Source organism: Patiria miniata, unplaced genomic scaffold (assembly GCF_015706575.1).
Source record: "Patiria miniata isolate m_02_andy unplaced genomic scaffold, ASM1570657v1 HiC_scaffold_27, whole genome shotgun sequence".
Classification (NCBI taxonomy): Eukaryota; Metazoa; Echinodermata; class Asteroidea; order Valvatida; family Asterinidae; genus Patiria; species Patiria miniata.
The window spans coordinates 4,306,591-4,449,905 of record NW_024037066.1 but is presented as its reverse complement, the minus strand read 5'-3'; the positions used below and the strand labels follow the sequence as shown (position 1 = coordinate 4,449,905).

The 143,315-nt window shown below is 40.5% G+C and overlaps 9 protein-coding genes and 2 long non-coding RNA genes across 12 annotated transcripts; 5 read left to right on the top strand and 6 right to left on the bottom strand.

The window, feature by feature from the left end:
- The first annotated feature begins 1,972 nt into the window (after positions 1-1,972).
- On the top strand, positions 1,973-6,003 carry LOC119734215. The gene is made up of 5 exons (XM_038207579.1): positions 1,973-2,013; positions 2,818-2,933; positions 3,484-3,568; positions 4,402-4,475; positions 4,670-6,003. The coding sequence occupies exons 1-5, from the start codon at positions 1,976-1,978 to the stop codon at positions 4,729-4,731; spliced, it is 375 nt and encodes a 124-aa protein (XP_038063507.1). The 5' UTR covers positions 1,973-1,975; the 3' UTR covers positions 4,732-6,003.
- Positions 6,004-20,381: 14,378 nt separating this feature from the next.
- LOC119734349 lies at positions 20,382-21,842 on the bottom strand. The gene is made up of 4 exons (XR_005272061.1): positions 21,754-21,842; positions 21,305-21,341; positions 20,639-20,718; positions 20,382-20,435 (listed from the first exon to the last, which is right to left on the bottom strand). It is a non-coding gene; the product is annotated as an uncharacterized LOC119734349 (long non-coding RNA).
- Positions 21,843-28,671: 6,829 nt separating this feature from the next.
- On the bottom strand, positions 28,672-33,445 carry LOC119734160. Its single transcript, XM_038207504.1, has 6 exons — positions 33,260-33,445; positions 32,543-32,606; positions 31,696-31,817; positions 31,122-31,206; positions 30,205-30,278; positions 28,672-30,010 (listed from the first exon to the last, which is right to left on the bottom strand). Exons 1-6 carry the CDS (start codon positions 33,312-33,314, stop codon positions 29,949-29,951), a joined length of 462 nt encoding a protein of 153 aa, XP_038063432.1. The 5' UTR covers positions 33,315-33,445; the 3' UTR covers positions 28,672-29,948.
- Positions 33,446-36,386: 2,941 nt separating this feature from the next.
- LOC119734159 lies at positions 36,387-41,086 on the top strand. The gene is made up of 6 exons (XM_038207503.1): positions 36,387-36,507; positions 37,162-37,225; positions 38,028-38,143; positions 38,567-38,651; positions 39,485-39,558; positions 39,753-41,086. Exons 1-6 carry the CDS (start codon positions 36,453-36,455, stop codon positions 39,812-39,814), a joined length of 456 nt encoding a protein of 151 aa, XP_038063431.1. The 5' UTR covers positions 36,387-36,452; the 3' UTR covers positions 39,815-41,086.
- A 15,479-nt stretch (positions 41,087-56,565) lies between these two features.
- LOC119734582 lies at positions 56,566-58,185 on the bottom strand. The gene is made up of 4 exons (XR_005272084.1): positions 58,097-58,185; positions 57,647-57,683; positions 56,981-57,060; positions 56,566-56,777 (listed from the first exon to the last, which is right to left on the bottom strand). It is a non-coding gene; the product is annotated as an uncharacterized LOC119734582 (long non-coding RNA).
- Positions 58,186-65,036: 6,851 nt separating this feature from the next.
- On the bottom strand, positions 65,037-70,223 carry LOC119734572. The gene is made up of 7 exons (XM_038208109.1): positions 70,198-70,223; positions 69,688-69,809; positions 69,027-69,090; positions 68,105-68,226; positions 67,469-67,553; positions 66,574-66,638; positions 65,037-66,374 (listed from the first exon to the last, which is right to left on the bottom strand). Exons 1-7 carry the CDS (start codon positions 70,221-70,223, stop codon positions 66,313-66,315), a joined length of 546 nt encoding a protein of 181 aa, XP_038064037.1. The 3' UTR covers positions 65,037-66,312.
- Positions 70,224-73,980: 3,757 nt separating this feature from the next.
- LOC119734204 lies at positions 73,981-78,918 on the top strand. Its single transcript, XM_038207562.1, has 6 exons — positions 73,981-74,166; positions 74,572-74,635; positions 75,423-75,538; positions 76,095-76,179; positions 77,306-77,379; positions 77,574-78,918. The coding sequence occupies exons 1-6, from the start codon at positions 74,112-74,114 to the stop codon at positions 77,633-77,635; spliced, it is 456 nt and encodes a 151-aa protein (XP_038063490.1). The 5' UTR covers positions 73,981-74,111; the 3' UTR covers positions 77,636-78,918.
- Positions 78,919-91,483: 12,565 nt separating this feature from the next.
- LOC119734177 (lysine-specific demethylase 7B-like) lies at positions 91,484-97,238 on the bottom strand. Its single transcript, XM_038207527.1, has 4 exons — positions 97,061-97,238; positions 94,965-95,049; positions 93,651-93,784; positions 91,484-92,766 (listed from the first exon to the last, which is right to left on the bottom strand). The coding sequence occupies exons 1-4, from the start codon at positions 97,116-97,118 to the stop codon at positions 92,687-92,689; spliced, it is 357 nt and encodes a 118-aa protein (XP_038063455.1). The 5' UTR covers positions 97,119-97,238; the 3' UTR covers positions 91,484-92,686.
- A 2,638-nt stretch (positions 97,239-99,876) lies between these two features.
- LOC119734153 (uncharacterized histidine-rich protein DDB_G0274557-like) lies at positions 99,877-129,122 on the bottom strand. Of its 2 annotated transcripts, XR_005272051.1 has the most exons (5): positions 129,040-129,122; positions 109,999-110,215; positions 104,003-104,090; positions 101,725-101,837; positions 99,877-101,191 (listed from the first exon to the last, which is right to left on the bottom strand). XR_005272051.1 is itself a non-coding variant. In XM_038207498.1 (4 exons), the coding sequence occupies exons 1-3, from the start codon at positions 106,550-106,552 to the stop codon at positions 101,729-101,731; spliced, it is 255 nt and encodes an 84-aa protein (XP_038063426.1). In that variant the 5' UTR covers positions 106,553-106,641; the 3' UTR covers positions 99,877-101,191; positions 101,725-101,728. The 2 variants fall into 2 exon arrangements, 1 of the variants encoding a protein (XP_038063426.1); XM_038207498.1 differs by lacking the exons at positions 109,999-110,215; positions 129,040-129,122 and adding an exon at positions 106,495-106,641.
- LOC119734152 lies at positions 109,483-112,613 on the top strand. The gene is made up of 4 exons (XM_038207497.1): positions 109,483-109,650; positions 110,086-110,185; positions 111,279-111,406; positions 111,814-112,613. The coding sequence occupies exons 1-4, from the start codon at positions 109,596-109,598 to the stop codon at positions 111,933-111,935; spliced, it is 405 nt and encodes a 134-aa protein (XP_038063425.1). The 5' UTR covers positions 109,483-109,595; the 3' UTR covers positions 111,936-112,613.
- Positions 129,123-138,688: 9,566 nt separating the features above from the next.
- On the top strand, positions 138,689-142,078 carry LOC119734475 (alpha-2C adrenergic receptor-like). Its single transcript, XM_038208002.1, has 4 exons — positions 138,689-138,798; positions 139,931-140,039; positions 141,524-141,633; positions 141,876-142,078. The coding sequence occupies exons 1-4, from the start codon at positions 138,741-138,743 to the stop codon at positions 141,935-141,937; spliced, it is 339 nt and encodes a 112-aa protein (XP_038063930.1). The 5' UTR covers positions 138,689-138,740; the 3' UTR covers positions 141,938-142,078.
- Positions 142,079-143,315: the final 1,237 nt, after the last annotated feature.

Genomic DNA, 143,315 nt, shown 5'->3' with positions numbered 1-143,315 from the left:
GAGTCTGGTGCTGCCACTGATTGGACTATAGACTCTGTGGCGGCGGGAGGGGGGGGGGGTGATAGGGAACAATCGGATGGCGGAATGTACATTACATTTACATTGACATTACTCTTACATTTGGATAAGGAATTGCGAGAATATAAGACAATTAGTTTGAGGACAAAACGGGGTGAAGTGGAACCTAAAGATGTGATGACAATGGGCTGAATATTTGGGTCATGGTGCAGTGGTGATGAAATATTAAAAAGTGAAAGGAAGCGGTGAGGAAGGGTGGAGTAGGGCATGGTTGGGTTAAAAAGGAAAATGTAAGGACAAGAGCAGTACCAGGAATGGAGGATGTAGGTAAAAGAAAGAAAGGCAGGGCTACTCCAAAATACCAGCACATTCTATCCAATTACAATCGGACGGCTCTATACAAACGTTTCTTGAAGTAGTGTGTCCACATAACGTAAATATTAATCACGTGTTTAAAAAATTCTGATTATTAAGGTGAGAAGTGTATTTACTTTGTGAGTTTAATGGATTGAGTTGTTTGATTATATCAATTTTGATCTACGTCAGAACAACAAGGGTGATCGACGACGGAAATATAGAAAAATAATTACCAATTACCATTGCCCCCCCCCCTGCCAATTGTAGTCTGGTGCCGCTACTAATTGGACTATAGACTCCGTGGGGTTGGGGTGACAGGGAACAATCGGTTGGCGGAATGTGGCACTTCAAGAACTCTTATAGACAAAGAAATATGAGAATAAAACAATTAGTTTGAGGGAAAAAACGGGGTAAATGAAATGAAGAGGCCAGGAAGGGAGGGGATAGGGTATGGTTAGGTTGACAAGGAAATGTAAGGACAAGTGCAGGGCCAAAAAATAGATGATAAAGGTAAAAACTTAGACAAAATGCTAGTCCAGAATACCAGCACAATCTATGCAATTACAATCGGACAACACTTAGTCTAGAAACTTTTGTTGGAGTAGTGTGTCCACATAATGTAAATATTAATTATGTGTTTAGAAGAATTCTGATTATTAAGGTAAGAAGTACATATAATTTGTCAGTTTGATGGATCGAGTTGTTTGATGATATCAATTTTGATCTACGTTAGAACAAACAAGCACGATGAATAGGTAAACGACGGAAATGAAGAAAAATAATTACCACTGTTATGTTTCATCTCAGATTGAAACTTTTTTAATTTCGACAAAAGCAAACATGTTGGCTAAAATAGGCAAACTCCCTTGCCGCTCTGAGGGGAAATTGCTATCACCTCTACAAACATGTTTCCGATCGGCAAACAATCTCAAGTACTTTTTTCCTTTTGGTTGCAGATTCCCTGTGGGGCTGGAATCTATATAAGGCCGATAGTTAGCCCTAGTTCGCTACCACTAGGCTACATCACTACCACCGTTATTGCTACAGTTGATTCGGAGTTCTGCAAAGCCTTTGCTACCTCGTCGTCATCATCATGAATCTCCTCATAGTTCTCATGCTGGGAGCCTGTGCTGCAGTTGCTCTGGCAGGTTGGTTATATCATTTTCAGTTTCTGTTTCTGAGTTCTCACATTGCATTGAATTTTTTTTGTCCGGGGCCAGCCTAGAGTCTTCTCTGTATGTACCTGACTGACTGACTAATTAACTGACTGACTGACCGACTCAATAGGATGTCTATAATAAAATATGAACAGCATCCATGATCAGTCATCGCTATCTGATTGGTTATAGCGCGCGATAGGTTAAACACATCATGGACCAATTCCATCAACATCATTACGATCATCGGATCCTTTGAAATTTGAAACAACGTTTTGATACCTGCTAACATTTCATGTACTTACGTTCGTACTTCGTAGACACAGATGCATTTATCCCCTTCGTGACGCCCATGGTAACATCCTTTTGTAGTTGTGACAATTTTTCTTTTTTTGATGTTTGCATTCTGACATACAGATGACAGCAAGGAATTCGAAGCCTTAATGCAAGCGATTAACAGCAATGAAAACGGAGCGACCCTGTACGTTCATTTCATCATTGGTATAGATATATATTTAAGATCATCAGCTTTATTATCTGCTGAGCGGAAAATAATGCCTTTACTTACTTAGCAGAAAACAGTTGGCAACCAGTCACAAGCAGTATAAATCCAATGGCATTTTGGTTGCTTAATACCTAATTTTGCTAAGCAAGTAGTTTCTCTGCTTACCACGATTATGCTCAGCACATAGTTTCCGCTATCACTTGCCCATTGAGCGTAAAATCAAATAGCTAGCTAGCTAACTTAAAGGGGCATTACTTACGTATTTCCAGCCGTGTCCTTCAGTGTAAGGTACACGTACGTGCGACACGTAATACACACAGCACCAACACACTAATGTTGTTTTTCGCACGTCCGTCGAATGCCATGAAACGGTGGAGCATGTGCGGCAGGTATCAAGACTAGCACCACCGCTCGTTTTTGAGAGTCAAAATGTTGACCCCCAAAATTCATTCTCGCATGGGTCTCGCAAGATTACCAGAATACGCCCAGTTTTTACAAGATGTTTGTGTGGACGTATATATCCTAATGCTAAATGCTCCATTTCGTTTAAAACACGTTTTGTAGCCCAATTGGGCGTAATATGCCTTTAAAAAGGTAAGATTTTGCTTATACTTTGGCAAACGGGGAGAAGCATGCCATTTTTTGAATCCGAATGATTTTCAATCTTATGTAAAGGCTTTCTCGCGGAGCCAAATTCCTTCATCGGTAGGCCTAGATTAGTCCCACAGTCATGTCCATAACTGCTATTAACTGAGACCTCCACATGTGTTTCGTATACAGGAAGAACCGCATCCAATGGGGCTTTCCGCACGTCCACGTACACCTGCCCCACATCGCCTGGGGCCACGTCCACTTACACCTGCCTCACAAACGAGATGAAAGCAACGTGAAATCAGGTAATTTGTTTTAATGATAGACCATGTTTATGTCTAGACCCTTATTTCGAAACCAGTGTTGTTTCTAGTCGAGTCCATTACGAGTCAGAGTACATGAGTAAATCACAAGTTTGGTTCGGAGTCCAGTCACAAAGTAAATGTACCTAAATAATTGTTCATAAGAACGATTGAAACATTACAGATTACTTTCAATACAAACAAAAACAAAAACTGCAAAGTATTTCCTCATTTTCCTACAATTTAGAGGAAAGAATACTTGCATATATCTGTCATTTTTAAATTCGTTTCAAGGCCCTTATCATACTGACATGATGTAGTCCGTGTATGTAAAGGCGCTATACGAAGTTTGTCAAACGTCCCGTGGTAACGAAGTGAAAATGTTCAGAATGGACTTTTGGTATTTAAAGGCTTATTATGAGCAAACTAACATGCAAAGGATGATTAAATGTTTGGGATAACCGTTAGTATAACTGGTCACATGGTTCATATAGTGTAACATCCTTTGTATTTGTGACCATTTTTTTCTCGATGTTTGCATTCTGACATTCAGATGACGCCAAGTCATTGGAAGCTTTAATACAAGCGATTGACAGCAAGGAATACGGAGAGACCATGGACGCATTCCCACCAGGCCTGTAAGATAATTTCATTATAATTATTGTACATTAAAAAAAAATCCATCCTTTATGATCTGCTGAGCGGAAGATAATGCTTAGCAAAATTACTTCCTAAGCAGAAAACGGTGGACAATCAGTCACAAGCAGTATTAATCCCATGGCATTTTGGTTGGCTACCTGGTATTGCTAAGCACGCATTTTCTCTGCTTACCACGATTATGCTCAGCACATAGTTTCCGCTGTCACTTGCCCATTGAGCATAAATTAAATAGCTCGTTAGCCTACTTAAAGGGGCATTACTTACGTATTTTCTAGCCGTGTCCTTCAATGTATTCACGTACGTGCACCAATACACAAATGTTGTTTTTCGCACGTCCGCAGAAAGCGATGTACCGGTGGAACATGTGCGGCAGGAATCACGGCTAGCACCCGACAGCTCGTTTTTGAGAACGGTTGACCCTCAAAATTCATACTCGCATGATCTCGAAAGATGAACACAAAAACGTCAATTTTTATGGAATGTTTGTGTGGACGTTTATACCCTATTGCTAAATGCTCTTTCCAATTAACATAATTTCGTTTAAACACGTTTTGTAGCCCTCTTGGGCGCAATGTCCCTTTAAAAAGTTAACATGTTATACTTTGTTAAACGGGGAAAACATGCGATTTGTTGAATCCAAGTGATTTTCAATCCGCATTTTTTATATTAACGGAGAATTAGATGTTTGAAGTTTTTTAAAGGCCTTTCCGCTGACCCATTTTATTTTTAGCCAAATGCCTTCATCAGTAGGTGTAGATAGGTCCTATGTCCATGCTAGTAACTGAGACCTCCGATTGTGTTTCGTATACAGGAAGAACCGCATCCAGTGGGGCTTGCCGCACGTCCACATACACCCCTACCACAAGCGAGATGAACACAAATCAGGTATTTTGTTCGAATGATAGGCCGAGCTTATGTCTAGATCCTTCTTTCGAAAGATGTGTTGTATAGTCAAGTCCATTACGAGTCAGAGTACATGAGTAAATCACAAGTTTGGTTCTGAGTCCAGTCAAAAAGTACGTGTACATTGTTCCTAAGAATCTACGATTGAAACAAAATTGATATTGTATTTTTTACAGATGAGTTTCAGGCTGAGGATGATGCCACTTCCTTCAGGCCACGTCCCGCTGGCAAGGCGTAAAGGCCAACAACATCCATGAGTAATGTTGCCACGAGGGATGCTACTGGGAGGAAATCGTGGAATATTGCTAGAGAACACGGCAAGATACACGACCTGAACGGGCATGGTGCCCGGCTTAGTTAACGTAGAATTAGTAGCGAAGTTGTTCCTTTTATCTTGATTTGATTTTTTCTTTCGTCTTGAAGTAATTTTGCTGTTTTTCTCCTCAGGTTTAAAGGTGGTATTCTGGGGTGATTATTTTTAAGCCGTTTGTCCAGCGTGTGTGACAAATTGTTTCTGATACTCAATATTTGATTCAAATTTAACTATATATTCAAACACTGCAAAACATGATGGTAGATTTTGAAGGGAAAAAACAGCGGCAAAAATAACAGACAAGTTCCTGAGTATTAAACGCATGACGTAAACGTAATGGCAGAATAAGAAGGAGGGACGTTGCTTGCTGGTTCGAGCACGTACCTCCATTTTGTAAGTGCCTTTTACAAATAATATTCCTCAAATACTATGAAACTGCTATGAAGACTTTTTAGAAAAGCGTTAAAACCACACTGCAATTTCTCCACGAGGACAGACGGCTTTTAATTTTTACTTATTGTTTAATTTGTTCACGTATATATTTCAATATAAGAGAGTCGTAATTACTCTGTGAAATCAACTTCAGTTTGAAGACTGTTCGAACCATTTTAAGAAACTTTAGTAGCAAAAGCTAGTTCGACGACCCGCTGCAACTGCGGTTTTACATAAAGTTATTCATAAGCATTTTTTCCAATACACGAAAGGAAGAAAGTGGCAGAGCCCTAGCTGCAAATATTACAATTAAGTTTGGCTTAAGTAGACCTTCGTCATAAAGTACGCATATCGGTTGGTAAAGTTTCGGCGTTATAACAAACTTCGGCCCGATCTAGGTACCTGAAGGTAGACCTTTTGTAATGAATCTGTCGATTAGTCACTTTTAGCAAGATACTATTACAAAACCAGCTGTGATACAGTCGCTTACTTATACGATCACGAACTTGTTATACTTCAACAAAACTTTCAATGTAATCTATTTTTGCTTTAAAGACCTAGAATAGATCGGGTTTTACTCCACAAAGTTGATCTTTAAAAGTAAAATCTTAAGACACTGTGCAGCGATTTCTATTTACAGACAGATACATCAATGTAGACTCGTATCTTACTACCGTAATTCTTTCATTGCTTCACTTTTATTTCAACTTTTCAAATTACACATTTACTGAACGACTTCATTAAATTAAGTAGCAAAGCAATCTGTGTGAGAGTGGAGTGTTTCAGAAATAACAGTGTCTTGGAATGAGGGATTAGGGTCTTGCCGAACGATGACAAGTGAACATGTACAGCAGGTGCGCTAATGTAGAATGAAAAACAACACTTTTCTGGGCTGACTAAAATGAAAATATAACAGCCTCTAGATTGGGTGAAGAAGTAGCGCTACTGACTTGTGAGAAACCAGTCCCCCCACAAATTAGTGTCATTAGGCCTACCGGCTTTAGGAGCTAATCGTCTCAAAACGCTTGTCATCTCAGCCCTCCAAACTATAAAGTGCATGATCGTCCGGTTTGAACAGCGCCACCATTAGAAGATGCAGGTACCAATAAGAACGACCTTGCATGCTACGCCTCTGTTAAAACATTATAGTCTGCAGCCCCAGTGGCATAACGGGGGTCCAATTCGAAGGGGAGGGGTGCTTAGGGGTCCTTATCTTAATGGAGGGGGTGGCACTCAGTGACTTTTTTTTAACTTCGCAAATCTCATTTTCACCTTTCCTAATTGGGTGTGGGCGGGACACAAAGGGAGGGGGCCCTTGAGCCCAAGAACCATGATTAAAAGCGACGCGGGCGCTGACCAGAGACCGACTAATTGTTTTGGCCTTATATAGCTGATTACTGCGCATGTGCACTCTTTACGTTATTTTTTTTTTCAGCAGCCTCATTTGGATCCCCAGAATTGTTGATTTATTTGCGAGAAGCGAAACAACAGCAGCATAGTTTGAGAGAGGGGGTGGTTCCTCCATGCGTCAATCGTTTCTAAAAAAAATGGGGGGGGGACATACCTCGATCGTAACTCATGCGAGCGCGTAGCGCGAAGCCCTAACGGCGTAGGGTTCGGGGCCCGCTTAAGGGCCCTGAAAAATTGTGGATTCTAGACGCACTGTGTTGCAATCTAAGTCAATTTCTGACCACTTTAGGCAATTTGTTTTAGCAAAAGATTATCATTTAAACATCATTTTCGAGTTTGGAGTCATTGAATCAGCTGTTCTGAGCTATAGAATATATATTAGGCTACAATTTTTATTCAGTGACGAAAAAAAGTGTGAGGGGGGGACAAACGATATGATAAAATCATGATATTCAGCTAAGAAAACAAAAAAATGGGGAAAAAGGAGGCGTCTGTAAATTGGGCTGAACCTTAGACAGCGAAGGGCTGCCTATAACGTGGGGTCTTGAACAAGTTCAAAGAAATCCCCAAAAATAAGAGATTATAGTTGTTTATGATAATTTTTTTACAGGGTAAATTTATCAGAAAGGTCCACCACGTTAGGCAACCCTTCGCCTAATTCGCCCAAAGGCCTAGTATTTGAATTTTTGGCTTTTCCGCAAAGTTGTAGAAAAGCCCGTATTTTTTTCAAGATTTCTTCCGGCCTTCACCTTGGGCCTTCATCTTGCTGGACTGCAGCAGAGGATGCAAAAAGGCAATAGCAAGACTCCAAGTGGAGTGAATTGAATGCAGTTGAGTCATTGTGCGGTCCTGACAAGCAGCCTTGCTATTGAAGTGTATTTGTCCTTGGGCAAGACACTTTATATCAATATCTGCTTCCCACCAACCCAGTAGCAAATAGATACTCGTACAGGCAGAGATGATCATTGTGTTTGAATTTTCTGTTTACAATGAAAATGTTGGTAAAACTGTTAAGCCTAAGACACACATTCACGGTTTTGGGCTACGGATCTTTACGGTTTGAAATTCGTGATAAACCGTGGGAGTACCGTATTTATCCATAGTACATCCGTGGTTATGCGTCATCTTCCTTGGGTATTCGTGGAGGGGCTACGGAAGTTTTAAACTGTTCATAACTTCCGAGGTGAACCGTCATGAACATTAATCCGTAGTGCAATGCCCTGGGACATCCATATAGGACAACCGTATTTGTTCGTAGAGTTATTCCTGGCTATTCGTGCATATTCTTGGAGATTCGTAGCTAATTTGTAGTAGAAATATCTACGAATTCGGTACGAATGTCCTACGGATATGCCCGGATGTGCTAGGGTTCTGCTAAGGTTGTTTACTACGAATATATCCACGTTTCATTCATAGGAGAACCTTCGTCATCCGTGGCCCAATCGCAGACAGCCGTGGCGTTAACGTCATTATTCTTAGTAATACCGTCGATATTCTTCACCAATCCGTCCATATTCTTGACAAAACGTGGTATATTCGTAGAGAAACCGTAGGACAGTCGTGGCCATCCGTCCTGAAACCGTAGTGCATTCTTAAAAAGTCGATTTCTCCACGAATCTCGACGGCTCATGGTGATCGATTGATTCTTTGTAAACCGTGGATATTCGTAGCTCCAACCGTGAATGTGTGACTTGGGCTTTACATAAGTTCGGGGTTCGACTTTAGCGGTGGCCCGCAAGCCTAAGTAGCCCGGCTGGCGAGGGGACAATTATTGGGCTACGGCAAAGATGAAAGGACCGGAAGAAATACATCATTCAATTCAGAGAATACACCTGTATCAATTTGTGTCTAATTTTATTATTTTTTTAGCGCAAATACAATTGATGTTTATTAAAAAACACCCACACGATTGCCTCAGGATACATGTTTTACATGTATGTACATTCCTGTTTACGAGACACTGTACAAAAGAAAAACATGTGGGTTTGCGAAAATTAAGAGTCTGCTTCAGAAGCCCGGCTAGAAGAAATGTTAAATTATAGGGCGAATTTATTTTGGAAGAAAATTGTTTCGTTTTTACTGTACCTTATAAAGTCTCGACAATGGAAAAAAAAATAATGGGATAAAGAAAAACAAAAAGTTATGTGGTGTTGACCAAGCATTCAGGGGTCGCGATTGGTTACCGACTCCCATATAGGGCTCTTCCTGGGTCTCAGATTCCCCGGCCCACCACACCTCCTTCCCTGTCCATCCATGTAACCCCGGAGGGCCAAACACCGTTAAGGGAGGAAACGAGGCGACACCCTATGCCTTGCTGCCGAGACAGCAAAAGAGCCCCGTACCTATGAGTAGATGCATAACCTGGACTTCGCAGACAGTCCCAGCCGGCGACTTAACTCATTGAGCTAAGGTCGGTTGGTATATGACGACGGGAAATTAAGACTCTTAAAGTAAATGACCGAGCGCGTGTATTGAAACCAAAAAAATGCACCGCGGTCCGTTTCGAACCCCGGACCCCGCGGTCTGTGGACGATGACCCTAACCACTAGGCTAATTGTAATCACAGTTTTCGAACCACTGAATCTTAATAATATGTAGTCGGAAACACTTGGCGGATTTTCAGCTCAATCTGCGCTCTGTATTCTAAGCTTCTAATTCCCGTTATAAACAAACGATTTAAATGACTTGTAAACGAACCTGTTTCATTTAGGCACTTTTGCTGATTTTTTTGTATTCGTATACGGTACATTCGCCGTATTTTGATTCCTGCAATGTATCGGTCTATTTCCAAAACCTGATACTCTTCAATCCTTAAATCCTTTTTTAGGAATTTCAATATGCACCACTTTACTCAGCAAACTATTCATTTTCCATCCGCCATTAACTACTTTTTTTGTTTCAAAACCTATTAACGATAAGGAAACCAAGTTATAGTACTCTCCACTGATTCCTGAAGAAGTTCTGCAAGTTTACAAATATATTTTGCTAAATATTAACTTTGTTGATATATAAAACAATGAAACTATAGTTATTTATTCCTCATATTCCTATGTTGGCCTATACAATTATTGATATGTACCCTTGTTTAACTTTGCATGTAAATCTTTTTCTCTGAATTTGCTTGATTGTCACTTGGTTTCTGAACATTAGGCCTATGGTGTTTATAGGGCCCATGCCCATACACAAACTGTGTTTTCTAATGGATTCCTCTACTGATTTCACTCTTTGTTGGATGTGCAATATACATTATGTATTACAACACACTGATTTGTGAACACTGGAAATAAATGAACTGAACTGAAATGACTTATAGCGAAACGTTTTAACAGGTAAGTCCATGTTGCAGTATATAACCACTGACTACTCGATGTCCTCTCCTCTTTCCTTTCACTTTGACCTCGTGTCTGCTTTAAGAATTTTAAGCTAACACTTGTAAGAAAGGTTCGATTTTCACTATCGTTTTTTCAATCACGAATTGCCAAATTATCTTGCTGAAGGCATTTCGAAAGCGGCGGGCCCGGCTCACCGTACGAGTGCCCGTATTATAACATAGTCGAGGGACGCGACGGTAGCTGACTGGTATGAGCATGTATGGAGCATGTTATGTTGTCACGATGTGTCTTCTATTCCTAGTATGTTTATTTCATTGGTTTCACCGTGGAAGAGTTGCTTTCAAGATACGGTCTTTGTTTCACGACGAGTGTAGCGCACTGTTCGTATCGTACGAGTCCTCCGTTACGTAACTTTTTTGTTCAATGTGAATGGGAAGCCTTCGCCTGTTCAACTTCTCCGCTTTTGTTCCAATATCGTGATACAAGAGCGAATGGGGCATATACTGGCTTGTATCAACCTGCGCTTGGGCGGTGTAGGCCTGTTGCATGGAAAGAAAGATACATATCGAAACTCAGTGTGTCTGCATGTCGCCCAAAACACCTTTTAGACATAATGACGTCACGCTTTGTTTGCTTTACTATGAGAGCCAAAGCTGAATCAGATGTAGGATATGAATCTGATGAAATTAATATTACAGCACAAAATTAAAGCAATTAGAATGTGTTATTGACGCTCCCTATCAATGGTATTATTTTAGGGTGTCTTAAAAACACATATTGCAAGTCAGATGGGAGCAGCTAAAAAAGCGTCATTTACGACGTGTTTGGACAATGTGTGATCTGAGGCTATTTCTGACCACTTTAACCAAATCCTCTTTTGGAGGAAAAGATGGTGGTGTACGCATGCAGTGCCTGCCTTTATTGCGACGCCATGGCCCCCGTTGGCCCCCCTGGATCCACCCTTGCCAACCTATATCATGTCTTATATGCAAAAGTGAAGAATGAACTCTTCTACAGTGAGAAACTTAGCGATTTCATTGTTGTTGGGGAGGGGATTGATTAAAAGCCGAAAATATCACAGGTTCAATTGTTAAAGACGCGTCCCCTCGCTGCGTTTCACCTCTATAATTGACTGTCCAATTGCTATTTTCCTAGAATCCAACGACGTTTAGAAACTGACTTATTTCTTCGAAATATTGGCTGTCAGATATTAATTCAGCTCACGCAGGGTGGGTTTGTTTGTGTGCAAAATGAAAACTCCCTTTTTTCAGAGTGTAGCAGACGCCCAAAATTGGAATAAAAGTAAATTTTCTCTTTAAACAAAAGATGCACATCGAAAACTAGTCAGTCTAAAAGAAAAGGTATGTAAACAGCACGGGGTGTCATCTTTAATGTCGCTTCCCCCACAAACCGTGCACACCCGCGGGGGTTGCCTGCGGAATACGAAAAGTTCTGCAAAGTGTCTGTCCGAAGAAATTTCGAAAGCCGCACCGGCGGGCGGCGGGCGGCGGGCGGCGGGCGGCGGGCGGCGGACCGGTTCACCGTACGGTGTCTCGTCCCCAATCCCTGGTTTGTTGTAACACTGCACAGAGAGGTTTTGGTCTCGCGCCAGCGACTCGAATGATCAAACCACAAATGCATTCACAATGGTTCGCAGTGGAAAAGTTACTTTCTTTGACTTTTGAGAGCAACGCACTATTTATAATTTGCTCTCCCGCCGTTACATAACTTTTTTTGTGAACACGAAGTCGTCAGCTCAACTTTTCCCCTTTTGTTCCAACATCGCGATACAAAGAGCAAATAGAGCACACACCGCTTTATCCGATCAACCTGCATTGAGACGGTTTTCAGGTCTGTTGCATTGGAAGCGAGATACGTTATTGAACAGAAACGGCCAAGCAAGTACACCTTTTCAAAGCCCCTTCTAAATTATCGAACGACCTACTGTTCATAAACTGGGCAGGGATGTGATACGTTCATATCTTCCGCAAGAGCTTACCATTACTGACTTTTTTATACCAAAACATGGAAATGATAATCTATGGAGCATGTTATGTTCCTGTTATATTGGTCACAATGTGTCGACTATTCCTGGTATAGTTTGTTTTCAGACCGAGGGAGAGGTTTCGGTCTCGCGCGAGCGACTCGTGAGCTTTGTTTCCGGCCGAAGACGATTGTTCACCTTTTCTTTGCAGAGGATCAAATAATTGGTTTCACTGTGAAAGAGTTGCTTTCAAGATACGGTTTTTGTTTCACGACTGGTGTAGCGCACTGTTCGTGTTAGCCCTCCATTACGTAACACAAAAAGTTACGTAACTTCTTTTGTTCAAAGCATATACGTTATATTGCAATGTGAATGGGAAGCCTTCGCCTGTTCAACTTCTCCGCTTTCGTTCCAACATCGCGATACAAGAGCGAATGGTCATATACGGGCTTGTATTAACCTGTGCTTGGGCGGTGCAGGCCTGTTGCATGGAAAGAAAGATACATGCATACGGTATTGAAACTCAGTGTCTGCATGTCGCCCAAATGACTTATACTGAGACATAATGACGTCACGCTTTGTTTATTATGTGCGCTTTGCTGTGAGAGACAAAGTTGAATAGGATGTAGGATGTGAATCTGATGAAATTAATACTACAGCACAAAATTAAAGCAATAATATTAGAACGTGTTATATCTACGCCCCCAATGCTATTATTTTAGGGTGTCTGTATTGCAAGTTAGATGGGAGCTGCTAAAAAGCGTCATTTACGACACATCTTTGGACGTTTTTTCTCCTTTGTTTCTTTAAATGTATATACAATTATCTTCTAGTTCTTTCTTTATCACTGTTTTTCTTTGAAATACTGCTCAATCCCCCCCCAAAGCATGTTTATTATTATTAATATTTTGGGGGCATGCAAATAAGAAGCTTTTTATTTCAGGTTGCGTTTGCGCTCATTACAAACAGACACGCCGAGCATCTGAACTGTTTTCCAATCCATTAATATCGGAAATTGACTGTCCAATTGCTATTTTCCTAGTCAAACGACGTTTAGAAACCGTGAGCACACCCGCGGGGATTGCCTGCGGAATATGAAAAGGTCTTCAAAATGTCTGACCGAAGAAATTTCGAAAGCCGCACCTGCGGGCGGCGGCGGGCCGGTTCACCGTACGGCGTGTCATCACAATCCCTGGTTTGGTGTAAGACTGCAAGGAGAGGTTTCGGTCTCGCGAGAGCGACTCGAAGTATTGTTTCCGAAGGAACAAACCACAAATGCATGTACAATGGCTCACCGCGGAAAAGTTACCTAATACTTTCTTTTACTTTTGGGTGCAACGCACTATTCACAATGCGCTCTCCCTTTTTTGTGGACGCGAAGTCGCCACTGAATTCAACTTCTTCGCTTTTGTTCCAACATTGCAAAACAAAGAGCGAATACAGCACACACCGCTTTACCCGATCAACCTGTATTTGGACGGTACAATGTATTCGGGGATGTTGCATTGGAAGCGAGATACGGTATTGAAACTATAGAAAAGAAACGCCCAAGCAAGTTCACTTTTTTCCAAGCCCCTTCTAATTATGGAACAACCTACTGTTCATAAACTTGGCAGGGATGTGATAGGTTCATATCTTCCAGAAGAGCTTACGATTACTGACTTCTTTTTTATACCAAAACATGGATATGATGACCTTTTTTATTTCCCGAAACAAACATTCCCTGGTTTATCGCAGCTTTTTGTAAAACACGAATCAATGACTTCGATCGCATAATTATAGCGAGTTGAAAAACTCAAGATTTATAAAGTGGAATACATGCATTTGGCTCTGTCAAGATGCCACAGTTGAATAGGGACATGAATGTCCCGGACATTCATGCGCAACGGCAGATCCGGGGGGGGGGGCGCAACGGGGGCCATGCCCCCCCCCCAAAAAAAAATCAACCTTTTTTTTTGGTTTAAACTGACGTCGCAAAAAGGCAGCCACCTGCGTACATCATTAAAATTGCGCCACCATGCACCGATGCCATATTGCCCCCTTGCTTTTCATATCAAATTTGGGGCGGAACATTCAAGTGGACCGTTCCCACTTTATCAGGGAACAAACAAAAAGGTTTGGCCCACCCTAAAAAAAAACCCACTGCGTCCTGGATTTGGCCTTATACATACGTGGGCGCGAGACCAGTACTGGGCTAAACGGTCGCGCGACATGCAACGAATTGTTGATTGCAAGAAGTGAAACAAAAGAAGAATGGTTTGAGAGAGGGGTGGTTCCTGCATCGAGAGTGAAGTTGAATAGGCAATTCGGCGGAACAATCAACGAGCTAGAAAATTACGTAACAGAGTGCGCTGTCCATAGTGTAACGCCCGATATTGGAAGAGAAAGTAAGGTGTGTTCGAATTCCTTGATACTGTTAGTGATTGGAAAGAATTCGGGTACATTGTTCAATGACGATTATTTGTGGCGATACTCTCAGTCAGTTGAGGGCACTATTTAGGTTTAACGGTCAAGCCTACGCAGGTTTGGTTTGGGGGTTAAACGTACGAAAAGTAGTTCACGCATAAGTAGCTGTTTTGGGCGACGTAGTTTGCCGAAACAGCTCCTGTTAAGTATGTGTGTTCATATTAGGGAGTAATTGCAGAATTAAAGATAAATGTAGATAAATGAAGGGGTTCTTTGCTGTTGTGATTAGAAAGAATTGTATTTGATTACATAATAATTGTACAAGTGTGCAGTGACGATCAGTTGCGTGATTACTTTTAGTTGATTGAGGGCGCTATTCAAGTTTAACGGTCAAACCTACGCGCAGTTTGTTAAGCGTACGAAAAGTAGTCCGCTCAGAATTTGCTGTTTTGGTAACGTAGTTCCCCGAAACAGCTCTTGTCAATTGCGTGTGTTTCATGTTAGGATTAAAAATAGGAATCGCTGCATTTCTTTGATTCTCATTTCGATTGCTTAATTAAAACCAGACCCGCCTATTGAGAAAAAAAAACAAGTTTTGAAGTTTGATTGTAGCTATAAAATCATTTTTAGCATAAACGGTCATCTTCCAGATTTTTGTTACTCATACTTTGTCAAAGTTCATGATGGGGTCTCATGTTCACTTGACCGTGGGTCAAAACCCGCTAAAAAATGACACAACGATGCGGTTCTGGTTACTATGGCAATATCAGACCACTCCAACAATTACATTTGAACTAAAACTGCTCATGTCAACCATGCCTTGGAGAACTATGTGTGTTATCTAGTGTACATACAGACACACCGGCCTGTTATCGACCCTGTTACAAGTACACTTTTTCCAAGCCCTTCTAAATTATCGAACAACCTACAGTTCATAAACCATGGGCAGGGATGTGATAGGTTCATATCTTCGCAAGAGCTTACGATTACTGACTTCTTTTTTTTTATACCAAAACATGGATATGATGACCTTTTTATTTCCTGAAACAAACATTTCCCGGTTTATCGCAGCTTTGTGTAAAACACAAATCAATGACTTGGATCGCATTATTTTAGCGAGTTGAAAAACTCAAGATTTATAAAGTGGAATACAAAAATGTGGAACTTGCTGGAATTTTACTCAATCAGAAAAAAATCGGTTAAAACCAACTGGCTCTGTCAAGATGCCACAGGTGAATAGGGACATTTATTACGCAACGGCAGATCTTTTGGGGAGCGGGGGGGGGGGGGGGGGGACAACAGGGGCTATGCTCCCCCCCCAAAAAAAAAATTTACCGAACTATTTCTTTGTCTAAACTTGCGTCGCAAAAAGGCAGCCACCTGCGTACATCATTAAAATTGCGCCACCGTGCACCGATGCCATATATGGCCCCTTGCTTTTCATATAAATTTCGGGCGGAACATTCAATTGGACCCACTTTATCGGGGAACAAACAAAAAGGTTTGGCCCACCCTAAAACAACTGTCCTGGATTTGGCCTAATACATACGTAGGCGCGAGACCAGCTCTTGGCTGTACAGTCGCGCGACATGCAAGGAATTGTTGATTGCAAGAAGTGAAAAAAAACAAAAGAAGAATAGGTTGAGAGAGGGGTGGTTCCTCCATCGAGAGTGAAGTTGAATAGGCAGTTCGGCGTAACAATGAACGCGCTAGAAAATTACGTAACAGAGTGCGCTGTCAATAGTGTAACGCCGGATATTGGAAGAAAAAGTAAGGTGCGTTCGAATTCCTTGATATTGTAGTGATTGGAAAGAATTCGGGGTACATTGTCCAATGACGATTATTTGTGGGTGATACTCTCAGTCAGTTGAGGGCGCTGTTTAAGTTTAACGGTCAAGCCTACACAGGTTTGGTTTGGGGGTTAACCGTACGAAAAGTAGTTCGCGCATAATTAGCTGTTTTGGGCGACGTAGTTCGCCGATCCTATTAAGTATGTGTTTTCTTATCAGAATTAAAGTTGTTAGGGGTTGTTTGCTGTTGTGATTAGAAAGAATTGTTTGTGATTACAAAATTATTGTACAAGTGTGCAATGACGATCAGTTGTGTGATTACTTTTAGTTGATTGCGGGCGCTATTCACGTTTAACGGTCAAACCTACGCGCAGTTTGTTTTTGGAAATAAACGTACGAAAAGTAGTCCGCTCAGAATTTGCTGTTTTGGTAACGTAGTTCGTCGAAACAGCTCTTGTCAATTGTATGTGTTTCATATTAGCATTAGAAATAGGAATCGCTGCATTTCTTTGATTCTCATTTCGATTGCTTAAAACATTTTGAGAAAAACAAGTTTTTCTGTGATATCACAAGGCTCTGTGATATTTGAAGTTATTGGAAATGAATATCGATTTATATGCGAAGTGTATGGCATAACAACCAACCTCAGGATGCATGTTTTAGGCTATACATGTATGCACATTTTTGTTTATAAGACACTGTATAAAAAGAAAAACATGCTGGCTGGTGAAAATGAATAATGTGTTTCAGTAGCCCGGCTGGGATTGTTACCGAGGGCGAATTTATTTTGGAAGAAAACCTTTTCGTCATTACTGTATCTTATAAAGTCTCGACAATGAAAAAATAATGGGATAAAGAAAAACAAAAAGTTATGTGGTGTTGACGAAGCATTCGGGGGTCGCGATTGGTTACCATCTCCCATATAGGGCTCTTCCTGGGTCTCGGATTCCCCGGCCCACCACACCTCCTTCCCTGTCCATCCATGTAACCCCGGAGGGACAAGCACCGTTAAGGGAGGACACGAGGCGACACCCTATGCCTTGCTGCCGAGACAGCAAAAGAGCCCCGTACCTATGAGTAGATGCATAACCTGGACTTCGCAGACAGTCCCAGCCGGTGACTTAACTCATTGAGCTATAGGGATGGGTAACATGTTTACTTTGTTGAATTCACAAAGTAAATTTTCCTTTTTACGCATTTGTCCTTAACTTTCCTTGTCAACCTAACCAAACCCTACCCCACCCTTCCTTGCCTCTTCCTTTCACTCTTTAATATTTCATCACCGCTGCACCATGACCCAATAAGCAGCACAAAATTGTCATCACATCTTCAGGTTTCCCCTTACGCCGTTTCTCAAGCTAACTATCTTATCTTCTTACATTTTTCTTTCCACATTAGAGCACTTCCAGAGCTGCATTCCACCATCCAAAATGTTTCTCTGCCATTCCCCCCCCCCCGGCCCCGAGTCTGTGGTCCAATCCGGGCACGCTATTAATTCTGTCACGAAGACCCCCTTCAATGGCTACGTCACGGGGCAGTAACTTTGTATATAACAGCGTGCAGGATGCTTTCTCCATTGAGAGGGGCCTCGTGAGTGTACTGTGTGATCACGTGCGCGGATTCGCGCACTGTAACTCCAAAAAGCAACCCCTGAACACTGCCCTCTAGTGGTGATAATGACAACCTCTGTTCTCGGATGCAAAGCTTCCCTCACTTTAACAAAAAATTCAGATTTGACTAGAAACCAGTTAAATTTGACTAGCTATTTAGGTTCAACTTGGTGCAACTGAAAATCAGTCAATCTGACTAGATTGTTCCAGTCAGTATTGAAAAAAGTAATGTGCAAATGACTAAACTTGGAGTCAAATTCAACTACTTTTTCTAGTCATAGTTTGAAACTCTGCATGTTTAACTAAGTTCCTAATCAACTTTCAATAATTAAGAATCTAGTCAATGTTTTGACTGCATTATTTTGTGCTACCGAGTGGTTCATGCGTAAATTTGCATGTCAGGACATGTCGGACGTTCTCCAGGATTTGGCTCCGTGGATAACGCGAACAGGTAATAGATAATTATCATGATGCAGCCATTTGATTTTTTTTCCCATCCAAATCAATGTAACCACAGCGAGGCTGGAGGGAAATATAGTCTGGTTCCTTTTTGCACAAACACATTATCATTCAGTACTGAAATTGGATACAGGGAACATGACTAAAATGGTGGAAGCATGATATAGGGCTATACTCAAGACTAGTTCAAACTGGGCGATCATGCACTATATCGGACAATAGATGGCGCTTTTCAGGGCGGCGCGCGAAATTCCAAAAAGGGCACTCGCAAAACGCCCCTGGTAAAAAAAGACCACTTTTTTGGGGGGGGGGGGGGGATGGTACACGCTGATAAAAAAAATGGCACTTGAGTGGAACAGGGTAGTCTTTACCCAAAAAAATCGGAGGGGTAAATATCCCCTTTACACCCTTGGAAGTCTTAACAGAAAAATTAGGAGGGGTGTTAAATACCCCCTTCTCCCCCACCCCATGGCTATGCCTTAGAAAGATGTCCCTCTCTGATTAGAGTTGCCGCAGTAAGTATAAGATTGGAGCAGACCAGTGAGAAAATTGGTTTTCCAAGTACTCAGTAACTTCACCCTCCCTCATTTCCTTGTCTGTTTCTTAAATCTTTATCCTACATCAATCTTTCTTTTAAACTTCACGAATTAGATATTTTGAAGGGCCGAGACGAGAACCTCATTGAGACAGCAGTAGTAGTCACTCCCCGAAGACGGTAATGACACTAATTGGTGGGAGGGGAGGGGGGGGGGGTTCGTCTCGTTTTTCACAAGTTCGTGCGACTTCTTCCCCAATCTAGAGGCTGTTAAATTTCATTTTAGTCAACACAGAAAAGTGCTGTTTTGCATTAGCGCACCTGCTGTACATGTTCACTTGTCATCGTTCGGCAAGACCCTAATCCCTCATTCCAAGACACAGTTATTTCTTTAAACACTCCACTCTCACGCAGATTGCTTTGCTACCTAATTTAATGAAGTCGTTCAGTAAATGTGCAATTTGAAAGTTGAAATAAAAGTTAGAGATAACCTGAAGCAATGAAAGAATTACGGTAGTAAGATACGAGTCTACATTGATGTATCTGTCTGTAAATAGAAATCATTGCACAGTGTCTTAAGATTTTACTTTTAAAGATCAACTTTATAGAGTAAAACCCGATCTATTCTAGGAGCAAAAATAGATAAGATTGACACAAAACATGTTTTGATGATGTATAACAAGTTCGTGATGTATAAGTAAGTGATTGTATCACGGCTGATTTTGTAATCGTATTTCAAACTTGCTAAAGTAATCGACAGGTTCATTGCAAGAATAATAGTTCTACCTTCAGGTACTTATTCGGGCCGAAGTTTGTTATAACGCCGAAACTTTACCACCAGATATGCGTACTTTATGACGAAGGTCTACTTAAACCAAAATTAATTGTAATATTTGCAGCTGGCTCTGCCACTTTTTTCCTCTCAAGTATTGGACAAAATGCTTTTTAATGACTTTATGTAAAACCGCAGTTGCTTGGGGTCGTCAAACTAGCTTTTGCTATATACGTGACTATAGTTTCTTAAATTGGTTCGAACAGCCTTCAAACTGAAGTTGATTTTCACTGAGAAATTATGACTTTCCTATTTTAAAAGATAGAGGATATAATCGATAAAATAGATAAAATAGCAAATAAAAAGCCGTCTGTCCCCGTGGAGAAATTGCAGTGTTGTTTTTAACGCTTTTCCCAAAAGTCTTCATAGCAGTTTCATATCATTTGAGGAATAATATTTGAAAAAAAGGCAGTTACAAGATGGAGGTGCGTTCTCGAACCAGCAAGCAACGTCCCTCCGTCTTATTCTGCCATTACATTTACGTCATGCGTTCTTCAGGAAGTTGTCCGATTTTTTTCCCCGATGTTTTTCTCTTATTTCAAAACATCTATATTGTTTGAATATTGTTTGAATCAACTAATAAATTATCAGAAACAATGTGTGATATACACGTTAAACATTCGGCTATAAGAACATACCACCATTAAACTTCAAAAGAAAAAAAAGTAAAATTAGTGAAAGACGAAAAAATACATCAAAATAAAAGGAACGACTTCGCTACTAATCTATATTAACGTAACCGGACACAAATGTCTAGCAATATTCCACGATTTCCGCCCAGTAGCATCCCTCGCGGCAACATTACTCATGGATATTGTCGGTATAGTTACGCTTGCCATCTGTAAGAAAAAAGAAGAAGACAACACTTAAATTCAATCGTAGATTATCAGGAACAATTTGTCTACATGTACACTGGACTCCGAACCAAACTTGTGACTTATGTACTCTGACTCGTTATGGACTCGACTTACAACACTGCTTTCGAAAGAAGGGTCTAGACAATTTATGTACCTTTTCTTCTAGGCATATATTGACAACCTACCTGATGTGTGTTCATTTCCTTAGTGGCCGCAGTGGCAGTGATGGTCGTGTCCCCACCATCCCCGGGAAACGCGGCTCTTCCTTTGTACGAAACACATTGGGAAGTCTCAGTTAAAAGCAGTCACGGACATTATGTGGGGCCAATCTAGGCCTTCGAGAGGCATTTTTTTTTGGTCAGAGGGAATGCCTTTTGGGCGACAATCCACAAGTCCTATGGATGACAACCACCCAAGACTCATTTCCTTGAGATTTACTTCGCAACTTGGCGAAATCCAGCAGCTTAAGTTCAGTGGTGTCGCATGGTGTTCAGTGTTTCTCAGGAACAGTGTGCAACATTAGGTTAGTCTATTTTAACCAGACCTTTTGAACGGTCCAAAAATGTCCGTGGATTTCAGGCCGAAATGCCCCTTTAATTTAGCCAGTGAGCTATCTAATTTCTTAATGGGGAAGTGTTAGCGGAAATATATGCGCTGAGCATAATCGTGGTAAGCAAAGAAAACAGTTGTTTTTTAATAAGCAATATCAGGTAACCAACCAATATATACTGCTAATAATGGTGACTGGTTGACAGCTATTTTCTGCTTAGTAAGTAAATTTGGTAAGCACAATTTTCCGCTCATCAAATCATAAACGTTTTGATTACAAAATAATGATGAAATTAGCTTACTTGATCTTCATTGAAGCTGGCATGGGCTCAGCGTCATCTGAATGTCAGAATGCAAACACCAAGAAACAAATGGTCACAAATAAAATAGGATATTACACTATAATTATGCACTATGTGACCTGTGTCGTCATATACTAACGGTCAACCCAAACATTAATGATCATCTTTTGTATGTTATGTTGCTCTTGTTATTATTGATCCTTTAGGTACCAAGGCCATTCTCAACACTTCGTAGCCACAATAAACGATTAAGAGGTAGGCTGGGCCTATAAAGGGTGACCCTAAAATAAATGCAACCCTGAAACAGTTGCCTTTTTCCCCCCAAAAAAACGTGATAGGTGATCTTGTACGTTTTGGATATCGTTCTTTTTTTACAACATTGGTTTCGAAAGATGGATCTAGACATGTTATGCATTTTTTTCTTCTATGCCTATCATTAAGACAAATACCTGAGTTGTCTTCATCTCGTTTGTCGTAATGGTGGCAGACGCATTGGTTGTGGTGGTGTGCCCCCCACCATCCTGTGGAGACGCCGTTCTTCCTCCTATACGAAACACATTCGGAGGTCTCAGTTAATAGCAGTTACGGACATGTGGGACTAATCTAGGCCTACTAGACACAAGTTGTTTTGGTCAGCGGGAAGATCTTAAAACAATCCCAGAGATGTTGCAGCAGGGGCGACAATCCATAAGTCCTACGGATGACAACCATCCAAGACTCATTCCCTCGAAAGTTACTTCGCAACTTGGCGCAATCCAGCACCTTATAAGTTCAGGGGCGCCCCCAAAACGTTCGGTGCGAAAATGGATGCATCCGCAATCAGTAACTTGTGTTGAAGTACGAGAACAAAACATGTGTTGGTTCATTCAAATGAACGCAGCGTTCTAGTATACAGGGTGAGTAAAAAAACCCACCAAAAACAAAACAGCCGTTTCCGCAAGACGAAAATTGTGTGGACTAAAGGCAAACCAGAAGATTTCAGGCCGTAATACTCCCTTTAAAACTATGTAATTTATGCTTAGTGGGCAAGTGATAGCGGAAACTATGTGCTAAGCATAATCGTGGTCAGCAGAGAAAATACGTGCTCAGCAATATCAGGTAACCAACCAAAATGCCATGGGATTTATACTGCAGTGACTGGTTGCCAGCTATTTTCTGCTTAGTAAGACAATTTGCTAAGCGTTATTTTCCTCTCAGCAGGTTTTGATTAAAAGAAAAAAATATTGATGAAATTAGCTTACATGTTCTCCATCACTCCATCTAGCTCATTGCTGTCAATCGCTTGCATTAAGGCCTCCAATGCCTTGGTCTCATCTGAATGTCAGAATGCAAACATCGGAAAAATAAAAATGGTCACAAATAAGAAAGGATGTTACACTCTATGGACCATGTGACCTATGACGTCATGCTAACGGAACCCAACGTTTAATCATCAATTGCATGTTTATTTTGCTCAAATTAACCCTTTAATAACCAGGCTATTCTCAACATTTTCACTTCGTGACCACGGCAAGTTTGACAAGCTTTATCGTATTGTGCCCTCACATACATGGACTACATCATGTCAGTATTACTATAAGGGTCATTAAACGAATTTGAAAATGACAGATATATGCAAGTGTTCTTTCCTCTAAGCTGTAGGAAATTAGGGAATACTTGATACTGTTTTTATTTGGCTTTGACACTTTTATGGTGTTTACATTTTTGTTTTTGTTGTTTTCTTTTCCCAATAATGATTTCTTAGCTGTTGTTTACTTCTTTGTTTTTGATATCAACGTTTGAGCAATCTTGAAGCTAGACGTTTGAGCAACTTTGGCGCGACGATGTTCAAAGGAATTTACGGTTGTGTCACCACTTTTTCATATTGAAGTACAGAAGAGAACAGTTTGCTGAAAGCAGCACGTGATCTCAACATCCAATTTGTAGCATCACGTGACCACAACGTCCAATTAGTAAACAAATGTAACATGGTCTGCACATACACAAGATGATTAGATGCGAATATTTTCAGTAAAAAGACCTGCAGCCAGTTTCACTCAACGCAACTAACGCCTTGTACACTCAAGGAAAAAAGAAACGCACCACTGACTTTTTTAAAGTTTTGAACATGCTTTCCAAGAATCCAGAAATTAGTATCAGGAGGCGCGCAACATAAACAAAATGACAAAGAAATATGGGAAGAAAAAGAGCCTTTTTAATGATTAGTGTGATAGTATTTTTCTCTCGCGCAGTGCTACAGGCGCATAATTTCGCATTTAATAGATGAAAGTCTGTTTCATATTTTTTTTTTCAAACAGTTTTTTCCAAAAAACCCTCTTTTTAACGAACTTTGAATATGTATGTTTTGTATTAACCACAGAAACTATACTAAATGTATTTATTTATTTATTTATTTTAAATATTTAGACATAAACATATAAAAACAATAATGGTTGCACAGGGGCTAGCTGTCTAGGAAATATACAGACGTTAAAAAACTGTCATCCAATGATGTGTATAACCAGACCCCTGACAACAATAAATAAAAGTAAAGATAACAAACATAAAAACAGAAAAGAAATCAAACACATAACCACATACACGAGAATAACAAGAAAACATGTACATCAAAAAACATATTAAAAAGTCAAGAAAAAATGAAAACAAGTTTAAAATGAACCAGCTAACTTTAAGCACAAACAAAAGAAGTTATAAACACAATTTTAAAGGATAACAAAAATATATAACAAGTGAAAATAAATTAAGACACAGGGAATCACGACGGAACAAAACAAAACGAGAGATATGTAAATGGCAACACAAGACACAAGACAAGATATAAATGAGACAAAAGAAAGGATGTGACAAGACGAGTAAAACGATAGGATAAAACAATACAAAACAAAACAAAACAAACCAAATAAAACCAAATTACACGAGACAAAAAGGGAAAAAAGAAAAAACAAGACCAGACAAAACGACACAATTGAAAACGATATTCATATTAGGGTGTCTGAATCTATCCGTTTCGAGCGAGAGCCAAGTTATTGTCTGGCAGCCAATAATTCGAATTTTGTAAAGAAACAACTAAGGCCCCCCAAAAAGTCTCCGGTTTCTGATCTGGAGCTTGCCTAAAAGTGGTGCGGCGACGCGGATTTTTTTAAATATTTTTTTTTACCTTTTTTTTCTTCGAATGTCGGCTGATAACTGCAAATGGTGCCCAACTAAATTTAGTGCAACATGTATAGGAGCCCAGAGGGGCCACATAAAGCTTATACTCGATCGTAACCCCATCTAAAAACACGTTAAAATTTTGCAGCAGCAGGATTCCAGTCAAACCAGTGAGTTTTGGTGTTTTGAGACACCATCTTTCATTAAAAAAACAACTTTTTAATTTTGGCGACGCGCATGGCTATGGCGACCAGAAACCGGAACCTTTATTGGCCTAAACGTCGGTGGATATTTTCGTTCGATGTCTCATTCAAAAGTGAACAACTTTGATATTGCCAGGAAAATAGCAATTGAAAAAGGAATCTATTTGTCGAGCTGAAACTAGAACGCTTCGCGGAGAACGCATGTTTAAAAGAACACAATCATTTTTGGGGGGTTATTATGACCAATGAGTCAGAACTAACGTAAAAGTTCATGTTTCTTCGCGAGCTTGCTCCTTGCAAGAGATTCTGTGGTACGCTAACAGTCTGAACGAATATGTATAAGAATGAAATAGTGAATCTCCGTTCACATATAATAAATCATCAGACAAGGTTCGAACTCCGAACGGTGATCAAAATAGTTCATATAATAAATTTACCAAAAATGGTACGCCAGAGAACCATTCCCGCAGTCTTGTGCACAAGGCACCCATAACCACATTTGAAGATACTACCCATCCTAAAATTATGGGAAAACACTAAATCATCTCCCTAATGCTCAGTATTTACCCAATAAAATAATTTACTACAAAGTGTCTCCTAAACTATACCATTCAATATAACTCTAATAACTGAATTGCCACTGATATCATGGTCATAGAGAGTGACTACAATCATTTAGTTAAAAAAAAGGTTTTCTTCCTTTTCGAATTGGCTTCGAATAACACCATGGACATCGCCTGGGTGCCTTTTGATTATCAAGAAACAACCCTCTACATACCAATTCGTTTTTATTATTTACCTTTTTTCTGAGTGCGTGTCGTGTTAGCGTCAAATAATAAAAATACTCACCTTCGATAGCTGCTGCAGCACAAGCCCCAATCAGAAGAAGCAGGATGAAGCACTTCATGGTGATATTGGCAGAGAGAAGCTCAACTATTAACCTTCTTGGTAGAAACTATACCACGCAAACAAGGGCCGATAGTAGCAACGTCACGCCAGCTCCGGTTTGGCACACCAGGGAAATCGGCGTGCTTATATGCTTTTTCTAGCCCATGCTGCCCGTGGGTGGGCGATGTGAAGGACTGTTGTGCATCACGCGACGACAATCATTAGGAAGATTACAAAAAAATTCCAACTTTTGAACTGTTGTTGAGGAGACAGTCACCCGCAACTTTTGTCCTCCAAGTGGAATTACTTGTTTTGATAATTACTTTACAAACGGCCGTTTTCATATTGTAGTAAAGATCGGATAATCAACCGTGGTTGAATGATTATAGTTCTGGAACGAAATGACCGTCACAATTTGGAATTTAATGGGCGCATAAAATTAACACTTGAATATGAATTAGGCGCCATACCCTAAGCCAGGAACTAAATTAAAATCCATCGATTTTTATTTGTTTTTACTGCTGTTTCTTTCTATCACTTGTGAGTTGACCTCCGTTTGATTAATTTCCGCCAGTGTAATTTGTGATAATGATTTTTTTTATACATAAAAAACGCCCAATAATTATGCTAAATTTGGATGACGTCGGCCTGGACAATGCCGGAATCGCATTCGAATACTGCAGCGCATTCAGCGTTTGGTTGCGAGACTATACCTCTTGGGCGACATTCAACTATTGTTTTAGACTTGAGGACTCACTGGTACCCCTTTGCTTGTAAAGTTACTTTTATAAGCCGGAACATATTAACAACAAATGCAGATGCGCCCCCCATCCCTGTCTTTTCATTGTACACAATGTAAAAAAAAGAATCCAAATTTGACTTAATAAACTCCTTTAATAAACTCCATCACTCACTACATCTTGATTCACTAGGCCTACTTCAAGCCTCGTTGCCCTGAGGAATTCCTGATCCGCCATGCACTGAGCAAACTACACAGAAAAGTACCTCTGCTAAAACAAGTTGTTCTGTACCACTGTACCGTGGTTGTACTTTCACTTTTGTCCAATTTGACTTGAAATCAAGTCGGTAATTCAAGCGTTTCACAATGCAGTGCGCCACCAAGAGTTTGCCACAGAGAGTTAATTTTTCTCCGTGCATTGTGGAAGATGGACATTTGAAATTGTTCGTTTTTCCGGTCAATTGTTTTGTAAGCGTATGATTCGAAAATCTGTTTTCCCCCTTTCTTTTCAGTTAATCAATATGGTGTTTTTGGTAAGGCGGCAGAACGCTATGCCCCCATCTATGGCAAAGTAGCTCAAGTTGTCTACTGGCACTCATTCAAACAGGCCATATTTTGTCGACTGTAAACTTAAAAAATGGACTCGCCGCGGCAAACTCTTGGTGGCGCACTGCATTGTGAATCGCCCGAATTAGCCGGGTTTATTTTGCCCGCCACGCAACGCCTACCGCATACAGCACAGTCCCAGGGTAGGCCTATACGTGTAGCGTGCGGTCATGACACTATAACATGCGGGGACGGTTTAGTGAAAATGCGGTGAGATACCAATTACCTAGACATGTCGAGGCCAGCAAACGATAATAAATACGATACACAGCGTCGTACCAGTAAATATCGGGGCACCGACGGAAAAACACGACTGTCTAGTGACTTGTCCTCAAATCTATTGTCCAATGAACTATTCAATGAACTACCGTAAACGGGCGTGAACTTTAATTGACGATGTCACGCGAACGATCTTCGCAGTGGCATGAAGTGCCAATTAGGTTTTCCCTACCGTTTACATTCCATTTGTTGAAGTGGTCCTTTTTATTATTTTGCTGGTATAATTTGAGTCGAGAACACGCCCCTGGCGACTGACAGGCGCTGATAATTGCAGGTTGGCCTAATTAAAGAGAAACACAACGAGTTAACTACAACAAAAACATTAGTCTGATTTAAGATTCTGACTACTTTGACAAATCTTGTCCATAAAGGCCTAGTAAGAATCTTTCAGCAATTCATGTGGGATACCAAGCAAACATTTCGTGCGGTTTTATTGTTAAACACTTGTATTGAAGCTGATTACTGCGTAGCATGTGCACTCATTACGTCATTATAATTATTCCATTTTCAGAAAGTATTGCTTAGATAATCTGTCGCCGTACGAAGGGAGGGGGGCAGTAACTTGGTATAACAGCGTGCAGGATGCTTTCTCCGTTGAATGGGCCAGCCTCGTGAGTGCATTGTCATTACGTGCACGCATTCGTCTTTTGGCTTACACTGCAAAACGATTAACTTCAAAAAGCAATCCATACCCCTAAACACTGCCCTCTAGTGGTGACTGGTGATAATGGATGCATACAATCTCTGTGCTCTGGTGTGAAGCTTCCCATTATTCCATGTCCCTGAACACTGCCCTCTATTGGTGATAATTGGATGTATACAATCTCTGTTCTCGGGTGTGAAGCTATTTCCCATTAGTTTGCGCTAGCCTATATCGAGGGGTTCTTGGGCTCAAGGGCCCCCCTCCCCTTGTGCCCCGCCCACACCCAATTAGGAAAGGCGAACATGAGATTTGCATTTTCGAATTTTGACCCCCGTTACAGCCACTGGGGCTGGATGAAAGCACTGTGCGAAATGTTAGCACCGAAGCGCACAGACAATAGTGCTTTAGAGATGTCCCGTTCTGATTAGAGTTGCCGTAAAGTAAGCGTTCGTTGGATAATGGGCCAGACCAGTGGGACAATTGGTTTTTCAAGTATTCGGTAACACAATCCTCCCTCATTTTCCTTGTCCGTTTCTTAAATCTTATTTCGACTTCAATATTTCTTTTAAACTTCACGAATTAGATAGTTTGGAAGGCCGAGATGACAAGCGCAGTCAGGCGGTAATGACACTGATTTGGAGGGTGGGGATTTGGTCTGGTTTTTCAAAAGTTAGTGCTACTTCTTCACCAAATTTAGAGGCTGTTAAATTTTCTTCTAGTCAAACCAGAAAAGTGTTGTTTTCATTCTATATTACTATATTAACACACCTGCTGTACATGTTCTTGTCATCGTTCGGCAAGACCCTAATCCCTCATTCCAAGACACTGTTATTTCTGAAACACTCCACTCTCACACAGATTGCTTTGCTACTTAATTTAATGAAGTCGTTCAGTAAATGTGTAATTTGAAAAGTTGAAATAAAAGTTAGAGATAACCTGAAGCAATGAAAGAATTACGGTAGTAAGATACAAGTCTACATTGATGTATCTGTCTGTAAATAGAAATCATTGCACATTGTCTTAAGATTTTACTTTTAAAGATCAACTTTGTAGAGTAAAACCCGATCTATTCTAGGTCTTTAAAGCAAAAATAGATTACATTAAAAGTTTTGTTGAAGTGTAACAAGTTCGTGATCGTATAAGTAAGCGACTGTATCACAGCTGATTTTGTAATAGTATCTTGCTAAAAGTGACTAATCGACAGATTCATTACAAAAGGTCTACCTGCCGGTAACTATTCGGACCGAAGTTTAACGCCGAAACTTTACCAACCGATATGCGTACTTTATGACGAAGGTCTACTTAAGCCAACATTAATTGTAATATTTGCAGCTAGGGCTCTGCCATTTTCTTCCTTTCGTGCATTGGACAAAATGCTTATGAATAACTTTATGTAAAACCGCAGTTGCAGCGGGTCGTCGAACTAGCTTTTGCTACTAAAAATTCTTAAAATGGTTCGAACAGTCTTCAAACTGATTAGTTGATTTCACGGAGTAATTACGACACTCTTATATTGAAATATATACGTGAACAAATTAAACAAGAAGAAAACATTAAAAGCCGTCTGTCCTCGTGAAGAAATTGCAGTGTGGTTTTTAACGCTTTTCCCAAAAGTCTTCATAGCAGTTTCATAGTATTTGAGGAATATTATTTGTAAAAGGCACTTACAAAATGGAGGTACGTGCTCGAACCAGCAAGCAACGTCCCTCCTTCTTATTCTGCCATTACGTTTACGTCATGCGTTTAATACTCAGGAACACGTCTGTTATTTTTGCCGCTGTTTTTTTCCCTTCAAAATCTACCATCATGGTTTGTAATGTTTGAATATGTATTAAATTTGAATCAAATATTGAGTATCAGAAACAATTTGTCACACACGCTGGACAAACGGCTTAAAAATAATCACCCCAAAATACCACCTTTAAACCTGAGGAGAAAAACAGCAAAATTACTTCAAGACAAAAGAATAAATCAAATCAAGATAAAAGGAACGACTTCGCTACTAATTCTACGTTAACTAAGCCGGGCACCATGCCCGTTCAGGCCGTGTATCTTGCCGTGTTCTCTAGCAATATTCCACGATTTCCTCCCAGTAGCATCCCTCGTGGCAACATTACTCATGGATGTTGTTGGCCCTTACGCCTTGCCAGCGGGACGTGGCCTGAAGGAAGTGACATCATCCTCAGCCTGAAACTCATCTGTAAAAAATACAATATAAATTTTGTTTCAATCGTAGATTCTTAGGAACAATGTACACGTACTTTTTGACTGGACTCAGAACCAAACTTGTGATTTACTCATGTACTCTGACCCGTAAAGGACTTGACTATACAACACATCTTTCGAAAGAAGGATCTAGACATAAACTCGGCCTATCATTCGAACAAAATACCTGATTTGTGTTCATCTCGCTTGTGGTAGGGGTGTATGTGGATGTGCGGCAAGCCCCATTGGATGCGGTTCTTCCTGTATACGAAACACAATCGGAGGTCTCAGTTACTAGCATGGACATAGGACCTATCTACACCTACTGATGAAGGCATTTGGCTAAAAATAAAATGGGTCAGCGGAAAGGCCTTTAAAAAACTTCAAACATCTAATTCTCCGTTTAAATATAACATGCGGATTGAAAATCACTTGGATTCAACAAATCGCATGTTTTTCCCCGTTTACCAAAGTATAACATGTTAACTTTTTAAAGGGACGTTGCGCCCAAGAGGGCTACAAAACGTGCTTAAACGAAATGATGTTAATTGGAAAGAGCATTTAGCAATAGGGTATAAACGTCCACAAAAACATTCCATAAAAACTTGACGTTTTTGTGTTCATCTTTCGAGACCATGCGAGAATGCATTTTGAGGGTCAACGTTTTGACGCTCAAAAAACGAGCTGTCGGGTGCTAGTCGTGATTCCTGCCGCACATGTTCCACCGGTACATCGCTTTCTGCGGACGTGCGAAAACCAACATTTGTGTATTGGTGCACGTACGTGTACCTTACATTGAAGGACACGGCTAGAAAATACGGAAGTAATGCCCCTTTCAGTTAGCCAGCTAGCTATTTGATTTTACGCTCAATGGGCAAGTGATAGTGGAAACTATGTGCTGAGCATAATCGTGGTGAGCAGAGAAAATGCGTGCTTAGCAATATCAGGTAACCAACCAAAATGCCATGGGATTTATACTGCTTGTGACTGGTTGTCAACCGTTTTCTGCTGAGGAAGTAAATTTGCTAAGCATTATCTTCCGCTCAGCAGATCATAAAGATTAGGATTTTTTTAATGTAAAAAAATATAATGAAATTATCTTACAGGCCTGGTGGGAATGCGTCCATGGTCTCTCCGTATTCCTTGCTGTCAATCGCTTCCATTAAAGCTTCCAATGACTTGGCGTCATCTAAATGTCAAAATGCAAACATCGAGAAAAAATGGTCACAAATACTAATCATCCTTTGCATGTTAGTTTGCTCATAATAAGCTTTTAAATACCAAAAGTCCATTCTCAATATTTTCACTTCGTTACCACGGGACGTTTGACAAACTTCGTATAGCGCCTTTACATACACGGACTACATCATGTCAGTATAATAAGGGCCTTGAAACGAATTTATAAATGACAGATATATGCAAGTATTCTTTCCTCTTAATTGTAGGCAAAAGAGGAAATACTTTGCAGTTTTTGTTTTTGTTTGTTTTGAAAGTAATCTGTAATGTTTCAATCGTTCTTATGAACAATTATTTATGTACATTTACTTTGTGACTGGACTCCAAACCAAACTTGTGATTTACTCATGTACTCTGAATCGTAATGGACTCGACTAGAAACAACACTGGTTTCGAAATAAGGGTCTAGACATAAACAAGGTCTATCATTAAAACAAATCACCTGATTTCACGTTGCTTTCATCTCGTTTGTGAGGCAGGTGTAAGTGGACGTGGGGTAAACCCCAGGCGATGTGGGGCGGGTGTACGTGGACGTGCGGAAAGCCCCATTGGACGCGGTTCTTCCTGTATACGAAACACATGTGGAGGTCTCAGTTAATAGCATGGACAGGTGGGACTAATCTGGGCCTACCAATGAAGGATTTGGCTCCGCAAGAAGGCCTTAATCTTAACTTTTAAAAGGGATATTACGCCCAATTGGGCTACAAAACGTGCTTTGAACGAAATGGAGCATTTAGCATTAGGATATATATGTCCACACAAACATCTTGTAAAAACTGGGCGTATTCTGGTAATCTTGCGAGACCCATGCGAGAATGAATTTTGGGGGTCAACATTTTGACTCTCAAAAACGAGCGGTGGTGCTAGTATTGATACCTGCCGCACATGCTCCACAGTTTCATGGCATTCGACGGACGTGCGAAAAACAACATTTGTGTGTCGGTGCTGTGTGTATTACGTGTCGCACGTACGTGTACCTTACAGTGAAGGACACGGCTGGAAATACGTAAGTAATGCCCCTTTAAGTTAGCTAGCTAGCTATTTGATTTTACGCTCAATGGGCAAGTGATAGCGGAAACTATGTGCTGAGCATAATCGTGGTAAGCAGAGAAACTACTTGCTTAGCCAAATTAGGTATTAACCAACCAAAATGCCATTGGATTTATACTGCTTGTGACTGGTTGCCAACTGTTTTCTGCTAAGTAAGTAAAGGCATTATTTTCCGCTCAGCAGATAATAAAGCTTATGATTTTAAATATACATCTATACCAATGATGAAATTAACTTACAGGGTCGCTCCGTATTCATTGCTGTTAATCGCTTGCATTAAGGCTTCCAATTCCTTGCTGTCATCTGTAGGTCAGAATGCAAACATCGAAACAAGAAAAAATGTCACAACTACAAAAGGATGTTACCATGGGCGTCACGAAGGGGGCAAGGGGGCGCTTTCCACCCCTGGAAAAAAGTGACACTGTTTATTTCAGTCCTTGCTATTTACATTTGCTGCATGTTGAACGTCAGAAGTGTCTCCAATTCCTAATTATAAGATAAGAGAGGCACATATACGATGCATACCCATCTCCCTCCCACCGATTCGATGCTGCAAATTTCGGCCGGCGGTGCCTGTGTTACAGCATCAACATTGAAAGGGGCGGTTCATTGATAAATGCATCTGTGTCTACGAAGTACGAACGTAAGTACATAAAATGTTAGTAGGTATCAAAACGTTGTTTCAAAATTCAAAGGATTCGATGATCGTAATGATGGTGATGGAATTGGTCCATGATGTGTTCAACCTATCGCGCGCTATAACCAATCAGATAGCGATGACTGATCATGGGTGCTGTTAATATTTTATTACAGACTTCCTATTGAGTCGGTCAGTCAGTCAGTTAATTAGTCAGTCAGTCAGGTTCATACAGAGAAGACTCTAGGCTGGCCCCGGACAAAAAAAATCAATGCAATGTGAGAACTCAGAAACAGAAACTGAAAATGATATAACCAACCTGCCAGAGCAACTGCAGCACAGGCTCCCAGCATAAGAACTATGAGGAGATTCATGATGATGACGACGAGGTAGCAAAAGCTTTGCAGAACTCCGAATCAACTGTAGCAATAACGGTGGTAGTGATGTAGCCTAGTGGTAGCGAACTAGGGCTAACTATCGGCCTTATATAGATTTCAGCCCCACAGGGAATCTGCAACCAAAAGAAACAAAAGTACTTGAAATTGTTTGCCGATCGGAAACATGTTTGTAGAGGCGATTGCAATTTCCCCTCAGAGCGGCAAAGGGAGTTGGCCTATTTTAGCCAACATGTTTGCTTTTGTCGCAATTAAAAAAGTTTCAGTCTGAGATGAAACATAACACTGGTAATTATTTTTCTTCATTTCCGTCGTTGACCTATTCATCTTGCTTGTTTGTTCTAACGTAGATCAAAATTGATATCATCAAACAACTCGATCCATCAAACTCACAAAGTATATGTACTTCTTACCTTAATAATCAGAATTCTCCTAAACACATAATTAATATTTACATTTTGTGGACACACTACTCCAACAAAAGTTTCTAGATTAAGTGTTGTCCGATTGTAATTGCATAGATTGTGCTGGTATTCTGGACTAGCATTTTATCTAAGTTTGTACCTTTATCATCTATATTTTGGTCCAGCACTTGTCCTTAAATTTCCTTGTCAACCTAACCATACCCTTATCCCTCCCTTCCTGGCCTCTTCATTTCATTTACCCCGTTTTTTCCCTCAATCTAATTGTTTTATTCTCATATTTCTTGGTTTATATGAGTTCTTGAAGTGCTACATTCCGCCAACCGATTGTTCCCCTTCACCCTAAACCCAACGGAGTCTATAGTCCAATTAGTAGCGGCACCAGACTAAAATGGGGGGGGGGGGCAATAGAAGCAAGGAATTATTATATACTCTGATGATATCCAAAATCTAAGGAGAAATTAAAGAAAGAGCCCAATAACTAAACGGCGACTAAAAAAAGGAATTGCGAGAATTCCTCATCCAAATGTAAGGGTAATGTCAATGTAAATGTAATGTACATTCCGCCATCCGATTGTTCCCTATCACCCCCCCCCCCCCCCCCCCGCCACAGAGTCAATAGTCCAATCAGTGGCAGCACCAGACTCACAAAATGGAGGAGGGTCAATTGGGGACAAGGAAATATTTTTCGGGGGCAGTCAAAATATAATCCAACGATATCTTAAATCTAAGGGGAAAGTAAGTAGCTTAAAAAAGCCTGTGTACACGCGCACGTAGCCATTGTCATAATTGGTACGGAAATAAGCCTCTACAACAACTTAAAATAAAAATAAGTTTTAGTCTGAGATAAAACATAACAGTGGTAATTATTTTTCTTTATTTCCGTCGTCGATCACCCTTGTTTGTTCTGACGTAGATCAAAATTGATATAATCAAACAACTCAATCCATTAAACTCACAAAGTAAATGCACTTCTTACCTTAATAATCAGAATTTTTCTAAACACGTGATTAATATTTACGTTATGTGGACACACTACTTCAAGAAACGTTTGTAGAGCCGTCAAATTGTAATTGGATAGAATGTGCTGGTATTTTGGAGTAGCCCTGGCTTTTGTTTTTAACCTACATCCTCCATTCCTGGTACTGCTCTTGTCCTTAATTTTTCCTTGTTAACCCAACCATGCCCTACTCCACCCTTCCTCACCTCTTCCTTTCACTTTTTAATATTTCATCACCACTGCACCATGACCCAAATATTCAGCCCATTGTCATCACATCTTTAGGTTCCCCTTTACCCCGTTTTGTCCTCAAACTAATTGTCTTATATTCTCGCAATTCCTTATCCAAATGTAAGAGTAATGCAAATGTAAATGTAATGTACATTCCGCCATCCGATTGTTCCCTATCACCCCCCCCCGCCACAGAGTCTATAGTCCAATCAGTGGCAACACCAGACTCACAAAATGGGGGAGGGTCAATTGGGGACAAGGAAATATTTTTGGGGGGCAGTCAAAATATAATCCGACGATATCCTAAATCTAAGGGGAAAGTAAGTAACTTAAAAAAAAGCCTGTGTACACGCGCACGTAGCCATTGTCATTAATTGGTCCGGAAATAAGCCTCTACAACAACTTAGAAGACTGTAGTCGTACGTATGAATGAGAAAATGTATCAAACCGCAGAATGGTGTACAACAAAAAAGTTCGGAAATAAGCAACTTAGAAGGGAAGTCGTTTTTAGGAATAAGACCTGAGAAGATGTATTTAATCGCCATTTAGTTATTGGGATCTTCCTTTAATTTCCCCTTAGATTTTGGATTTCATCAGAGTATATAATAATTCCTTGCTTCTATTGCCCCCCCCCCCATTGTAGTCTGGTGCTATACACTATAGACTATAGACTCCGTGGGGTTGGGGTGACGGGGAACAATCGGTTGGCGGAATGTAGCACTTCAAGAACTCTTATAGACCAAGAAATATGAGAATAAAACAATTAGTTTGAGGGAAAAAACGGGGTAAATGAAATGAAGAGGCCAGGAAGGGAGGGGATAGGGTATGGTTAGGTTGAAAAGGAAATTTAAGGAGAAGTGCAGGACCAAAATATAGATGATCAAGCTACAAACGTAGACAAAATGCTAGTCCAGAATACCAGCACAATCTATGCAATTACAATCGGACAACACTTAGTCTAGAAACTTTTGTTGGAGTAGTGTGTCCACATAAATATTAATTATGTGTTTAGAAGAATTCTGATTATTAAGGTAAGAAGTACATATACTTTGTGAGTTTGATGGATCGAGTTGTTTGATGATATCAATTTTGATCTACGTTAGAACAAACAAGCAAGATAAATAGGTAAACGACGGAAATGAAGAAAAATAATTACCAGTGTTATGTCTCATCTCAGACTGAAACTTTTTTAATTTCGACAAAAGCAAACATGTTGGCTAATATAGGCAAACTCCCTTTGCCGCTCTGAGGGGAAATTGCAATCACCTCTACAAACATGTTTCCGATCGGCAAACAATCTCAAGTACTTTTTTCCTTTTGGTTGCAGATTCCCTGTGGGGCTGAAATCTATATAAGGCCGATAGTTAGCCCTAGTTCGCTACCACAAGGCTACATCACTACCACCGTTATTGCTACAGTTGATTCGGAGTTCTGCAAAGCTTTTGCTACCTCGTCGTCATCATCATGAATCTCCTCATATTTCTTATGCTGGGAGCCTGTGCTGCAATTGCTCTGGCAGGTTGGTTATATCATTTTCAGTGTCTGTTTCTGAGTTCTCACATTGCATTGATTTTTTTTGTCCGGGGCCAGCCTAGAGTCTTCTCTGTATGAACCTGACTGACTGACTAATTAACTGACTGACTGACCGACTCAATAGGAAGTCTGTAATAAAATATTAACAGTACCCATGATCAGTCATCGCTATCTGATTGGTTATAGCGCGCGATAGGTTGAACACATCATGGACCTATCCATCACCATCATTACGATCATCGGATCCTTTGAATTTTGAAACAACGTTTTGATACCTGCTAACATTTTATGTACTGACGTTCGTACTTCGTAGACACAGATGCATTTATCAATGAACCGCCCCTTTCAATGTTGATGCTGTAACACAGGCACCGCCGGCCGAAATTTGCAGCATCGAATCGGTGGGAGGGAGATGAGTATGCATCGTATATGTGCCTCTCTTATCTTATAATTAGGAATTGGAGACACTTCTGACGTTCAACATGCAGCAAATGTAAATAGCAAGGACTGAAATAAACAGTGTCACTTTTTTTCCAGGGGTGGAAAGCGCCCCCTTGCCCCCTTCGTGACGCCCATGGTAACATCCTTTTGCAGTTGTGACATTTTTTTCTTTTTTCGATGTTTGCATTCTGACATACAGATGACAGCAAGGAATTGGAAGCCTTAATGCAAGCGATTAACAGCAATGAAAACGGAGCGACCCTGTACGTTAATTTCATCATTGGTATAGATATATATTTAAAATCATCAGCTTTATTATCTGCTGAGCGGAAAATAATGCCTTTACTTACTTAGCAGAAAACAGTTGGCAACCAGTCACAAGCAGTTTAAATCCAATGGCATTTTGGTTGCTTAATACCTAATTTTGCTAAGCAAGTAGTTTCTCTGCTTACCACGATTATGCTCAGCACATAGTTTCCGCTATCACTTGCCCATTGAGCGTAAAATCAAATAGCTAGCTAGCTAACTTAAAGGGGCATTACTTACGTATTTCCAGCCGTGTCCTTCAGTGTAAGGTACACGTACGTGCGTTACGTAATACACACAGCACCAACACACAAATGTTGTTTTTCGCACGTCCGTCGAATGCCATGAAACGGTGGAGCATGTGCGGCAGGTATCAAGACTAGCACCACCGCTCGTTTTTGAGAGTCAAAATGTTGACCCCCAAAATTCATTCTCGCATGGGTCTCGCAAGAACCCCAGAATACGCCCAGTTTTTACAAGATGTTTGTGTGGACGTATTATATCCTAATGCTAAATGCTCCATTTCGTTTAAAGCACGTTTTGTAGCCCAATTGGGCGTAATATGCCTTTAAAAAGTTAAGATTTTGCTGATACTTTGGCAAGGGAGAAGCATGCCACTTTTTGAATCCGAATGATTTTCAATCTTATGTAAAGGCCTTCTCGCGGAGCCAAATTCCTTCATCGGTAGGCCTAGATTAGTCCCACAGTCATGTCCATAACTGCTATTAACTGAGACCTCCACATGTGTTTCGTATACAGGAAGAACCGCATCCAATGGGGCTTTCCGCACGTCCACGTACACCTGCCCCACATCGCCTGGGGCCACGTCCACTTACACCTGCCTCACAAACGAGATGAAAGCAACGTGAAATCAGGTAATTTGTTTTAATGATAGACCATGTTTATGTCTAGATCCTTATTTCGAAACCAGTGTTGTTTCTAGTCGAGTCCATTACGAGTCAGAGTACATGAGTAAATCACAAGTTTGGTTCGGAGTCCAGTCACAAAGTAAATGTACCTAAATAATTGTTCATAAGAACGATTGAAACATTACAGATTACTTTCAAAACAAACAAAAACAAAAACTGCAAAGTATTTCCCCATTTTCCAACAATTTAGAGGAAAGAATACTTGCATATATCTGTCATTTTTAAATTCGTTTCAAGGCCCTTATCATACTGACATGATGTAGTCCGTGTATGTAAAGGCGCTATACGAAGTTTGTCATGGTTCATATAGTGTAACATCCTTTGTATTTGTGACAATTTTTTTCTCGATGTTTGCATTCTGACATTCAGATGACGCCAAGTCATTGGAAGCTTTAATGGAAGCGATTGACAGCAAGGAATACGGAGAGACCATGGACGCATTCCCACCAGGCCTGTAAGATAATTTCATTATAATTATTGTACATTAAAAAAAAATCCATCCTTTATGATCTGCTGAGCGGAAGATAATGCTTAGCAAAATTACTTCCTAAGCAGAAAACGGTTGACAATCAGTCACAAGCAGTATTAATCCCATGGCATTTTGGTTGGCTACCTGGTATTGCTAAGCACGCATTTTCTCTGCTTACCACGATTATGCTCAGCACATAGTTTCCGCTGTCACTTGCCCATTGAGCATAAATTAAATAGCTCGTTAGCCTACTTAAAGGGGCATTACTTACGTATTTTCTAGCCGTGTCCTTCAATGTATTCACGTACGTGCACCAATACACAAATGTTGTTTTTCGCACGTCCGCAGAAAGCGATGTACCGGTGGAACATGTGCGGCAGGAATCACGGCTAGCACCCGACAGCTCGTTTTTGAGAACGGTTGACCCTCAAAATTCATTCTCGCATGGTCTCGAAAGATGAACACAAAAACGTCAATTTTTATGGAATGTTTGTGTGGACGTTTATACCCTATTGCTAAATGCTCTTTCCAATTAACATAATTTCGTTTAAACACGTTTTGTAGCCCTCTTGGGCGCAATGTCCCTTTAAAAAGTTAACATGTTATACTTTGTTAAACGGGGAAAACATGCGATTTGTTGAATCCAAGTGATTTTCAATCCGCATTTTTTATATTAACGGAGAATTAGATGTTTGAAGTTTTTTAAAGGCCTTTCCGCTGACCCATTTTATTTTTAGCCAAATGCCTTCATCAGTAGGTGTAGATAGGTCCTATGTCCATGCTAGTAACTGAGACCTCCGATTGTGTTTCGTATACAGGAAGAACCGCATCCAGTGGGGCTTGCCGCACGTCCACATACACCCCTACCACAAGCGAGATGAACACAAATCAGGTATTTTGTTCGAATGATAGGCCGAGCTTATGTCTAGATCCTTCTTTCGAAAGATGTGTTGTATAGTCAAGTCCATTATGAGTCAGAGTACATGAGTAAATCACAAGTTTGGTTCTGAGTCCAGTCAAAAAGTACGTGTACATTGTTCCTAAGAATCTACGATTGAAACAAAATTGATATTGTATTTTTTACAGATGAGTTTCAGGCTGAGGATGATGCCACTTCCTTCAGGCCACGTCCCGCTGGCAAGGCGTAAAGGCCAACAACATCCATGAGTAATGTTGCCACGAGGGATGCTACTGGGAGGAAATCGTGGAATATTGCTAGAGAACACGGCAAGATACACGACCTGAACGGGCATGGTGCCCGGCTTAGTTAACGTAGAATTAGTAGCGAAGTTGTTCCATTTATCTTGATTTGATTTTTTCTTTCGTCTTGAAGTAATTTTGCTGTTTTTCTCCTCAGGTTTAAAGGTGGTATTCTGGGGTGATTATTTTTAAGCCGTTTGTCCAGCGTGTGTGACAAATTGTTTCTGATACTCAATATTTGATTCAAATTTAACTATATATTCAAACACTGCAAAACATGATGGTAGATTTTGAAGGGAAAAAACAGCGGCAAAAATAACAGACAAGTTCCTGAGTATTAAACGCATGACGTAAACGTAATGGCAGAATAAGAAGGAGGGACGTTGCTTGCTGGTTCGAGCACGTACCTCCATTTTGTAAGTGCCTTTTACAAATAATATTCCTCAAATACTATGAAACTGCTATGAAGACTTTTTAGAAAAGCGTTAAAACCACACTGCAATTTCTCCACGAGGACAGACGGCTTTTAATTTTTACTTATTGTTTAATTTGTTCACGTATATATTTCAATATAAGAGAGTCGTAATTACTCTGTGAAATCAACTTCAGTTTGAAGACTGTTCGAACCATTTTAAGAAACTTTAGTAGCAAAAGCTAGTTCGACGACCCGCTGCAACTGCGGTTTTACATAAAGTTATTCATAAGCATTTTTTCCAATACACGAAAGGAAGAAAGTGGCAGAGCCCTAGCTGCAAATATTACAATTCAGTTTGGCTTAAGTAGACCTTCGTCATAAAGTACGCATATCGGTTGGTACAGTTTCGGCGTTATAACAAACTTCGGCCCGATCTAGGTACCTGAAGGTAGACCTTTTGTAATGAATCTGTCGATTAGTCACTTTTAGCAAGATACTATTACAAAATCAGCTGTGATACAGTCGCTTACTTATACGATCACGAACTTGTTATACTTCAACAAAACTTTCAATGTAATCTATTTTTGCTTTAAAGACCTAGAATAGATCGGGTTTTACTCCACAAAGTTGATCTTTAAAAGTAAAATCTTAAGACACTGTGCAACGATTTCTATTTACAGACAGATACATCAATGTAGACTCGTATCTTACTACCGTAATTCTTTCATTGCTTCACTTTTATTTCAACTTTTCAAATTACACATTTACTGAACGACTTCATTAAATTAAGTAGCAAAGCAATCTGTGTGAGAGTGGAGTGTTTCAGAAATAACAGTGTCTTGGAATGAGGGATTAGGGTCTTGCCGAACGATGACAAGTGAACATGTACAGCAGGTGCGCTAATGTAGAATGAAAAACAACACTTTTCTGGGCTGACTAAAATGAAAATATAACAGCCTCTAGATTGGGTGAAGAAGTAGCGCTACTGACTTGTGAGAAACCAGTCCCCCCACAAATTAGTGTCATTAGGCCTACCGGCTTTAGGAGCTAATCGTCTCAAAACGCTTGTCATCTCAGCCCTCCAAACTATAAAGTGCATGATCGTCCGGTTTGAACAGCGCCACCATTAGAAGATGCAGGTACCAATAAGAACGACCTTGCATGCTACGCCTCTGTTAAAACATTATAGTCTGCAGCCCCAGTGGCATAACGGGGGTCCAATTCGAAGGGGAGGGGTGCTTAGGGGTCCTTATCTTAATGGAGGGGGTGGCACTCAGTGACTTTTTTTTAACTTCGCAAATCTCATTTTCACCTTTCCTAATTGGGTGTGGGCGGGACACAAAGGGAGGGTGGCCCTTGAGCCCAAGAACCATGATTAAAAGCGACGCCGGCGCTGACCAGAGACCGACTAATTGTTTTGGCCTTATATAGCTGATTACTGCGCATGTGCACTCTTTACGTTTTTTTTTTTTCAGCAGCCTCATTTGGATCCCCAGAATTGTTGATTTATTTGCGAGAAGCGAAACAACAGCAGCATAGTTTGAGAGAGGGGGTGGTTCCTCCATGCGTCAATCGTTTCTAAAAAAAATGGGGGGGGGGACATACCTCGATCGTAACTCATGCGAGCGCGTAGCGCGAAGCCCTAACGGCGTAGGGTTCGGGGCCCGCTTAAGGGCCCTGAAAAAATTGTGGATTCTAGACGCACTGTGTTGCAATCTAAGTCAATTTCTGACCACTTTAGGCAATTTGTTTTAGCAAAAGATTATCATTTAAACATCATTTTCGAGTTTGGAGTCATTGAATCAGCTGTTCTGAGCTATAGAATATATATTAGGCTACAATTTTTATTCAGTGACGAAAAAAAGTGTGAGGGGGGGGGGACAAACGATATGATAAAATCACGATATTCAGCTAAGAAAACAAAAAAATGGGGAAAAAGGAGGCGTCTGTAAATTGGGCTGAACCTTAGACAGCGAAGGGCTGCCTATAACGTGGGGTCTTGAACAAGTTCAAAGAAATCCCCAAAAATAAGAGATTATAGTTGTTTATGATAATTTTTTTACAGGGTAAATTTATCAGAAAGGTCCACCACGTTAGGCAACCCTTCGCCTAATTCGCCCAAAGGCCTAGTATTTGAATTTTTGGCTTTTCCGCAAAGTTGTAGAAAAGCCCGTATTTTTTTCAAGATTTCTTCCGGCCTTCACCTTGGGCCTTCATCTTGCTGGACTGCAGCAGAGGATGCAAAAAGGCAATAGCAAGACTCCAAGTGGAGTGAATTGGATGCAGTTGAGTCATTGTGCGGTCCTGACACTCTAAAAATTAATTCGTCATTGAGGCCTTTTTGTTTGTCAAAATGAATAACTTTGTTTAGTAATTGCTGAATGACTAATTATCTGTTATGGAAGACTAATTTGCCATCAGTGATGACTAAAATAAGTTGTCATTTTGACTAATGTAAATTAGTCACGTGCATGAGAAAGTCATTGACTAACCCAAATTAGCCATCAGTGGTGGTTTTGACAAATGACGCGCAGTCAACGTCTCTGAAGAAAATCGAATACTTGTCAAAATTAGTCATATATTCCTTCTGACTAATAAAGTTTGTAATTTTCCCGCCGTTGATGTGTTTAAAAAAGCGGGACTCGATCGATGATGCTATGTTAGGCGTACGTGTATACGGATATGTTACACTCAGTTTGTCAGGCAGCCATTAAACGGACATCTTCATTCCTCCATTTCAACCATGACGAAGGTAGGAAAACTATGATTTCGTATGAAGTTGTTAATTGACATGAGTTATGAAATGAGAGTACGGTTGTGAGGGAAGTAGGTTGAATCAGTAAGAATAAGCTGTAGCCTATAGAAACCGAGTGAGATTCTTACAAAATTGTATGCTTGTACTTAGGCCTGGGCACATCGTTATGCTGCAAAACGTATGCGGTAGGCCTAACAGATACGTATCAGCCATGTCGTTGTGCAATTTCTTTGCAACACACTAGTGAGTTTGTTGTGCCAAACAATACATGTACCAATTCCTAATCTAAATATACTAAAGATAGGAGGGGAACTATTGCATGATTAAGAACATTCCACGATTTTGTTGATTTTGAAATATGGACATTAAATTTTGAGTAGAAAATAGCGAGGAGAAAAATAAATAATATGCAACAAATAAAGAAATATTTTCTCTGTGTGTTTCTTTTGCAGGTGCGATCATGATCATGCAGTGGTAGATGTAAGGAGCTAAACACTGACCCTGTGATCCAATTGCACAACGAGTGAGATACAAGTCAGCTGTGACCCCATTGTGACCCGGAGATGTACACATTATGATGTACCATTAAGGACACTAGAACGGACACAAAAAAGTGCTAATTCAGTGGATATTGTCTGAACTGAAGTGTGATTAGTCAGAAATTCAGTTACAAATCGCGCAAGTCGCTTGACTACAGATTAGTCGTATCAAGCAGGTTTCTATTCTTGTCATATGACTATATTTTCTAGTCTGAGTCTGACTCTTGACTAATCTATAGTCATTAGTCATCAATACTCTGTGACTAATTTAAGTAAGTCGTACGAGACATATCACTGGACAATTTTTTTTTAGTCAAAATGACTAATTAATTTTTAGAGTGGACAAGCAGCCTTGCTATTGAAGTATATTTGTCCTTGGGCAAGACACTTTATATCAATATCTGCTTCCCACCAACCCAGTAGCAAATAGATACTCGTACAGGCAGAGATGATCATTGTGTTTGAATTTTCTGTTTACAATGAAAATGTTGGTAAAACTGTTAAGCCTAAGACACACATTCACGGTTTTGGGCTACGGATCTTTACGGTTTGAAATTCGTGATAAACCGTGGGAGTACCGTATTCATCCTTAGTACCTCCGTGGTTATCCGTCATCTTCCTTGGGTATTCGTGGAGGGGCTACGGAAGTTTTAAACTGTTCATTACTTCCGAGGTGAACCGTCATGAACATTAATCCGTAGTGCAACCGTGGGACATCCATATAGGACAACCGTATTTGTTCGTAGAGTTATTCCTGGCTATTCGTGCATATTCTTGGAGATTCGTAGCTAATTTGTGGTAGAAATATCTACGAATTCGGTACGAATGTCCTACGGATATGCCCGGATGTGCTAGAGTTCTGCTAAGGTTGTTTACTACGAATATATCCACGTTTCATTCATAGGAGAACCTTGGTCATCCGTGGCCCAATCGCAGACAGCCGTGGCGTTAACGTCATTATTCTTAGTAATACCGTCGATATTCTTCACCAATCCGTCCATATTCTTGACAAAACGTGGTATATTCGTAGAGAAACCGTAGGACAGTCGTGGCCATCCGTCCTGAAACCGTAGTGCATTCTTAAAAAGTCGATTTCTCCACGAATCTCGACGGCTCATGGTGATCGATTGATTCTTTGTAAACCGTGGATATTCGTAGCTCCAACCGTGAATGTGTGACTTGGGCTTTACATAAGTTCGGGGTTCGACTTTAGCGGTGGCCCGCAAGCCTAAGTAGCCCGGCTGGCGAGGGGACAATTATTGGGCTACGGCAAAGATGAAAGGACCGGAAGAAATACATCATTCAATTCAGAGAATACACCTGTATCAATTTGTGTCTAATTTTATTATTTTTTTAGCGCAAATACAATTGATGTTTATTAAAAAACACTCACACGATTGCCTCAGGATACATGTTTTACATGTATGTACATTCCTGTTTATGAGACACTGTACAAAAGAAAAACATGTGGGTTTGCGAAAATTAAGAGTCTGCTTCAGAAGCCCGGCTAGAAGAAATGTTAAATTATAGGGCGAATTTATTTTGGAAGAAAATTGTTTCGTTTTTACTGTACCTTATAAAGTCTCGACAATGGAAAAAAAATAATGGGATAAAGAAAAACAAAAAGTTATGTGGTGTTGACCAAGCATTCAGGGGTCGCGATTGGTTACCGACTCCCATATAGGGCTCTTCCTGGGTCTCAGATTCCCCGGCCCACCACACCTCCTTCCCTGTCCATCCATGTAACCCCGGAGGGCCAAACACCGTTAAGGGAGGAAACGAGGCGACACCCTATGCCTTGCTGCCGAGACAGCAAAAGAGCCCCGTACCTATGAGTAGATGCATAACCTGGACTTCGCAGACAGTCCCAGCCGGCGACTTAACTCATTGAGCTAAGGTCGGTTGGTATATGACGACGGGAAATTAAGACTCTTAAAGTAAATGACCGAGCGCGTGTATTGAAACCAAAAAAATGCACCGCGGTCCGTTTCGAACCCCGGACCCCGCGGTCTGTGGACGATGACCCTAACCACTAGGCTAATTGTAATCACAGTTTTCGAACCACTGTATCTTAATAATATGTAGTCGGAAACACTTGGCGGATTTTCAGCTCAATCTGCGCTCTGTATTCTAAACTTCTAATTCCCGTTATAAACAAACGATTTAAATGACTTGTAAACGAACCTGTTTCATTTAGGCACTTTTGCTGATTTTTTTGTATTCGTATACGGTACATTCGCCGTATTTTGATTCCTGCAATGTATCGGTCTATTTCCAAAACCTGATACTCTTCAATCCTTAAATCCTTTTTTAGGAATTTCAATATGCACCACTTTACTCAGCAAACTATTCATTTTCCATCCGCCATTAACTACTTTTTTTGTTTCAAAACCTATTAACGATAAGGAAACCAAGTTATAGTACTCTCCACTGATTCCTGAAGAAGTTCTGCAAGTTTACAAATATATTTTGCTAAATATTAACTTTGTTGATATATAAAACAATGAAACTATAGTTATTTATTCCTCATATTCCTATGTTGGCCTATACAATTATTGATATGTACCCTTGTTTAACTTTGCATGTAAATCTTTTTCTCTGAATTTGCTTGATTGTCACTTGGTTTCTGAACATTAGGCCTATGGTGTTTATAGGGCCCATGCCCATACACAAACTGTGTTTTCTAATGGATTCCTCTACTGATTTCACTCTTTGTTGGATGTGCAATATACATTATGTATTACAACACACTGATTTGTGAACACTGGAAATAAATGAACTGAACTGAAATGACTTATAGCGAAACGTTTTAACAGGTAAGTCCATGTTGCAGTATATAACCACTGACTACTCGATGTCCTCTCCTCTTTCCTTTCACTTTGACCTCGTGTCTGCTTTAAGAATTTTAAGCTAACACTTGTAAGAAAGGTTCGATTTTCACTATCGTTTTTTCAATCACGAATTGCCAAATTATCTTGCTGAAGGCATTTCGAAAGCGGCGGGCCCGGCTCACCGTACGAGTGCCCGTATTATAACATAGTCGAGGGACGCGACGGTAGCTGACTGGTATGAGCATGTATGGAGCATGTTATGTTGTCACGATGTGTCTTCTATTCCTAGTATGTTTATTTCATTGGTTTCACCGTGGAAGAGTTGCTTTCAAGATACGGTCTTTGTTTCACGACGAGTGTAGCGCACTGTTCGTATCGTACGAGTCCTCCGTTACGTAACTTTTTTGTTCAATGTGAATGGGAAGCCTTCGCCTGTTCAACTTCTCCGCTTTTGTTCCAATATCGTGATACAAGAGCGAATGGGGCATATACTGGCTTGTATCAACCTGCGCTTGGGCGGTGTAGGCCTGTTGCATGGAAAGAAAGATACATATCGAAACTCAGTGTGTCTGCATGTCGCCCAAAACACCTTTTAGACATAATGACGTCACGCTTTGTTTGCTTTACTATGAGAGCCAAAGCTGAATCAGATGTAGGATATGAATCTGATGAAATTAATATTACAGCACAAAATTAAAGCAATTAGAATGTGTTATTGACGCTCCCTATCAATGGTATTATTTTAGGGTGTCTTAAAAACACATATTGCAAGTCAGATGGGAGCAGCTAAAAAAGCGTCATTTACGACGTGTTTGGACAATGTGTGATCTGAGGCTATTTCTGACCACTTTAACCAAATCCTCTTTTGGAGGAAAAGATGGTGGTGTACGCATGCAGTGCCTGCCTTTATTGCGACGCCATGGCCCCCGTTGGCCCCCCTGGATCCACCCTTGCCAACCTATATCATGTCTTATATGCAAAAGTGAAGAATGAACTCTTCTACAGTGAGAAACTTAGCGATTTCATTGTTGTTGGGGAGGGGATTGATTAAAAGCCGAAAATATCACAGGTTCAATTGTTAAAGACGCGTCCCCTCGCTGCGTTTCACCTCTATAATTGACTGTCCAATTGCTATTTTCCTAGAATCCAACGACGTTTAGAAACTGACTTATTTCTTCGAAATATTGGCTGTCAGATATTAATTCAGCTCACGCAGGGTGGGTTTGTTTGTGTGCAAAATGAAAACTCCCTTTTTTCAGAGTGTAGCAGACGCCCAAAATTGGAATAAAAGTAAATTTTCTCTTTAAACAAAAGATGCACATCGAAAACTAGTCAGTCTAAAAGAAAAGGTATGTAAACAGCACGGGGTGTCATCTTTAATGTCGCTTCCCCCACAAACCGTGCACACCCGCGGGGGTTGCCTGCGGAATACGAAAAGTTCTGCAAAGTGTCTGTCCGAAGAAATTTCGAAAGCCGCACCGGCGGGCGGCGGGCGGCGGGCGGCGGGCGGCGGGCGGCGGGCGGCGGGCGGCGGGCGAGGGGCGGCGGGCGGCGGGCGGCGGACCGGTTCACCGTACGGTGTCTCGTCCCCAATCCCTGGTTTGTTGTAACACTGCACAGAGAGGTTTTGGTCTCGCGCCAGCGACTCGAATGATCAAACCACAAATGCATTCACAATGGTTCGCAGTGGAAAAGTTACTTTCTTTGACTTTTGAGAGCAACGCACTATTTATAATTTGCTCTCCCGCCGTTACATAACTTTTTTTGTGAACACGAAGTCGTCAGCTCAACTTTTCCCCTTTTGTTCCAACATCGCGATACAAAGAGCAAATAGAGCACACACCGCTTTATCCGATCAACCTGCATTGAGACGGTTTTCAGGTCTGTTGCATTGGAAGCGAGATACGTTATTGAACAGAAACGGCCAAGCAAGTACACCTTTTCAAAGCCCCTTCTAAATTATCGAACGACCTACTGTTCATAAACTGGGCAGGGATGTGATACGTTCATATCTTCCGCAAGAGCTTACCATTACTGACTTTTTTATACCAAAACATGGAAATGATAATCTATGGAGCATGTTATGTTCCTGTTATATTGGTCACAATGTGTCGACTATTCCTGGTATAGTTTGTTTTCAGACCGAGGGAGAGGTTTCGGTCTCGCGCGAGCGACTCGTGAGCTTTGTTTCCGGCCGAAGACGATTGTTCACCTTTTCTTTGCAGAGGATCAAATAATTGGTTTCACTGTGAAAGAGTTGCTTTCAAGATACGGTTTTTGTTTCACGACTGGTGTAGCGCACTGTTCGTGTTAGCCCTCCATTACGTAACACAAAAAGTTACGTAACTTCTTTTGTTCAAAGCATATACGTTATATTGCAATGTGAATGGGAAGCCTTCGCCTGTTCAACTTCTCCGCTTTCGTTCCAACATCGCGATACAAGAGCGAATGGTCATATACGGGCTTGTATTAACCTGTGCTTGGGCGGTGCAGGCCTGTTGCATGGAAAGAAAGATACATGCATACGGTATTGAAACTCAGTGTCTGCATGTCGCCCAAATGACTTATACTGAGACATAATGACGTCACGCTTTGTTTATTATGTGCGCTTTGCTGTGAGAGACAAAGTTGAATAGGATGTAGGATGTGAATCTGATGAAATTAATACTACAGCACAAAATTAAAGCAATAATATTAGAACGTGTTATATCTACGCCCCCAATGCTATTATTTTAGGGTGTCTGTATTGCAAGTTAGATGGGAGCTGCTAAAAAGCGTCATTTACGACACATCTTTGGACGTTTTTTCTCCTTTGTTTCTTTAAATGTATATACAATTATCTTCTAGTTCTTTCTTTATCACTGTTTTTCTTTGAAATACTGCTCAATCCCCCCCCCCAAAGCATGTTTATTATTATTAATATTTTGGGGGCATGCAAATAAGAAGCTTTTTATTTCAGGTTGCGTTTGCGCTCATTACAAACAGACACGCCGAGCATCTGAACTGGTTTCCAATCCATTAATATCGAAAATTGACTGTCCGATTGCTATTTTCCTAGTCAAACGACGTTTAGAAACCGTGAGCACACCCGCGGGGATTGCCTGCGGAATATGAAAAGGTCTTCAAAATGTCTGATCGAAGAAATTTCGAAAGCCGCACCTGCGGGCGGCGGCGGGCCGGTTCACCGTACGGCGTGTCATCACAATCCCTGGTTTGGTGTAAGACTGCAAGGAGAGGTTTCGGTCTCGCGAGAGCGACTCGAAGTATTGTTTCCGAAGGACGCGAAGTCGCCACTGAATTCAACTTCTTCGCTTTTGTTCCAACATTGCAAAACAAAGAGCGAATACAGCACACACCGCTTTACCCGATCAACCTGTATTTGGACGGTACAATGTATTCGGGGATGTTGCATTGGAAGCGAGATACGGTATTGAAACTATAGAAAAGAAACGCCCAAGCAAGTTCACTTTTTTCCAAGCCCCTTCTAATTATGGAACAACCTACTGTTCATAAACTTGGCAGGGATGTGATAGGTTCATATCTTCCAGAAGAGTTTACGATTACTGACTTCTTTTTTATACCAAAACATGGATATGATGACCTTTTTTATTTCCCGAAACAAACATTCCCTGGTTTATCGCAGCTTTTTGTAAAACACGAATCAATGACTTCGATCGCATAATTATAGCGAGTTGAAAAACTCAAGATTTATAAAGTGGAATACATGCATTTGGCTCTGTCAAGATGCCACAGTTGAATAGGGACATGAATGTCCCGGACATTCATGCGCAACGGCAGATCCGGGGGGGGGCGCAACGGGGGCCATGCCCCCCCCCCAAAAAAAATCAACCTTTTTTTTTGGTTTAAACTGACGTCGCAAAAAGGCAGCCACCTGCGTACATCATTAAAATTGCGCCACCATGCACCGATGCCATATTGCCCCCTTGCTTTTCATATCAAATTTGGGGCGGAACATTCAAGTGGACCGTTCCCACTTTATCAGGGAACAAACAAAAAGGTTTGGCCCACCCTAAAAAAAAACCCACTGCGTCCTGGATTTGGCCTTATACATACGTGGGCGCGAGACCAGTACTGGGCTAAACGGTCGCGCGACATGCAACGAATTGTTGATTGCAAGAAGTGAAACAAAAGAAGAATGGTTTGAGAGAGGGGTGGTTCCTGCATCGAGAGTGAAGTTGAATAGGCAATTCGGCGGAACAATCAACGAGCTAGAAAATTACGTAACAGAGTGCGCTGTCCATAGTGTAACGCCCGATATTGGAAGAGAAAGTAAGGTGTGTTCGAATTCCTTGATACTGTTAGTGATTGGAAAGAATTCGGGTACATTGTTCAATGACGATTATTTGTGGCGATACTCTCAGTCAGTTGAGGGCACTATTTAGGTTTAACGGTCAAGCCTACGCAGGTTTGGTTTGGGGGTTAAACGTACGAAAAGTAGTTCACGCATAAGTAGCTGTTTTGGGCGACGTAGTTTGCCGAAACAGCTCCTGTTAAGTATGTGTGTTCATATTAGGGAGTAATTGCAGAATTAAAGATAAATGTAGATAAATGAAGGGGTTCTTTGCTGTTGTGATTAGAAAGAATTGTATTTGATTACATAATAATTGTACAAGTGTGCAGTGACGATCAGTTGCGTGATTACTTTTAGTTGATTGAGGGCGCTATTCAAGTTTAACGGTCAAACCTACGCGCAGTTTGTTAAGCGTACGAAAAGTAGTCCGCTCAGAATTTGCTGTTTTGGTAACGTAGTTCCCCGAAACAGCTCTTGTCAATTGCGTGTGTTTCATGTTAGGATTAAAAATAGGAATCGCTGCATTTCTTTGATTCTCATTTCGATTGCTTAATTAAAACCAGACCCGCCTATTGAGAAAAAAAAACAAGTTTTGAAGTTTGATTGTAGCTATAAAATCATTTTTAGCATAAACGGTCATCTTCCAGATTTTTGTTACTCATACTTTGTCAAAGTTCATGATGGGGTCTCATGTTCACTTGACCGTGGGTCAAAACCCGCTAAAAAATGACACAACGATGCGGTTCTGGTTACTATGGCAATATCAGACCACTCCAACAATTACATTTGAACTAAAACTGCTCATGTCAACCATGCCTTGGAGAACTATGTGTGTTATCTAGTGTACATACAGACACACCGGCCTGTTATCGACCCTGTTACAAGTACACTTTTTCCAAGCCCTTCTAAATTATCGAACAACCTACAGTTCATAAACCATGGGCAGGGATGTGATAGGTTCATATCTTCGCAAGAGCTTACGATTACTGACTTCTTTTTTTTTATACCAAAACATGGATATGATGACCTTTTTATTTCCTGAAACAAACATTTCCCGGTTTATCGCAGCTTTGTGTAAAACACAAATCAATGACTTGGATCGCATTATTTTAGCGAGTTGAAAAACTCAAGATTTATAAAGTGGAATACAAAAATGTGGAACTTGCTGGAATTTTACTCAATCAGAAAAAAATCGGTTAAAACCAACTGGCTCTGTCAAGATGCCACAGGTGAATAGGGACATTTATTACGCAACGGCAGATCTTTTGGGGAGCGGGGGGGGGGGGGGGGGGACAACAGGGGCTATGCTCCCCCCCCAAAAAAAAATTACCGAACTATTTCTTTGTCTAAACTTGCGTCGCAAAAAGGCAGCCACCTGCGTACATCATTAAAATTGCGCCACCGTGCACCGATGCCATATATGGCCCCTTGCTTTTCATATAAATTTCGGGCGGAACATTCAATTGGACCCACTTTATCGGGGACAAACAAAAAGGTTTGGCCCACCCTAAAACAACTGTCCTGGATTTGGCCTAATACATACGTAGGCGCGAGACCAGCTCTTGGCTGTACAGTCGCGCGACATGCAAGGAATTGTTGATTGCAAGAAGTGAAAAAAAACAAAAGAAGAATAGGTTGAGAGAGGGGTGGTTCCTCCATCGAGAGTGAAGTTGAATAGGCAGTTCGGCGTAACAATGAACGCGCTAGAAAATTACGTAACAGAGTGCGCTGTCAATAGTGTAACGCCGGATATTGGAAGAAAAAGTAAGGTGCGTTCGAATTCCTTGATATTGTAGTGATTGGAAAGAATTCGGGGTACATTGTCCAATGACGATTATTTGTGGGTGATACTCTCAGTCAGTTGAGGGCGCTGTTTAAGTTTAACGGTCAAGCCTACACAGGTTTGGTTTGGGGGTTAACCGTACGAAAAGTAGTTCGCGCATAATTAGCTGTTTTGGGCGACGTAGTTCGCCGATCCTATTAAGTATGTGTTTTCTTATCAGAATTAAAGTTGTTAGGGGTTGTTTGCTGTTGTGATTAGAAAGAATTGTTTGTGATTACAAAATTATTGTACAAGTGTGCAATGACGATCAGTTGTGTGATTACTTTTAGTTGATTGCGGGCGCTATTCACGTTTAACGGTCAAACCTACGCGCAGTTTGTTTTTGGAAATAAACGTACGAAAAGTAGTCCGCTCAGAATTTGCTGTTTTGGTAACGTAGTTCGTCGAAACAGCTCTTGTCAATTGTATGTGTTTCATATTAGCATTAGAAATAGGAATCGCTGCATTTCTTTGATTCTCATTTCGATTGCTTAAAACATTTTGAGAAAAACAAGTTTTTCTGTGATATCACAAGGCTCTGTGATATTTGAAGTTATTGGAAATGAATATCGATTTATATGCGAAGTGTATGGCATAACAACCAACCTCAGGATGCATGTTTTAGGCTATACATGTATGCACATTTTTGTTTATAAGACACTGTATAAAAAGAAAAACATGCTGGCTGGTGAAAATGAATAATGTGTTTCAGTAGCCCGGCTGGGATTGTTACCGAGGGCGAATTTATTTTGGAAGAAAACCTTTTCGTCATTACTGTATCTTATAAAGTCTCGACAATGAAAAAATAATGGGATAAAGAAAAACAAAAAGTTATGTGGTGTTGACGAAGCATTCGGGGGTCGCGATTGGTTACCATCTCCCATATAGGGCTCTTCCTGGGTCTCGGATTCCCCGGCCCACCACACCTCCTTCCCTGTCCATCCATGTAACCCCGGAGGGACAAGCACCGTTAAGGGAGGACACGAGGCGACACCCTATGCCTTGCTGCCGAGACAGCAAAAGAGCCCCGTACCTATGAGTAGATGCATAACCTGGACTTCGCAGACAGTCCCAGCCGGTGACTTAACTCATTGAGCTATAGGGATGGGTAACATGTTTACTTTGTTGAATTCACAAAGTAAATTTTCCTTTTTACGCATTTGTCCTTAACTTTCCTTGTCAACCTAACCAAACCCTACCCCACCCTTCCTTGCCTCTTCCTTTCACTCTTTAATATTTCATCACCGCTGCACCATGACCCAATAAGCAGCACAAAATTGTCATCACATCTTCAGGTTTCCCCTTACGCCGTTTCTCAAGCTAACTATCTTATCTTCTTACATTTTTCTTTCCACATTAGAGCACTTCCAGAGCTGCATTCCACCATCCAAAATGTTTCTCTGCCATTCCCCCCCCCCCGGCCCCGAGTCTGTGGTCCAATCCGGGCACGCTATTAATTCTGTCACGAAGACCCCCTTCAATGGCTACGTCACGGGGCAGTAACTTTGTATATAACAGCGTGCAGGATGCTTTCTCCATTGAGAGGGGCCTCGTGAGTGTACTGTGTGATCACGTGCGCGGATTCGCGCACTGTAACTCCAAAAAGCAACCCCTGAACACTGCCCTCTAGTGGTGATAATGACAACCTCTGTTCTCGGATGCAAAGCTTCCCTCACTTTAACAAAAAATTCAGATTTGACTAGAAACCAGTTAAATTTGACTAGCTATTTAGGTTCAACTTGGTGCAACTGAAAATCAGTCAATCTGACTAGATTGTTCCAGTCAGTATTGAAAAAAGTAATGTGCAAATGACTAAACTTGGAGTCAAATTCAACTACTTTTTCTAGTCATAGTTTGAAACTCTGCATGTTTAACTAAGTTCCTAATCAACTTTCAATAATTAAGAATCTAGTCAATGTTTTGACTGCATTATTTTGTGCTACCGAGTGGTTCATGCGTAAATTTGCATGTCAGGACATGTCGGACGTTCTCCAGGATTTGGCTCCGTGGATAACGCGAACAGGTAATAGATCATTATCATGATGCAGCCATTTGATTTTTTTTCCCATCCAAATCAATGTAACCACAGCGAGGCTGGAGGGAAATATAGTCTGGTTCCTTTTTGCACAAACACATTATCATTCAGTACTGAAATTGGATACAGGGAACATGACTAAAATGGTGGAAGCATGATATAGGGCTATACTCAAGACTAGTTCAAACTGGGCGATCATGCACTATATCGGACAATAGATGGCGCTTTTCAGGGCGGCGCGCGAAATTCCAAAAAGGGCACTCGCAAAACGCCCCTGGTAAAAAAAGACCACTTTTTTTTGGGGGGGGGGGGATGGTACACGCTGATAAAAAAAATGGCACTTGAGTGGAACAGGGTAGTCTTTACCCAAAAAAATCGGAGGGGTAAATATCCCCTTTACACCCTTGGAAGTCTTAACAGAAAAATTAGGAGGGGTGTTAAATACCCCCTTCTCCCCCACCCCATGGCTATGCCTTAGAAAGATGTCCCTCTCTGATTAGAGTTGCCGCAGTAAGTATAAGATTGGAGCAGACCAGTGAGAAAATTGGTTTTCCAAGTACTCAGTAACTTCACCCTCCCTCATTTCCTTGTCTGTTTCTTAAATCTTTATCCTACATCAATCTTTCTTTTAAACTTCACGAATTAGATATTTTGAAGGGCCGAGACGAGAACCTCATTGAGACAGCAGTAGTAGTCACTCCCCGAAGACGGTAATGACACTAATTGGTGGGAGGGGAGGGGGGGGGGGGTTCGTCTCGTTTTTCACAAGTTCGTGCGACTTCTTCCCCAATCTAGAGGCTGTTAAATTTCATTTTAGTCAACACAGAAAAGTGCTGTTTTGCATTAGCGCACCTGCTGTACATGTTCACTTGTCATCGTTCGGCAAGACCCTAATCCCTCATTCCAAGACACAGTTATTTCTTTAAACACTCCACTCTCACGCAGATTGCTTTGCTACCTAATTTAATGAAGTCGTTCAGTAAATGTGCAATTTGAAAGTTGAAATAAAAGTTAGAGATAACCTGAAGCAATGAAAGAATTACGGTAGTAAGATACGAGTCTACATTGATGTATCTGTCTGTAAATAGAAATCATTGCACAGTGTCTTAAGATTTTACTTTTAAAGATCAACTTTATAGAGTAAAACCCGATCTATTCTAGGAGCAAAAATAGATAAGATTGACACAAAACATGTTTTGATGATGTATAACAAGTTCGTGATGTATAAGTAAGTGATTGTATCACGGCTGATTTTGTAATCGTATTTCAAACTTGCTAAAGTAATCGACAGGTTCATTGCAAGAATAATAGTTCTACCTTCAGGTACTTATTCGGGCCGAAGTTTGTTATAACGCCGAAACTTTACCACCAGATATGCGTACTTTATGACGAAGGTCTACTTAAACCAAAATTAATTGTAATATTTGCAGCTGGCTCTGCCACTTTTTTCCTCTCAAGTATTGGACAAAATGCTTTTTAATGACTTTATGTAAAACCGCAGTTGCTTGGGGTCGTCAAACTAGCTTTTGCTATATACGTGACTATAGTTTCTTAAATTGGTTCGAACAGCCTTCAAACTGAAGTTGATTTTCACTGAGAAATTATGACTTTCCTATTTTAAAAGATAGAGGATATAATCGATAAAATAGATAAAATAGCAAATAAAAAGCCGTCTGTCCCCGTGGAGAAATTGCAGTGTTGTTTTTAACGCTTTTCCCAAAAGTCTTCATAGCAGTTTCATATCATTTGAGGAATAATATTTGAAAAAAAGGCAGTTACAAGATGGAGGTGCGTTCTCGAACCAGCAAGCAACGTCCCTCCGTCTTATTCTGCCATTACATTTACGTCATGCGTTCTTCAGGAAGTTGTCCGATTTTTTTCCCCGATGTTTTTCTCTTATTTCAAAACATCTATATTGTTTGAATATTGTTTGAATCAACTAATAAATTATCAGAAACAATGTGTGATATACACGTTAAACATTCGGCTATAAGAACATACCACCATTAAACTTCAAAAGAAAAAAAAGTAAAATTAGTGAAAGACGAAAAAATACATCAAGATAAAAGGAACGACTTCGCTACTAATCTATATTAACGTAACCGGACACAAATGTCTAGCAATATTCCACGATTTCCTCCCAGTAGCATCCCTCGCGGCAACATTACTCATGGATATTGTCGGTATAGTTACGCTTGCCATCTGTAAGAAAAAAGAAGAAGACAACACTTAAATTCAATCGTAGATTATCAGGAACAATTTGTCTACATGTACACTGGACTCCGAACCAAACTTGTGACTTATGTACTCTGACTCGTTATGGACTCGACTTACAACACTGCTTTCGAAAGAAGGGTCTAGACAATTTATGTACCTTTTCTTCTAGGCATATATTGACAACCTACCTGATGTGTGTTCATTTCCTTAGTGGCCGCAGTGGCAGTGATGGTCGTGTCCCCACCATCCCCGGGAAACGCGGCTCTTCCTTTGTACGAAACACATTGGGAAGTCTCAGTTAAAAGCAGTCACGGACATTATGTGGGGCCAATCTAGGCCTTCGAGAGGCATTTTTTTTTGGTCAGAGGGAATGCCTTTTGGGCGACAATCCACAAGTCCTATGGATGACAACCACCCAAGACTCATTTCCTTGAGATTTACTTCGCAACTTGGCGAAATCCAGCAGCTTAAGTTCAGTGGTGTCGCATGGTGTTCAGTGTTTCTCAGGAACAGTGTGCAACATTAGGTTAGTCTATTTTAACCAGACCTTTTGAACGGTCCAAAAATGTCCGTGGATTTCAGGCCGAAATGCCCCTTTAATTTAGCCAGTGAGCTATCTAATTTCTTAATGGGGAAGTGTTAGCGGAAATATATGCGCTGAGCATAATCGTGGTAAGCAAAGAAAACAGTTGTTTTTTAATAAGCAATATCAGGTAACCAACCAATATATACTGCTAATAATGGTGACTGGTTGACAGCTATTTTCTGCTTAGTAAGTAAATTTGGTAAGCACAATTTTCCGCTCATCAAATCATAAACGTTTTGATTACAAAATAATGATGAAATTAGCTTACTTGATCTTCATTGAAGCTGGCATGGGCTCAGCGTCATCTGAATGTCAGAATGCAAACACCAAGAAACAAATGGTCACAAATAAAATAGGATATTACACTATAATTATGCACTATGTGACCTGTGTCGTCATATACTAACGGTCAACCCAAACATTAATGATCATCTTTTGTATGTTATGTTGCTCTTGTTATTATTGATCCTTTAGGTACCAAGGCCATTCTCAACACTTCGTAGCCACAATAAACGATTAAGAGGTAGGCTGGGCCTATAAAGGGTGACCCTAAAAATAAATGCAACCCTGAAACAGTTGCCTTTTTCCCCCCAAAAAAACGTGATAGGTGATCTTGTACGTTTTGGATATCGTTCTTTTTTTACAACATTGGTTTCGAAAGATGGATCTAGACATGTTATGCATTTTTTTCTTCTATGCCTATCATTAAGACAAATACCTGAGTTGTCTTCATCTCGTTTGTCGTAATGGTGGCAGACGCATTGGTTGTGGTGGTGTGCCCCCCACCATCCTGTGGAGACGCCGTTCTTCCTCCTATACGAAACACATTCGGAGGTCTCAGTTAATAGCAGTTACGGACATGTGGGACTAATCTAGGCCTACTAGACACAAGTTGTTTTGGTCAGCGGGAAGATCTTAAAACAATCCCAGAGATGTTGCAGCAGGGGCGACAATCCATAAGTCCTACGGATGACAACCATCCAAGACTCATTCCCTCGAAAGTTACTTCGCAACTTGGCGCAATCCAGCACCTTATAAGTTCAGGGGCGCCCCCAAAACGTTCGGTGCGAAAATGGATGCATCCGCAATCAGTAACTTGTGTTGAAGTACGAGAACAAAACATGTGTTGGTTCATTCAAATGAACGCAGCGTTCTAGTATACAGGGTGAGTAAAAAAACCACCAAAAACAAAACAGCCGTTTCCGCAAGACGAAAATTGTGTGGACTAAAGGCAAACCAGAAGATTTCAGGCCGTAATACTCCCTTTAAAACTATGTAATTTATGCTTAGTGGGCAAGTGATAGCGGAAACTATGTGCTAAGCATAATCGTGGTCAGCAGAGAAAATACGTGCTCAGCAATATCAGGTAACCAACCAAAATGCCATGGGATTTATACTGCAGTGACTGGTTGCCAGCTATTTTCTGCTAATTTGCTAAGCGTTATTTTCCTCTCAGCAGGTTTTGATTAAAAGAAAAAAATATTGATGAAATTAGCTTACATGTTCTCCATCACTCCATCTAGCTCATTGCTGTCAATCGCTTGCATTAAGGCCTCCAATGCCTTGGTCTCATCTGAATGTCAGAATGCAAACATCGGAAAAATAAAAATGGTCACAAATAAGAAAGGATGTTACACTCTATGGACCATGTGACCTATGACGTCATGCTAACGGAACCCAACGTTTAATCATCATTTGCATGTTTATTTTGCTCAAATTAACCCTTTAATAACCAGGCTATTCTCAACATTTTCACTTCGTGACCACGGCAAGTTTGACAAGCTTTATCGTATTGTGCCCTCACATACATGGACTACATCATGTCAGTATTACTATAAGGGTCATTAAACGAATTTGAAAATGACAGATATATGCAAGTGTTCTTTCCTCTAAGCTGTAGGAAATTAGGGAATACTTGATACTGTTTTTATTTGGCTTTGACACTTTTATGGTGTTTACATTTTTGTTTTGTGTTGTTTTCTTTTCCCAATAATGATTTCTTAGCTGTTGTTTACTTCTTTGTTTTTGATATCAACGTTTGAGCAATCTTGAAGCTAGACGTTTGAGCAACTTTGGCGCGACGATGTTCAAAGGAATTTACGGTTGTGTCACCACTTTTTCATATTGAAGTACAGAAGAGAACAGTTTGCTGAAAGCAGCACGTGATCTCAACATCCAATTTGTAGCATCACGTGACCACAACGTCCAATTAGTAAACAAATGTAACATGGTCTGCACATACACAAGATGATTAGATGCGAATATTTTCAGTAAAAAGACCTGCAGCCAGTTTCACTCAACGCAACTAACGCCTTGTACACTCAAGGAAAAAAGAAACGCACCACTGACTTTTTTAAAGTTTTGAACATGCTTTCCAAGAATCCAGAAATTAGTATCAGGAGGCGCGCAACATAAACAAAATGACAAAGAAATATGGGAAGAAAAAGAGCCTTTTTAATGATTAGTGTGATAGTATTTTTCTCTCGCGCAGTGCTACAGGCGCATAATTTCGCATTTAATAGATGAAAGTCTGTTTCATATTTTTTTTTTCAAACAGTTTTTTCCAAAAAACCCTCTTTTTAACGAACTTTGAATATGTATGTTTTGTATTAACCACAGAAACTATACTAAATGTATTTATTTATTTATTTATTTTAAATATTTAGACATAAACATATAAAAACAATAATGGTTGCACAGGGGCTAGCTGTCTAGGAAATATACAGACGTTAAAAACTGTCATCCAATGATGTGTATAACCAGACCCCTGACAACAATAAATAAAAGTAAAGATAACAAACATAAAAACAGAAAAGAAATCAAACACATAACCACATACACGAGAATAACAAGAAAACATGTACATCAAAAAACATATTAAAAAGTCAAGAAAAAATGAAAACAAGTTTAAAATGAACCAGCTAACTTTAAGCACAAACAAAAGAAGTTATAAACACAATTTTAAAGGATAACAAAAATATATAACAAGTGAAAATAAATTAAGACACAGGGAATCACGACGGAACAAAACAAAACGAGAGATATGTAAATGGCAACACAAGACACAAGACAAGATATAAATGAGACAAAAGAAAGGATGTGACAAGACGAGTAAAACGATAGGATAAAACAATACAAAACAAAACAAAACAAAACAAACCAAATAAAACCAAATTACACGAGACAAAAAGGGAAAAAAGAAAAAACAAGACCAGACAAAACGACACAATTGAAAACGATATTCATATTAGGGTGTCTGAATCTATCCGTTTCGAGCGAGAGCCAAGTTATTGTCTGGCAGCCAATAATTCGAATTTTGTAAAGAAACAACTAAGGCCCCCCAAAAAGTCTCCGGTTTCTGATCTGGAGCTTGCCTAAAAGTGGTGCGGCGACGCGGATTTTTTTAAATATTTTTTTTTACCTTTTTTTTCTTCGAATGTCGGCTGATAACTGCAAATGGTGCCCAACTAAATTTAGTGCAACATGTATAGGAGCCCAGAGGGGCCACATAAAGCTTATACTCGATCGTAACCCCATCTAAAAACACGTTAAAATTTTGCAGCAGCAGGATTCCAGTCAAACCAGTGAGTTTGGGTGTTTTGAGACACCATCTTTCATTAAAAAAACAACTTTTTAATTTTGGCGACGCGCATGGCTATGGCGACCAGAAACCGGAACCTTTTTTGGCCTAAACGTCGGTGGATATTTTCGTTCGATGTCTCATTCAAAAGTGAACAACTTTGATATTGCCAGGAAAATAGCAATTGAAAAAGGAATCTATTTGTCGAGCTGAAACTAGAACGCTTCGCGGAGAACGCATGTTTAAAAGAACACAATCATTTTTGGGGGGTTATTATGACCAATGAGTCAGAACTAACGTAAAAGTTCATGTTTCTTCGCGAGCTTGCTCCTTGCAAGAGATTCTGTGGTACGCTAACAGTCTGAACGAATATGTATAAGAATGAAATAGTGAATCTCCGTTCACATATAATAAATCATCAGACAAGGTTCGAACTCCGAACGGTGATCAAAATAGTTCATATAATAAATTTACCAAAAATGGTACGCCAGAGAACCATTCCCGCAGTCTTGTGCACAAGGCACCCATAACCACATTTGAAGATACTACCCATCCTAAAATTATGGAAAAAACATTAAATCATCTCCCTAATGCTCAGTATTTACCCAATAAAATAATTTACTACAAAGTGTCTCCTAAACTATACCATTCAATATAACTCTAATAACTGAATTGCCACTGATATCATGGTCATAGAGAGTGACTACAATCATTTAGTTAAAAAAAAGGTTTTCTTCCTTTTCGAATTGGCTTCGAATAACACCATGGACATCGCCTGGGTGCCTTTTGATTATCAAGAAACAACCCTCTACATACCAATTCGTTTTTATTATTTACCTTTTTTCTGAGTGCGTGTCGTGTTAGCGTCAAATAATAAAAATACTCACCTTCGATAGCTGCTGCAGCACAAGCCCCAATCAGAAGAAGCAGGATATAACACTTCATGGTGATATTGGCAGAGAGAAGCTCAACTATTAACCTTCTTGGTAGAAACTATACCACGCAAACAAGGGCCGATAGTAGCAACGTCACGCCAGCTCCGGTTTGGCACACCAGGGAAATCGGCGTGCTTATATGCTTTTTCTAGCCCATGCTGCCCGTGGGTGGGCGATGTGAAGGACTGTTGTGCATCACGCGACGACAATCATTAGGAAGATTACAAAAAAATTCCAACTTTTGAACTGTTGTTGAGGAGACAGTCACCCGCAACTTTTGTCTCCTAGTGGAATTACTTGTTTTGATAATTACTTTACAAACGGCCGTTTTCATATTGTAGTAAAGATCGGATAATCAACCGTGGTTGAATGATTATAGTTCTGGAACGAAATGACCGTCACAATTTGGAATTTAATGGGCGCATAAAATTAACACTTGAATATGAATTAGGCGCCATACCCTAAGCCAGGAACTAAATTAAAATCCATCGATTTTTATTTGTTTTTACTGCTGTTTCTTTCTATCACTTGTGAGTTGACCTCCGTTTGATTAATTTCCGCCAGTGTAATTTGTGATAATGATTTTTTTTATACATAAAAAACGCCCAATAATTATGCTAAATTTGGATGACGTCGGCCTGGACAATGCCGGAATCGCATTCGAATACTGCAGCGCATTCAGCGTTTGGTTGCGAGACTATACCTCTTGGGCGACATTCAACTATTGTTTTAGACTTGAGGACTCACTGGTACCCCTTTGCTTGTAAAGTTACTTTTATAAGTCGGAACATATTAACAACAAATGCGGATGCGCCCCCCATCCCTGTCTTTTCATTGTACACAATGTAAAAAAAAGAATCCAAATTTGACTTAATAAACTCCTTTAATAAACTCCATCACTCACTACATCTTGATTCACTAGGCCTACTTCAAGCCTCGTTGCCCTGAGGAATTCCTGATCCGCCATGCACTGAGCAAACTACACAGAAAAGTACCTCTGCTAAAACAAGTTGTTCTGTACCACTGTACCCTGGTTGTACTTTCACTTTTGTCCAATTTGACTTGAAATCAAGTCGGTAATTCAAGCGTTTCACAATGCAGTGCGCCACCAAGAGTTTGCCACAGAGAGTTAATTTTTCTCCGTGCATTGTGGAAGATGGACATTTGAAATTGTTCGTTTTTCCGGTCAATTGTTTTGTAAGCGTATGATTCGAAAATCTGTTTTCCCCCTTTCTTTTCAGTTAATCAATATGGTGTTTTTGGTAAGGCGGCAGAACGCTATGCCCCCATCTATGGCAAAGTAGCTCAAGTTGTCTACTGGCACTCATTCAAACAGGCCATATTTTGTCGACTGTAAACTTAAAAAATGGACTCGCCGCGGCAAACTCTTGGTGGCGCACTGCATTGTGAATCGCCCGAATTAGCCGGGTTTATTTTGCCCGCCACGCAACGCCTACCGCATACAGCACAGTCCCAGGGTAGGCCTATACGTGTAGCGTGCGGTCATGACACTATAACATGCGGGGACGGTTTAGTGAAAATGCGGTGAGATACCAATTACCTAGACATGTCGAGGCCAGCAAACGATAATAAATACGATACACAGCGTCGTACCAGTAAATATCGGGGCACCGACGGAAAAACACGACTGTCTAGTGACTTGTCCTCAAATCTATTGTCCAATGAACTATTCAATGAACTACCGTAAACGGGCGTGAACTTTAATTGACGATGTCACGCGAACGATCTTCGCAGTGGCATGAAGTGCCAATTAGGTTTTCCCTACCGTTTACATTCCATTTGTTGAAGTGGTCCTTTTTATTATTTTGCTGGTATAATTTGAGTCGAGAACACGCCCCTGGCGACTGACAGGCGCTGATAATTGCAGGTTGGCCTAATTAAAGAGAAACACAACGAGTTAACTACAACAAAAACATTAGTCTGATTTAAGATTCTGACTACTTTGACAAATCTTGTCCATAAAGGCCTAGTAAGAATCTTTCAGCAATTCATGTGGGATACCAAGCAAACATTTCGTGCGGTTTTATTGTTAAACACTTGTATTGAAGCTGATTACTGCGTAGCATGTGCACTCATTACGTCATTATAATTATTCCATTTTCAGAAAGTATTGCTTAGATAATCTGTCGCCGTACGAAGGGAGGGGGGCAGTAACTTGGGTATAACAGCGTGCAGGATGCTTTCTCCGTTGAATGGGCCAGCCTCGTGAGTGCATTGTCATTACGTGCACGCATTCGTCTTTTGGCTTACACTGCAAAACGATTAACTTCAAAAAGCAATCCATACCCCTAAACACTGCCCTCTAGTGGTGACTGGTGATAATGGATGCATACAATCTCTGTGCTCTGGTGTGAAGCTTCCCATTATTCCATGTCCCTGAACACTGCCCTCTATTGGTGATAATTGGATGTATACAATCTCTGTTCTCGGGTGTGAAGCTATTTCCCATTAGTTTGCGCTAGCCTATATCGAGGGGTTCTTGGGCTCAAGGGCCCCCCTCCCCTTGTGCCCCGCCCACACCCAATTAGGAAAGGCGAACATGAGATTTGCATTTTTAAGGACCTCTAAGTTCCCCTCCCCTTCGAATTTTGACCCCCGTTACAGCCACTGGGGCTGGATGAAAGCACTGTGCGAAATGTTAGCACCGAAGCGCACAGACAATAGTGCTTTAGAGATGTCCCGTTCTGATTAGAGTTGCCGTAAAGTAAGCGTTCGTTGGATAATGGGCCAGACCAGTGGGACAATTGGTTTTTCAAGTATTCGGTAACACAATCCTCCCTCATTTTCCTTGTCCGTTTCTTAAATCTTATTTCGACTTCAATATTTCTTTTAAACTTCACGAATTAGATAGTTTGGAAGGCCGAGATGACAAGCGCAGTCAGGCGGTAATGACACTGATTTGGAGGGTGGGGATTTGGTCTAGTTTTTCAAAAGTTAGTGCTACTTCTTCATTTTTAGAGGCTGTTAAATTTTATTCTAGTCAAACCAGAAAAGTGTTGTTTTCATTATATATTACTATATTAACACATCTGCTGTACATGTCCACCTGTCATCGTTCGGCAAGACCCTAATCCCTCATTCCAAGACACTATTATTTCTGAAACACTCCACTCTCACACAGATTGCTTTGCTACTTAATTTAATGAAGTCGTTCAGTAAATGTGTAATTTGAAAAGTTGAAATAAAAGTTAGAGATAACCTGAAGCAATGAAAGAATTACGGTAGTAAGATACAAGTCTACATTGATGTATCTGTCTGTAAATAGAAATCATTGCACATTGTCTTAAGATTTTACTTTTAAAGATCAACTTTGTAGAGTAAAACCCGATCTATTCTAGGTCTTTAAAACAAAAATAGATTACAATGAACGTTTTGTTGAAGTATAACAAGTTCGTGATCGTATAAGTAAGCGACTGTATCACAGCTGATTTTGTAATAGTATCTTGCTAAAAGTGACTAATCGACAGATTCATTACAAAAGGTCTACCTGCCGGTAACTATTCGGACCGAAGTTTAACGCCGAAACTTTACTAACCGATATGCGTACTTTATGACGAAGGTTTACTTATTAAGCCAAAATAATTGTAATATTTGCAGCTAGGGCTCTGCCATTTTCTTCCTTTCGTGTATTGGACAAAATGCTTATGAATAACTTTATGTAAAACCGCAGTTGCAGCGGGTCGTCGAACTAGCTATTGCTCCTAAAGTTTCTTAAAATGGTTCAAACAGTCTTCAAACTGAAGTTGATTTCACAGAGTAATTACGCCTCTCTTATATTGAAATCTATACGTGAACAAATTAAACAAGAAGAAAAAAATAAAAGCCGTCTGTCCTCGTGGAGAAATTGCAGTGTGATTTTTGACGCTTTCCCCAAAAGTCTTCATAGCAGTTTCATAGTATTTGAGGAATATTATTTGTAAAAGGCACTTACAAAATGGATCCGGAGGTGCGTGCTCGAACCAGCAAGCAACGTCCCTGCCATTACGTTTACATCATGCGTTTAATACTCAGGAACTTGTCTGTTATTTTTGCCGGTGTTTTTTTCCCCTTCAAAATCTATCATGATCATGGTTTGTAATGTTTGAATATGTAGTTAATTTGAATCAAATATTGAGTATCAGAAACAATTTGTCACACACGCTGGACAAACGGCTTAAAAATAATCACCCCAAAATACCACCTTTAAACCTGAGGAGAAAAAACAGCAAAGTTCCTTCAAGACGAAAGAATACACCAAATCAAGATAAAAAGAACGACTTCGCTACTAATTCTACGTTAACTTAGCCGGGCACCATGCCCGTTCAGGCCGTGTATCTTGCCGTGTTCTCAAGCAATATTCCACGATTTCCTCCCAGTAGCATCCCTCGTGGCAACATTACTCATGGATGTTGTTGGCCTTTACGCCTTGCCAGCGGGACGTGGCCTGAAGGAAGTGGCATCATCCTCAGCCTGAAACTCATCTGTAAAAAATACAATATAAATTTTGTTTCAATCGTAGATTCTTATGAATAATGTAGGCCTACACGTACTTTTTGACTGGACTCAGAACCAAACTTGTGATATACTCATGTACTCTGACTCGTAATGACCTGACTATACAACACATCTTTCAAAAGAAGGATCTAGACATAAGCTCGGCCTATCATTCGAACAAAATACCTGATTTGTGTTCATCTCGCTTGTGGTAGGGGTGTATGTGGAAGCCCCACTGGATGCGGTCCTTCCTGTATACGAAACACAATCGGAGGTCTCAGTTACTAGCATGGACATAGGACATATCTACACCTACTGATGAAGGTATTTGGCTAAAAATAAAATGGGTCAGCGGAAAGGCCTTTAAAAAACTGCAAACATCTAATTCTCCGTTTAAATAAAACATGCGGATTGAAAATCACTTGGATTCAACAAATCGCATGTTTCCCCCCGTTTACCAAAGTATAACATGTCAACTTTTCAAAGGGAAATACGCCCAATTGGGCTACAAAACGTGCTTTAAACGAAATGGAGCATTTAGCAATAGGGTATAAACGTCCACGCAAACATTCCATAAAAACTTGACGTTTTTGTGTTCATCTTTCGAGACCATGCGAGAATGAATTTTGAGGGTCAACGTTTTGACTCTCAAAAACGAGCTGTCGGGTGCTAGTCGTGATTCCTGCCGCACATGTTCCACCGGTACATCGCTTTCTGCGGACGTGCGAAAACCAACATTTGTGTATTGGTGCACGTACGTGTACCTTACATTGAAGGACACGGCTAGAAAATACGGAAGTAATGCCCCTTTCAGTTAGCCAGCTAGCTATTTGATTTTACGCTCAATGGGCAAGTGATAGCGGAAACTATGTGCTGAGCATAATCGTGGTAAGCAGAGAAAATGCGTGCTTAGCAATATCAGGTAACCAACCAAAATGCCATGGAATTTATACTGCTTGTGACTGGTTGTAAACCGTTTTCTGCTTAGGAAGTAAATTGTCTAAGCATTATCTTCCGCTCAGCAAATCATAAAGATTAGGATTTCTTTTAATGTAACAAAAATATAATGAAATAATCTTACAGGCCTGGTGGGAATGCGTCCATGGTCTCTCCGTATTCCTTGCTGTCAATCGCTTGCATTAAAGCTTCCAATGACTTGGCGTCATCTGAATGTCAGAATGCAAACATCGAGAAAAAAATGGTCAGAAATACAAAGGATGTTACACTATATGAACCATGTGACCAGTTATACTAACGGTTATCTCAAACATTTAATCATCCTTTGCATGTTAGTTTGCTCATAATAAGCCTTTAAATGCCAAAAGTCCATTCTCAACATTTTCACTTCGTTACCACGGGACGTTTGACAAACTTCGTACAGCGCCTTTACATACACGGACTACATCATGTTAGTATGATAAGGGCCTTGAAACGAATTTAAAAATGACAGATATATGCATTCTTTCCTCTAAATTGTAGGCAAATGAGGAAATAGTTTGCAGTTTTTGTTTTTGTTTGTTTTGAAAGTAATCTGTAATGTTTCAATCGTTCTTATGAACAATTATTTATGTACATTTACTTTGTGACTGGACTCCGAACCAAACTGTGATTTACTCATGTACATGTACTCTGACTCGTAATGGACTTGACTAGAAACAACACTGGTTTCGAAATAAGGGTCTAGACATAAACAAGGTCTATCATTAAAACAAATTACCTGATTTCACGTTGCTTTCATCTCGTTTGTGAGGCAGGTGTAAGTGGACGTGGGGTAAACCCCAGGCGATGTGGGGCAGGTGTACGTGGACGTGCGGAAAGCCCCATTGGATGCGGTTCTTCCTGTATACGAAACACATGTGGAGGTCTCAGTTAATAGCAGTTATGGACATGTGGGACTAATCTGGGCCTACCGATGAAGGAATTTGGCTCCGCGAGAAGGCCTTTACATAAGATTGAAAATCATTCGGATTCAAAAAATGGCATGCTTCTCCCCGTTTGCCAAAGTATAAGCAAAATCTTAACTTTTTAAAGGGATATTACGCCCAATTGGGCTACAAAACGTGCTTTAAACGAAATGGAGCATTTAGCATTAGGATATATACGTCCACACAAACATCTTGTAAAAACTGGGCGTATTGTGGTTATCTTGCGAGACCCATGCGAGAATGAATTTTTGGGGTCAACATTTTGACTCTCAAAAACGAGCTGTGGTGCTAGTCTTGATACCTGCCGCACATGCTCCACCGTTTCATGGCATTCGACGGACGTGCGAAAAACAACATTAGTGTGTTGGTGCTGTGTGTATTAGGTGTCGCACGTACGTGTACCTTACACTGAAGGACACGGCTGGAAATACGTAAGTAATGCCCCTTTAAGTTAGCTAGCTAGCTATTTGATTTTACGATCAATGGGCAAGTGATAGCGGAAACTATGTGCTGAGCATAATCGTGGTAAGCAGAGAAACTACTTGCTTAGCAAAATTAGGTATTAACCAACCAAAATGCCATTGGATTTATACTGCTTGTGACTGGTTGCCAACTGTTTTCTGCTTAGTAAGTAAAGGCATTATTTTCCGCTCAGCAGATAATAAAGCTTATGATTTTAAATATATATCTATACCAATGATGAAATTAACTTACATGGTCGCTCCGTTTTCATTGCTGTTAATCGCTTGCATTAAGGCTTCCAATTCCTTGCTGTCATCTGTATGTCAGAATGCAAACATCGAAAAAAGAAAAAATGTCGCAACTACAAAAGGATTTTACAATGGGCGTCACGAAGGGGGCAAGGGGGCGCTTTCCACCCCGGAAAAAAGTGACACTCTGTTTATTTCAGTCCTTGCTATTTACGTTTGCTGCATGTTGAACCTCAGAAGTGTCTCCAATTCCTAATTATAAGATAAGAGAGGCACATATACGATGCATATTCATCTTCCTCCCACCGATTCGATGCTGCAAAATTTCGGCCGGCGGTGCCTGTGTTACAGCATCAACATTGAAAGGGGGCGGTTCATTGATAAATGCATCTGTGTCTACGAAGAACGAACGTAAGTACATGAAATGTTAGCAGGTAAATACTTTGCAGTTTTTGGTTTTGTTTGTTTTGAAAGTAATCTGTAATATTTCAATCGTTCTTATGAACAATTATTTATGTACATTTACTTTGTGACTGGACTCCGAACCAAACTTGTGATTTACTCATGTAGGCCTACTCTGACTCTTAATGGACTCGACCAGAAACAACACTGGTTTCGAAATAAGGGTCTAGACATAAACAAGGTCTATCATTAAAACAAATTACCTGATTTCACGTTGCTTTCATCTCGTTTGTGAGGCAGGTGTAAGTGGACGTGTGGTAAACCCCAGGCGATGTGGGGCAGGTGTACGTGGACGTGCGGAAAGCCCCATTGGATGCGGTTCTTCCTGTATACGAAACACATGTGGAGGTCTCAGTTAATAGCAGTTATGGACACGTGGGACTAATCTAGGCCTACCGATGAAGGAATTTGGCTCCGCGAGAAGGCCTTTACATAAGATTGAAAATCATTCGGATTCAAAAACTGGCATGCTTCTCCCCGGTTGCCAAAGTAAAAGTAAAATCTTAACTTTTTAAAGGGATATTACGCCCAATTGGGCTACAAAACGTGCTTTAAACGAAATTTGAGCATTTAGCATTAGGATATATACGTCCACACAAACATCTTGTAAAAACTGGGAGTATTCTGGTAATCTTGCGAGACCCATGCGAGAATGAATTTTTGGGGTCAACATTTTGACTCTCAAAAACGAGCTGTGGTGCTAGTCTTGATACCTGCCGCACATGCTGCACCGTTTCATGGCATTCGACGGACGTGCGAAAAACAACATTTGTGTGTTGGTGCTGTGTGTATTACGTGTCGCACGTATCGTGTACCTTACACTGAAAGACACGGCTGGAAATACGTAAGTAATGCCCCTTTAAGTTTGCTAGCTAGCTATTTGATTTTACGCTCAATGGGCAAGTGATAGCGGAAACCATGTGCTGAGCATAATCGTGGTAAGCAGAGAAACTACTTGCTTAGCAACATTAGGTATTAAGCAACCAAAATGCCATTGGATTTATACTGCTTGTGACTGGTTGCCAACTGTTTTCTGCTAAGTAAGTAAAGGCATTATTTTCCGCTCAGCAGATAATAAAGCTTATGATTTTAAATATATATCTATACCAATGATGAAATTAACTTACAGGGTCGCTCTGTTTTCATTGCTGTTAATCGCTTGCATTAAGGCTTCCAATTCCTTGCTGTCATCTGTATGTCAGAATGCAAACATCAAAAAAAGAAAAAATGTCACAACTACAAAAGGATGTTACCATGGGCGTCACGAGGGGGGCAAGGGGGCGCTAATTTTTTCCACCCCTGGAAAAAAAGGTGACACTGTTTATTTCAGTCCTTGCTATTTACATTTGCTGCATGTTGAACGTCAGAAGTGTCTCCAATTCCTAATTATAAGATAAGAGTGGCACATATACGATGCATATTCATCTCCCTCCCACCGATTCGATGCTGCAAATTTCGGCCGGCGGTGCTGTGTTACAGCATCAACATTGAAAGGGGCGGTTCATTGATAAATGCATCTTTGTCTACGAAGTACGAACGTAAGTACATGAAATGTTAGCAGGTATCAAAACGTTGTTTCAAATTTCAAAGGATCCGACGATCGTAATGATGGTGATGGAATTGGTCCATGATGTGTTCAACCTATCGCGCGCTATAACCAATCTGATAGCGATGACTGATCATGGGTGCTGTTAATATTTCATTACAGACATCCTATTGAGTCGGTCAGTCAGTCAGTTAATTAGTCAGTCAGTCAGGTACATACAGAGAAGACTCTAGGCTGGCCCCGGACAAAAAAAATCAATGCAATGTGAGAACTCAGAAACAGACACTGAAAATGATATAACCAACCTGCCAGAGCAACTGCAGCACAGGCTCCCAGCATAAGAACTATGAGGAGATTCATGATGATGACGACGAGGTAGCAAAGGCTTTGCAGAACTCCGAATCAACTGTAGCAATAACGGTGGTAGTGATGTAGCCTAGTGGTAGCGAACTAGGGCTAACTATCGGCCTTATATAGATTTCAGCCCCACAGGGAATCTGCAACCAAAAGAAAAAAAAGTTCTTGAGATTGTTTGCCGATCGGAAACATGTTTGTAGAGGTGATAGCAATTTCCCCTCAGAGCGGCAAAGGGAGTTTGCCTATTTTAGCCAACATGTTTGCTTTTGTCGAAAGTAAAAAGCTTCAATCTGAGATGAAACATAACAGTGGTAATTATTTTTCTTCATTTCCGTCGTTTACCTATTCATCGTGCTTGTTTGTTCTAACGTAGATCAAAATTGATATCATCAAACAACTCGATCCATCAAAATTATATGTACTTCGTACCTTAATAATCAGAATTCTTCTAAACACATAATTAATATTTACATTATGTGGACACACTACTCCAACAAAAGTTTCTAGACTAAGTGTTGTCCGATTGTAATTGCATAGATTGTGCTGGTATTCTGGACTAGCATTTTGTCTAAGTTTTTACCTTTATCATCTATATTTTGGTCCTGCACTTGTCCTTAAATTTCCTTGTCAACCTAACCATACCCTATCCCCTCCCTTCCTGGCCTCTTCATTTCATTTACCCCGTTTTTTCCCTCAAACTAATTGTTTTATTCTCATATTTCTTGGTCTATAAGAGTTCTTGAAGTGCTACATTCCGCCAACCGATTGTTCCCTGTCACCCCAACCCCACGGAGTCTATAGTCCAATTAGTAGTGGCACCAGACTACAATTGGGGGGGGGGGGAATAGAAGCAAGGAATTATTATATACTCTGATGATATCCAAAATCTAAGGGGAAATTAAAGGAAGAGCCCAATAACTAAATGGCGACTAAAAAAAAGCCCCCATGCTGCGGTTTGATACATCTTCTCATGTCTTATTCCTGAAAACGACTTCACTTCTAAGTTGCTTATTTCCGGACCATCTTGTTGTACACCATTCTGCGGTTTGATACATTTTCTCATTCATACGTACGACTACACTTCTAAGTTGTTGTTGAGGCTTATTTCCGGACCAATTATGACAATGGCTACGTGGGGGTGTACACGTGCTTAATTTAAGTTACTTACTTTCCCCTTAGATTTAAGATATCGTCAGATTATATTTTGACTGCCCCCCCCAAAATATTTCCTTGTCCCCAATTGACCCTCCCCCATTTTGTGAGTCTGGTGCTGCCACTGATTGGACTATAGACTCTGTGGCGGCGGGAGGGGGGGGGGTGATAGGGAACAATCGGATGGCGGAATGTACATTACATTTACATTGACATTACTCTTACATTTGGATAAGGAATTGCGAGAATATAAGACAATTAGTTTGAGGACAAAACGGGGTAACGGGGAACCTAAAGATGTGATGACAATGGGCTGAATATTTGGGTCATGGTGCAGTGGTGATGAAATATTAAAAAGTGAAAGGAAGCGGTGAGGAAGGGTGGAGTAGGGCATGGTTGGGTTAAAAAGGAAAATTTAAGGACAAGAGCAGTACCAGGAATGGAGGATGTAGGTGAAAGAAAGAAAGGCAGGGCTACTCCAAAATACCAGCACATTCTATCCAATTACAATCGGACGGCTCTACAAACGTTTCTTGAAGTAGTGTGTCCACATAACGTAAATATTAATCACGTGTTTAAAAAAATTCTGATTATTAAGGTGAGAAGTGTATTTACTTTGTGAGTTTAATGGATTGAGTTGTTTGATTATATCAATTTTGATCTACGTCAGAACAACAAGGGTGATCGACGACGGAAATATAGAAAAATAATTACCAATTACCATTGCCCCCCCCCCCGCCAATTGTAGTCTGGTGCCGCTACTAATTGGACTATAGACTCCGTGGGGTTGGGGTGACAGGGAACAATCGGTTGGCGGAATGTGGCACTTCAAGAACTCTTATAGACCAAGAAATATGAGAATAAAACAATTAGTTTGAGGGAAAAAACGGGGTAAATGAAATGAAGAGGCCAGGAAGGGAGGGGATAGGGTATGGTTAGGTTGACAAGGAAATGTAAGGACAAGTGCAGGGCCAAAATATAGATGATAAAGGTAAAAACTTAGACAAAATGCTAGTCCAGAATACCAGCACAATCTATGCAATTACAATCGGACAACACTTAGTCTAGAAACTTTTGTTGGAGTAGTGTGTCCACATAATGTAAATATTAATTATGTGTTTAGAAGAATTCTGATTATTAAGGTAAGAAGTACATATAATTTGTAAGTTTGATGGATCGAGTTGTTTGATGATATCAATTTTGATCTACGTTAGAACAAACAAGCACGATGAATAAACGACGGAAATGAAGAAAAATAATTACCACTGTTATGTTTCATCTCAGATTGAAACTTTTTTAATTTCGACAAAAGCAAACATGTTGGCTAAAATAGGCAAACTCCCTTTGCCGCTCTGAGGGGAAATTGCTATCACCTCTACAAACATGTTTCCGATCGGCAAACAATCTCAAGTACTTTTTTTCCTTTTAATTGCAGATTCCCTGTGGGGCTGAAATCTATATAAGGCCGATAGTTAGCCCTAGTTCGCTACCACTAGGCTACATCACTACCACCGTTATTGCTACAGTTGATTCGGAGTTCTGCAAAGCTTTTGCTACCTCGTCGTCATCATCATGAATCTCCTCATAGTTCTTATGCTGGGAGCCTGTGCTGCAGTTGCTCTGGCAGGTTGGTTATATCATTTTCAGTTTCTGTTTCTGAGTTCTCACATTGCATTGATTTTTTTTGTCCGGGGCCAGCCTAGAGTCTTCTCTGTATGTACCTGACTGACTGACCGACTCAATAGGATGTCTGTAATAAAATATTAACAGCACCCATGATCAGTCATCGCTATCTGATTGGTTATAGCGCAAGATAGGTTAAACACATCATGGACCAATTCCATCACCATCATTACGATCATCGGATCCTTTGAAATTTGAAACAACGTTTTGATACCTGCTAACATTTCATGTACTTACGTTCGTACTTAGTAGACACAGATGCATTTATCCCCTTCGTGACGCCCATGGTAACATCCTTTTGTAGTTGTGACAATTTTTCTTTTTTTGATGTTTGCATTCTGACATACAGATGACAGCAAGGAATTGGAAGCCTTAATGCAAGCGATTAACAGCAATGAAAACGGAGCGACCCTGTACGTTCATTTCATCATTGGTATAGATATATATTTAAGATCATCAGCTTTATTATCTACTGAGCGGAAAATAATGCCTTTACTTACTTAGCAGAAAACAGTTGGCAACCAGTCACAAGCAGTATAAATCCAATGGCATTTTGGTTGCTTAATACCTAATTTTGCTAAGCAAGTAGTTTCTCTGCTTACCACGATTATGCTCAGCACATAGTTTCCGCTATCACTTGCCCATTGAGCGTAAAATCAAATAGCTAGCTAGCTAACCTAAAGGGGCATTACTTACGTATTTCCAGCCGTGTCCTTCAGTGTAAGGTACACGTACGTGCGACACCTAATACACACAGCACCAACACACAAATGTTGTTTTTCGCACGTCCGTCGAATGCCATGAAACGGTGGAGCATGTGCGGCAGGTATCAATACTAGCACCACCGCTCGAGAGTCAAAATGTTGACCCCCAAAATTCATTCTCGCATGGGTCTCGTAAGATTACCAGAATACGCCCAGTTTTTACAAGATGTTTGTGTGGACGTATATATCCTAATGCTAAATGCTCCATTTCGTTTTGTAGCCCAATTGGGCGTAATATGCCTTTAAAAAGTTACGATTTTGCTTATACTTTGGCAAACGGGGAGAAGCATGCCATTTTTTGAATCCGAATGAGTTTCAATCTTATGTAAAGGCTTTCTCGCGGAGCCAAATTCCTTCATCGGTAGGCCCAGATTAGTCCCACAGTCATGTCCTTAACTGCTATTAACTGAGACCTCCACATGTGTTTCGTATACAGGAAGAACCGCATCCAATGGGGCTTTCCGCACGTCCACGTACACCTGCCCCACATCGCCTGGGGCCACGTCCACTTACACCTGCCTCACAAACGAGATGAAAGCAACGTGAAATCAGGTAATTTGTTTTAATGATAGACCATGTTTATGTCTAGATCCTTATTTCGAAACCAGTGTTGTTTCTAGTCAAGTCCATTACGAGTCAGAGTACATGTACATGAGTAAATCACAAGTTTGGTTCGGAGTCCAGTCACAAAGTAAATGTACATAAATAATTGTTCATAAGAACGATTGAAACATTACAGATTACTTTCAATACAAACAAAAACAAAAACTGCAAAGTATTTTCTCATTTTCCTACAATTTAGAGGAAAGAATACTTGCATATATCTGTCATTTTTAAATTCGTTTCAAGGCCCTTATCATACTGACATGATGTAGTCCGTGTATGTAAAGGCGCTATACGAAGTTTGTCAAACGTCCCGTGGTAACGAAGTGAAAATGTTGAGAATGGACTTTTGGCATTTAAAGGCTTATTATGAGCAAACTAACATGCAAAGGATGATTAAATGTTTGGGATAACCGTTAGTATAACTGGTCACATGGTTCATATAGTGTAACATCCTTTGTATTTGTGACCATTTTTTTCTCGATGTTTGCATTCTGACATTCAGATGACGCCAAGTCATTGGAAGCTTTAATGCAAGCGATTGACAGCAAGGAATACGGAGAGACCATGGATGCATTCCCACCAGGCCTGTAAGATTATTTCATTATAATTATTGTACATCAAAAAAAATCCATCCTTTATGATTTGCTGAGCGGAAGATAATGCTTAGCAAATTTACTTCCTAAGCAGAAAACGGTTGACAACCAGTCACAAGCAGTATAAATCCCATGGCATTTTGGTTGGTTACCTGATATTGCTAAGCACGCATTTTCTCTGCTTACCACGATTATGCTCAGCACATAGTTTCCACTATCACTTGCCCATTGAGCATAAATTAAGTAGCTCGCTGGCTAACTTAAAGGGGCATTACTTACGTATTTTCTAGCCGTGTCCTTCAATGTATTCACGTACGTGCACCAATACACAAATGTTGGTTTTTCGCACGTCCGCAGAAAGCGATGTACCGGTGGAACATGTGCGGCAGGAATCACGACTAGCACCCGACAGCTCGTTTTTGAGAGTCAAAACGTTGACCCTCAAAATTCATTCTCGCATGGTCTCGAAAGATGAACACAAAAACGTCAAGTTTTTATGGAATGTTTTTGTGGACGTTTATACCCTATTGCTAAATGCTCTTTCCAATTAACATCATTTCGCTTAAACACGTTTTGAAGCCCTCTTGGGCGCAATGTCCCTTTCAAAAGTTAACATGTTATACTTTGGTAAACGGGGAAAAACATGCGATTTGTTGAATCCAAGTGATTTTTAATCCGCATGTTTTATTTAAACGTAGAATTAGATGTTTGAAGTTTTTTAAAGGCCTTTCCGCTGACCCATTTTATTTTTAGCCAAATGCCTTCATCAGTAGGTGTAGATAGGTCCTATGTCCACATGGGCGTCGCGAGGGGGGGGGCAAGGGGGGGCACTTGCCCCCCCCCCTGGAAAAGCGAAAAAAAAAAAAAAAAAAAAAGGAAGAAAAAAAAGGAAAAAAAAAAAAAAAAAAAAGGCGCGAAGACAAAGTGGTGTAAATTTAATGAGTTGGGGGGGGGGCAAAATGTCCCTGCCCCCCTCTAAAACCGATAAATCGAGAATGTGTTGAGAAATACAAGCATTTTTTGGCAAAATCTTTTTTTGCCCCCCTCTAGAAAAAATCCTGGCGACGCCCATGTATGTCCATGCTAGTAACTGAGACCTCCGATTGTGTTTCGTATACAGGAAGAACCGCATCCAATGGGGCTTGCCGCACATCCACATACACCCCTACCACAAGCGAGATGAACACAAATCAGGTATTTTGTTCGAATGATAGGTCGAGCTTATGTCTAGATCCTTCTTTCGAAAGATGTGTTGTATAGTCAAGTCCATTACAAGTCAGAGTTCATGAGTAAATCACAAGTTTGGTTCTGAGTCGAGTCAAAAAGTACGTGTACATTGTTCCTAAGAATCTACGATTGAAACAAAATTGATATTGTATTTTTTACAGATGAGTTTCAGGCTGAGGATGATGCCACTTCCTTCAGGCCACGTCCCGCTGGCAAGGCGTAAAGGCCAACAACATCCATGAGTAATGTTGCCACGAGGGATGCTACTGGGAGGAAATCGTGGAATATCGCTAGAGAACACGGCAAGATACACGACCTGAACGGGCATGGTGCCCGGCTTAGTTAACGTAGAATTAGTAGCGAAGTCGTTCCTTTTATCTTGAAATGATTTATTCTTTCGTCTTGAAGTAATTTTGCTGTTTTTCTCCTCAGGTTTAAAGGTGGTACTTTGGGGTGATTATTTTTAAGCCGTTTGTCCAGCGTGTGTGACAAATTGTTTCTGATACTCAATATTTGATTCAAATTAACTATATATTCAAACATTGCGAAACATGATGGTAGATTTTGAAGGGAAAAACACCGGCAAAAATAACAGACAAGTTCCTGAGTATTAAACGCATGACGTAAACGTAATGGCAGAATAAGAAGGAGGGACGTTGCTTGCTGGTTCGAGCACGTACCTCCATTTTGTAAGTGCCTTTTACAAATAATATTCCTCCAATACTATGAAACTGCTTTGAAGACTTTTGGGAAAAGCGTTCAAAACCACACTGCAATTTCTCCACGAGGACAGACGGCTTTTAATTTGTTCTTATTGTTTAATTTGTTCACGTATATATTTCAATATAACAGAGTAGTATTACTCTGTGAAATCAACTTCAGTTTGAAGACTGTTCGAACCATTTTAAGAAACTTTAGTAGCAAAAGCTAGTTCGACGACCCGCTGCAACTGCGGTTTTACATAAAGTTATTCATAAGCATTTTGTCCAATACACGAAAGGAAGAAAATGGCAGAGCCCTAGCTGCAAATATTACAATTAATTTTGGCTTAAGTAGACCTTCGTCATAAAGTACCCATATCGGTTGGTAATGTTTTGGCGTTATAACAAACTTCGGTCCGAATAGTTACCGGCAGGTAGACCTTTTGTAATGAATCTGTCGATTAGTCACTTTTAGCAAGATTCTTTTACAAAATCAGCTGTGATTCAGTCGCTTACTTATACGATCACGAACTTGTTTTACTTCAACAAAACTTTCAATGTAATCTATTTTTGTTTTAAAGACCTAGAATAGATCGGGTTTTACTCTACAAAGTTGATCTTTAAAAGTAAAATCTTAAGACAATGTGCAATGATTTCTATTTACAGACAGATACATCAATGTAGACTCGTACCTAACTACCGTAATTCTTTCATTGCTTCAGGTTATCTCTAACTTTTATTTCAACTTTTCAAATTACTCATTTACTGAACGACTTCATTAAATTAAGTAGCAAAGCAATCTGTGTGAGAGTGGAGTGTTTCAGATATAACAGTGTCTTGGCATGAGGGATTAGGGTCTTGCCGAACGATGACAAGTGAACATGTACAGCGGGTGCGCTAATGTAGAATGAAAAACAACACTTTTCTGGGCTGACTAAAATGAAAATATAACAGCTTGTAGATTGGGTGAAGAAGTAGCGGTACTGACTTGTGAGAAACCAGTCTCCCCCCCCCCCCCAATTAGTGTCATTAGGCCTACCGGCTTTGGGAGTGACTAATCGTCTCAAAACGCTTGTCATCTCGGCCTTCCAAACTATAAAGTGCATGATCGTCCGGTTTGAACAGCGCCACCATTAGAAGATGCAGGTACCAATAAGAACGACCTTGCATGCTACGCCTCTGTTAAAACATTATAGTCTGCAGCCCCAGTGGCATAACGGGGGTCCAATTTGAAGGGGAGGGGTGCTTAGGGGTCTTTATCTTAATGGAGGGGGTGGCACTCAGTGACTTTTTTTTAACTTCGCAAATCTCATTTTCACCTTTCCTAATTGGGTGTGGACGGGACACAAAGGGAGGGTGGCCCTTGAGCCCAAGAACCACTCGGTAGCTAGCACAAAATAATGGGAATTAGCTTCACACCCGAGAACAGAGATTGTACATCCATTATCAACGCTAGAGGGCAGTGTTCAGGGACATGGAATAACGGGAAGCTACACACCACCAGAGAACACAAATTGTATGTATCCATTATCACCACTAGAGGGCAGTGTTCAGGGATATGAATTGCTTTTTGAAGCTAATCATTTTTCGGTGTAAGCCAATGGATGAATCCAGGCACGTGATCACGGTCCTTGTCTGTTTCTATAATCTTCATCCCACATCATATTTGTTTTAAACTTCACGAATCATATATTTTGTAAGGCCGAGATGGGAAGCGTATTGAGACGGCAGTAGTTGTCACTCCCTAGAGACGGTAATGACACTGATCGGGGGGGGGGGGGGGACTTGGTCTACTTTTTCACAAGTTAGTGCTACTTCTTTACGCAATCTAGGGTCTGTTAGATTTGAATTTAGTGAACCCATGCAGAGAAGTGTTTTTTCGTTTTTCATTCTACATCAGCGCATCTGCTTATGTCCCGCTCTGATTAGAGTTGCCGTGAAGTACGGTATTAGATTGGAGCAGACCAGTGGGACAATAAGCCTCTGTACTAATGACGTCTCACTTTGTTTATGTGTGTGCTTTCCTATGGAGCCAGTGGGGGCCCACGGTCCACTAAAAACCATAGGAGAGCACACACGTTAAAAAAGTGTGACGTCATTAGTACAGAGGCTAATTGGTTTTCAAGTATTCAGTAACATAATCCTCCCCCCCAAAAAAAATTCCATCTTGTAATAATCCTCCCTCATTTCCTCATGGAAGGCCGAAATGGGAAGCGCATTGAGACGGAAGTAGTAGTTACTCATCATCAGTCTGATCACCAGACCAAAAGAATCTGACTACTTTGACAACTCTTGTCCATTTAGTCAGAATCGTTTCGCAATTCATGTGGGATACCTGGCAAAATATCGTGCGGTTTTATTATTTAACACTTGTATTATAGCTGATTACTGCGCATGTGCACTCTTTACGTTATTCTTTTTTAGCAGCTTCATTTGGATCCCCAGAATTGTTGATTGCAAGAAGCAAAACAACAGCAGCATAATTTGAGAGAGGGGGTGGTTTCCTCCATGCGTCAATCGCTTCTAAAAAGTTGGAGGGGGGACATACCTCGATCGTAACTCATGCGAGTGCGTAGCGCGAAGCCCTAACGGCGTAGGGTTCGGGGCCAGCTTAAGGGCACTGAAAAATTGTGGATTCTAGACGCTCTGTGTTGCAATCTAAGGCAATTTCTGACCACTTTAGGCAATTTGTTTTAGCAAAAGATTATCATTTAAACATCATTTTCGAGTTTGGAGTCATTGAATCAGCTGTTCTGAGCTGTAGAATATATATCAGGCTACAATTTTTATTCAGTGACGAAAAAAAGTGTGGGGGGGGGGACAAACGATATGATAAAATCATGATATTCAGCTAAGAAAACAAAAAAATGGGGAAAAAGGAGGCGTCTGTAAATTGGGCTGAACCTTAGACAGCGAAGGGCTGCCTATAACGTGGGGTCTTGAACAAGTTCAAAGAAATCCCCCAAAATAAGAGATTATGGTTGTTCATGATAATTATGTCTACGTCAAATTGTTTTTTTTACAGGGTAAATTTATCAGATAAGTCCCTAGCCTTGGTCAATGCTCTCGTCGTTATTCGTCCCGTACGTGGTCAATCGTCGGCATATATCCTCACGCGCTATGCACATGCATGTAAAAATACAGCGCGAACAGCGACCTCACGCGGCCACTATTTTTATGCAAATCAGTTGGAGACGATGTCGAGCCTTGGTTCAATCGTCCATGTGAATTTTTGGGGGTGGTGCTCATTATGTTAATAGCCTTAGCTGACCTTAAATGTCGTTTTCTTATTGGTCGATCGTTGCGTGGAAACTTGCATAGTGAAACGTGGCACCGTACATAATCCATACACGAACACATTGTGTGTCTCTGCACACGGCACCAATACACAAAAACTGTGGTTCCTGTCACGTCCGCAAAAGGCGGAATAGCTGCAAATAATTTGATGACGTCCGGATTTACCAAGGTGTGATTGGACACTCCACATATTAGCCCTGCCTACATTATCTGTATTCGCATACGAGGTCGTGCGCTGGAAATCTAGCGCAAAGTAAAGAAAAACATAAGCTTTGGCCGACGATTGAACCAAGGCTCGACATCGTCTCCAACTGATTTGCATAAAAATAGTGGCCGCGTGAGGTCGCTGTTCGCGCTGTATTTTTACATGCATGTGCATAGCGCGTGAGGATATATGCTGACGATTGACCGCGTACGGGACGAATAACGACGAGAGCATTGACCAAGGCTAATAAGTCCCCCACGTTAGGCAACCCTTCGCCTAATTCGCCCAAAGGCCTAGTGTTTGAATTTTTGGCTTTTTCGCAAAGTTGTAGAAAAGCCTGTATTTTTTTCAACATTTTCCCGGCCTTCACCTTGGGCCTTCATCTTGCTGGAGTGCAGCAGAGGATGCAATAAGGCAACAGCAAGACTCCAAGTGGAGTGAATTGAATGCAGTTGAGTCATTGTGCGGTCCCGACAAGCAGCCTTGCTATTGAAGTGTATTTGTCCATGGGCAAGACACTTTATATCAATATCTGCCTCCCACCAACCCAGTAGCAAATAGATACTCGTACAGGCAGAGATGATCATTGTGTTTGAATTGTCTGTTTACAATGAAAATGTTGGTAAAACTGTTAAGCCTAAGACACACATTCACGGTTTTGGGCTACGGATTTTTACGGTTTGAAATTCGTGATAAACCGTGGGAGTACCATATTTATCCATAGTACATCCGTGGTTATCCGTCATCTTCCTTTGGTATTCGTGGAGGGGCTACGGAAGTTTTAAACTGTTCATAACGTCTATGGTGACCCGTCATGAAAATTAATCCGTAGTGCAACCGTGGGACATCCGTAGGACAACTGTATTTATTCGTAGAGTTATTCGTGGCTATTCGTGCATATTCTTGAAGATTCGTAGCTCATTCGTGATAGAAATATCTACGAATTCGGTACGAATGTCCTACAGATATGCCCGGATGTGCTAGGGTTCTGCTAAGGTTGTATACTACGAATATATCCACGTTTCATTCATAGGAGAACCTTGATCATCCGTGGCCCAATCGCAGACAACCGTGGCGTTAACGTCATTATTCTTATAGTAATACCGTCGATATTCTTCACCATTCCGTCCATATTCTTGACAAAACGTGGTGTATTCGTAGAGAAACCGTAGGACAGTCGTGGCCATCCGTCCTGAAACCGTAGTGCATCCTTAGAAAGTCGATTTCTCCACGAATCTCGACGGCTCATTGTGATCGATTGATTCTTGGTAAACCGTGGATATTCGTAGCTCCAACCGTGAATGTGTGACTTGGGCTTTACATAAGTTCGGGGTTCGACTTTAGCGGTGGCCCGCAAGCCTAAGTAGCCCGGCTGGCGAGGGCTATGGCAAAGATGAAAGGACCGGAAGAAATAAAGCATTCAATTCAGAAAATAAACCTGTATCAATTTGTGTCTAATTTTATTATTTGTTTAGGGTAAACAAAATGATGTTTATTAAAAACACCCACACGATTGCCTCAGGATACATGTTTTGCATGTATGTACATTCCTGTTTTTAAGACACTCTACAAAAGAAAAACATGCGGGTTTGCGAAAATTAAGAGTCTGCTTCAGAAGCCCGGCTAGAAGAAATGTTAAACTATAGGGCGAATTTATTTTTGAAGAAAATCGTTTCGTTTTTACTGTACCTTATAATGTCTCGACAATGGAAAAAAAAATAATGGGATAAGGAAAAACAAAAAGTTATGTGGTGTTGACCAAGCATTCAGGGGTCGCGATTGGTTACCGACTCCCATATAGGGCTCTTCCTGGGTCTCGGATTCCCTGGCCCACCACACCTCCTTCCCTGTCCATCCATGTAACCCCGGAGGGCCAAGCACCGTTAAGGGAGGAAACGAGGCGACACCCTATGCCTTGCTGCCGAGACAGCAAAAGAGCCCCGTACCTATGAGTAGATGCATAACCTGGACTTCGCAGACAGTCCCAGCCGGCTACTTAACTGATTGAGCTAAGGTCGGTTGGTATTTGACGACGGGAAATTAAGACTCTTGAGTAAATGACTGAGCGCGTGTATTGAAAACCAAAAAACTCACCGCGCTCCGTATCGAACCCCAGACCCCGCGGTCTGTGGACGATGACCCTAACCACTAGGCTAATTGTAATCACAGTTTTCGAACCAGTGATTCTTAATAATATGTAGTCGGAAACACTTGGCGGATTGTCAGCTCAATTTGCGCTTTGGATTCTAAACTTCTAAACTGCTGTCATAACAAACGATTTAAATGACGTGTAAACGAACCTGTTTCATTTACGCACTTTTGCTGAATTTTTTGTATTCGTATGTGTACGGTACATTCGCCGTATTTTGTTTCCTGCAATGTATCGGTCTATTTCCAATACCTGATACTCTTCAATCCTTAATTTCTTTTTTAGGAATTTCAATATGCACCACTCTACTCGGCAAACTACATGTATTAATTTTCCATACGCCATTAACTACTTCTTTTGTTTCAAAACCTATTAACGATAAGGAAACCAAGTTATAGTACTCTCCACTGATTCCTGAAGAAGTTCTGCAAGTTTACAAAATATATTTTGCTGAATGTTAACTTTGTTGATACATAAAATAATGAAACTATAGTTATTTATTCCTCACATTCCTATTTTGGCTTATACAATTATTGATATGTACCCTTGTTTATCTTTGCATGTACATTTTTTTCTCTGAACACAGCATTAACATTTTGCTTGATTGTCACTTGGTTTCTGAACATTAGGCCTATGGTGTTATAGGGCCCATGCTTATACACGAGCTGTGTTTTCTTATGGATTCCTCTACTGTTTTCACTCCTTTGTTGGATGTGCACTATACATTATGTATTACAACACACTGATTTGTGAACACTGGAAATAAATGAACTGAACTGAAATGACTTATAGCGAAACGTTTGAACAGGTAAGTCCATGTTGCAGTATCCACTGACTACTCGATGTCCTCTCCTCTTTCCTTTCACTTTGACCTCGTGTATGCCTTAAGAATTTTAAGCTAACACTTGTTAGAAAGGTTCGATTTTCACTATCGTTTTTTTCAATCACGAATTGCAAAATTATCTTGTTGAAGGCATTTCGAAAGCGGCGGGCCCGGCTCACCGTGCGAGTGCCCGTATTATAACATAGTCGAGGGCGCGACGGCAGCTGACTGGTATGAGCATGTATGGAGCATATTATGTTGTTGCGATGTGTCGTCTATTCCTAGTATGTTTATTTCATTGGTTTCATCGTGGAAGAGTTGCTTTCAAGATACGGTCTTTGTTTCACTACGAGTGTAGCGCACTGTTCGTATCGTACGAGTCCTCCGTTACCAAGGGCGGATCCAGGGGGGGGGGAAAGGGGGCCATGCCCCCCCCCCCCCCAAAACGAAACCAATTTTTTTTTTTTTTAAGTGACATCGCAATAAAGGCAGGCAATGAGTACACCACCATCTTTTCCTCAAAAAAACATTGGTTAAAGTGGATCTAGAATCCAAAAAAATTTCGGGACCCTTAAGCGGGCCCCGAACCCCACGCCATAATTTTTTTGACCCACTTTTTTGGGGGAACAAATTTTTTTTTGGCCCCCCCCCAAAAATTGTGTTCTGGATCCGCCCTTGTCCGTTACGTAACTTTTTTTGTTCAATGTGAATGGGAAGCCTTCGCCTGTTCAACTTCTCCGCTTTTGTTCCAATATCGTGATACAAGAGCGAATGGGGCATATACCGGCTTGTATCAACCTGCGCTTGGGCGGTGTAGGCCTGTTGCATGGAAAGAAAGATACATGTACATGTATACGGTATCGAAACTCAGTGTGTCTGCATGTCGCCCAAAACACCTTTTAGACATAATGACGTCACGTTTTGTTTACATTTGCTTTACTATGAAGAGCCAAAGCTGAATCAGATGTAGGATATGAATCTGATGAAATTAATATTACAGCACAAAATTAAAGCAATTCGAATGTTTATTTGACGCTCCCTATCAATGGTATTATTTTAGGGTGTCTTAAAAACGCATATTGCAAGTCAGATGGGAGCAGCTAAAAAAACGTCATTTACGACGTGTTTGGACAATGTTATCAGCACTCTGTAAAATACATGTTTTTTATTTTACTTTTACTAAAATGTCCGTCTGAAAAAAGTTTCTACTTAAATGTCAAAATAAAACACTCATAAACATCGCACGTGTAGTAATAGTAATTCCTACGTGACGTTCTCATATTCCCTTACTCGTTTTGATATTCGATAAAATTGTTTAGCTTTGTTATGAAATAATTATTATATTGAATTGAATTCCCTCACTCCTCATTCATTATACACTTGCAAATAGATTTAACCAAATCTTTTGGAGGAAAAGATGGTGGTGTACGCATGCAGTGCCTGCCTTTATTGCGACGCCATGGCCCCCGTTGCCCCCCCCCCCCCGGATTCACCCTTGCCAACCTATATCATGCCTTAATGCAAAAGTGAAGAACGAACTCTTCTACTGCGAGAAAACTTAGCGATTTCATTGTTGTTGGGGAGGGGATTGATTAAAAGCCGAAAATATCACAGGTTCAATTGTTAAAGACGCGTCCCCTCGCTGCGTTTCACCTCGAACATTGACCGTCCAATTGCTATTTTCCTAGAATCCAACGACGTTCTGAATTATTTCTTCGAATTATTGGCTGTCAGATATTATTCAGCTCTCGCAGGGTGGGTTCATTTGTGTGCAAAATGAAAACTCCTTTTTTTTTCAGAGTGTAGCAGACGCCCAAAATTGGAATAAAAGTAAATTTTCTCTTTAAACAAAAGATGCACATCGAAAACTAGTCAGTCTAGAAGAAAAGGTATGTAAACAGCACGGGGTGTCATCTTTAATGTCGCTTCCCCCACAAACCGTGCACACCCGCGGGGGTTGTCTGCGGAATACGAAAAGGTCTGCAAAGTGTCTGTCCGAAGAAATTTCGAAAGCCGCACCGGCGGGCGGCGGGCGGCGGGCGGCGGGCGGCGGGCGGCGGGCGGCGGGCGGCGGGCGGCGGGCGGCGGGCGGCGGGCGGCGGACCGGTTCACTTCTCCGCTTTTGTTCCAACATCGCGATACAAAGAGCGAATAGAGCACACACCGCTTTATCCGATCAACCTGCATTGAGACGGTTTTCAGGTCTGTTGCATTGGAAGCGAGATACGTTATTGAACAGAAACGCCCCAGCAACTACACCTTTTCAAAGGCCCTTCTAAATTATCGAACGACCTACTGTTCAAAAACTGGGCAGGGATGTGATAGGTTCATATCTTTCGTAAGAGCTTACCATTACTGACATTTTTTAATACCAAAACATGGAAATAATAATCTATGGAGCATATTATGTTCCTGTTATGTTGGTCACAATGTGTCGACTATTGCTGGTACAGTTTGTTTTCAGACCGAGGGAGAGGTTTCGGTCTCACGCGAGCGACTCGTGAGCTTTGTTTCCGGCCGAGTACGATTGTTCACCTTTTCTTTGCAGTGGATCAAATAATTGGTTTCACTTTGAAAGAGTTGCTTTCAAGATACGGTTTTTGTTTCACGACTGGTGTAGTGCACTGTTCGTATTAGCCCTCCGTTACGTAACACAAAAAGTTACGTAACTATTTTGTTAAAAACGATACGTTATTGCAATGTGAATCGGAAGCCTTCGCCTGTTCAACTTCTCCGCCTCTGTTATATCGTGATACAAGAGCGAATGTGGCATATGTACCGGCTTGTATTAACCTGTGCTTGGGCGGTGTAGGCCTGTTGCATGGAAAGACAGATGCATGTTTAAGGTATTGAAACTCAGTGTCTACATGTCGCCCAAATGACTTATAATACATAATACATAAATGACTTATAATACATATTGAGATACGGTATTGAAACTATAGAAAAGAAACGCTCAAGCAAGTTCACTTTTTTTCCAAGCCCCTTCTAGGCCTAATTATCGAACAACCTACTGTATATAAACCATGGGCAGGGATGTAATAGGTTCATATCTTCCGCAAGAGCTTACGATTACTGACTTCTTTTTTATACCAAAACATGGATATGATGACCTGTTTTATTTCCCGAAACAAACATTCCCTGGTTTATCGCAGCTTTTTGTAAAACAGGAATCAATGACTTCGATCGCATAATTATAGCGAGTTGAAAAACTCAAGATTTATAAAGTGGAGGCCCAAATGCATGTAAAGTGGAATACATGCATTTGGGTTTTGCTGGAATTGTATTCAATGAGAAAAAATCGGTTACAAACTAATTGGCTCTGTCAAGATGCCACAGGTGAATAGGGACATAAATGTCACGGACATTCATGCGCAACGGCAGATCCGTGTGGGGGGGGGGGGGGGCGCAACGGGGGCCATGCCCCCCCCAAAAAAAATCAACCTTTTTTTTTGGTTTAAACTGACGTCGCAAAAAGGCAGCCACCTGCGTACATCATTAAAATTGCGCCACCATGCACCGATGCCATATTGCCCCCTTGCTTTTCATATCAAATTTGGGGCGGAACATTCAAGTAGACCGTTCCCACTTTATCGGGGAACAAACAAAAAGGTTTGGCCCACCCTAAAAAAAAAACCCACTGCGTCCTGGATTTGGCCTTATACATACGTGGGCGCGAGACCAGTACTGGGCTTAACGGTCGCGCGACATGCAACGAATTGTTAATTGCAAGAAGTGAAACAAAAGAAGAATGGTTTGAGAGAGGGGTGGTTCCTCCATCGAGAGTGAAGTTGAATAGGCAATTCGGCGTAACAATCAACGCGCTAGAAAATTACGTAACAGAGTGTGCTGTCAATAGTGTAACGCCCGATATTGGAAGAGAAAGTAAGGTGTGTTCGAATTCCTCGGTACTGTCAGTGATTGGAAAGAATTCGGGGTACATTGTCCAATGACGATTATTTATGGCGATACGCTCAGTCAGTTGAGGGCACTATTTAGGTTTAACGGTCAAGCCTACGCAGGTTTGGTTTGGGGGTTAAACGTACGAAAAGTAGTTCTCGCATAATTAGCTGTTTTGGGCGACGTAGTTCGCCAATCCTCTTAAGTATGTGTTTTCATATCAGAATTAAAGTTGGATGAAGGGGTTCTTTGCTGTTGTGATTAGAAAGAATGGTTTGTGATTACATCATTATTATACAAGTGTGCAATGACGATCAGTACGGTGTGATTTCTTTTAGTTGATTGAGGGCGCTATTCACGTTTAACGGTCAAGCTTACGCGCAGTTTGTTTTTGGAATTAAACGTACGAAAAGAAGTCCGCTCAGAATTTGCTGTTTTGGTAACGTAGTTCGTCGAAACAGCTCTTGTCAATTGTATGTGTTTCATATTAGGATTAGAAATAGGAATCGCTGCATTTCTTTGATTCTCATTTCGAGTGCTTAAAACCAGACCCGCCTGTGTCAAAAAATTACATTTTGAGAAAAACAAGCTTTTCTGTGATATCACAAGGCTCTGTGATATTTGAAGTTATTGAAAATGAATATCAATTGATACGCGAAGTTTACGGTATAACAACCAGCCTCAGGATGCATGTTTTAGGCTATACATGTATGCACATTTTTGTTTATAAGACACTGTGTAAAAAGAAAAACATGCTGGCTGGTGAAAATGAATAATGTGTTTCAGTAGCCCGGCTGGGATTGTTACTGAGGGCGAATTTATTTTTGAAGAAAACCTTTTCGTCATTACTGTATCTTATAAAGTATCGACAATGAAAAAATAATGGGATAAAGAAAAACAAAAAGTTATGTGGTGTTGACGAAGCATTCGGGGGTCGCGATTGGTTACCAACTCCCATATAGGGCTCTTCCTGGGTCTCGGATTCCCCGGCCCACCACACCTCCTTCCCTATCCATCCATGTAACCCCGGAGGGCCAAGCACCGTCAAGGGAGGAAACGAGGCGACACCCTATGCCTTGCTGCCGAGACAGCAAAAGAGCTCCGTACCTATGAGTAGATGCATAACCTGGACTTCGCAGACAGTCCCAGCCGGTGACTTAACTCATTGAGCTATAGGGATGGGTAACATGTTTACTTTGTTGAATTCACAAAGTAAATTTTCCTTTTTACGCATTTGTCCTTAACTTTCCTTGTCAACCTAACCATACCCTATCCCACCCTTCCTCGCCTCTTCCTTTCACTCTTTGATATTTCATCACCACTGCACCATGACCCAATAATCAGCACATTGTCATCACATCTTCAGGTTTCCCCTTACGCCGTTTCTCAAGCTAACTATCGTATCTTCTTACATTTTTCTTTCCACATTTGAGCATTTTCAGAGCTGCATTCCACCATCCAAAATGTTTCTCTCCATTGAAAGGGGCCTCGTGAGTGTACTGTGTGATCACGTGCGCGGATTCGCGCACTGTAACTCCAAACAGCAACCCCTGAACACTGCCCTCTCGTGGTGATAATGACAACCTCTGTTCTCGGATGCGAAGCTATAGCTTCCCTCACTCTAACACAAAAGTCAGATTTGACTAGAAACCAGTTAAATTGGACAAGCTATTCAGGGTCAACTTGGTGCAACTGAAAATCAGTCAATCTGACTAGATTTTTTTCCAGTCAGTATTGAAAAAAACTAAACTTGGAGTCAAATTCAACTACTTTTCTAGTCATAGTTTGAATCTTTGCATGTTTAACTAAGTTCCTAGTCAACTTTCAATAATTAAGAATCTAGTGAATGTTTTGACTGCATTATTTTAAGCTACTGAGTGGTTCTTGCGTAAATTTGCATGTCAGGACATGTCGGACGTTCTTCAGGATTTGGCTCCGTGGATAACGGGTTATAAACCATTATCATGATGCAGCCATTTGATTTTCTTCCCATTCAAATCAATGTAACCACAGCGAGGCTGGAGGGAAAAATAGTCTGGTTCCTTTTTGCACAAACACATTATCATTCAGTACTGATATTGGATACAGGGAACATGACCTAAATGGTGGAAGCATGATATAGGTCTATACTCAGGCTGCATCCGAATCAACTGTCTAGAGCTAGGTCTAGGTCCGCGCCCATTGAAAATACGCGGGGACGCGCTGACAATAGACGTAGCCGTAGCTCTGGAAGCCCGTTTCGGACACGGCCTATGACTAGTTCAAACTGGGCGATCATGCACTATATCGGACAATAGATGGCGCTTTTCAGGGCGGCGCGCGAAATTCCAAAAAGGGCACTCGCAAAACGCCCCTGGTAAAAAAAGACCACTTTTTTTGGGGGGGGGGGATGGTAAACGCTGATGAAAAAAAATGGCACTTGAATGGAACAGGGTAGTCTTTACCAAAAAAAATCGGGGGGTAAATATCCCCCTTACGCCCTTGGAAGTCTTAACAGAAAAATTAGGAGGGGGGGGGGTGTTAAATACCCCCTTCTCCCCCACCCAATGGCTATGCCTTAGAAAGATGTCCCTCTCTGATTAGAGTTGCCGCAGTAAGTATAAGATTGGAGCAGACCAGTGAGAAAATTGGTTTTCCAAGTACTCAGTAACTTAACCCTCCCTCATTTCCTTGTCTGTTTCTTAAATCTTTATCCTACATCAATCTTTCTTTTAAACTTCACGAATTAGATATTTTGGAAAGGCCGAGATGAGATCCTCATTGAGACAGCAGTAGTAGTCACTCCCCGAAGACGGTAATGACACTAATTGGGGGGGGGGGATTTCGTCTCGTTTTTCACAAGTTAGTGTGACTTTTTCCCCCAATCTAGAGGCTGTTAAATTTCATTTTAGTCAACACAGAAAAGTGCTGTTTTGCATGTTCACTTGTCATCGTTCGGCAAGACCCTAATCCCTCATTCCAAGACACAGTTATTTCTTAAACACTCCACTCTTTCGCAGATTGCTTTGCTACTTAATTTAATGAAGTCGTTCAGTAAATGTGTAATTTGAAAGTTGAAATAAAAGTTAGAGATAACCTGAAGCAATGAAAGAATTACGGTAGTAAGATACGAGTCTACAGTGATTTATCTGTCTGTAAATAGAAATCATTGCACAGTGTCTTAAGATTTTACTTTTAACGATCAACTTTATAGAGTAAAACCCGATCTATTCTAGGAGCAAAAATAGATTAGATTGACGCAAAACATGTTTTGGTGATGAATAACAAGTTCGTGATCGCATAAGTAAGTGATTGTATTACGCTGTTTTTGTAATCGTTTTTTAAACTTGCTAAAGTTAGCGACAGGTTCATTGCAAGAATAATAGTTCTACCTTCAGGTAACTATTCGGACCGAAGTTTGTTACTACGCCAAAACTTTACCAGATATGCGTACTTTATGATGAAGGTCTACTTAAACCAAAATTAATTGTAATATTTGCAGCTAGAGCTCTGCCACTTCCTTTCTCTCAAGTATTGGACAAAATGCTTTTTAATGACTTTATGTAAAACCGCAGTTGCAGCGGGTCGTCAAACTAGCTTTTGCTATATACGTGACTATAGTTTCTTATATTGGTTCGAACAGCCTTCAAACTCAAGTTGATTTCACAGAGTAATTATGACTTTCATATTTTGAAAGATAAACGAGAGCAACAAAATAAGAATTTAAACAAAGCGGCTGTCCTCGTGGAGAAATTGCAGTTTTGTTTTTAACGCTTTTCCCAAAATTCTTCATTATAGAAGTTTCATATTATTTAGGGAATATTATTTGAAAAACAATGCAGTTACAAAATGGAGGTGCGTGCTCGAACCAGCAAGCAACGTCCCTCCTTCTTATTCTGCTGTTACGTTTACGTCATGCGTTACTCAAGAACTTTACAGTTTTTTTCCGGTGTTTTTGTTTTTAATCCACCATCTTGTTTAGTATTATTTGAATATTGTTTGAATGAAGTATTAATTATCAGAAACAATGTGTGATATACACGATAGACAACCGCTTAAAAAATAACCAAAAAATACCACCTTTAATCCTAAAGAGAAATCAAAAATAAGCAAAACTAGTACATGATATCTAGATAAAATGAACGAATTCGCTACTAATTTGATGTGCATCTATAGCAATGTTCCAAGATTTCCTCCCAGAAGCATCCCTCGTGGCAACATTACTCATGGATGATGTTGGCCTTACGCTCGTCAGCACTTGTCATGAAGGAAGTGGCATCACCCTCAGTCGGAAACTCATCTGTAAAAAAAAAAAAATAAACATTTAGTTTAAATCGTAGACTATTAGGAACAATAATTAAACTTGTTTACATGTTCTTTGTGACTGGACTCAGAACCGAACTTTGTGACTTACTAGCTCATGTACTCTGACTCGTAATGGACTGGACTATACAGGGTGTTTAAAAAAAAAGGAAACCCAACTTCAAAGAATGAGTTTTGACATACGATATGTTTACTGGCTATAAAACTGGTATCATCTGAAAGCGTAATCTCTATGCTTTTCAATGATACTATGTTTAGGTTTTCTGAGTCATGCATCAGTGAGCATCATTGTCTTGAAAACTGGATGCAAAAATGCAGTTGGTTCACTTTCATAATAAAAACCCACTGGGCACGGTGTACCTATTGTTACGAACATGTCTGTGAAATGGCTTGAATGTTAATCCTCGGGAAAATGGCACATTGTTTTGAACGTGGCTTGGTCAAAACGAGAAATTCATGACAAACCATAAAATCCAGTTTTGAAACCAACCCGACTTGGTTTTTTTTTGGTTTCTTTTTATGCACTTGTGTCTTCTTCGTGAATACTTATTCTCATGCACACCATGCCTATTGTGTTTGACATGAAATTGAACCAACAACTTTGCATCAAAATCTCATGACAGTGGTGCTCAGTGATGCATGACCCTGGAAATGTAAACATGGTATCATTGAAAAGCTAGAGATTACGCTTTCAGATGATAACAGTTTTATAGCCAGTAAACAGTCTGTCCATACTGGTTCTTCAAAGTTGGGTTTCCTTTTTATTGAAACACCCTGTACAGCACTGGTTCAGAAAGAAGAATCGACACAAAAAGTCATGTTATGTACTTTTTCTTCTAGGCCTATAGTTTAAACAATTACCTGAGTTGTTCTCATCTCGTTTGCAGTGATGGTAGTGATGGTAGTGATGGTGGTGATGGTGGTGATGGTGATGGTGGTGGTGGTGGTGACGGTGGTGGTGGTGTCCCCACGATCCTGTGGAGATGCGGTTCTTCCTGTATACGATACACATTCGGAGGTTTCAGTTAATAGCAGTCATGGACATGTGGGACTAATCTAGGCTACTGAGGGCATTTGGCTATAATTTGTTTGGGTCAGCGCAGCGGGAAGGCCTTTACAAACCGTTCAAATACTATTTGCTGCCCGAAACAAAACACAAGCAAGACGGAAATTGTAAGACGGAATTTAGCAAGACGGAAATTGTGTGGACTAAGGCATCCCAGAAGATAATGCTCTTTCGCGGGTTTGCAGGCGCCCAGTTTAACATCTAATTTTTCATAACCCCCAAAGAATGGAGTTAACATTCATTTGGATTAAAAAATCGCATATTTCTCTCCGTTTACTAAAGTAAGCAAAATCTTAATTAATTAAAGGGACATTACGTCCTGGAATGCGCCCAATTGGGCTACAAAACGCGTTTTAAACGAAATGACGTTAATTGCCGGAAAGCCTAGCATTTAGCAATAGTATATAAACGTCCACACAACGCCCCTTTAAAAACTGGTCGTTTTTTGTGTTATTCTTGCGAGAATCATGCGAGAATGAATTTCGGGGTCAAAATGTTGACTCCTAAAAAATGAGCTGTTGGGTGCTAGTCATGATTCCTGCCGCACATGTTCCACCGGTGGAACATCGCATTCTGCGGACGTGCGAGAAACAACATTTGTGTATTGGTGCTGTGTGTATTACGGCTCACACACTCAACGTGTACTTTACATTGAATGGAAACGGCTGGTAATACGTATGCGTATACCATAAAGTGTCCGCCGCGTCAGAAGAAAAATAACCCGCGATTTTTCGTCTTTTCTCAGGAACAGTGCGACATTAGGGTAGTTTCCTTTCAACCAGACTTTCAACAATCCAAGTCATTAATTTTCGGGGATTTCAGGCCGGAATGTAGCTTCTGAGCCATCGTAGTTAGCCAGCGAGCTATTTAATTTATGCTCAATGGGCAAGTAATAGAGGAAACTATGTGCTGAGCATAATCGTGCTAAGCAGTGAAAGGGCTTAGCGATATCAGGTTATACCAACCGAAATGCCATGGGATTTATACTGCTTGTGACTGGTTGTCAACCGTTTTCTGCTTAGTAAGTAAATCCGCTAAACATTATTTTCCGCTCAGCAGATCGTAAAGGTTATGATTTAAAACAACAAATAATAATCAAATTAGCATACAGGGAAGGTTCCACCTTGGTCTCCATCTCTCCGTCCTCATTGCTGTCAATCGCTTGCATTAAGGCTTCCAATGCCTTGGTGTCATCTGAATGTCAGAATGCAAACATCGAAAAAAAATGAATGGTCACCAAAAAGGGTGTAAAATGGACCATGTAACCTGTGACGTCATACTAGCAGTCAACCCAAACATTGAATCATCTTTTGCATGTTATTGTACTCATAATGTACGGTTTGTGTCACCAGTTTTACACGTTTTCCGAGACAGGCTACACATGCATGAAGCGCAAAGAGAGAACAGTTTGCTGAAATTTGGCATCACGTGACCACAGTATCCAATTTGTAAACAAATATAACATGGTCTGTACACAAGATGATTAGATGTGAACATTTTCAGTAAACAGACCTGACGCCAGTTTCACTAAACGTAACTTACGCCATGTATAGCCTATATAATGATTTAGGCCTATAGTATACGCAACAAATGTGTTGCACAGCATTCCATTTTTGGTACAGATCCAAAAATTAGTGTCAGGAGGCGCGCGCTTTAATTCAAATGCAACAGAGCAACAAAATAAAACGACAAAGAAATGAGAAGAAAAACAAGCCATTTGATTATTAGCATGTCATTCTTTTCTTTTCTGGAGTGTTAAACGCTTATAATGTCGCATGAGAATAGATGACAGTCTGTTTCATTTAATTTGTTCTTTCTGTAAACAATTCTTTTAAAGATGTACACCCTGTGCTCTTAGAAAATGTTTTTTCCCTTCTTAATGAGATTTCCATTTGTATGTTTTGTGTTAACGAAAATCACAAAACTACATTATTCATATTTTGGGTGTCGCAACCCTCCATTTTGAGCACGAAATGAACCCGCCCTCATGCGAAAGCCAAGTTATTGTCTGGTTGCCAATAATTCGAAGTTTGTAAAGAAACAACTTAACGTCTTTGGATTTTTTCGTTCGATGCCTCATTCAAAAGTGAATAACTTTTATATTGCTAGGGAAAAGAGCAATTCATAATTCATTTTCCAGGTAAAACAAGAACTTAGCGCGGGGAATGCATTGTTAAGTGAACACAATCGCTACACATCATTTGCATTTTTTGTTATTATTATGACCAAATAGTCAGAACTAACGTAAAAGTTCATGTTTCTTCGTGAGCTTGCTCTTTGCAAGAGATTCTGTGGTACGCTTTAACAGTCTGAGCGAATATAAAGTTGTATAAGAATTAAAGTATCATTTAGGTTTCTTTCAAAATACTCAATAATATTTAGTATTGTACGCAATTATCCTTTCACCCGTGAGAGAGGAGCGTTTGAACAAAGTTCGAACTCGTAACAGTGATCAAAATAGTACATATTACATTTACCAAAATGGTACTCGAGAGAACCATTCCCATAGACCTGTGCACAAGGCACCTATAACCACATTGGAAAATACTACCCATCCCTAAACTTCTTAAAGCGTTCACAAAATGAATTGTTCTTAGGAACACATTTTGTGCAACTCTCACTCCTCTTAAATGTGTGAAAGATATTTGACATCCCTTTTGGTACATTTTTTGAAAAGTGCACTTCTTTAAACTTTCAAAATTGTCCATACTTTTCCGGACAACTGAGGGCGTTGTTGCTGTGATGTCATTGCAGGACGACACTGTTCATTTTAGGTGTTTTCTGCTCAAATTGTGGACCCAAAAATGTGTTCATTGAAAACAATGTACTGACATGTACTGACACAAGAACTTCGAATCACTTTAGAAAAGAACATTTTAGTTCTAGAAATCTAAAGCATTTTTGGGGAGACACAAATTGTCTCCCCAACGATCAGTATCTCTTTAATAAAATAATTTACTAGAAAGTGTCTCCCTATTAACTACCATTCAATATAACTCTAATAACTTAATTGTCATTGATCTGTGTTTGGAGAGGTAAAAAAAAAAGAAGGTTATATTCCTTTTCGAGTTGGCTACGAATAACACCATGGACATCGCCTGGGTGCCTTTTGATGATCACGAAACAACCCTATATACCAGTCAATATTACTGGTTATTTACTCTAAGTTCGTGTCGTGTCAGTGACAGAGAACAAAACTACCCACCTTCGATAGCTGCTGCAGCACAAGCCCCAATCAGAAGAAGCAGGATGAAGCACTTCATGGTGATATTGGCAGAGAGAAGCTCAACTATTAATCTTCTTGGTAGAAACTATACCACGCAAACAAGGGCCGATAGCAGCAACGTCACGCCAGCTCCGGTTTGGCACACCACGGAAATCGGCGAGCTTATATGCTTTTTCTAGCCCGTGCTGCCCGTGGGTGGGACATGTGTAGGACTATACATCACGCGACGACAATCATTTGTAATTTAAGACTCAATTGCCAACGTTTTGAAAAGTTGTAAAGGAGACGTACACCCGCATTTTTTTTCTCCAAGTGGACTTACAACTCCCCCTGTTTAGATAATTACTTTACAAAACGGGACAATTATGTTGCCGTTTTCATACTGGTAGTTAAGATGGGATTATTAATCGTGTTTGAATGATTACAATCCCGTAACCAAATTCCTGTCACAATTTGGAATCTAATATAGGCACATAAACACTTGAACACGAATTAGCTGCAATGTTCTACAGCGTGCCCTAAATATAAATGTGTCGATGACACTTTTCGCATGAAAGTTAACAAACTTATTGAAAACAAACAAGGTGTTTTATTACTTGTTTACTACTGTGTTTTTTCTACCACTTGTGAGTTTCGTGGGATTAATTTCCGCCTTGTTCTCTGAGATAATGGATTTTTGTAATGAATAAAAAAAAAACCCCAAACTATGCTAAATTTGGACAATGCTGGAGTCGCATTCGGTCGACGTTTTTCTTGCTGCTCCTTTTTTTTTTAGTCAAGGAGGCCAATCCTGCAGCGTATCCAGCGTATGGTTGCACGACCGCCCTCTACGGCGGCATTCAACCATTTGTATTAGAATAGAGCCTGAAAGTTCACTCCTGGTGGCGCGCTTCTGGACCCCTTGAATAGAAAAAATTAACGTGCAAAAATTATAAAATGTGTAATTCTTTTTGGTACATTGAATTTTTAAGAAAATCACCCTCGAAAAAGGCCTTTGTAAAATTGTTACTCAAAAGAGAAACATCCGAAAATCCAAAATACATGTGGACTAGTGGAACTCGGTGTAGCCCCTACAAAGAAGACAATTTATTAAATAATTTGGTTGCAGTCGTTGGGTGAAAACTCAAATTTAAATTGGAAACTAAAATGTTTTTTTTTTTATGATACCGCGCGAAGGGCCGGAAGCTCGCCACGTGACCTTTTAATTTCAGGCTGTATAGACCAGTTCACTAATAAATTCAAATTCATGCACGCATGCGCACAAATATGCCCGAAGGCATAAAGCGAAAGCGGCCCATTGAAAATGAACAGGGGTCCAAACAGTTTTGTCATTTTTCTCTAAATTTTCCAGGATTTGTCCCATTTGTCTTTGGAAAAGTCTCTGAAATCGTCATAGGTATTACTTTCTGGTCTGATTGTTTTTTTTTGGTGTACAAAATGTAAATTAAAAACTTTGATCCATCAAACGTACAAAGTAAATTCTTACGCTCGTAATCAGAATGATTCCAAGCACTAAGTTAATATTTTCATATGTGGACACACTATAGCACACCAGGAAATGTTTCTAGTGCCGTCCGATTGTAATTGGATAGAATGTGCTGGTATTTTGGAGTAGCCCTGTCTTTCTTTTCACCTGTATCCTCCATTCCTGGTCCTGCATTTGTCCTTAACTTTCCTTTCCAATCCAACCATACTCTATCCTACCCTTCCTCGCCTCTCCCTTTCACTTTTTCATATGTCATCACCACTGCACCATGACCCCAATAATCACATATTTTGCTTTCCGTTGACACCTTTTCTTCTCAATTCATTGTATTGTATTCCCACATTTCTTGTTCCATGTAAGTGCTGCATTCCGCCATCTACATGTTTCCCTGCTAGCCCTCCCCCCGCACGCACTCGTACAATCCGAGCACGCTATCAATTCTATCACGAAGGCCCCCTTCAAAGGCGAAAGCATTGTTTAGATAATCCGGACACTTGGCCTCCTTAAATTCAATGGGGGGGGGGGGGGAGGGGGAATGGTAGAGGGGGAGGGGGCTGGTTCCATCTTCCAATGGGGGCGCTGTTCAAACCGAACGATCATGCTCACTGCCGGACAATAGATGGCGCTTTTCAGGGCGGCACAATTGCCGACGGTCGCGCGAAATTCCAGAAAGATCACTCGTTAAAGGCCGCTTGTAAAAAGGCCACCTTTTTTTTAATGGGCACTCTTTACAAAGATTTCGGGGGGGGGGGTAAACGCTTATGAAAAAAGTCACCTGAATGGAAAATATTGGGGGCTCTCCTCCCCCACCTCCCCCCCCCCCCCCCCCGCTGGCTACGCCTCTGTTTATTTCCCGTTTTGATTAGACTTGCCGTAAAGTAAGTATAAGATTGGAGGAGACCAGTGAGAAAATTGGTGTTTCAAGTATTCAGTGACATAATCCTTCCGCATTTCCTTGTCTGTTTTTTAAATCTTAATCCGACTTCAATATTTCTTTTAAACGTCACGAATCATATATTTTGGAAGGCCGAGATGGGAAGCGTATTGAGACGGCAGTAGTAGTCACTCCCCAAAGACGGTAACGACACTGATTGGGGGAGGAGGACTTTGGTCTAGTTTTTCTAAAGTTACTGCTACTTCTTTTACCCAGTAAAGAGGCATTTAAATGTCACTTTTAGTCAACCCAGAAGAAGTTTTCTTTTTTTCCATCCTACATTAGCACACCTGCTGTACAAGTTCACCTGCACTTTTTGTCGTTCAAATCCCTAATTCCAAGACACAGTTATTTCTTAAACACTCCATTCTCACGCAGATTGCTTTGCTACTTAATTTAATGAAGTCTTTCAGTAAAATGTGTAATTTGAAAAGTTGAAATAAAAGTAAGAGATTACCTGAACCAATGAAAGAATTACAGTAGTAAGATACGAGTCTCTAGTGATTTATCTGTCTATAAATAGAAATCATTGCACAGTGTCTTAAGATTTTACTTTTAAAGATCAACTTTGTAGAGTAAAACCAGATCTATTCTAGGAGCAAAAATAGATTAGATTGACACAAAACAAGTTTTTTTTTTATGTATAACATGTTCATGATCGTATAAGTAAGTGATTCTATCACGGTTGATTTTGTAATCGTATTTTAAACTTGCTAAAGTAATCGACAGGTTCATTGCAAGAATAATAGTTCTATCTTCAGGTACCTAGATCGGGCCGAAGTTTGTTATTACGCCAAAACTTTACCAACCGATATGCGTACTTTATGACGAAGGTCTACTTAAACCAAAATTAATTGTAATATTTGCAGCTAGGGCTCTGCCACTTTCTTCCTCTCGTGTATTGGACAAAAAGCTTATGAATAACTTTATGTAAAACTACAGTTGCAGCGGGTCGTCAAATTCTTTTGCTATGTATACGTGACTATAGTTTCTTAATTTGGTTCGAACAGTCTTCAAACTTAAGTTGATTTCACAGAGTACTTATGACTTTCTAATTTTGAAAGATATACAAGAACAACGGAACAAAGTTTTAAAAAAGCGGTCTGTCCTCGTGGAGAAATTGCAGTTTTCTTTATAACGCTTTTCCCCAAAGTCTTCATAGCAGTTTCATATTATTTGAGGAATATTATTTGAAAAAATGCAGTTATAAAATGGAGGTGCGAGCTCGAACCAGCAAGCAACGTCCCTCCTTCTTATTCTGCTATTACGTTTACGTCATGCGTGACTTTTTGTCGGTTTTTCCCCTCGTTTGTTTTTTTCTTTCAAAATTCACCACCTTGATCAGTATTGTTTGAATATTGTTTGAATCAAATATTGATTGAGTAATCAGTTAATACAATGTGTGATATACTCGTTAGACAACCGGCTTCAAAACAATAATCCCAAAATACCACATTTAAATATTAAGAGAAAAAAAATAAGCAAAGTTACTTAAAGACGAAGGAATACATCATATCAAGATAAAAGGAACGACTTCATTACTAATTCTACGTTAACTAAGCCGGGCAGCATGCCCGTTCAGGCCGTGTATCTTGCTGTGTTGTCTAGCAATATTCCACGATTTCCTCCCAGTAGCATCCCTCGTGGCAACATTACTCATGGATGTCGATAGCCTAATTGAGCATGCGATCTGTAAAAAAAATACAACATTTGTTTCAATCGTAGATTATTAGGAACAATTTGTGTACAATGTAACTCCTGGGTCAGAATGGACCCAGAATCTGAGTCTATATCTGCACAGTCCTTTACCGGGTCAAAATGACACTTTTCTGGTCAAAATGACACTTTTCTGGATCAAAAATGACATTTTTCAATATCATTTTGATCCAGAGAGTGTCAATTTCGACCCGGAAAAGGACTGTGCAGATATAGACTCAAGGGCGGATCCAAGGGAGGGGGGCAACGGGGCCATACCCCCCCCCCCCATGACGTAGCAATAAAGGCAGGCACTGCGTATACCACCATCTTTTCCTCAGATCGGTCAATTCTGAGCCAAGAGTTTTTAGAGTGACTTGTGACTGGACTCGGAACCAAACTTGTGATTTACTCATGTACTCTGACTCGTAATGGACTCGACTATACAACGCTGCTTTCGAAAGGAGAACCTAGACATGTTATGTACATTTTCTTCTAGGTCTAGGCCCTATTTCATTAACAAAATACCTGATTAGTTTTCATCTCGCTTGTGGTGGTAGTGGTGGTGGGTGTGGTGGTGGTGATGGTGGTGAGTGTGGTGGGGGTGGTGGTGCCACCATCCTGTGGAGACGCCGTTCTTCCTGTATACGAAACACATTCACAGGTCTCAGTTAATAGCAGTCATGGACATGTGTGACTAATCTAGGCCTACTAGAGGCATTTTGGTCAGCGGGAAGGCTTTTTAACAAAATCCCGAAATATCGGAAAAAGGGCGATGACATCCGCCCAAGATTAAGGGCAGATCCAGGGAGGGAGGGGGCACTGGGCAGACAAATGGATTGAAAATTTATTTGGATTAAAAAAAATCGGATATTTCTCCCCGTTCATTAAAAGTAAGAAAACTCTTAACTTAAAAAAAAAACACATTACGACCTGGAATGCGCCCAATTGAGCTACAAAACGTGTTTTAAATGAAATGATGTTAACTGCCGGAGAGAGCATTTAGCAAAAGCAAATAAACGTCTACACAAACATCCTGTAAAAACTTGGCGTTTTTGTGTTATTCTAACAAGATCGAATTCCGGGAGTCAAAATTGTGACTCTTAAAAACGAGCTGTTAGTTTAGGGGTGATAGTTTTGATTCCTACCGCACATGTTGAAATAAACGTCCAATTTCAATACAAACTTGGTGGAAAATGTATTTCTCTCTTCCAAACTATCCCTTTACGATATGTTTGAACCCAACTCTGTGGCGCGCTCTCTTTGGAACAAAACGCGCCACGTGCAACGCGCAACGCGTACACCAGCATGCATTTGCACACAAATACAGCGCCCTGGAAAAAGTATTTTGGTTGCTAATGGTATAGTACTTTGGTTGCTACGGGAATAGTACATTTGGCCGTGCACAGAAAGATAGCAAAAAATAGAAAGTATCATGTGACTCGCTCTTGACCAATCAAAATACACAATCTGTGGGTGAGGTGTTATAATGGAAACTATGTGCTGAGCATAGTCGTGGTGAGCAGAGAAAACACATGTTTAGCAATATCAGGTAGCCAACCAAAATGCTAAGAGATTTATACTGCTTGTGACTGGTTCTCGTCTATTTTCTGCTTAGTAAGTAGATGTGCTAAGCATGATTTTCCGTTCAGCAAATCATAAAGGTTATGATGTGCAATATGTTACAAATATTAAATGCTTCGAGTGGTGTAGTAAAACTAGCCTCCCGAGGTGATCCATGGACATTCTATTTTCCCGAGGCGAAGCAGAGGGAAAACAGAATGGTCCATGGATCACCGAGGGAGGCTAGTTTTACTTCACCACGAGATAAAGCATTCAATATTTGTTTTATAACACTTCGCCCACAGATTCTGCTTGGTTTTAATATTTTAAATTTTTAAATCTGAACACAGTTGAAATAAGCTTCAATTTCAATACAAAATTGGTGGAAAAAACTACCCCTTCACGAAATATTTGAACCCAAGTCTGCGGCGCGCTCTCTTTGGAACAATACACGCTACGCGCAACGCGCAACGGGCAACTCGAACACCAACATCCACACACAAATACCGCGCCATGGAAATAGTACTTTGGTTGCTAATGGTATAGTACTTTGGTTGCTACGGGTATAGTACTTGTGGCCGTGCACAGAAAGATAGCAAAATTAGAAAGTAACATGTGACTCACTCTCAGCCAATCAAGACACAGAATCTGTGGGTGAGGTGTTATATTTATATTTATATATATATATATATTATACAAATATTGAGTGGATCAGCGTGGAACGGGAGGAATAATCGCAAGGTAAAATCTGGACTTTTCCACTTCACGAGGCGAAGCCGAGTGAACTGGAAAAGTCCAGATTTTACCGAGCGATAATATTCCTCCTATTTCACAATTTAAATAAAGCCACTCAATATTTGTTTTATATAACTGACATATAGATCCTTGTCATTTGATATTTTTGAACTTTTTTTCAAAAAAAAAATGAAGGAAAATCTATTTCTCTCTTGCAAACCACCCCTTCACGAAAATGTTTGAATCCAACGCTGTAGCGCTGGCTCTTTGGAACAAGACGCGCTACGCGCAACGCTGAACGCGCAAACCAGCATGCATTTGCACACAAATATAGCGTCATGATCCTAACTGTTGAATAGTATTTCCCATTCCCCATGGGTGGATAGTACTTTCTGAGCCGCGGCGTAAGTAGGAGCAATAACGAATGTCACGTGATGTGAGTTCCACCAATCAAATGACTAGGATTTGTATGTCAGTTATATAACAAATAATAATGACGTTAGCTTACAGGGGGAGATCGGCCATAGTCTCCATCTCTGCATCTAGCTCATTGCTGTCAATCGCTTGCATTAAGGCCTCCAATGCCTTGGCGTCATCTGCATGTCAGAATGCAAACATCGAACAAAATAAATGGTCACATATAAAAAAGAAAGAAAGAAGATGTTACACTATATGGACGTGAGATCTGTGATGACACTAACGGTGAACCGAAACATTTAATCATCTTTTGCGTGTTATTTTGCTCATAATTATTAACCCTAAATATCAAGGCCATTCTCCACATTTTCATTTCGTTACCACGAGACGTTTGACAAAATTCTCTCGAATAGCGCCTTTACATACATGGACTACATCATGTCAGTATTATAAGGGCCATGAAACGAATTCTAAAATGAAATAACAGATACATGCAAGTATTCTTTCCTCTAAACTGTAGGCAAATGAATACTTCGTAGTTTTTGTTTTGTTTTGACACTTTTTTTGGTATGTGTTCACTTTTGGTTTGTGTTGTTTTGCTTTTCCAATAACTATTTCTAAGCTGTTGTTTATTTCTTTGTCCTTTCTTTGCTCTTCGTTTTTACAAGTTTTGAAAATGCTGGATATCAACGTTTTAACAAATTTTCAAGCTACGTTTGGACAACTTTGGCACGACGGTATTCAAAGGGATATTCGGTTTTGTCACCACTTTTACACATTTCAAGAGAGAGACTACACATGCATGCGGTGCAGAAGAGAACAGCTTGCTGAAAATTGGCATTACCTGACCGAAACATAATAAATTATAACAAATGTAACATTGTCTGTACACAAGATAATTAGTCAACGGACCTGCAGCCAGTTTCACTCAACGCAACTTTCGCCTTGCACGCGCAACAAAATGTGTTGAACATTTTTGGTATACACATCCAGAAATTAGTGTCAGGAGGCGCGCGCTTTAATTCAAATGCAACAGTGCAACAAAATGAAATGACAAAGAAATGAAAAGAAAACGAGCCTTTTAATTAGTAGCGTGTGAGTCTTTTTATCTCTCGTAGTGTTAAATACTCATAATTTCTCATTAAAATATATGCCTTGATGAAAGTCTGTTTCATAATATTTTTCCAGTTTTCTTCAAAAAAAAATGATTTTTCCTTTTATCGAACTTTCAATTTGTATGTTTTGTTTTAACCAAAAAAAAACCCACTTGTTTCATATTGTAGGTGTCTGCAGCCCTCCATTTTGAGCACAAAATGAACCCGCCCTCATGCGAGAGCCAAGTTATTGTCTGGTTGCCAATAATTCGAACTGTGTAAAGAAACAACAAAACGTCTGTGGATATTTTCGTTCGATGCCTATTCAAAAGTGAATAACTTTTTATTGCTTGGAAAATAGCAATTGAAAAAGAAATTGTTTGTTCGGCGAAACTAGAACATATCGCAGGGATACGGTACGTTTAAGAGAACACAATCGTTACATATTACTTGTATTTTGTGTTATTATGACCAATGAGTCAGAACTAACGAAAAAGCTCATGTTTCTTTTTGAGCTTGCTCCTTGCAAGAGATTCTGTGGTACGCTAACAGTCTGAACGAATATGTATAACAATTAAATAGTGAATCTCCGTTCATATAATAAATCATTAGTATGTTGTATGCTTATGCTTTCACCGATAAGCCCCAAAAATATAGTCTCCGGTTTCTGGTATGCGTGCGCGTCGCCATAGCCATGCGCGTCGGCAAAATGAAAAAGTTTTTTTTTCAATAAAAGATTATGTCTCAAAACCGCCAAACTCACTGGTTTGACTGGAATCCTGCTGCTGCACAATTTTAACGTGTTTTTAGATGGGGGTTATGATCGAGAATAAGCTTTATGTGGCCTCTCTGGACTCCATTATTTGCACTAAGTTTAGTCGGGCACCATTTGCAGTCATCAGCCGACATTTGAAGCAAAAAAAAAACAGGTAAAAAAAAAAAGCCGCGTCGTCGCACCACTTTTTGGGCAAGCTCCGTACCAGAAACCGGAGACTTGTTTTTGGCCTAAGAGAGGAGCGTTTGGACAAGGTTCGAGCTTGTAACAGTGATCAAAATAGTACACATAATAAATGTACCAAAAATGGTACACGGGAGAAACATTCCCATAGACTTGTGCACAAGGCACCCATAACCACAAGATACTACTCATCCTAAACTTTCCGGTAGTTCTAGAAATGGTATTTAAAGCATTTGTGAGGCGACATTAATTGTCTCCCTAATGACCAGTATTTCCCTAATAAAATAATTTATTTGTCTCCCTAACTACCATTCAATATAACTCTAATAACTTAATTGTCATTTATCTGTGTTAGGAGAGTGGCTACAATCATTTAGTTTAAAAAAAGGTTTTCTTCCTTTTCGAATTGGGTACGAATAGCACCATGGACATCGCCTGTGTGCCTTCTGGTGATCAAGAAACAACCCTATATACCAGTCAATATTATTGGTTAGTTCGTGTCGTGTCAGCATCAAAGAATTAAGTACCCACCTTCGATAGCTGCTGCAACACAAGCCCCAACCACAAGAAGCAGGATGAAGTACTTCATGGTGATACTGGAATAGAGAAGCTCAACTGAACCTTCTTGGTAGAAACTATACCACGCAAACAAGGGCAGATAGTAGCAACGTAAAGCCAGCTCCGGTTGGGCACACCAGAGAAATCGACGTGCTTATATGCTTTTTCTAGCCCATGCTGCCCGTGGGTGGGCGATGTGAAGGACTGTTATACATCACTCGACGACAAATATTAGTAAAGACTCAGCTAGTGTGTCAACTTTTGAAATGTTGTTGAGGAGGCCTACACCCGCATTTTTGATAATTATTTTACAAAACGGGAAAATTATTTCGCCGTTTTCATACTACATGTAGTAGTTAAGATCAGATAATTAATCGTGGTTGAATGATTACAATCCTGTAACGAACGTAAAGTCACAATTTAGAATTTAATGGGCGCATAAACACTTAAACATGAATTACGCGCCATATTCTAAGCCAAGAACTAAATTAAAATCCGTCGATGCTTTTAGTTTTTAGTGCTGCTGTTTTTTCTACCACTTGTGAGTTGACTTCGTGGGAGTAATTTCCGCCCTGTTCTTTGAGATAATGGATTTTTTTTTAGGAATACAAAGAAATATATGCTAAATTTGGATGACGCCAGCCTGGACAATGCTGGAATCGCTTTCGATCGACGTTTTTCCTGCTCCTTGGATTTTTTCCAATGAGGCCAATTCTGCAGCGTATCCAGCGTTTGGTTGCGAGACTATACCTCTAGGGCGACATTCAACTATTTGTCTTAGAATTGAATGCACTTACAATACAAAACTGGTATACTAGTACCCTTTGTTTGGAAATTTACTTAAATTTACTTTTATAAGTCGGAACAACAAATGCGGATCCAATGAGTGATTGGGGCTTCGACCCCCCCCCCCCGTCTGATCATCACACAATGTAAAAAGAATCAAAATTTGACTTAATTAACTCCTTTAATAAACTCCATCACTCACTACATCTTGATTCACTAGGCCTACTTTAAGCCTCGTTGCCCTGAGGAATTCCTGATCCGCCATGCACTGAGCAAACTACACAGAAAAGTACCTCTGCTAAAACAAGTTGCTCTGTACCATGGTACCCTGGTTGTACTTTCACTTTTGTCCAATTAGACTTGAAATCAAGTCAGTAATTGTTCGCGGGTTTAGTTCGCCCGCCACGCAGCGCATACCGCATACAGCATTTTAGCATGTAGCGTGCGGTCATGTCACTAACATGCGGGGACGGTCGGTGCAATACGGTGAGATACCAATTACCTAGACATGTCGAGGCCAGCAAACGATAATAATTATACGATATACAACGATGTGCTAGTAAATGTCGGGGCGACAGACAAAAAATGACTGCATAGTGACTTGTCCTCAAGTCTATTGCCCAATGAACTACCCAATGAACTATTAAACGACCGACGTGAACTTTAATTGATCACTGCACGCGAACGATCTTCGCAGACTGACATGAAGTGCCAAATGAGGTTTTCCCCTACCGTTTATATTCAGACATCATTTTCGATTTGTTGAAGTGGTCCTTTTTATTATTTTGCTGGTATAATTTGTGTCGAGAACACGCCCCTGGCGACTGCCTGACGGGCGCTGATAATTGCATGTGATATTCAAGAGAAACCTAACAACAAAAACATTAGTCTGATTACCAGACCAAAAGATTTGACTACTTTGGCAAATCTTGTCCATGTAGTCAGAATCTTTAGCAATTGCAATTCATGTATGAGCTCCGTGCGCTACCAAAAGAGGGCGCCCTTTTACCTAACAACGACGCCCCATGGGCGGGACATTTCACTGGTTGACGCGCAGTGGCCGCGCTTCGCGACAAATGAATTGCAGTCAGGTAAGATGGCGTCAGTCGGTCACCCCCAACTGTATTTCCTTTGCCGGTGAGGGGGGTACTTGTGAACGGAGCGGACAGATACCAGGCAAAATATCGTGCGGTTTTATTAGTTAACACTAGCATAGCTGATTACTGCGTAGTATGTGCACTCTTTACGTCATTCTTTTTTTCCGCAGGTTCATTTTGGATCCCCAGAACTGGGGAATCAGTAATTTATCACATGCATGACTGTAATTATCTGTAGATAGTCTCGAACCTCCGTGAGCATGGAAACAGAAAAGGCTTTAAAAAAAAACTTGCAAAAAAGTGACCATAGCTATTAGTTTAGTCCGGTGTGTGAACATTGCACTGGAGCCAGTGGCGTGCATCTTGGGTTTAGCGTGGTGGTGGCGGGGCGCACTTGATGGCGGAATGCAGCACTGAAAGTGCTCTTACATGGAACAAGAAATAAAGGGAAACCTAAAGATGTGATGACAATGGACTGATTATTGGGGTCATGGTGCAGTGGTGATGAAGTATTGAAAAGTGAAAGGAAGAGGCGATGAAGGGTGGGATAGGGTGTAGTTGGTTTGGAAAGGAAATTTAAGGACAAATGTAGAACCAGATATGGAGGATACAGGTGAAAAGAAAGACAGGGTTTCTCCAAAATACCAGCACATTCTATCCAATTACAATCGGACGGCACTAGAAACATTTCCTGGTGTAGTTTGTGTCCACATATGAAAATATATTTTAGTGTTAGAAAAAAAGTCTAATTATTCAGTTATTCATTTACTTTGTGAGTTTGATGGATCGAGCTGTTTAAACATTTCTGTCCAATTTCGGGTTATTTGATCTACGTCAGAATAAACAAGCAAGACATGAATTTGGTAAACCCCGGAAATAAAGAAAAATAATTACCATTGTTATGTTTCATCTCTGAAACAATTTCTAATTTCAACAAAAGTAAACATTTGGACTAACATCAGGTAACTCCTTTTTCCGCCCTGAGGTATAATTGCAGGTAGTGCCCATCACCTCCACAAACATGTCCCAGCAAATCACGCGTTTTTTTGGTCGCAAAGTTTCCCTTTGCAGCTGAAGTCTATAAAAGGCCGATAGTTAACTCTAGTTCGCAACCATACGGCTACATCACTACGACGGTCACTTGCTACAGTTGATTCGACGTAGAGGTTCTGCTACATCATCATCATCATCATGAATCTCTTCATGGTTCTCATGCTTGGAGCCTGTGCTGCAGTTGCTCTGGCAGGTTGGTTGCCTATCTCAGTTTCTGATTCCGAGTTCTCACATTATTTTTTGTATTGACTGTGTATTGTTTATCTGTCAGTGAGCCCCCCTCCACCCCCTCCGTCGCCAAACATATAACCCCTGGAGCACAGCCCCTTTTTGCAGAAGTAAACTGTAGCGATTTTTATTTGCGCCGAAATGCATGAAACAGAAACTCCGTTAGAAAAATCACCTTACATAAGGGATGGGGCAGCGTGGGATGCCCGAGGGTGGGGGCATTTGACACACAGGTGTATGACACACAATAAAGTTGAACTGCATTTCAAGGGTTCTATTGCTCGTTTTGTTTTCCACTGAACCTCATACTCACTTTCAGTAAAATTATACTCCAGTGGTGAAGAGTCCATCGCATCGTGAGTAAAACTCTGTTGCGTGTTTCTTTCCATTTATACTTCAGGTCCTCATGCCAATGCTGCCCCTCCAGCCAACGATGGTATAGAAGTCCTGACAGGAGGGAAGATTGAAGAGGACGATTTCGAAGGGGACGATTTCGATGTGTGAGTCCACTTTGTTGTATTTGTTCAAATCTGTTTACAAAGATATGATTTGTTTTAAATTTTCTGCGAGAACCCTCCTATCTCACTCTTATTGTGTAGAGCAATGAATGAGTGCCCTAAATTCACAGATAATACTAGATATTGGGTAACGATGTAAAATTAATGTAAAAAACGATCCATGAATTTACAATGATTGCACGATGCAGTGCTACAAGAAAGCAACACTGACAAATTGCCTGGGTTGAATTTACCCAAGCAAGGGTAGAAACTGCAACTACCCAAAATTGGGTTGTTCTGTAACCAATTGTTTGGGTTAGAATTTCCGTTGAATTCAACCAAACGTTCTGGTCATACAAGACCAAGTAAATTTGGTATTGTATGACCACAGGTTTTGGTTGAATTTAACAGAAATTCTAACCCAAACAATAATAGAATAACCCAATTTTGGGTAGTTGCAGTTTTCACCCTTTCTTGGGTGAAATTAACCCGGGCAATTTTTGAGTGAACAAGAACAAATGACGCAGAACCAATTCCTCGAGTCCCTGCGAAATCTTCTAACATCGCCGCTGATGCATGCTGAAAAAAATGGTGAATTTCAAATTGGCACTGAAAGCGAGGGCCTTAGTGCTGTCTTTTGTTGAAAGGATTTAAACAGAAAAGGTCCTTAATGTCATACAATGGCTTAGCACTGAGAGCCTCGGTTTCGATTCCAATTTGCAATTCGTCTATCCAATAGACCCCTTCCACTGCGCGACCTCGCTGGTGGCAGCATTGCCATTTAAATTTAATGACAGTGCACGCAAAAACAGTCTACTCACGTGCATCACACAAGAGCAAACACCTGCCCCCACATGTGACGTCACATGCAAAGGCCATTATACATCAATTCAGACACTGAAATTTGCTTCGGGCGATTGACAATAACTTCATTACTAAGGCATATGGTCCCAGTTCACACAAAACAAGCCTGACAAATTTTTAAGTAAGTGCATCAAGAAAATGTCACTAAAAAACCGGACAGCATTTGTATTCACCGAAAATGTGATTCTATCGGTCTAATTGCACTTTCCCTGTTTTTTTTCTAACCCCACAGTAAGAACAAAAACCAATACTACAGCAGAAGTGGACCACGGTTCCGTGTGTGTGGGACAACTACCCACAGTTGGTCGTCGTTCGTATGCCACCCGTCCGGCCTGATTCATCACAAACGGGACAACGACGGTAAAGAACCTTCTGGTCAAATGTTGTGCTCTATTCGTTCTTCTTCTGTCCCGTATGCTGATTTTGGGCGCAACTCACAGTATGACAGGGCAACTTTGGAATTGAAATAGAAATTCAGAATATGGACTTGATTTTTGTTCTATTTCCACTAAATTTACAGCATTCACAGAGCTAAAACTTCATCAGGTTAGTTATTAGGCATCCATTTTTGGATTTTAAGCACTTTTATTGCTTCAAACGAGAACAAAATGCACAAACTACAAAATCTCCTCGACCTTGAAATCCCACATCTTGGGGTTGGAAAAGATGCTGCATCCGTAACCAGCCTATAGAAGAGCCCTCTCTCGGTCACAACTTGCCAACGTTAATTATGATTGTCGTCTCCATTTTATTTCATATAAAACTAGAGTTTCTGTCAGCGGGAGAGGCCAACACTTTCCTGATGAGTGAGGGCGTCGGCAAGCGCGGCATGCACGAGGAATGTTGTCACGAGGGATGCTGGTGGGAAGAGATGCTCGAGCACTGCTAGGATCAGGAAAAAGACGGCCAAGACACGGGTCAAGTTGGGTTTTGAGACCCACTGAAACGCTCATCAGATTTTTGTTTTTTTTGCTCCGATCAAAATAGTGTGCGTTTGGTCACCGATAAATTTAGTTGAATAACATTACTGCAACTTGTAGATGCTTTCTTAAAGCCTGCCTCAATTTCAAGTGCTTAGTACCGCCTTTCAAAATCTTTATCGTGTATTCTTAGTTTACTTCCAATGAGTAATACGAAGCATTGATGTTTTATACCAATTGCGCTCGATATCAATAGAAAGAACCACATGCGCCCAGTTATCAGAAGTTTTCAACGCAAAAAGGAAAAAAAATGGTTTTTTCTGCTTTGACCAGCAACCAGTTTGGTTCCGTAGTAATAATAATTCTACCACATACTATAAAAGGGCGACACTTCCCATTGACTTTTCAATGACCCCAACCCCAATTATACCTTATCCTACCCGTACGAAACTCCATATTTGAGGGTTTCTCCTCCCAAGTAAAATTTTTCAGCCATTTGCGACAACAAAATAATTCCTTTTCCAAATTGTATGTTAAAACAATAGGGCGATACCAAATCGCCACCCTATAATGATTTGTGTTGCCCTCATTTAGAAAAGTCAAGCACAAAGTGTCGCCCTAACAAAGTGAGGGTAATAAGTTAGATGACAACTCGAGGACTCCCGGAGTATTCACATTGTAACGGAAAAGTTTAAAATAATGTGTTATCATAATTAACATGTATCATAATGATTGACAATTTCTCTGACAATCCCAAACTGAAGATTTCAATCAAATAAAACTGTAGAGAAGTAGAAGCGCAAATAAAAATTAGTGGTTTTAAGTGTGGTTCTTTTTTCATTGGGGAAAAACACTATTTACATGATGAGTATAAATAATTATCTCTTTTCATTGAAGTAACTAAAGAGGGGGGGGGGCACGGGAGAACAAAGGTAGGGGACACTGGTCTCATGCCCCTTAGTGTAATGCTACCCGCCGACCACGGACCGTTCAGGTTCTCCCTCTAGGTTACTAGGTTACAATTCTGAGGGGTATCCGGGGGTGTACAAATTGCAAGGGGGTACTTAAAGTCAATTGATATACACTTTTGTTCAATTAAAGTTTCGAAATGGGTGGCACCCGGAGGCACGCACTCACCCTCCCCCCCCCCCCCCCCCCCCGACCCCTCCACCACCCCCGTGGTTACGTTATTGGATCTGCTCCAATAGACTTCTATCATGCTGCCACCATTTCAGTCATGTTCCAGTATCTAATAAGTACTGAATGATAATGTGTTTTGTGCAAAAAGGAACCAGACTATTTTTCCCTTCTAGTCTCGCTTTGGTGACGTTGATTTGAATGGGGGGGGGGGGGGAATCAAGATGGCTGCAACATGGTAATGGTCTATCTAGCACTCAACGGAAACTCTAATCATGGTATAGGACACCTTCATGATGATTTAAGCATTATGGTTTGCGCGCTGCAGTGCTATTTTCTCAGTGGCTTTCACTCAGAATCAGTGGCGTTACTATAACTAGGATAAAGGGGGACGCAGCAAGGTCAATTTGATTGGGGGGGGGGGGGGTGCCAAACATTTCTTGAGAAAGGCACGTGTACATCCGTGCTGAAACGTATACACTTTTTTTTCGCCGGACACTTGGCCTCCGTAAAATCAAATAGTTGGGAGGGGGGGGGGGGGGGCTGGGACTGGTATCATCCGTCGATGTAGGCGATGTTCAAAACCGAAAATTATGCACACTGAAAGACAATATATGGTGTTTTTCAGGGCGATACATGCGCGAATACTGTATAAACAAAAAGCCACCCGTAACGGCCGATGACACAAAAAGGCACGATTTTTTTTTCAAAATGGGCACTCATAAAAAGTGCACTTGTCAACAAACGAAGGGCACTTTTTACAAGTATTGGGTGGGGCACAGGGGAAAGAGGACAATGACTTATCGTTGAGCACAGGAACCACTCGGTACCACAATAATGGGAAGCTTCACAACGGGGAATAGAGATGGATGGCGGAATGCTTCGCTAAAAGTATCTTACCTGGATCAAGAAATATGAGAATATAAGACAATAAGCTTGAGAAAAAAACGGGATATGGGAAACCTAGAGATGTGATGACAATGAATTGATTATTGGGGGCATGGTGCAGTGGTGATGAAATATTGAAAAAGTGAAAGGAAGAGGCGAGGAAGGGTGGGAAAGGGTATGGTTAGGTTGACAAGGAAAGTTAAGGACAAATGCAAAACCAGAAATGGAGGATGCAGGTAAAAAGAAAGCCAGGGCTACTCCAAAATACCAGCACATTCTATCCAATTACAATCAGACAGCACTAGAAACATTTCCTGGTATAGTGGGTCCACATATGAAAATGTCAATCAAGTGTTTGAACAATTTGTGATTACCCAGGTACGTAAAGAGATAAATGTTCCTTGTATTGAGCTGTTTCGGCATTTTCTGTCCAATTTCAGGTTATTTGATCTACGTTAGAATAAACAACCAAGACGGGAATTTAGTAAACACCGGAAACAAAAAAATAATTACCATTGTTATGTTTTATCACTGAAACCTGTTTTATTTTCAACAAAAGTAAACATTTTGAACAAAATTAGGCTCACTCCTTTTTCTGCCCTGAGGTAAAATTGCGGGTATGCTTTCATCACCTCTGCAAACACGTTTCCGATCGACAAACAACTTTAACCGGGGTCTTCTTTGGTCGCAATTTCCCTTTGAAGCTGAAATCTATATAAGGCCGATATTTAGCTCTAGTTTGCAACCATACGGCTGCATCACTTCCACCGTCACTTGCTACAGTTGATTCGAAGTTCTCCAGAGCTTTTGCTACATCATCATCATCATCATCATGAATCTCTTCATGGTTCTTTTGCTTGGAGCCTGTGCTGCAGTTGCTCTGGCAGGTTGGTCATATAATTATCCTTTTCTGATTCTGAGTTCTCGCATGTTAAGGTATTTGTTTATAGATAAGGATGTGTTACAGAAGAAATTTGAGTTGACGTCATAGTGACGTCATCGCGTGATTTTATAAAGATTTCCGACATTTTGAAGATTATCGCCATATATCTCACGAACCCAACATGCTAATTCAAAAATGTGTTTGTAATAGGGTTTGTTTGGTCACAGATATTTGCACAAAAAAATGTAACAAATGTGTAACGCCTTCATACCATGACGTCTTCAAAAAGGCCTTAATAAAAACGCATATTAGGGAAGGTCTATTGTCATTAACTGGGTGGCAAGGTAGACAGCGTTACTACATGTAGTATATTTGTATGTCAAAATCAGCTTTTGCACTTCACCGATGTATAAGCAGTGTAGACAGGGTGGACACAAACAAAACGAAACCGAGATATTATTGCTAATTGGAACAGATGTAGGGCACATGTGAATCAAAGGGAGGTATCTTCTGTTAGGGTTGAATCTCCTCTTTAGAATAACACTATCACCATGTCATTACATTCACGGTTGACTGAGCAGTGACCAATTTTATGAAAGGGTCTATTTGGAGAATTGCGCCTCTTTTCATGGTGAGATCTCTTTTTTTCGCCCATCGGCCTTCATTGGCAACACTAGCCTTTCACTCTGTGACAAATAAAAAAACACCACAAAAATAAACCACAATTGAAAAGTGGTGCAACTCTCTATATAGACCCTTTCATAAAATTGGTCACTGCTCAGTCAACCGTGAATGTAATAACGTGATCAGGGTCAAGGGCGGATCCAGGGGGGGGGGGGCCAAAGGGGGCCATGGCCCCCCCCCCCCCCCCCCCCCCAAAAAAAAAAAACGAAACCAAATTTTTTTTTTATGTGACATCGCAATAAAAACATTGGTTAAAGTGGTCAGAAATCGCCTCAGATCGCACCACAGAGCATCTAGAATCCAAGTTTTTTCGGGGCCCTTAAGCGTGCCCCGAACCCCACGCCGTAATTTTTGACCCACTTTTTGGGGGGACCACAAAATGTTTTGGCCCCCCCAAAAAAAAATTGTGTTCTGGATCCGCCCTTGATCAGGGTGTCATTTAAAAAAGGAGATTCAATACTAACAGTGGATATCTTATCTTTGATTCACATGTGCCCTACTTCTGTTCCAATTAGCAATAATATCTCGGTTTCGTTTTTTTATCAACCCATAGTGTGTAACTTCCCGTCTGCGAGTGAAAGTTGAAAAAAAATCACTGTAGTGGGACTTGAACCTACCACCTCCTGCTTTCTAGAGCAGACGTCTTACCAGTCGACCACCGAACTAACGGGATCGGTTGTCTGGTTCACATCGGGTCTTAATATTTCAATGACGTCACACCAATCATTCTGTAAAACATTGTCACATGTATAGCATGCCGTGCGCCTATTATTTCTCATAAAACTCGTGTCTGAATTTGCTGACTGATTTAGGTGCAAAATAATATGTTCATTTCTGAAGTTGTGGTGATTTGTTTTCAATATAATGAGAAAACCATTTCTTGCTCTGTTGTTCCAGTTCCAGTTCGTCTCGTTGGTGGCAGATCCAAATACCAGGGTCGTGTTGAGTTCTACTACTTAGGCCATTGGGGTACAATCTGCGATGATCACTGGAGCATTCAAGATGCTAACGTCGTCTGCCGCATGCTTGGTTTTCCAAGGGCATCGCATGCATGGAAATCTGCTCACTTCGGTCAAGGATCAGGGTACATCATACTTGACGATGTTCAATGCCGAGGATATGAATGTAGCATAGCTGAATGCCAACATCTGGGCTGGTTTACCCATAACTGTGGGCATCACGAGGACGCTGGAGTTACTTGCGGTAAGTGGCATGACAACTCCAGGTTAATGTTTGTGGGCAAATTGCAGCCGTTAAACTGCTCTTTCCTTAAGATTTTGTGGGCTTTACAGCTTACTTGAGAAATAGACTTTGTTTTTGTTCAGATTTTGTTTCTTTCCATTTTGTGTGTGACTTTAAAACCTTTGACATCATCATGGGTAACGTGGCGTCATCTTAAAGATGCATATTTTAAGGTCCTATATCTAGAGAACTATAAGATTTGCCGCAACAACTAATATGTCATGATAAATGGTGCGACTTTTCCGCAACTTTTTTTTCCGCAACCATGCAGAAAAAAAACAAAATAAATCTTAACAAAAAGAAAAGCTGTTCCCGATTTACATTTAAAATAAAAAACCACCGGACAAAAGGGAATGGTCGAGGGTGGGGGAATTTGATACAGGTGTGTGATACTCCTACTTACAACAAAAATACTTAAATGAATTCCAAGTGTTCCAGTGCTCGTTATCTTCGCTTTCAGTTAAATTATACTCCAGTGGTGAAGAGTCCATTGCATGGCAAATAAAACTTGGTTTTGTTCTGTCCTTTTATGCTTCAGTTCCCCACGCCATTGCTGCCCGCGCCCTCAACGATGATATTGAAGTCCTGACAGACGAAAAGGACAAGATTGAGGAGGACGATTTCGATTTCGATGTGTGAGTCCATTTCGTCGTTTGTTCAAAATCATGCCCACACATTTTATGATCGGTTTTAATTTGCTTTTTGGACGTGAACTTTCCGATCTTAGCCTTACTGTATATACAATAATAAATGAGAGTCCAAACTAAAGCAATCCACCAGCGATAAATAATCATTCCAGTTTGAAAAATCTAAACTGAAAGCTATGATATTCGCCGGAAATGTGATTGTATTGGTTTTAAAGGAGTACATCATTTGCAAACATTGAAAAACAAAACTACCAAATTTTTACGAAATACTTTTCTAGGATGTTGGTAAATGACAGTCTGAAGCATCCTGTAAAATTATGGCACCTGGTGTGAAGTCATTTTCAAGAAAAGTGGTATTTTTGTTTAAATTTCCAACGGTGGTCGGCCGACGACCGTTGGAAAACCTAACTATTTTTCAACTACTGCTCCAAATTTACCTTTTTTTTTCAGTCTAAATTTTGTTTGCTATTGGATACAAGTTCAGGAATGGGTGCAGGCCAGTTAGACTGGTTCCCTTACCTTTCAATTTTCCGGCATCTATAAATTGATCCATTGTATCTTCAGTGGAGTCGGGGAACCAGACTACTAGAATATTTTGTTTCTTTTGTTTTTCCAGCATTTCCGAACACAAAACTTCAAACATGTCAGTGTAACAATATTTGATCTATTATACTAACCTCTCAAATAGTTCATTTCCGAAAATTACAGCACAAGCCAATGATGTACATTCCCTTTAACTGTATTTTCTCCGGTTTTTTTTTAAATTTGATTTCTTACCAACAGAGAAAGCAAATATCAATCCTACTGTAGAAGTGGTCCACGGTTCCGTATGTGTGGGGCATATACCCACAATTGGTCAGCGAAGCTCTGCCACCCGTCCGGTCTGATGCACCACAAACGGGACAGCGACGGTAAATAAGCTCTAATTCTGGTCGATTACTGTGATTTTTTTGTTCTAATTTCAAAGATATTCAAAGTTACAAAATAGGATCTGCAAAGCATAGAAAACATAGATTCGGCGAATCAATGTTAAATTTTCCTTTAACCACGCAATTTCCTTCCACATCTTCTATACCAAGGGACCACACAATGCAAGTCGAAAGACTTTCGTGGGTTTTTCCGGGGACTTGCCGAATCACGAACATAATGGAATCAATAAAATTGTCCTCAGCACGTACGTATACGTGACATAACTTGCCCCCTTGAATCCCAACTCTATTCGTAAGCAGTATTATAGTGATGTTTCATGATTTTTTAATTCATTTTAAAAACCATCAAAGTAGATCATGGGTCCAGTTCCCACACATAATGCATGGTGCAAAGCAAAGACCCCATGATATATTACATGCACATTCAAAATTTTATTTAAAATACTCGCAAACTTTCCAAGGTGTTCGAGACAGCAACGAAACCAAAGCTTATTTCGACATCTTTCATTTTTCGTTCAATTTTTGGGTGGTTATTTAATGACTTTTGGGAGAAAATTAGCCTAAAAGTAGTCCGGTGCCTCAGCGCCATTTTGAAGAAAAAAATGATGCCTGCACTCCATTGCTATACAAAAAGGGCAATTAGACCCCAATTAAGCCGAATTTTAGGGAAATACAAGCTTGCAGTCTTGTGCAGGGCTTCCACCAATATTGCTTTACAAAACTTCATGGCCAACGGCGGGTCGTGGGGGGGGGGGGGGCCAACAGTGGCCATGGTGCAAAAAAGGCAGCCATTGCGTACACCACCCACAAACTCAACAAAAGCAATACATTTACACTTTCATTTTCAATTTGGGCGGCAAATTTTTGACCTAAATTTTCCGGAACTAAATGTTTAATTATTTTTATTGCCCCCCCCCCCCCCCCCCCAGATTGTGTTCTGGATCCGGCCTTGTTCATGGCCCACAAAATGCTCTAAAAGGGGGAAAATGAGGGCATACAAATTGTGATTTGGCCCAAGTAGGCAATTTTTGGCCTATTTTCATGGTCTGCACCCATACAAGCAGAATCATTCTCAAAGGAGAAACAATAATCAGTGAATACAAATTATCCTTCAGTTTATTTATAAGTCCTAATCTTGGAGCTGGAAAAGATGCCGTAAGCAAGCCTAGCAGCGCCCTCTCTTAGTAACAACCTGCCAACGTTTATGTCGTAATTATAATCATTGTTTTCCACTCCACTTTATTTCATGGTGAAACACACACGTATATACAGTATTGCTGTCAGCGGGAGAGGCCAACACTTTCCTGACCAGTGAGGGCGTCAACAAGCGTGGACTTCACGAGGAGTGTTGTCACGAGGGATGCTGGTGGGAGGAGATTCTCGAACACTGCTAGGAGAAAGACGGCCCAGAAACGAGTCAAGATAAGACTCTCTTGAACCATTGTCAGAATTTCGTATTTTGCTCAGATAAAAACGGTGTGCGTTTGGTTACCGATAAATTTAGTTGAAATTAACTTTACTGCATCTAGTAGATGCTTTCTGAAAGTGTGCCTCACTTTTTAACTTCTAGCGCCTTTCTAAATCTTTATCATGCATTCTTATTTTATTCCAAGGAGTAAGAGTATTGATGTATAGTCTATTCCGATTGTAATCGATATCGATAGAAAGCCTCACATGTGCCCAGTTATCAGATGTTTTCAACGCACAAAGAAAAGGCTGAACTACATGTTGGCCTGCATTGATTTCTTTACCGTTTCTCCACTTTGGTCAGCAACTAATAATTGAGCTTCGTGCTTATAACTCTAAGATCACAACTCAATGAGTTTGTGACGTAGTTATGATCATTGCTTTCTTAACTTTTTTTTCATATGAATCATACGAATCGTGCTTATAACTATAAGATCACAACTCAATGAGTATTCACAACAGAAAAGATTAATGTCATATTGTTATATACATGTATCTTATAATTAACAAGTTCTCTGTGAATCCCCAACTGAAGATTTCAATAAAAATAAATCTGTAGAGATGTAAATATGAATACATGTCAGTGGTTTTAAGTGTGGTTCTTTTTATTGCTGAGCAGCATAATTTACATGAGTATAAATAATTCTCTCTTATCATTGAAGAAACTAAAGGGAGGGGGGAGAACAAAGGGAGGGGTTACTGGTCTCATGCCCCTATGGGCTCCGTGCGCCAACAAAGAGGGTGCCCTTTTACCTAACAACGACGTCCCATGGGCGGGACATCTAGCTGGTTGACGCGCACCGTTCCTTGTGTGTGACGCACGTACACCAGGGGATTTGTACTATGTACACGCAGTGGTACGGCCGCGCGTCGCGGCAAAATTGCAGTCGGGCAAGATGGCGTCGGTCGGTCACCCCAAACTGTACTTTCTTTGCCGGTGAGGGGGTACTTGTGAACGAAGCGGATAGTAATGCGACTTCTCCAGACCACGGACCGTTCAGGTTCTCCCACAAACTTCAATGCCACCTGCAGTGACGTAATTAGGGTTAATATAATTCTGGGGGTGCACAAATTGCAAGGCTGGCACCTGAAGGCAAGCGACGGTATACTTTTGTTCAACCTCAATATTTTAAATGGGGGACAGCCGGGGGCACGGACATCCATGGGGACCCCCCCCCCCCCCCCCGTGCCCCCACTGTAGTTACGCCGACTGGTCTGCTCCAATCTAGTACCTCGGCAACTATCAGAGCAGAGAGGAGCATATGTATGTAATTTAAAGGGGGAGTCATACGGCCTAAAATCCCCCCCCCCAAAAAAAAAAATTGTTTTGGATTATTTACTAAGCCTATTTGGAAAGACTGAATGAAAGGAAACTAATCTAATGTCGTATAGCCTTGACAAAAGTCTGCGTGACTCCCACGGCATGGTTACTGTGTATATATACTGTACGTCCGTGTACAGTGTGGATTTGTGTCTGGGGCGTATCGCACAGGCAAAGCGGAACTAGCCATTGGGCTGCGCGCGGCGTACGCGTGCCGTGACGAGTAGGGTAAAAAGGCTGCTGGACAGTTTGTTCAGTGAAAAAGCTTGGCTTGACAGGCTTGGTCATGGCTAAATGTCGTACCGTTTTCGAGAAAAGACGAAAAAAGCGGTAGTTTACAGAGTCTGATTGCCTGAATCTTATATAACATTTCCCCAATATTTTGTTACATTCCTGCGTTGTCACAAGCCTAAAATTTGGGTCGGTAACAGGTCTGTGTGTCTGTATGTACACTAGCTAACACTCACAGTTCTCCAAGGCATGTTGGACATGAGCAGTTCTATTTAAAAGGTATAATTGTTAGAGTGGCCTGATAGTTCCATAGCAAGGAACCAGAACTGCATGGTTGTGTCAATTTTTTGCTGGTTTTGACCCACCCAGGGGTCCAATGTACATGAGACTCGAGCCAGCATGAATTTGACAAGGTATGAGTAACAAAAATCTGGAAGATGACCGTTTATCGGTTTATGATAACATTTACGAATTCATACCTACAATCAAAGTTAACATTAAAACTTGTTTTTTCAAAATGTAATTTTTGGATAAAGGTGGGTCTGGTTTTAAGCCCTCGCAAGGAGAATCAAAGAAATGCAGCGATTCCTATTTTAATCCTAACATGAAACACACGCAATTGACAAGAGCTGTTTCGGCGAACTACGTTACCAAAACAGCAAATTCTGAGCGGACTACTTTTCGTACGTTTAACTCCAAAAACAAACTGCGCGTAGGCTTGCCCGTTAAACTTGAATAGCGCCCTCAATCAACTAAAAGTAATTACACAACTGATCGTCATTGCACAATTGTTATGCAATCAAATACAATTCTTTCTAATCACAACGGCAAAGAACCCCTTTTTCTTTATTTAATCCTAATAGAACACACGTAATTAACAGGAGCTGTTTCGGCGAACTACGTCACCCGAAACAGCTAACTGTGCGAACTACTTTTCGTACGTTTAACCCCCAAACCAAACCTGCGTAGGCTTGACCGTTAAACTTAAATAGTGCCCTCAATTGACTGAGAGTATCGCCACAAATAATCGTCATTGAACAATGTACATTGTACTCGAATTCTTTCCAATCACTACAGTACCAAGGAAAAAACGTGCCTTACTTTCTCTTCCAATATCGGGCGCTACACTATTGACAGTACACTCTGTTACGTAATTTTTTAGCTCGTTCATTGTTACGCCGAATTGCCTATTCGACAACTTCACTCTCGATGGAGGAACTACCCCTCTCTCAAACTATTCTTCTTTTGTTTCACTTCTTGCAATCAACAATTCGTTGCATGTCGCGCGACAGCTCAGTCCGGTACTGGTTTCGCGCCCACGTATGTATAAGGCCAAATCCAGGACACAGTGGCTTTTAGGGTGGGCCAAACCTTCCGCCCACCCCCCCCCCCCGAAAGAGTGGGTCCAAAATGTCCGCCCCAAATTTGATATGAAAAGCAAGGGGGTATTAGGACTCTTCATAGCATCGGTGCTTGGTTGCGCATTTTTAATGCTTTACGCAGTGGCTGCCTTTTTTGCGACGTCCCTTTAAAAAAGAAAGAAAGAAATGGGTTTGGTGATTTTTTTGGGGGGGGGGATGCATGGCCCCCGTTGCCCCCCTCCCCCCATCCACCGTTGCACATGATTGTCCCTATTCACCTGTGGCATCTTGACAGAGCCAATTGGTTTTAACCGATTTTTTTCTCATTGAGTAAAATTCCAGCAAAATCCAAATGCATGTATTCCACTTTATAAATCTTGATTTTTTCAACTCGCTATAATAATGCGATCGAAGTCATTGATTCGTGTTTTACACAAAGCTGCGATAAACTGGGGAATTTTTGTTTCAGGAAATAAAAGTTCATCATATCCATGTTTTGGTATAAAAAAAGAAGTCAGTAATCGTAAGCTCTTGCGGAAGATATGAACCTATCACATCCCTCCCCAGTTTATGAACAGTAGGTTGTTCGATAATTTAGAAGGGCTTGGAAAAAGTGTACTTGCTGGGGCGTTTCTTTTCTAGTTTCAATACCGTATCTCGCTTCCAATGCAACAGACCCGAATACCGTCTAAATGCAGGTTGATCAGGTAAAGCGGTGTGTGCTTATTCGCTCTTTGTATTGCGATGTTGGAACAAAAGCGGAGAAGTTGAATTCAGTGGCGATTTCGTGTCCACAAAAAAAGTTACGTATTTAATACGGCGGGAGAAAGGATTGTGAATAAGTGCGTTACACCCAAAAGTAAAAGAAACTATTAGGTAACTTTTCCGCGGTGAACCATTGTAAATGCATTTGTGGTTTGTTCCTTCGGAAACAATACTTCGAGTCGCTCGTGCGAAACCAAAACCTCTCCTTGCAGTCTTACGCCAAACCAGGGATTGTGATGACGCGCCGTACGGTGAACCGGCCCGCCGCCGCCCGCCGGTGCGGCTTTCGAAATTTCTTTGGACAGACACTTTGAAGACCTTTTCATATTCTGCAGGCAATCCCCGCGGGTGTACACATTTTAGGGGGGGGGGGACAACGTCATTAAAGACGGCACGTACCCCGTGCTGTTTATATACTTTTTTTTTCTTCTAGGCTAACTACATGTAGTTTTAAAACAAAAATACTTTTTTTCCAATTTTGGGCGACTACAACCCTTTGAAAATGAGTTTTCATTTTAGCACACAAATGAACACAACCTGAGTTGTGCTGAAAAAATATCTGTACTTATGACTTCACACTTTGTTTACATGTCCATTTTCCTATAGAGCCAGTGGGGGTCCACGGTCCACTGAGCACCATAGGAAAGCACACACGTAAACAAAGTGTGACGTCATTAGTTTCAGAGGCTTATTAATATCTGGGCAGTGGCAGCCAATATGTCGACTTTTTTTGAAAAAATTAATTAAGTTTCTAAACGTCGTTGGACTAGGAAAATAGCAATTGGACAGTCAATTTTCGAGGTGAATCGCAGCCCCGAGGCGAGGGTCAATATTGAACCTGTTCGGCTTGTAGTCGCTCCCCTCCCCAACAACAAATTTTTTTATTGTGAAATCGCTCATTTTCTTGCAGTATATAGGATTCTTCACTTTTGCATATAAGACACAATATAGGTTGGTACCCAACACCCTATGCACCATAAAATGATGTTCGTTATTAATGGATTGGAAACCAGTTCAGTTGCTTGGCGTGTCTGTTTGTTATGTGCGCAAACGGAACCTGAAATTAAAAGCTCCTTATTTGCATCCCCCCCCAAAAAAAATATTAGTAATAATGATAAACATGCTTTTTAGTGGGGGATTGAGCAGTATTCCAAAGAAAACAGTGATAAAGAAAGAACTAGAAAATAATTGTATACATTGAAGGAAAAAAGGAGAAAAACATCGTTCAAACACGTCCAAAGATGTGTCGTAAATGACGCTGTTTAGCTGCTCCCATCTAACTTGCAATATTTGTTTATAAGACACCCTAATATAATAGCAGCGATAGGGGACGTAAATAACACATTCTCATATTATTGCTTTAAATTTGTGCTGTAGTATTAATTTCATCAGATTCATATCCTACATCCGATTCAACTTTGGCTCTCATAGCAAAGCGCACATATAAACAAAGCGTGACGTCATTATGTCTTATAAGACTTTTGGGCGAAATGCAGACACTGAGTTTCAATACCGTATACATGTACATGTATCTTTCTTTCCATGCAACAGGCCTACACCGTCCAAGCACAGGTTAATACAAGCCGGTATATGCCCCATTCGCTCTTGTATCACGATATTGGAACAAAAGCGGAGAAGTTGAACAGGCGAAGGCTTCCGATTCACATTGCAATAACGTATACGTTTTGGACAAAAGAAGTTACGCAACTTTTGTGTTACGTAACGGAGGGCTAATACGAACAGTGCGCTACACCAGTCATGGAAAAATACCCTCGTCTTGAAAGCAACTCTTTCACAGTGAAACCAAAGATTTGATCCAAACAAAGCTCAAGAGTCGCTCGCGTGAGACAGAAACCTCTCCCTCGGTCTTGAAACAAACTATACTAAGAATAGACCAGTCAAGTGGTTGCCAGGGCAAAGTTTCTGGCGTTGTTAGGCAAAGCTAATCCGATTACGTACTTAGACGCTATAATAGAGCACTGAAATCCATGCACCCCAAAAACATGGTCTTTTTAACTGTGTGTTTCTCAGGAAATATGCTCAGTATGATTGAAATGTTAAATTATAACGAAAGACGACATTCAAAACTTCATGTCAGTGAAAAAAATCTCGGTCGTCGATGCCGAAACGTCAATACTAGTTACTGGTATAAAGCTGACCTTCAAGTCTGGAAGAAATCGTTCGAAAACATCCCAAAATGCATGTATTAACCTCAATTTCTAGGAATCTCTCCAAGTTGTTTTTTCACGAGTAGTTCAACACTTATATCATCTAAGAATATTTCGAATTTCGACTTCATCTGTTGTTGCAAACGCTAGTATACCAACCGTGACTACAACCATGTCCATGGAAAATTTCGACGAGGATATTCTGTTGACACAACCGACGTGCATTGTTCAGTACGAAAGCCCTGTAGTGCCATCAAGTATATATTTTGTCCAAGTTCGGTTTTATGAGATACATTTTGACGAAGTTCGTTTTTATGAGATACATTTTGTTGAAGTTCGTTTTTATGAGATACATTTTCTCGAAGTTCGTTTTTATGAGATACATTTTGTCAAAGTTCGTTTTTATGAGATACATTTTGACGAAGTTCGTTTTTATGAGATACATTTTGTCGAAGTTCGTTTTTATGAGATACATTTTGACGAAGTTCGTTTTTACGAGATACATTTTGTCGAAGTTCGTTTTTATGAGATACATTTTGTCGAAGTTCGTTTTTATGAGATACATTTTGTCGAAGTTCGTTTTTATGAGATACATTTTGACGAAGTTCGTTTTTATGAGATACTGAGAGAAAATGTATCTCATAAAAACGAACTTCGAGAAAATGTATCTCATAAAACGAACTTCGTCAAAATGTATCTCATAAAAACGAACTTCGAGAAAATGTATCTCATAAAAAACGAACTTCGAGAAAATGTATCTCATAAAAACGAACTTGGACAAAATATATACTTGATGGCACTACAGGGCAACATAACAGGGACATAACATGCTCCATAGATCATCATTTCCATGTTTTGGTATAAAAAATGTCAGTAATGGTAAGCTCTTGCGAAAGATATGAACCTATCACATCCCTGCCCAGTTTTTGAACAGTAGGTCGTTCGATAATTTAGAAGGGTCTTTGAAAAAATGTACCCGGTACTTGCTGGGGCGTTTCTGTTCTAGTTTCAATTCCGTATCTCGCTTCCAATGCAACAGACCAAAATACCGTCCCAATACAGGTTGATCGGGTAAAGCGGTGTGTGTCCTATTCGCTCTTTGTATCGCGATGTTGGAACAAAAGCGGAGAAGTTGAACTGACGACTTCGTTTTCACAAAAAAGTTACGTAACGGCGGGAGAGCAAATTATAAATAGTGCGTTGCACTTAAAAGTCAAAGAAAGTAACTTTTCCACGGCGAACCATTATGAATGCATTTGAGGTTTGATCGATCGGAAACAACGCTTCGAGTCGCTCGCGCGAGACCGAAACCTCTCCGTGCAGTTTTATAACAAACCAGGGATCGGGGACGATGCGCGGTACGGTTGAACCGGCCCCGCCACCCGCCGGTGCAGCTTTCGAAATTTCTTCTGACAGACACTTTGAAGACCTTTTCGTATTCCGCAGGCAACCCCCGCGGGTGTGCACGGTTTGTGGGGGAAGCAACATTAAAGATGACACCCCGTGTTGTTTACATACTTTTTCTTCTAGACTGATTAGTTTTCGATGTACGTCTTTTGTTTAAAGCGAAAATTTACTTTTATTCCAATTTTGGGCGTCTGCTACCCTCTAAAAAGGAGTTTTCATTTTACACACAAAGGAACCACCTTGCGTGAGCTGAATTAATATCTGACAGCCAATAATTCGTTGGATTCTAGGAAAATAGCAATTGGACAGTCAATTATCGAGGTGAAACGCAGCGAGGGGACGCGTCTTTAACAACTGAACATGTGATATTTTCGGCATTAAAGGGAATATACATCATTTGCTTTTGCTGTAATTTTCAGAAATGGATGGAATTGGGGGGTTGGAAATATATAGCAAATATAGTTACACTGACTTTTTTGAGTTTTGGGGTTCGAAAATGCTATAAAAACCAAGAAAAACAATCATTTTCCTGTGGTCTGGTTCCCTGACTCCATTTAAGAAGAAACAGAGCAGTTTACATATATTGGGGAATTGTAAGGTCAGGGAACCAGTCTAGCTGGCTTATACCCGTTCATAGGTGTGTAATCGATTGCAAACAAGTGCGATGGTCAACTGGGGCCAGTATTTGAAAAAAAGCCAGTTTTTTTCCAACGCTGATCGGCCGATCAGCGTTGGAAATTGGTACAAAAATACCACTTTTCTTGAAAATGACAGTATACCAGGTGTCATGATTTTACAGGATGCTTTACACTGTCATTCACTAACAGTCCAGCAAGGTATTTCAAAATGATTTGGTAGTTTTATTTTTGATGTTTGCAAATGTTGTATTTTCCCTTTAATCAATCCCCTCCCCAATAACAATGAAATCGCTAAGTTTTCTCGCAGTATATGTTCGTTCTTTACTTTTGCATAAAGACATGATATAGGTTGGCAAGGGTGGATCCAGGGGGCCAACGGGGGCCATGGCGTCGCAATAAAGGCAGGCACTGCATGCGTACACCACCATCTTTTCCTCCAAAAGATTTGGTTAAAGTGGTCAGAAATAGCCTCAGATGTCCAAACACGTCCAAAGATGTGTCGTAAATGAAGCTTTTTTAGCTGCTCCCATCTGACTTGCAATATGAGTTTTTAAGACACTCTAAAATTATAGCATTGATAGGGAGCGTCAATAACACATTGTAATTGCTTTAATTTTGTGTGAATTCTAGATCCGATTCAACGTTGGCTCTCATAGCAAAGCACATGTAAACAAAGCGTGACGTCATTATATCTTATAGGTCTTTTGGGCGACATGCAGACACTGAGTTTTGACACCGTATACATGTACTTTCTTTCCATGCAACCGACCTACACCGCCCAAGCACGGTTAATAAAAGCTGGTATATGCCCCATTCGCTCTGCACGATATTGGAACAAAAGCGGAGAAGTTGAACAGGCGAAGGCTTCCCATTCACATTGAACAAAAAAGTTACGTAACGGAGGACTAGTAGGATATGAACAGTGTGCTACACTCGTCGTTAAACAAAGACCGTATCTTGAAAGCAACTCTTCCCACCAATGAAACAAACATACTAGGAATAGACGACACATCGTGACAACATAACATGCTGCATACATGCTCATATCAGCTACCGTCGCGTCCCTCGACTATGTTATATAATACGGGCACTCGCCGAGCCGGGCCCGCCGCTTTCGAAATGTCTTCAGCAAGATAATTTTCCAAATCGTGACTGAAAAAAAAACGATAGTGAAAATCGAACTTGTCTCACAAATATTAGCTTAAAATTCTACAACAAAATAAATCAAAAGCAGACACAAGGTCAAAGTGAAAGGAAAGAGGAAAGGACATCGAGTAGTCAGTGGATACTGCAACATGGACTTACCTGTTCAAACGTTTCGTTATAGAAGTCAGTTCGGTTCATTTATTTCCAGTGTTCACAAGTCAGTGCGTTATAATGCATAATGTATACGTGCACATGTACATGTCCAACAAAAGAGTGAAAACAGTAGAGGAATTGTAAGAAAACACAGCTTGTCTATAGACATGGGCCCTATAACACCATAGGCCTAATGTTCAGACATCAAGTAGCAATCAAGCAAAATGCTGTGTTCAGAGAAAAAGATTTACATGCGGAGATAAACAAGGGTACAGGTATCAATCATTTTATAAGCAAACATAGGAATGTAAGGAATAAATAAGTATAGTTTCATTATTTCATATATCAACAAAGTTAACATTCAGCAAAATATATTTTGTAAACTTGCAGAACTTCTTCAGGAATCAGTGGAGAGTACTATAACTTGGTTCCCTCGTAGTTAATAGATTGTGAAGCAAAAGAAGTAGTTAATGGCGGATGGAAAATGAAGATTTACCGAGTAGAGTGATGCATATCTAAATTCCTTTAAAAAAAAAAGGATTGAAGAGTATAAGGTATTGGATATAGACCGATACATTGAGGGGAAAAAATACGGCGAATGTACCACATATACGAATACAAACATTTGAGCAATTGCATGCCTGAATGAAACAGGTTCGTTTACAAGTCATTTAAATCGTTTGTTTATTAAGGGAGTTTAGAAGTTTAGAACACAAAGCGCAAATTGAGCTGACAATCCGCCAAGTGTTTCCGACTACATATTATTAAGATTCGGTGATTCGAAAACTGTGATTACAATTAGCCTAGTGGTTAGGGTCATCGTCCACAGACCGCGGGGTCCGGGGTTCGAAACGGACCGCGGTGCATTTTTTGGTTTTCAATACACGCGCTCAGTCATTTACTTTAAGAGTCTTAATTCCCCGTCGTCAATCACCAACCGACCTTAGCTCAATCAGTTAAGTAGCCGGCTGGGACTGTCTGTGAAGTCCAGGTTATGCATCTACTCATAGGTACGGGGCTCTTTTGCTGTCTCGGCAGCAAGGCATAGGGTGTCGCCTCGTTTCCTCCCTTAACGGTGCTTGGCCCTCCGGGGTTACATGGATGGACAGGGAAGGAGGTGTGGTGGGCCGGGGAATCCGAGACCCAGGAAGAGCCCTATATGGGAGTCGGTAACCAATCGCGACCCCTGAATGCTTGGTCAACACCACATAACTTTTTGGGTTTTTTTTAATCCCATTATTTTTTTTTTCATGGTCGAGACTTTATAAGGTACAGTACAAACGATTTTCTTCAAAAATAAATTCGCCCTTATAATTTTCCAGCCGGGCTTCTGAAACAGACTCTTAATTTTCGCAAGCCCGCATATTTCCTTTATATAATGTCTTATAAACAGGAATGTATAGCACAAACTAATGGGAAGCTTGACATCCGAGAACAGAGATTGCACATTTTATCACCTCTAGAGGGCAGTGTTCAGGGATATGGTTTGCTTTTTTTATCATTTTGCGGCGTAAGCCAATATTCACATCCGGGCACGTGATCACAGTCCTTGTCCGTTTCTAGAATCCTCATCACCTATCAATATTTGTTTCAAACTTCACGAATTAGATATTTTGGAAGGCCGGCCGAGATGGGAAGCGTATTGAGACGGCAGTAATAATCACTCCGTAAAGACGGTAATGACACAGATTATGAGGGGGGATTTGGTCTAGTTTTTCACAAGTTAGTGGTACTTCGTCAGCCAATCGAGAGGCTGTCAAAATTTCATTTTAGCGAACCCATGAAGAAAGGTGTTTGTTCATTTTTCATCCTACATTGGCGCATCTGCTAATGTCCCACTTCAGTAACATAACCCTCCTTCACTTTCTTGTCTGTCTCTTAAATCTTTATCCGACCTCAAATTTTTGTCAACTTCACCAATTTGATATTTTGGAAGGCTGAGATGGGAAGCGAATTGGGACGGCAGTAGTATTCTCTCCCCAAAGACGGTAATGACACTGATTGGAGGGGGGCATGACTTTGCAGGGGCGGATCCAGGGATTTTCGCAGGGGGGGGGGGGGGGGGTTCATCAGCCAAAAAAATCTAAAAATGTACACACGTTTTTTTCTCCGGACACTTGGCCTCCGAAAAATGAAAATCTGGGGGGGGGGGGGGGGGGGGCCGCTGGTACCATATTTCTATAGGGGGCGCTGTTCAAATTCGACGAATATTAACACTAGATTAGAGAATGGTGTACCGTATTTTGAACAGGCGGACCTTAGACCAGTATATTTTTTGGGGGGTGTCACAGCGGGGGGGGGGGGGGGGGGGGGGGGTTCTCCTTATTTTTTAGGAATTTGTTTGAGAATTTTTTTTTGGACAGAGCTGGGGGGGTTTGACCACAACCCCCCCCCCCCCCCCCCCCCCCCCCTGGATCCGCGCCTGCTTTGGTCTATTTTTTCCACAAGTTAGTGCTACTCTTCTTCACCCAGTCTAGAGGCTGTTAAATTTCATTTGAGTCAACACAGAAATGTGTTAGTTCTCATTCTATATTAGCGCACCTGCTGTACATGTTCACTTGTCATCGTTCGGCAAGACCCTAATCCCTAATTCCAAGACACAGTTATTTCTGAAACACTCCACTCTCACACAGATTGCTTTGCTACTTAATTTAATGGAGTCCTTCAGTAAATGTGTAGTATGAAAAATTGGGAAAAAAAGTTAGAGATAACCTGAACCAATGAAAGAATATGGAAGTAAGATACGAGTCTACATTGATGTATCTGTCTGTAAAGAGAAATCGTTGCACAGTGTCTTAAGATTTTACTTTTAAAGATCAACTTTGTAGAGTAAAACCCGATCTATTCTGGGGCCTATTTGAAGCAAACATGATTAAAGTCCGTGATCGTATAAGTTATTACCACAGCTGATTTTGTAATCGTATGTTAAACTTGCTAAAATCACTTATCGACACGTTCATTGCATAATAGGTCTTCTTTCAGGTAACTATCCGGGCCGAAGTTTGTTACGCCGAAACTTTACCAACCGATATGCGTACTTTATGACGAAGGTCTACTTAAACCAAAATTAATTGAAATATTTGCAGCTAGGGCTCTGCCACTTTTTTCCTCTCGTGTATTGGACAAAATGCTTACGAATGACTTCATGTAAAACCGCAGTTGCAGCGGGTCGTCAAACTAGCTTTTGCTATATTCGTGACTATAGTTTCTAAAATTGGTTCGAACAGTCTTCAAACTTAAGTTGATTTCACAAAGTAATTATGACTTTCTTATTTTGAAAGATATACCAGAACAACAAAACAAGAATAAAGGTTTAAAAGCCCTCTGTGTTTGTGGAGAAATTGCAGTTTTCTTTCACGCTTTTTCCCAAAAGTCTTCATGGTAGTTTCATATTATTTGGGGAATATTATTTGGAAAAAAAGGCAGTTACAAAATGGAGGTGCGTACTCGAACCAGAAAGTAACGTCCCTCCTTCTTATTCTGCCATTACGTTTACATCATGCGTTACTCAGAAACTTTCTCGGGTTTTTTGCCGTTGTTTTTTTTCTTTCAAAATCCACCATCTTGGTCAGTATTGTTTTAATATTGTTTAAATCAAATATTGATTGAGTATCAGTTAATACAATGAGTAATATACGCGTTAGACAACCAGCTTTAAAGAAATAACAAACAAAAACACCACTTTTTAACCTCAGGAGAAAACAATAAGCAAAATTGCAAAAAGACGAAAAAAATATATTATATCAAGATAAAAGGAACGACTTTGCTACTAATTCCACGTTAACTTAGCCGGGCACCATGTTCGTTCAGGCCGTGTATCTTGCCGTGTTCTCTAGCAGTACTCCACGATTTCCTCCCAGTAGCATCCCTCGTGGCAACATTCCTCATGGATGATGTTGGCCTTACGCTTGCTAGGACTTGCCAGGAAGGTATTGGCATCATCCTCGGTCAAAACCTCATCTGTAAAATAAAAAGAAATGACAACCTTTGTTTCAGCCGTAGATTATTAGGAACAATAATAATTGAGCTACATGATTTGCGTAGTTGTGATCGTGGAGGAAGGAATATATTGCCTATTCCTTCCTCCATGTTGTGACTAGACTCGTGACTGAACTTGTGATTTACTCATGTACTCTGACTCGTAATGAATTCGACTATACAACACTGCTTTCGAAAGAGGGATCTAGACATGTTATGTGCTTTTTTTACCTGAATTGTTTTCATCCTCTCGTTTGTGGTGGTGGTGTGTTCCAGGGGGTGACAGAATTAGTGCTTCCTGGAGGCAAGTGTACTTGAACTGCATACCCACATTTGTGGGCCAGTCCAGGCCCTTTATAAAACAAAAAAAACATTCGGAGGTCTCAGTTTAATAGCAGTTATGGACATATGTGGGACTAATCTAGGCCTATGGGCTCCTTGCACAAGTACCCCATCAACGGCCAAAAAAGGAGAGTTGGGGGAGGGTGACCTTGCTGGTTTCCGATCCATCCACGCTGTGTGTCCCGTCCACGGAGCTCTCAAAAGAGGTAAAAACGCGCCCTCTGTTGTTGGCGCCGCACACGGAGCCCATTTTGCTATTTGTTTTGTCAGCCAGAAGGCCTTTTATAATCTTTATTCCCTGAAAGATTTGGGGGGGGGGGGGGTGCGACAATCAACAAGTCTTGACCACCACCCAAGCCACATTTCCTCGAGAGTTATACTACGCAGCTTGGCGAAATTCAGCGATTAAGTTAAGTTCAGTGGTGTTCCTAAATCGCCCGGCGTGAAAATGGATACATCCGCAATATGACGTACAAGAACAATATCTGCGTTTGTTCATTAAATGAAGGCAGTGTTCTCAGTGGCGCACCGGGGGGGGGGGGGGGGGGCCTCGGGGGCTTGATCCCCCCCAAGAGGTTGTCTATTTCTCTTTTTTTTAGTCCCACGATTTGGCCTTGGTGATATGAATGTGGCCTGTTTTCGAGTAGTATAATAGTGGCGCCACAAACGTCAAAATAGGCCGCCCCTCATAAAAAAAAAAAAAAAATATATTTTTCTGCGGCCAAAAATTGTGGGCAAAATTGTTTGAACAAAATCAACTTTTAACAAATTTGTAAAAAAAAAAAAAAAAATTGAGCCCCCCCCCCCCCAACCAAATCCTGGGTGCGCCACTGAGTGTTCTGCTAGTGATACTGTAGATCGAAAAGTCTGCCAACCTTGACGTGACTCAAACGTAACTTCTTTTTTCAATGACTCTATTTTTTCTAGCAATACAAAAGTATTTCACTTTTTGAACGAGAGATTCGAACCCCGTAAAATCGGCCCGTGTTCTGTTATGGAATAATAATTTACAAACCATTCTTAAAATTGCTATTTTCGGCTTAGGACAAAAAAAAAGTCCGTTTCCGCCAGACGGAAATTGTGTGGACTAAGGCAACCCAGAAGATATTCCTCTTTCGCGGGTTTGCTAATTGTTCTTTATAATAAAACATACCAATTGAAAATTAACTGTGATAAAAATAATTCGTATATTTCTCTTAAATTCTTAAGTTAGCTAGCGAGCTATTTGATTCATGCTTAATGGGTAAGTGATAGCGGAAACTATCGTGATTAGCAGCGCCAGGATTTTTTTCCAGGAGCAAATGTCATGGAGCTACTGAGCATGAAATTGTGGTAAGCAGAGAAAATACGTGCTTATGGCATTATCAGGTAACCAACCAAAATGGCATGGGATTTATACTGCTTGTGACTGGTTCTCATCTATTTTCTGCTTAGTAAGTAAATCTGCTAAGCATTTTTTTCCCGCTCAGCAGATCATAAAGGTTTTGATTTTTTTTTATAGGAAATGGAAATTTGCTTACACAGAGAATCCGCTCTTGGTCTCCATCTCTCCGTCCTCATTGCTGTCAATCTCTGATTCTGCCAATGGCTTGGGGACATCTGAATAGATATGTCAGAATGCAAACATCCACAAATAAATGGTCACAAATAAATAGGGTGTTACACTATACGGTTCGTGAGTGATTGCATCATACAGGGTGAGTCCAAAAAGAAAGTGAACCAATTAATGATTTTTTTTCTTAACAAGCAATCAAATTTGAAACTCCAATGAAGTATATCTTAAAAAGAGCATGCTTTTCCAATCATCTCAAAAGAAGGAATTACTGAAATTGATCCATGCGATCAAAAGTTATGCACGTATTAATGAAAGAACCCATTTTATAGCTGTCTAGAATTACAGATTACACAACGGCATTCAAATACAGATGAAATTTTAATCATTAGGCCTAAGAGTCAAGCTGAAACATTATTTCTTTTGTCAGATTGAGTTTTGACCATGAGGAACAAGTCATCTATTCATTTTTTTTTGAAATAATAATGGCAATGTTGGTATGTTTTCTTTTGCAAGTTCTCCCTAATTTCATCAATGTAGGAAAACGTCCATGTTTCATTGTATTTAATGGGTATTCCAGTGCATGGCGCGCGCGGCGCGTAGCACGGTCATTTTTATTTGAGGGGTATTATTTTTTGACTTGCACATCCGTGCTGAATTGTAGACACTTTTTTTCCCGGAAACTTGGCCTACGTAAAATCAATAGGGGGGGGGGGGGGGGGGGGGGGGGGGGGGGGGGGGGGGGGGGCTGGTTCCATCTGTCGATGGGGGCGCTGTTCAAAACTTTGAGAAAAAGGACCTGCAGTGAGTTTCACTCAACGTAGCCTACGCCATGTGTAAATAGAATTTACGTAACAGGTTTTGCTGCACAACTTCCCATTTTGGTACATCCAGAAATTATTATTGTCAGGAAGCGTGCGCTTTAATTAAAAAAAACAACGGTGCCAGAAAAACAAATCAAATCAAAATGAACAAAGAAAAACACGAAAAACAAACCTATTAATTATAAGTGTGCGGGTCGGTGGTGTTTTTTTTCAAAGTGGTAATTTGATTTGATGCAAATCACTGAATAAGAGTGATGATAATAATAATAATAAATTGACAAAAAAAATTGTAATAGGAGACATTCCCATAGACTTGTGCTTAAACAAAAACCAACAAAAACCCTCCCATACCCCACTTCAAAATACCCCCCCTCCCCAAACGTTTTAACTACACTATTCTCGCAAGTATTTTGAGATAATACAAATTCGTTCTAGAAAATGTGAAAACATTAGGGAGACACTAAAATGTCTCCCTCATGACCATGAGTGTCTCCCGAAGGGCATCCCTTTTCCTTGGTTCTCATTTCCGATCGACCCTGTTTTAAGCTCCCGACGACCCAAGAAATACAATTATTACTGCCGACCCTGCATTTCTGGAACCCCATTAACAAAAGCAAATTAACAAATAAAGAAATAATAAATGAATGTAAAGTTAAGGCAATCAAGCTCTGTTTTATTTGAAAAGCTATTGAAAATGAATATTCAGTTTTACACGACATATGTCGTATAGCAACCAGCAGAATCCCAGAAGATGAGAGGGTGTTGCCTCTCATCATATTACAATGACTAATTTAATTTGGTCATGTATGACCGCAAGTTTTGGTTGAATTTAACAGAAATTCCAACCCAAACAATGACTATAGCTCAACCCAATTTTGGGTAGTTGCAGTTTTCACCCTTGCTTGGGTAAAATTAACCGAGGCAATTTTTTTTTTTCAGTCTTGTGTCTCTTGTGTAAAACTAGTGCGTCACGGCTGCCACTATAGCCAAAACGTTCCGTTCGGTGCAGATATATTGGCAGTCAATTATAACTTGCCAAATATATAGTTTTATTATTTTATTCATTGATATCAAGCCATGAAACTCACTATACAACAAACAAAACTAGTCAATAGATCGGGGTTAAGTGACGTCAGTTTTCATCGGTTGCTAATTGTGTTACCATTCAGCACTCCAGACTCGATGGAATTTCAAGAACATAGGTCTGGACGATGTGAAGGACTGTACATCACGCGACGTCAATCATTAGTAAGACTCAATTTGCCAACTGTTTGAACAGTTGTTGAGGAGACAAACACCCGCATTTTTTCTCCAAGCGGAATTACAACTCCTCCTGTTTTGATTATTTTACAAAACGGGAAATGGAACGAAATTGAAGTCACAATTTGGAATTTAATGGGCGCATAAACACTTGAACACGAAATAGGCTCCATATTCTAAAACGTGAACTAAATTAAAATCCGTTATTCATTACTCCAAGTGTCGTTGCACTGAGAAATAGTGGAGCAGCCATGCACTGAACAAACTACACAGAAAAGCAAAGCAAATTGTTCTGTACCATGGTTCCACTGAGGTAGGCTGCATCCGAATCAGTTGTCTAGAGCTAAGTCTAGGTCTGCGCCCATTGAAAATACGCGGGGACGCGCTGACAATAGACGTAGCCGTAGCTCTGGAAGCCCGTTTCGGACACGGCCGTACTTTCATTCTTGTCCAATTAGACTTGGTGCGGGTTAAGTTCGCCCGCCACGCAACGCCTACCGCAAACAGCATACAGTCCCAGGTATACATGTATAGCGTTCGGTCGTGCACTAACATGCGGGGACGGTTAGTGCAAATACGGTTAGATACAAATTACCTAGACATGTCGAAGCCTACAAACGATAATAAATACGATAAACAGCGCTGTGCTAGTAAATATCGGGGCAACGAGGGACAAACAATGACTGTCTAGTGACTTGCCCTGAAGTCTATTGTCCAAGGAACTTCCTCAGTGATGTCAAATTATACGGGCTTGAACTTTAATTGATCACGCGATCTTCCCAGAAGTGCCCAATGAGGTTTTCCCCCACCGTCCATTCAGACATCAGTTTCGATTTGTTGAAGTGGTCCTTTGTATTATTGTGCTGGTATAATTTGTGTCGAGAACGCCCCGGTGACTGACTGACAGGCGCTGATAATTGCTTGTAATCGAAGAGAAACAGCATAACAACAACCAAGACATTAGTCTGATTTACCAGACCAAAATATTCAGCACTATATCGAATTAGTAAAGTTGACCTTATTGCAAGCTGATACCAAAGACTTAAGACGAACCTCAACTTCTAGACCTGATACAGATTTTGGCCCACGGCCTTAAGTGAACCTACAGATGTGTTGACATTGGGGGTGCAGTGGTGATGAAATTTTAAAAAGCGAAAGGAAGAGGCAAGGAAGGGTAGGATGTAGTTTGGACAGGGTTACTCCAAAATACCAGCACATTCTATCCAATTACAATCGGACGGCACTACTAAACATTTCCTGGTGTAGTTTGTGTCCACATATGAAAATATAATTTAGTGTTTGGAAAAAGAAGTCTGATTATTAAGGTAATCATTCACTTTGTGAGTTTGATGCATCGAGCTGTTTAAACATTTCTGTCCAATTTCGGGTTATTTGCTCCACGTTAGAATAAACAAGCGAGACATGAATTTGGTAAACACCGGAAATATAATTACCATTGTTATGTTTCATCTCTGAAACAAATTGTAATTTCAACAAAAGTAAACATTTTGACAAACATCAGGTAACTCCTTTTTCCGCCCTGAGGTACAATTGCAGGTAGTGCCCATCACCTCCACAAACATGTCTCAGCAAATCAAGCGTTTTTTTGGTCGCAAAGTTTCCCTTTGCAGCTGAAGTCTATAAAAGGCCGATGGTTAGCTCTAGTTCGCAACCATACGGCTACATCACTTCGACGGTCACTTGCTACAGTTGATTCGAAGTAAAGGTTCCGCTACATCATCATCATCATCATGAATCTCCTCATTGTTCTTGTGCTTGGAGCCTGTGCTGCAGTTGCTCTGGCATCAGGTTGGTCATATCATTTTCTGATTCTGAGTTCTTACGTTTCAAGTATTTTTGCTGACCGTCCCAAAGGGCCAGCCTATACGTGACTGACTGACTCCCCGACTGACTAACTAAGTAACTGACCGACTGACTGAATAGAATGTATGTAATAAAATCTTAACAGCGCCCTCTCTTCAGTCACCGCTTTCTGATTGGTTGTATAACAAAGGAGCGCGTGATAGATTGAGCACAACATGGACCAATCACCATCATCATCGGTTCTTTTGAATTTTGGAATAACTTGTTGGTATCGGTACCTGATAATATTTTCATTTACTTACATAAGTAGACAGATGCATTTAAATTTCGTCAAATTAAGGAAATACACATAAAAATGGGTAATCGGGGAATTGTGATGTCCTCTATCATAATGAAGATTAAAAGTGAATGTAAATAGAAAGTAATAATTACCTAGTGTCCCACTGTTCTTCGGTAAACGCTCTCGAAGTCTTGTTCTATTGATTAGTTTATTTGAGTGTGTATAATTGTATATATAGCCTATGTTTTTTGTGAATAACTGTTGTTTTGTCTGTTGTCTTGTTACTTGCTCTCCCTTCTGCAAATGAATGTTATCTTCTGTGTTTAGCGCTACGACTTATTTTGGCACCATTTTTAGTTAAATATCTGTGTGTATTTTGTGTGAAAAGAATAATTGTGATGAAATCACTGCAGTTGTGTGACTCCACTTCATGCAGAAAAAAACCCAGAAAAGTGTCAAAACAAAATAAAACTGTCGAAACAAAAAATGCAAAGTATTTCCTCATTTGCCTACAATTTAGAGGAGAGAATGCTTGCATATATCTGTCATTTCATTCGTTTCAAAGGCCCTTATCATACTGACATGATGTAGTCCGTGTATGTGAGGGCGCTATACGATAAAGTTTGTCAAACGTCCGGTGGTAACGAAGTGAAAATGTTGAGAATGGCCTTGGTATGTAAAGGGTTAATATGAGCAAAATAACATGCAAAAGATGATTAAATGTTTGGGTTGACCGTTTAGTATGACGTCACAGATCACATGGCATGGTCTATATAGTGTAACATCCTTTTATATTTGTGACCATTTTTTCCTCGGTGTTTGCTTTCTGACTTTTAGATGACACCAAGACATTGGAAGACACCAAGACATTGGAAGACACCAAGGCATTGGAAGCCTTAATGCAAGCGATTGAAAGTAATGCGCTAGATGCAGAGATGGAGAACGTGTAAGCTAATGTCATCATTATCATTTTTGTTTTAATCATAACCTTTATGATCTGCTGAGTGGAAAATAATGCTTAGCAGATTTACTTACTGATTTTGCCGAGCCCGTCTTTTTCTGCTTACTACGATTGTGCTCAGCACATAGTTTCATAACATAATGTCGCTCTGTTACTGAGACGAACAATCCCGTTTTGGTTTTTGACGCGGCGGACATTTTGTGACATAGGCATACGTAATTCCAGCCGTGTCCATTCAATGTACGGCACACGTTAAGTGTGTGACACATAATACACACAACACTAATACAAAAATGTTGTTTTTCGCACGTACGCAGAACTTGCAATGCACCGGTGGTACATGTGCATCAGAAAATCAAGACTAGCGCCGTTTTTTGAGAGTCAAATTTTGGACTCCTGAAGTTCATTCTCGCATATGGTTCTCTCTCGCATCAAGAATAAAACAAAAGCGCCCAGTCTTTAAAGAATGGTTGTGTGGACGTTTATATCCTATAGACCTTTATCATGCTGCAACCATTTTAGTCATGTTCCCTGTATCTAATAACAGTACTGAATGATAATGTGTTTTTGTGCAAAAAAGAACCAGACTATTGTTTTCTTCCAGCCTCACTTTGGTTACATTGATTTAAATGAGGAAAAATCACGATGGCCGCAACAGGACAATGGTCTATTGTTCAATGCTCTTTCCGTCAATAAACATCATTTCGTTTAAAACTTCTTTTTTGGGGGGTAGCCCAATTGGGCGCATTCTATGACGCAATGTCCTTTTAAGTAGTTCACATTTTGCTTACTTTGGTAAACGGAGAGAAATATGCGATTTATAATCCGAATAAGTTTTCAATCCATTAGTTTTTTTTAACTGAAAAACAAGTTGTTAAACTGGGCTCCTGCTAGTCTTGGCCCAAGACGCCAGTGATCAAGAGCGAGTTGCATTGTTGTGTAGCGCCCTTGCATTATTGGGTTTTTTTACGTTCTCTCACTAAGGTCTTGGTCATTTGTAGCAATGGGGGCGGGGCCATTTTATGAAACTAAGACCGTCTGTATACATTCGGACAAACGCAGTTCTTTTTTTATAGTCGCTCGATGATTGATCACTGCACGTATAGCGCATGTTTACCGTCGGGTGAGCCATGGAAACATTTCTTGATCACTGATTGGTTCCCTAGGAAAGCGATGATGCTTTATAATCACCACAGTAGGCCATGCAGGGCGTATGTTTACAATCGTCGGGCAAGCCATTGAACCTTTTCTCGATCGCTGATTGGTTCCCTATGGAAGCCTAGGGAGAAAACAAAGAAAGAGCAAACCGCTGAAACGAAATGACCAAGACGTAAGTGCCAGTAGGCCCACTGGTCTAATTGTTGTGCCATTAGAGGGCGCACTTTGCACCGTCCACTATCGATCACTAGCGTCCCACATGTCCATAACCGTGCTATTAACTGAGACCTCCGAATGTGTTTCGTTTAAAGGAAGAACGGCGTCTCCACGGGATGGTGGCACCACCACCATCACCATCACCACCATCACCACCACCACATCCACTACCACTACCACCACAAACGAGATGGAAACCAATCAGGTATGTTGTTAATGATATAGGCCTATAAGAAAAGATACATACCATGTCTAGATCCTTCTTTCGAAAGGCCTAGTCGAGTCCGTTTATACGAGTCAGAGTACATGTACATGTACAAAATGTACATCATGAGTAACTTTGTAAATCACAAAGTTCGGTAATACGAGTCCAGTCACAAAGTACGTGTACACAAGTTTAATTATTGTTCATAAAAATCTACGATTGAAACAAAATATTTTTTACAGATGAGTTCCAGGCTGAGGATGATGCCACTTCCTTCAGGCCACGTCCCGCTAGCAAGGCGTAAAGGCCAACAACATCCTTGAGTAATGTTGCCACGAGGGATGCTACTGGGAGGAAATCGTGGAATATTGCTAGAGAACACGGCAAGATACACGGCCTGGACGGGCATGGTGCCCGGCTTAGTTAACGTAGAATTAGTAGCGAAGTCGTTATCTTGACATGATGTATTCTTTCGTCTTATAAGTAATTTTGCTTATTTTTTCCATTTGATTTTTAATTGTGGTATTTTGGGGATTATTTTTTTTTGAAGCCGGTTGTCTTACGTGTATATCACACATTGTTTCTGATACTCAATCAATATTTGATTCAAACAATCTTCAAACAATACTGACCAAGATGGTGGATTTTAAAAGAAAACCAACGGCCAAAAAAACCCCCCAAAACCGGACAAGTTTCTGAGTAACGCATGACGTAAACGTATAATGGCAGAATAAGAAGGAGGGGCGTTGCTTTCTGGTTCGACCAGGCACCTCCATTTTGTGTCTTTTTTTTTAAACAATATTCCTCAAATAACATGAAACTGCTTCTTCTTTCGGGTTGTTGCTCATAATTATATCAGGAGAACCATTTTGTCAGCCATCTTCTTGAAGGTGGATCTAGAGACTCCAGTCCAAAAAAAAGCAAGCGTGAAACTGCTACGAAGACTTTTGGAAAAAGCGTTAAAAACAAAACTGCAATTTCTCCACGAAGACAAACGGCTTTTTAATTACTTTATTCTTGTTTTATTGTTCTTGTATATCTTTCAAAATAAGACAAGTTGTAATTACTCTGTGGAATCACTTAAGTTTGAAGACTGTTCGAACCAATAATATTTAAGAAACTATAATCACGTATATATAGCAAAAGCTAGTTTGACGACCCCCTGCAACTGCGGTTTTACATAAGGTTATTCATAAGCATTTTGTCCAATGCACAAGAGGAGGAAAATGGCAGAGCCCTAGCTGCAAGTATTACAATTAATTTTGGTTTAAGTTGACCGTCATAAAGTACGCATATCTGTTGGTAAAGTTTCAGCGTTATAACAAACTTCGGCCCGAATAGTTACCAGCAGGTAGACCTTTTTGTAATGAACCTGTTGATTTGTGATTTTTAGCAAGTTTAAGATACGATTACAAAATCAGCTGTGATACAGTCGCTTACTTTGACGATTACGGACTTGCTATACTTCAACAAAACATTTGGTGTCAAGCTAATCTATTTTTTGCTCTTAAGGCCCCAGAAGAGATCGGATTTTACTCTACAAAATTAATCTTAAGACACTGTGCAATGATTTCTATAAATCAATGTAGACTCGTATCTTACCGTAATTCTTTCACTGATTCAGGTTATCTCTAACTTTATTTCAACTTTTGAAATTACACATTTACTGAAAGACTTCATTA

Excerpts from the sequence above, each read along its gene's own strand:
- LOC119734215 (XM_038207579.1), top strand. The coding sequence starts at position 1,976 with ATGCAAGCGATTAACAGCAATGAAAACGGAGCGACCCT. Across the intron at positions 3,569-4,401 it reads GACGCATTCCCACCAGGCCT|GAAGAACCGCATCCAGTGGG; the intron begins GTAAGATAATTT and ends TTTCGTATACAG. Across the intron at positions 4,476-4,669 it reads GCGAGATGAACACAAATCAG|ATGAGTTTCAGGCTGAGGAT; the intron begins GTATTTTGTTCG and ends TATTTTTTACAG.
- LOC119734475 (XM_038208002.1), top strand. The coding sequence starts at position 138,741 with ATGAATCTCCTCATTGTTCTTGTGCTTGGAGCCTGTGCTGCAGTTGCT. Across the intron at positions 138,799-139,930 it reads TGCAGTTGCTCTGGCATCAG|ATGACACCAAGACATTGGAA; the intron begins GTTGGTCATATC and ends TCTGACTTTTAG. Across the intron at positions 141,634-141,875 it reads ACGAGATGGAAACCAATCAG|ATGAGTTCCAGGCTGAGGAT; the intron begins GTATGTTGTTAA and ends TATTTTTTACAG.
- LOC119734572 (XM_038208109.1), bottom strand. The coding sequence starts at position 70,223 with ATGAAACGGTGCAGCATGTGCGGCAG. Across the intron at positions 68,227-69,026 it reads AATGAAAACGGAGCGACCAT|GAAGAACCGCATCCAATGGG; the intron begins GTAAGTTAATTT and ends TTTCGTATACAG. Across the intron at positions 66,375-66,573 it reads GCGAGATGAACACAAATCAG|ATGAGTTTCAGGCTGAGGAT; the intron begins GTATTTTGTTCG and ends TATTTTTTACAG.
- LOC119734177 (XM_038207527.1), bottom strand. The coding sequence starts at position 97,118 with ATGAAGTGCTTCATCCTGCTTCTTCTGATTGGGGCTTGTGCTGCAGCA. Across the intron at positions 95,050-97,060 it reads TGCTGCAGCAGCTATCGAAG|ATGACACCAAGGCATTGGAA; the intron begins GTGGGTAGTTTT and ends TCTGACATTCAG. Across the intron at positions 93,785-94,964 it reads ACCAAGGTGGAACCTTCCCT|GAAGAACCGCATCTCCACAG; the intron begins GTATGCTAATTT and ends TATCGTATACAG.
- LOC119734159 (XM_038207503.1), top strand. The coding sequence starts at position 36,453 with ATGAATCTCCTCATATTTCTTATGCTGGGAGCCTGTGCTGCAATTGCT. Across the intron at positions 36,508-37,161 it reads TGCTGCAATTGCTCTGGCAG|ATGACAGCAAGGAATTGGAA; the intron begins GTTGGTTATATC and ends TCTGACATACAG. Across the intron at positions 38,652-39,484 it reads GACGCATTCCCACCAGGCCT|GAAGAACCGCATCCAGTGGG; the intron begins GTAAGATAATTT and ends TTTCGTATACAG.
- LOC119734152 (XM_038207497.1), top strand. The coding sequence starts at position 109,596 with ATGAATCTCTTCATGGTTCTCATGCTTGGAGCCTGTGCTGCAGTTGCT. Across the intron at positions 109,651-110,085 it reads TGCTGCAGTTGCTCTGGCAG|GTCCTCATGCCAATGCTGCC; the intron begins GTTGGTTGCCTA and ends TTTATACTTCAG. Across the intron at positions 111,407-111,813 it reads TCACAAACGGGACAACGACG|AGTTTCTGTCAGCGGGAGAG; the intron begins GTAAAGAACCTT and ends ATATAAAACTAG.
- LOC119734160 (XM_038207504.1), bottom strand. The coding sequence starts at position 33,314 with ATGAATCTCCTCATAGTTCTTATGCTGGGAGCCTGTGCTGCAGTTGCT. Across the intron at positions 31,207-31,695 it reads TGAAAGCAACGTGAAATCAG|ATGACGCCAAGTCATTGGAA; the intron begins GTGATTTGTTTT and ends TTTGACATTTAG. Across the intron at positions 30,011-30,204 it reads GCGAGATGAACACAAATCAG|ATGAGTTTCAGGCTGAGGAT; the intron begins GTATTTTGTTCG and ends TATTTTTTACAG.
- LOC119734153 (XM_038207498.1), bottom strand. The coding sequence starts at position 106,552 with ATGAAGTACTTCATCCTGCTTCTTGTGGTTGGGGCTTGTGTTGCAGCA. Across the intron at positions 104,091-106,494 it reads TGTTGCAGCAGCTATCGAAG|ATGACGCCAAGGCATTGGAG; the intron begins GTGGGTACTTAA and ends TCTGACATGCAG. Across the intron at positions 101,838-104,002 it reads ACTATGGCCGATCTCCCCCT|GAAGAACGGCGTCTCCACAG; the intron begins GTAAGCTAACGT and ends TTTCGTATACAG.
- LOC119734204 (XM_038207562.1), top strand. The coding sequence starts at position 74,112 with ATGAATCTCCTCATAGTTCTTATGCTGGGAGCCTGTGCTGCAGTTGCT. Across the intron at positions 74,167-74,571 it reads TGCTGCAGTTGCTCTGGCAG|ATGACAGCAAGGAATTGGAA; the intron begins GTTGGTTATATC and ends TCTGACATACAG. Across the intron at positions 75,539-76,094 it reads TGAAAGCAACGTGAAATCAG|ATGACGCCAAGTCATTGGAA; the intron begins GTAATTTGTTTT and ends TCTGACATTCAG.